General features: G+C 41.0%; 3 protein-coding genes across 4 annotated transcripts; all 3 read right to left on the bottom strand.

Moving 5' to 3' along the window:
• Positions 1-1,258: 1,258 nt before the first annotated feature.
• Positions 1,259-62,062, bottom strand: prkcea (protein kinase C, epsilon a). Its single transcript, XM_079577148.1, has 15 exons — positions 61,355-62,062; positions 31,522-31,585; positions 15,208-15,373; positions 12,467-12,501; positions 11,274-11,362; positions 11,056-11,185; positions 8,648-8,790; positions 7,347-7,449; positions 6,618-6,826; positions 5,127-5,300; positions 4,887-5,041; positions 4,563-4,701; positions 3,247-3,435; positions 3,005-3,151; positions 1,259-1,574 (listed from the first exon to the last, which is right to left on the bottom strand). Exons 1-15 carry the CDS (start codon positions 61,697-61,699, stop codon positions 1,425-1,427), a joined length of 2,238 nt encoding a protein of 745 aa, XP_079433274.1. The 5' UTR covers positions 61,700-62,062; the 3' UTR covers positions 1,259-1,424.
• A 4,252-nt stretch (positions 62,063-66,314) lies between these two features.
• On the bottom strand, positions 66,315-68,399 carry six3b (SIX homeobox 3b; the record flags this gene model as incomplete). Its single annotated transcript, XM_079576780.1, has 2 exons — positions 66,315-66,444; positions 67,774-68,399. 2 exons carry the CDS (start codon positions 68,397-68,399, stop codon positions 66,315-66,317), a joined length of 756 nt encoding a protein of 251 aa, XP_079432906.1.
• Positions 68,400-82,100: 13,701 nt separating this feature from the next.
• On the bottom strand, positions 82,101-112,249 carry ppm1bb (protein phosphatase, Mg2+/Mn2+ dependent, 1Bb). Of its 2 annotated transcripts, none has more exons than XM_079577240.1 (6): positions 111,874-112,249; positions 96,742-97,584; positions 96,270-96,387; positions 94,284-94,395; positions 90,810-90,867; positions 82,101-82,568 (listed from the first exon to the last, which is right to left on the bottom strand). In XM_079577240.1, the coding sequence occupies exons 2-6, from the start codon at positions 97,570-97,572 to the stop codon at positions 82,539-82,541; spliced, it is 1,149 nt and encodes a 382-aa protein (XP_079433366.1). In that variant the 5' UTR covers positions 97,573-97,584; positions 111,874-112,249; the 3' UTR covers positions 82,101-82,538. The 2 variants fall into 2 exon arrangements, with proteins under 2 accessions (XP_079433366.1, XP_079433367.1); XM_079577241.1 differs by lacking the exon at positions 82,101-82,568 and adding an exon at positions 87,273-88,240.
• Positions 112,250-121,896: the final 9,647 nt, after the last annotated feature.

The following is a 121,896-nucleotide window of genomic DNA, read 5'->3' as shown; positions in this document are numbered from 1 at the left end:
AAATATAAATACAGGGAAAAGTCACCCACTAACACAAAGACTGGCTGCAAGATTTACAATACTGTCACTGTGTCCTTGGGCAAAACACGTCACACATCTTGCATGTGTCATTGTATTAGCGAATGTGATTGGAGGCCGTTGGTCGAAGAGGACTGACCGACAAAAGTGAATAAATAATGTGGTTATTTGGTTTTCGATACCGATACCTGAACGATCTGAACTTTTTTATTACCGATACTAAAATATTTGTATAATAAATTAACCTATTCCTTTTCCTTCTATTGAATTTCTTTTGCATTTGTTTCATTTGTTTGAGGTGAAAGAAGAAGAAACTTCTTTTAAAGCAGTACTAAGTAACTCATGCCCCAAGAGGTCAAAAGCGGCACTGCAGGTGTCATAGTTACAATTTTTTACTCATTAATTGTCCGTGAGAGTAAATATTACGCTGACAGAAAAGACAAAGGAAGAGAGGGATATTGTACATCCAATTACACAATGGAGATTGATTTTTTTTCACTCAAACTTGGCTGTAAATACTGTTTAAGTGGCGCTAGCCCGCAGCTAGCTTTGCCCGTTAGCCTGTTAGCTTCTTCTTTGTGATTCCATTTGTGCAATTGTGGTTTTCTGATCATAGACACCAGGGGGAGATGAAACACCCCCCAATCATTCCATTAACACTTGTATGACCCCCAGAGGGACTATGAAAAGGGTTTATTAAGGTAAACAATCCCCAATTTTTAAAAATGTTTTCCCTTAAATTTAATTTTTTTTCCTCTCATTTTTTCCCCCACCATGATTGGTATCTCATGTGAACTTTTATATCGACTGAAGGAATAGCTACATCTATAGAGTCCCGCTCATCTCAAGGGTAAATCTGTCATAAGGTTTCACATTCTAATATTAGGCCAACGGCTAATCAGCTTTGTGGTAACTGCTGACCATAGTGTGACTATAATGTAAATACAGCAAGATACAGTACTTTTATATAACAGTTTATAAAGTTTCAAATAAATACTCGGATTAAAACTGTGTGTTTTATGGTCATGAGTCACCGCATTAGCAGATTAGCCTCCATCATTCTTTGAAACTCTGTACTTTTAATTCCTACAAAAAGTCTGTGGGAATGATGACTGGGATTTCTTTTTTCCAGAACCAAAGCGAGTTATTGGAGATAGTCGCTCGATCATGATTTAATTTTATATATTCGAAAAGTGAAAATGACAATGGTAGATTTTGAAGCACGATCCAAGAGGTTAATGTCAAGCCCTGTTTTTTTCATAGTCTTATTCATATACATAATAAACCCAGGCAACAAGAACAACACAATGCAAGTAAAGGATATTTCTGAAAGTAACGACAACCAATAGCATTTGTATATTACTATTTATATATATATTTATACTGTATGAGGGTGTGTTTTTTTTTTAGGTTTGCGTCTCCTCCGGCGCCGTGTATGAGAAGTCCTTGAACTCCTCCTGGTTGATCTGTCGGATGATGGCCTCGTCGGTCGGGGTCAAAATGGGGTCCTCCTTCGTGAAGTCCTGGTCGAAATTATTCACATCTCGTTTGGTTTTCTGAAACGCAAGACACATGAGTCACGTAACCCGCACAACTAATAATAATAAAAAAAATAATAATAATAATACATCGGTTTAATATAGCGCTTTTCTGGACACTCAAAGACGCTTTACATTGCAGTATTCATTCACTCCATACTTGGTGGTAGTAAGATACTATTGTAGCCACAGCTGCCCTGGGGTAGACTGACGGAAGCGAGGCAACCAGTCTGTGCCATCGGCCCCTCCGACCACACACTCACTCACTACATTCGCTAGGCTTCCTGGTGTTACCAAACGGTCTCCCACCCAAGTATCGACCAGGCCCTTTCCTGCTTAGCTTCCAAGGTCTGATGGGATTGGGCAGAGCGAAGGCGGTTTGGCCACAACCCCATAGGTTGGGTATGTTTTCAGAAAGGCTTAAAAATAAGATTAGAAAATATCCCTAATTGTAAAAAATGTAGGATTCACATAAAATCCCAGCAGAGGGCACTCTTCTTCCTCTTATGCACAAGTGACTAATGTAGCAAAGTTTGGGGAAGCTTTGAGATGATAGAACTTTCATTTTTGACCCATGTGAAAACGCTGGGGTACGTGTCATATTTTTAACCACACTGTTTTTTGTGTATTAGAAATAAAAATTGGTCTATAATAGACAGGCTCTGGAGCTCTGCGGAGGCTTGTCGCCGGTCCGCCCAATCCGCAAGGGCGGGGTTACCTGGAGGAGGAGACTTCGCAGGCTTGTTAATTTCACAGACCATTCGGGATCATTACTATGAATGAGGCTGAATAGATAATCATCGATCTGTTGCATACTCTATCTGTGTTTAAAGCAGTACTAAGTAACTCTTCCCCCTAGAGGCCATAAGCGCAACTGCAGGTGTCGTAGCAAGTTACGATTTTTGAACTTATCAATTGTCTTGGAGAATAAATACTACGCTGAGAGGAAAGGCGAAGGGAGAGAGGGATATTGTACATCCAATTATACAACGGAAATATTTTTTTTCACTCAAACTTGGCTGTAAATACTGTTTAAAGTGACGTTAGCCCGCAGTTAGCTTTGCCCGTTAGCATGTTAGCTTCTTCTTCGTGATTCCATTAGTGTGTATTGCTTGCTCTGGTCCGGTGGCAGTCAAGTTGCAAACATGGTTTTCTGGCCAGAGACACCAGGGGGAGATGAAAGACCTTCCAATCATCCCATAAACACTTGTATTACCCCCACAGGGACTACGGGAAGGATTTATTAAGGTAAACACGTTACTTAGTACTGCTTTAAACCTCAAGAGAGTTGATTTTGCATGATATGTCCAGTTTAACATGGAAGCAGCCTCAGCATCGTCAGTTCCGCCCACGCGCCACCGTCTCTAAACTATAAATAAATAACAAATGGCGTCCACAACCCATTAATTGATTCCCACTGAAAGCGTGTTTGCTTTGTGTGCTCTTACAATGCGGGGCTTAAAGGGCGGTTTGACCTTCCTCTGCTCCAGCAGCACCCAGTCGATCTCTCGGAAGAACGGGTGCGTTTTGATGGCCTCCTCGCAGCCCTGGGTCACCACGCAGCCCAGACGCTTCGCCGGGTTTTTGGTCATGAACTGGAAAGACGGGATAGATGTTTAGAAAATTCCGTCAAGGTGAACCACAACTCCACGGGCCCTGTTGAACATCATGACATCACACGGTCCCGTACCGCTCGCAGGATGGACACGGCCTCTTTGCTGAGCCACACGGGGTAGAGCACATCGTCGTGGAGGATGGACTCGAAGAGGTCGTCCTCGTTGTCCGCCTCGAAGGGGGGCTGTCCCGCCATCATCTCGTACATGAGCACCCCCAGAGCCCACCAGTCCACCGAGGCGCCGTACTCCAGCTCCTGCAAGATCTGACAAGCAAAGAACACGGCGGGTTAAGAAGAAGAACACTCTCAAACCAGATCAAAGCAGGTAGAATTCATTGCAACTTTTACAAACAGGATTTTCCTCATTTTTACCTACTTTAGCTGAATTGTCAATAAGTCGAATCCCTTCATTTAAAAGTTCTTTATTCAACACTCATGGACACAAAGCAGAAATTGGTGTAGACTTGCTAAACTAGTACTTTAGAGCTGGTTTAGATCGTAGTATAGTAGTATATAAGATCTAGTTTAGGCCATATCTGGATTAAGTGCTTGGTTATTATTAGACTATTTTCATCAGTTTGACCTCTTTATGCCTACCTGCCAGTTTAGCATTACTCAAATCGAAAAGCTTCTTGGACAAAAAGTGTCAAAACAGCGTCAAAAAACAAGAAGAAAACGAGTGACAAAAAATGTGACCAAAAAAACTACAAAAAGTAACTAAAAAGTAGCAAAAAAGTGACAAAAAAGCAAAAAAAAGTGATGAAAAAGTGACAAAAAAGTGACAAAAATGTGTCAAAAAAGTGACCAAAAAATTACAAAAAAGCAACAATAAAGTGGCAAAAAAGTGACAAAATCGAGACAAAAAAGGAACAAAAATGTGACAAAAAAGTGACAAAATCGAGACAAAAAAGCAACAAAAAAATTACAAAAAAGGAACAAAAAAGTGACAAAATCGAGACAAAAAAGCAACAAAAAAATTACAAAAAAGTAACAAAATGTGACAAAAAAGCTACAAAAAAAATGGCAAAAGAGAGACAAAAATGTGACAAAACAGAGACAAAAATTTGCTTCGGCGGGTGGTGGTTAAACCTATTTTAGTCCTTGTTTAGACCTTCTTTTGACTCTATTTAACAGCTTGTCAGCCAGACTACTCGCTTTTCCACTTCTTTACAACGGCATATAGTCTGGGATTCTGTGGATGGGCCTACTGACAAGAAGACAATCAGAGAACTGCACAGACCATCAAACATGGCTGGCTGATCAGGCTATGTATTTATTGCTTTTAAGGCATTTAAGTCTTTCGTGAGGTCCTAAATTGTGCACAAGGTTTATACAGCTAGCGAACTGTTAAACATCAGGAGGATAAACGCTTCACAGCTGAGCAGTCTTACCTCTGGGGCGATGTAGTCCGGTGTTCCACAGAAGGTGGTGGTGGTGACTCCGTTCATGATGCCCTCTTTGCACATCCCGAAGTCCGCCAGTTTGCAGTGGCCCTCCGCGTCCAGCAAAATGTTGTCCAGCTTCAAGTCCCTGACACCATAACAAAAGAGAAGTTATCTATGGCACGGTTTATAATTAATAAAGATGCAGGAGTTTGCTTTACAAGTGAGAGGTTTTCTATTAGAAATAAGTATAGATGTTGCCTGGATGTTCGGTCTAAAGATGGACAACAATCGAACCAGCTCTACTTTGAGAAGAGCAAATCAATATTTCACCTGTAGATGACGCCGTTGCGATGTAGGAACATGAGCGCAGAGGTGACTTCGGCGGCGTAGAATCGAGAGCGCGGCTCGTCGAACTTCCTGGACCTTTGTATCTGAAACATCAGGTCTCCTCCGTTCACGTACTCCATCACGAAGAACAGACGATCCTGAGGCGAGAAAGAGCGCAGTCAGGGAACCAAGACTCCTTCAACAAGTGACACAACCGATTGCTGAAGTCATATTGCTGCGTACCCGTGTCTGGAAGCAGCAGTAGAGCTGGGTGAGGTAGGGGTGTCTCCGGGCCAGCGCCAGGATGCGTTTCTCGGTCATGGTGCAGTCCACGTCGTCGTCCTGGAGGATCACGTCTTTCTTCAGGACTTTGACGGCGTACACCTCCTCCGTGCCCTTCAGCTCAGCCAGCATCACCTGCCAAAAGACCTCCAGCTTAGAATATCCTGAACTGAAGCTTTCAGACAAAGAAGCAGAGGCTACACAAACAGCTTCCAGCGAAACAGCAGATAATGGTGTGAAATGAAATTATTTATTTTATTTGTATTTGTAGCCCCCGCCTTAAAAGTGATGAAAAAGTGACGAAAAAGTGATGAAAAAGTGACAAAAAATACAAAAAAATTTCTCACTAGCGAAAAAGTGAGAAAAATGTGATGAAAAAGTGAGAAAAATATGACGAAAAAGTAAAACTGGTAAAAAATGTGATAAAAAAGGGACGAAAAAGTGACAAAAAATGTATGAAAAAATGGCAAAAAAAGTGACAAAAATGTGATGAAAAAGTGACAAAAATATGATGAAAAAGTGACAAAAAAGTGACAAAAATGTAATGAAAAAGTGACAAAAATATGACGAAAAAGTAACAAAGTGTGGTGAAAAAGTGACAAAAATGTGATTAAAAAAATGAAAAAAAAAAAGTGATGAAAAAGTGACAAAAAATACAAAAATGTAGCGAAAAAGTGACAAAAATATGACGAAAAAGGAAAAAAAGCGGGTGGAAAAAAGTGACAAAAATGGATGAAAAAATGACAAAAAAGTGACAAAAAGATGATGAAAAAGTGACAAAAAGATGATGAAAAAGTGACAAAAATGAGATGAAAAAGTGACAAAAAATGAATGAAAATTGAAGAAAAAAAAGTGACCTAAAAGTGACAAAAAATTGACGAAAATATGACAAAACAGTAACGAAAGATTTTTAGATGAGTTTTGTAATTCTTAGCTTTCGAATGAGGCGTTACACTGGCCTATAGGCTAAAACCTTTTAGATTTGGCTAAAGCTGCACTGGGGAAAACGCACCTGGTGAAGGCGGGGGGTTAAGAGGTCAACACGCACTGTCCCAAAGAAATAAATAAACAAAGCAACACTATTGTCCCAGTTGAGAAATCTGTCTTCTGCATTTTATCCATCCTTCAACCAGAAACAGAATCTTTTTGTCCCTAAATAGAAATTTGTCTTGGGCTAAAGTGCAGCAGCTGCCGCCAATAAAAAACATGAAGATCATAAAAACAGCCGGTGCCTCAGGGCGACCGCAGAGCAGCGCCTGGGGACCCATCGTACGGTTCTTGGTAAGCAGCATCAAGCAGAGGATTTTTAGATTGCTGTGCACGTTTTGGGGAAACCAGAGACTTTTCGGCTGTGAGGGTTAAGTTAAAGCTGCTTTTCCAGCAAACTCTTAATGGAAAACTGTACGATAAGGGAAAAAGAGGAGTAAACACTGCTCAGGTGTGTCCACGGACCTTGCCGAAGCTGCCTTTGCCCAGGACCTTGATGAAGTTGAAGTCTTTGAGTGTCCGGCGTTGGCACTGCCCGTTTTCGCGGCCCGCGGACGACGAGGAGGAGGTGGAGGAGGAAGAGGAGGAGGTGGAGGAGGCGGAGGAGGAAGAGTTCTGAGGCCCGCCCTGGTCGAGAGACAGGACGTCCTGCAGCCGCTCCAGCTCCGACAGTTCTGAGGGACAACAGCGGGACACGTGGTACAATGAACGTTTGCATATTCTACAATGAGTTCTGTTTTCCCTTTGATTACGATGTATTTGAAAGGAAAGTCCACATGTAAAATCTCATCATTAATTCAATTTATTTAGCGAAGAATGTACTGAAACTAATAATAAAACCCTTTTTCATTCCTTGTAGTCGACTGAAAAGCTCCTAAAATACCAGTGACATTCTCTTTAAAGGGCATCAAGTTAAAAATGTATCCGAGGTGCAGGCTGCGTTGCATTAGTTTTGTCCGGTTTGGCTCGTGAACATAGAAAACACAAAGTTACTCTTTCTCAGATGGAAAGGTGTGAAGACATGACTAACTGTGAGGAGCACATGGCGGTGGGCGGCGGGCTACACTCTCTCTATAAATCAGCCTTTAACGGCAATAGTGCTACAATTTAGAAGGTACGTTTGCTTTGAACTGTTTCCTCTCGGTTTTCTTTGTTAATAAATGTAGTAAGAGTAAGTGTAAGAGTTGGTTTTACCCTGCTGTGAGGGCGAGGTGGGCACGGCTGGGGGGCTGAAGCCTCTGTCCTCACTTTGGGACAGCTCTGGAGGCGACTGGGGAGGGTCCTGCCCTGGAGTCAACTGCACAAACACAAAACACAACAAGAGGCTGTGAGGGGCTGTTGGGTCATGGTATTGCACCTGTGTGGACATCAATATGTGATTCTGGTTTTATTTCAATGTGTTCAATCCTAAAACTGATCACTGGTTCAAAGACTGAACTGTAGCTAATCGTTCACTATGTTTAGATTTCCACTATTGTGGGATTTTCGTGGAGAGCATGAAAAATAAATATTTTAGGAAACCTTCTGGTATAAGTAATGAGAAAAGCAATGTTTCCATTTGCCCTTGTCATTTGGTGAAATTGTGCAATTAAACCATTTCACCAAATGGAATTTTCTGCCAAACTACGTGTTTACTCCCCATGTAAATGTTACTATCAACTACTATTTATATTTATATTTTTATTTTTTTACATATCAGAGCAAATGGAAACATTGTTTTTCTGATTGCTTATTTAATAAAGTTTTCAAAAAGGAAAGATAGATAGATTGTGTTGTTTGTTGGCAACTTATGTGAAATAAAAAGATAATGAAAAAAATAAATAAATAGACATATAGACAATTTTTGTTTTGTCCTAATTTTTTGCCAAATTACTCAACCCCCTATTTTTTTCCTGATTTCATTTTTTTTTCCTTACTTTTTTCCAAAATTACTCCCCATGTTTTATCACATGAACCCGATATTGCAAATCTGCAGATCTTCAAACATTATTATGTTCTGTTTTCTGGTTCTGGTATAGGTATTGAAAAAAATATTGCTCAGGTATCTGTAGCTAAAACCAAGTATCGTTAAAGTACTGGTATTGAAAAAAATGTAAAAGTACCCAGCCCTACTTAGAAATGCTAAAAAGCAAAACTCATTTATAAATGTATTAATGGAAAACCCCAGCATCTTCTAGAAATGTAGCTTCTGGTTTAGTAAATCAGGAACTTTAAATGTGTTTAGCTGAGGTTAGTGTCACTCTGTGGTATTGTTGTATACTGACTGACTTACTCAGAGTATTCCCAAATATGAGACACGGCTTCACATCTGTCGCAGCTCTGTCTTTGTTCATATAACGGTTTTATTTTTTAATCTTTATCCCGCTCGCTGTGAGACCTCCCACCAGCGTTTCTGAGTTACGACATAAGACTTGACCGATAAGTAATCTCCCTCTTGCCTAAGACGGTCAAATAATTCACTTCTACTTCCAACCAGTAAGATTATCTGGCTGTACCTTCCTCCTGCGCTGGGCCGTGTTGGAGATTTTGTCCGGGGTCACGCCGAGGTCGGCCAGCACTTTGGCGATGCCGCGGGCGTCCACTCCGCAGTTGGGAGCCACGTTCTTCTCGCAGCGACGGTGCACATTCATCTTACACACTGCACGACAACAACGGCAGGCTTGAGCTCAACATGATGAAGAAAAATGAACTTACATACAAAATAAAATTATGTCATTTAAGATGGTACAGCAAGGCCTAATTCATTAAGTCTATTATTCAATTGGAATATTTCTATGGACTGGTTTTATGTAGACTGTAAGGCTGCACAATATATCGCGAAAAATATCGTATCGCGATATTACCTGATGCAATATCCATATCGCGAGAAGCCACAATATATCGCAACATCACCATAGCCTTCATTTGACTGAGATCGACCCATTTTTTTTTTGCAAACTCAAACTCCTGCATTGAAGTCATGTGTAAATGTTCAGTTTTAGTTTAACATTTACTAGCTTTGTTAAATTCTACCCTTGTTTTGGTCCTGATTGGGTGTTTTTTAAGTCTTCTTTTGACACAATTTGCTGAAAAAAAAAAAAAAAGGAACATACTGTGTTTGGTGAAATATCGCAATAATATCGTTATCGCGATATTGCACAGCCGTATCGCATATCGCAAGTCACTTCAATATCGTGCAGCCCTAGTAGACTGCTAAATTTCAACAATATTCAAAGATTTGCTTTAATACGATTGGCCCATAGAATCGTAAATAAGACTGCACCAACACCACTTAAACATTTCAGTGTAGCATTCCCAAACGTAAAACTGCTTTTGCACAATCAGCCTTCTCATATAAAGCAATAAAGGAATGGAACGAGCTCACAACAGACCTGAAAAGTCAAACAGACTCTTTTCAGTTCACAGTAGAACTTAAAAAGTGGCTTTGGAGCACTCAGAGCTGCTCACACTGAGGTGAACACTACTGTATGTTTGAACCACAGGACAACTTATGTGTATATATTCATGTACAAGAACATTTTACTGTTTGAAATGTTTTGTTAAATGTGTGTTTGTGCTTATAAATGTGAATGTGACACAGTAAATGAGAGGTGTGGCTGCATTATACAGGCGTGATGCTGTGTATGTGTCAGCGAGAGGGCTTGTTCTGATTGCTTATTCATTGCATGCTATTGTATATAAAATGTTACTGTATTTTTTCTATGTAACCAGGGACTGCAGATGGAAACTAGCCATTTAGCTATAATCTGGTGCAGAACATATCTGTCTTTGAGCTTAATGTTGCTCTTTTTAGTTCATTCAGTCAGAGATAATTTTGGCACTATTTGCTGTAGATGGAGCTCCTTATGTTTGTATCAGCTCCACGCCTGCTTGTGTATCTGTTCAAAAGCAGGACTTTGTAAAGAATGAGAAAATACAAAATGTATTCTGGCCCACAGCCACTTTCGCCGGAAATGTCGGAAATACAGCACATTTACATATCTATCACTAATGATTTATTATTATTTATTTATTGCATGGTGTACACCAGGGGTAGGCAACGTCAGGCCCGGGGGCCAAATCCGGCCCTCCAGCACAGAGCCTCTGGCCCCCAATATGATTGTGAGAAATATGATTATGCAAATACCTGTTAAAGTACACTAAAACTGCGATAAATAGTGTCTTTTTATGGTGTATTTTTTAAATGTCTTTGGAAAACATCCCACTTGGTCATATATAATGTAAAACAGTGATTCTCAACTGGTGGGTCGGGGACTCAAAAGTGGGTCGCGAGCCTAGGGAACTTTCTTTCAATATTTTCAATCTGAAACTACACGGAAACACACTGGAGTCTGTTGAAATTTGTATTATTGGGTTGTTTTGATCATAATTTCAGTCTTCAAAGCAAATCTATGGCTTGTTCAATGAAAACGTGGGATAAATGCAACATTTTATATGATATATGACAAATTACAGTTTTATTTGGGTCATACTTTGTCATTAAGGTAATGGCGGGTCTCGGAGCCGGACCACTTTAGAACCACTGATGTAAAACAATGGCATTTGCAGAAAATGGTTCTTAACTTTTGGCTACAATAGTGAGGTTCGGCCCTTGGTGTTTTGGCTATGATGAAAATGGGCCCTTCATGATGCAAACTTGCCTACCCCTGGTGTACACCTTTATCAAACCTTGCACTGTGTAAATTGCCTGTACTAACATGTGTAATTACTTCCTTCTTCCCTGTAATTACACATGGAACTAGCAGGCTGTAATCTAAAGTGTTGCCCTTTTTTAAATGCTTTTATTATATTTCACTTCTTCAATGCGTGATTAAAATACATTTGTTGTAATGAGTGAAAAAGTCTCTGAGGACTTAACTTCGACACACTGAGTTCCGATACACTGGGGTGAAAACAGACTGACCTTTGCACTGCAGGCCCTGCCTCATGAGCCCCCACAGCAGAGAGCCGCAGTGGTCGCAGAACGTGGGCACCTTGTAGTTGTGAATGCTGAACTTGTGAGGCATGTTTACGCTGAACCGCTGGGATCCCACCTGCAGGGGGCGACACACCGTCAAACACTGACTCTGCATTATGTCACAGGCAAATGGGCAGAGAGAGAGGGGGGGGGGGGGGTGCTACCTCCTCTGGCGTGTCCTCCTGCTTCTTCATCCCAGCACATTTGGTGATGATGAGCTCGTGGCAGCGCTTGTGGACCACACATGTGCACACTGGAGCAAAAACAATGAGCAGAATGTATATTAAAATACACAAAGGCATGATTTGGGAAGTGCACACTCTTAAACAGCTGACTAGGGCTGGGAACTGCTAAACGATACCAGTCTGGTGTGAAAAAAATAAAAGTATTGAAAGTATTGAATGCAGATACCAAAAAGAAATGCTGTTGGTCATCAAAAATTTAAAAGAAAAAAAAAGCTAAAAATATTTTAATAAGTGGACAAAATTGGGAAAAACAAGTGGAACAAGTGAGGTAAATTTGAGAAAAATTGGGGAAATTTTTTTTTGAAACATTTGGGAAAAATGATTAAAAAAAAGGCGGTGAAAAAAATTTAATTAGCGGAAAAAACACAGAAAAATTGGGAAAAAATGTTGAGAAAGAATATGGATTTTGTTTTAGTTAAAGGAAGTTTCTTGGTTGTTTCACCTAAAAAAAAAATGCAAAAAATACAAATACAAAAGAAATTAAATGGAAGAAAAATAAACAAATTAACATAATTAATCTGTTTTATGGTTCAATACGACAAATAATTCAGAGGTCAGTATCAAAAACCAAGTATCGTTAAGGAGCTATACCTGATTTTACTTCTAGAAATGGAATGAAATGTATTTTGTCCTCCTTTAGTATATTGTAAACTTATGCGTTTGTGGGGAAAACAGCGTGCATCAAATTATAAAACATTTGTATCAATTTTATGAACTTAAGGCTATTGTTCGAGCATTTTTGTGAAAGTGACCCTGCAAGTTGTGAAATGTGCCTATAAACTAGTCCCTATAAAGAATTTGGATGCTACAAATATACAAGAAAAGCTTCCTTGTCCTTGTTTAGTTCTGCCCTGGTTTAGTCCTGATATAATCTATGCTTTTACCCTGATCCAGGCAATATTCATCTTCATAATGATCATGCCCCTGCTTCATAAAAAAACCCTCATCTGGGACAGTTCCTCAGATGGAAAAGTGTAAAAACCACACACTCTACTTCAGTCGCTTCTGGCTCTGAAACTGAACCTGGGCCATCACTCGTGTGCAGTGTCTGGGCTGAATAAATGATAATGTTTGGTGTCATTTTGAACAAAGGTGAAGAGGGAAGCACTCACCCTGACACTGGTAGCCCTGCTTCCCCAAGACGCCCCTGAGGAAGAGCACAAAAGAACAGAGCATTAACAACACACATGTGACGAGAAATGAGACAGTGATATAATCCTGCAAAATAATACATCTTTTAATGACCTAGCAAAATGAATCCACATTTTCTTCTTTCCTTGCACTTGTCGAGCTGTTCAACAGTTCAGGTCAATAGTGCGGCGGTGATGACATCGCGCTTATCAATACCATGGGGCAAAAGTGGCTCGAGCGATCGTCCACTGAAGGTCAGTGGTTTGCATCCTGGCTTTGACAAGTGCTGACTGTTGGGAAAGACACTTAACCCACTCTGCCTTTATATGAATGTACAGTATAAGAGAGTGGCTGAGAGTGCAGATTAATCCAATCCAATCCAATCCACTTTATTTGTATAGCACATTTAACCAACAAAAATGTTTCCAAAGTGCTGCACATGAGATCCTAAAAACAGATACAATACTTATAAGCTCTACCACAAAAAAAATAAAAATAAATAAATAAACTAAAACCTGCATAAAACAATAAATAGTTTGTAAAAGACTATTATATATATAAGATTAGCAGCCCTGGTTCTGTCAGTCTACCCCACGGCTGCTGTGGCTGCAGGAGTAGTTTACCACAACTGAATACAGATGACTATAGTCGACTGTAGACACTTTAAAATGTTTGTTGTACAGAACTTTGGGCAGATGTAGCTGTTTTAAATGTGCTATATAAATAAAGTTGTACTGCACCCTTGTGGGAACTGTTACCGTAAATGCTCTAATATAGGCCCGGGCCTTTATTTACTCAAGGGCATCTAGGACCGGGCCTTTATTGGAACCAGGCCACAATTAGAGACAGGCCTTTATTTCTATTTGAGCAAAACGGACTACCAGGAAAATGAACAAAAACGAGATTTGTGTCTATTTGCACCTAAAATATTAGGTTCATTTATTAATTAACATTTCAAACCCTCTCCCAGCGGCTGGAACATTGACACCTTTTATTTTGTCGGGACAACAGGAAGTGTTTCGTTGCTATTAGCGGAGCTTTGACATCAATGTCACTGCAGGTCTGTTTTGTTTTTACCGCAAACCGGATTATTTGTTGTTATCTTGTGTAAAGGCGAGTTTAGACGGAGCGTTTGCGTTCGTGATCGATCATGAGACTGACCCGAGAGAAGACGAGACGCTCGCGCTGATCGGAGGAGTTATTTTGAGGCGTGGGACTGACCTGCGCATGGAGCAGCTGGACGTGCTTTGAAGACGCGATGGTGACTTTATTAAAACCCTGGAGGGTCACACAACATTTGTTGTTTGCCCTGTTTCCAAACATAGTCACAGGAGGTTTGAAAAGTGGCTAAATCTGTGTCAAAGTTACGCTCGGATCAGCTCCTCCGCAGCGTCCCTATCGGCCCGGGTTCCCGTTTTTTTACTTCCTGCACGTGAGTTATCATTTGCACGAGCATGAGACAAATTCCTAACATGGGGAATATTTCTACCGCTATAGTTTCTAATAATAGCTTTAATTTGCCTCCGCCAGCCGCGAACCCAGCCTCTGTTAGAGACCCGGCCGCTAATGGAACACAGGCCAGTATTAGAGAATTTACGGTATTTGTGTTTTGAGTTTTGTATACTTTGTCCTTTTGATGCTTCCGTAGGTCAGTGATGTTCCAAGCATTGACAGTAGTCTCTCTAAAATTAAAACTCCACAGTGTTCCCGCCTGTACCTTTTAATTTGGCTCTACAAAAATATCTATCTGTAAGTATTGAGATTATATTGATGTTAGCTTCCATTAGACACCAAATTTAGTCATTTTAGTAAGTTTCCAATTCGTGATTTCTAAGAATATATTAGGCGCTAATTCCGTTAGCATCCCTATGGCTTTTTCCATGTATGTTAGCATCGTGCTAATCGCTCGCTAATGAGATCTTTTTTTTATTGGTTTAGTTATCTCTGAGCTACTTATTTTATATTTTCAATGTATATTTGACCAGATGAGATTGTAATATGCACCCATTGTGTTTGTGTATGTTGCAGTTTTACAGCGCTTCAGTAAATCATCACCAAAACAGCAAGACGCTACAAAAATTGAAGTGAGTTAATATTTTGGCCCCACCTCTGCCATCACTTTTCCTAAAACATTTCTGTTAACTGATAAGAGGCTAAAAAAGTAGGAGTGAGGGGCCACATGAGTAACATGAATTGAGTTAGATAACTTTAAAGCAGTACTAAGTAACTCTTGCCATAAGTGCAACTGCAGGTGTCGTAGCAAGATCCAATTTTTTTTACTTATTAATTGTCTGTGAGAGTAAATACTACGCTACTCACATAAAGGGATCGTAGTGTTAACAAAGGGGCAGATATAAGATTATCTTCTCTCTGCTTTGAAACTCCATTGGCTTAGCTATTTTGTTGTATATATTCTAATGTCAGTTTCAATTGAAATAAATACATTGAAAAATATTGAGCCACTTGTGCCTACTCTGGCGGGGATAGTCATGGTGCTTCTGATACACTGATACACAATTCAGCGTGGAAAGAGAGTGGGAAGAGAGTCAATAGTTTGGGAGGCCGGATCCACCCCCACGGGCCGCCATTTGCCCACCTCTGGTACAGCACTTCCCCACCTCCAAGGGGCACTCGAAGAGCTTTATACCAGGGAATCACTCACTCACCATTCACACTCAAACAGACACAACTTTCCCATATTTCAGACGGGTTCTGTCCTCACCAGATGAAGTCGCGGCAGTGGGAGCAGTAGGTGGGCTGGCGCAGGTACGTGGCCATGAACTTGTGCCCGTTGACCTGGTGCACCCTCCTCCGCACCGCGCCCTGCCGTCTGCGCGGCCCGATCCGCTCTCGAAACACGCGCTCCTCATTGTCGTTGGTCCCTGACGCTGCGGAGAAAACAAAGAGTCATTAGAAAATACGTCCGAAATGTATCAACTCTGCGAACTGTGACATTAGTAAAACAAAACATGGCCATTTCAGATTCATAGTAGTATTAACCTCTTGACTCCCGCCTGAACTGAGAGCATTTTCTCCAGTTCAGCTTTACCCAAATCCTGTAGGCCAGTGTAACGCCTCATTTGAAAGCTAAGATCTACAAAACTCATCCAAATGGATCTTTTTCCTCACGATTTTTTTCCCATCATTTTTCAACTTTTTTGTCATTTTTTTGTAATTTTTTGTCAAATTTCTGTCCATTTTTTGTCACATTTTTGTCATTTTTATTTCATTTTTTTGGTCAAATTTTTATCAAATTCTTGTCATTTTTTGGTCACTTTTTGTCACATTTTCGTCACTTTTTTGTCAAAGTTTTCTCACTTTTTTGTCACATTTTCATCATTGTTTTCGTCTCAGTTCTGTCGCTATTTTCACACCTTTTTTCCAGAAGCTTTTGGATTGGGGTAAAGCCAAACTGGAGAAAATGTGCTTGGTTCAGGTGGGAGTTAAGGGGTTAAACTTACACTTTTTTGATTAGATAATGCCATATTGATCTAAAGCAGCTGAAACAAAATATCCAGTAGTTTCACTTCCTCTTTGTTATGGGATCTCCCTGTAAGCCCCTCCCACCCCCTCCTCTTGCTCTCCTTTGCTGCGCAGCTGTTTCAATAAAGAGGGAAAAAATGTGTCAGGGCAGATCGTGTGGCTGTAGTGAAGCTTTGGCGAGTGTTGTTGCTTTGTGATTGAAGGATTAAGCTGAGCAAGACATCAAGAGGTGAGGAAAGCATTTCCTTGATACACAGGGCCCCAGGAGGAGCTTTTTTGGAGCTGTCGCCGCGCTGCTAAGAATAGCCACTGGAGAAGATCCAAAACTTGCTCAAGGATGTGTCAGGGGGTCAAAACACAACTCCAGGTATGTAGCATGGTAAAAAAGCTCTACAGCTCTACAAAGTCAATTTTGCATTATGTCCCCACTTTAACAACAGTAGGCAGTGGCCAAAGCAGCAACATTTTGTATCTGAAGCTTGTGTGTATGTTTGGTAAATGATCACATACAGGTGAAACTCGGAAAATTAGAATATCGTTCAAAAGTTCATTTATTTCTGTAATTCAACTTAAAATGTGAAACTAATATATGATAGAGACTCAGTACATGCAAAGTGACATATGTCAAGCCTTTGTTTGTTGTAATTTTGATGATTATGGCTGACAGCCCATTTTCAAAATATTCAAATTTTATGAGATTTTTAATTTGGGGGTTTTACAAGTTGAGCCGTAATAATCAAAATGAAAACACATGGGTTTGAATCCCAGCTCGTCGTGTCCATGGGCAAGACACTTCACCCACCTTGCCTCCAGTGTCTGCATACTAGGGGTGGGAACCTGTATACCTCACGATTCGATATGATACATGACTTGCGATAACGATTATCTCACGATACACCGATACTGCGATAATCGATATATTGCACAAAAATAACCTACGATACCTTGCGATAAAAAAAACATGCTACTTGTAACCTTTATAATAGCATACTACACTTAATTCATCATTTACATTTTTTTTCATGAGTCATTTACATTGAAATAAATGCAGTACTACAACATGTAACAATATCTCAGGATGAAAATAAAACACAATTGATTGATAGAGGCATTTTTATGAACTAATCATTGCTCAAGATGATAACAGTTAAAACACGGCTCCAGAGACGCATGTTTATGTGTTTTTAACCAATAATGTGGCACAAACGTAGCTGCTCTGTCTATCAACAGCAGGATTTACTAAAGATCTGCTTCACTCCACAGACTAAATTAGTACATCAAAGAGGAATGTGATTTTTACAGTTTGTCATGTCAACAGAGTCTCAATCTGAGTCAGTATTTAAGCTGCTCAAGACGTTAGCATGCTACAGGTTAGCAAGTGTCATCAATCAACTGTCAATGGCTTCAACACGATAAACACATGTGTGGCTCACATCTATGAACACTGAGGAAATACTGCAGTAACAGCTCAGCTCTGACCTCGGTCACATGTTGCATCCAAGGCTAGATGTTTGTGGTTCAGGGCTTTCTCTTGGAGAGGTCAGAGTTGAGCTGTTGAAGCTAAATGCTAACTGGTAGCATGCTAACATCTTGAGCATCTTAAACACTGACTCACTGGTTTCTTCACATAAACGTGCGCTCTCTGAGGGCATGTTTTAACTGTTATCTTCTTGAGCAATGTCACATGTTGTAGTACGGCATAATTCACCTTCGGCATTCAAAATGGCCGCCATAACAACAAAAGCCACATGGCTGAAAGGCATGTATAAAGAACATCCAATCACATGACAAAACAGATAAATAATAAATAACTGTACATTTGTTTCTCTCATTCATACTCATGTGATGCTCAACATGACATTTACTGAAAACATTTCCGATAGAAACATCTGAAATGCTTTCCTGACCGAGATTATAAAAGCTCACTTTCGCCCCCCTGGAACCTGGATTACAGTGTGAGCCGTGCTGTGCTTCTTGAAGGCTCTGTACCATACGCCCAGCAGCAGCAGGAGCAGCAGCAGCAGCGGCGGCGGTGGCGGCACCATACGTCGGCGCTATTTATACCTGCAGTGTGTGGGCACTAAACGCAGGACGACACATTCAACACTCCTCCATCACGGGCCGCGCAGCCCCAGTAGCCCATCATCTCTGCCTCAAAGACGAGCGCTTTCCATCTTAGCACCAGAGAACCACCTCCACAGGCCGCCCACGCACAAGAAAACTTCCTCAATGCATTAGTCCCGGCCTCTCTCGCTCTCTCTTTCTTGCCTTTCTCTGTCTATCCAGTCAAACCCCCTCCTCTCTCTCTCTGGCTTTCTCTTGTTTTTCAATCTACAGGGTCAACACAGGAAGCAGCAAGTCCAATTTCATTGATTTTAATGCCCAAATTCAATATTTTTATGCCACAAATGCATTTTTCATAAACATTAGTGACCAATTTGTACATTCGATTGTGAACATTTGGATAAATAAAGGTTAAATGGACACAACGTGCAAAAAAAATGTGTGTAAAATAAAACAGAGAATATCAGCAAAACCTGTAGTTGGAAGTGTGCTTTATAATCATCATCATCAACCTTTATCGCAGACACGAGGTCCAGTCAGCCATCTTGACTCTCTATCAATCAATGATATTTAAGGCCTTTATTTTGTCATAATTCCCTTATACACCTTCCCTGATCTATCTCATCCAATAATCGCAAAATTTGTCTTGAATGTGCTAACTCCTGTCTTTTTAAACACACCACCTACTTTAGGGCATAACATTGTCAATCACTAGTGAGGTGCCACTCAAACCTTGTTTTTAATGCAACCCACAGTATAGGGCTCATACTTTGTCTTCCTTTTGTGTGTGCACTGTGGGTGTGCCTGTGTGTGCCCGTACATGCTTGCCTGTATGTATATGTGGGTGGGCTGGTGTAGTTTGATGGCCTTGGTGTCACCACTGCACCATTGTAGCTCAAAGGAGCTGTACCTGATTTTACTTCTAAAAATGGAATGAAATTTATTTTGTCCTCCTTTACTGTATTGTAAACTCAAACACTTGTGGGGAAAATAGCTCGCATCAAATGATAAATCATTTTAATACATTTTATGAACTTTCAGGCTATTTATCCAGCATTTTTGTGAAAGCGACCCTAAAAAGTGACCCTGCAAGTTGTGAAATGTGCCGATAAACTTGTCCCTGTGAAGAATTTGGATGCTACAAATATATTAGGAAAATTACAAATGAGTTTGGACCACAACTAACATTTTAATTTAGTGGCTTCCTCTTTCATTGTTTGCAATCAAAAGAATCAGGTATAGTGCCTTTAAAGGGGCTAGATCCAAGTTTGACATTTTATACTCACTACTGCCACCTCAGGTCATATGTGTAACTGCACCCTCTATATTAAACTCGTGCATGACGGCACTTCGGACTCGAATCTACACCTTTTTGAGTGACAGGATTTTAGAGGCAGTTGTGGTGAACAGGTCTGGGCTCACTCTACACATTAGGACATGACTGGAACATGTAGGGGGAGGAAAATACTTAATTTTAACATTTTTGAACTCCGTATAGTCCCTTTAAGCAGAATTAATAAATAGTAATGATAATAAAACAAAACAAAACAAAACAAAACAAAACAAAACAAAACAAAACAAAACAAAACAAAACAAAACAAAACAAAACAAAACAAAACAAAACAAAACAAAATAAAATAAAATAAAATAAAATAAAATAAAATAAAATAAAATAAAATAAAATAAAATAAAATAAAATAAAATAAAATAAAATAAAATAAAATAAAATAAAATAAAATAAAATAAAGAGAAAAGTGTGTGCTAAAATGTTTTGTCGGAAACAAGGCTTTAATGTAAGTGAATCAGGAACATCCAGCCTTGTTGTTTTCGGCTGTGTCTCAAAAGAAGACCTAGTTATTTTGACATCACGGATATTGTGTCGCCTAATATTGCAGTGCGTATCCATCCGCCTGTTTCCTGAATCTCTCCTACTCCTCAGTATCTCTCCTCCTTTCGTGTCTCTCTCGTCCTTTCTCACCAGAGCGAGGGGAAATCTAGTTACAGTCACAGACGAGGTAACTGAATTAAAGGCGCAGGCGAGGAGGAGGGACTGTGTGTCGAGGGACGCTGTGATGTTCAAACGAAGGGTTATGTGCGACATGGAGGGAAATGTGCAAAACTTGCAGTAGGATTGTAGTACAACAAAATCATTTTTTGTGATGTTTATGATTGGAAATGGGCAGATACGTGACATGAGAAGAGGTAAAGAGTCTAAGTTCTATCTCCCTCTAGTCTCCCTCTTTGAGTGCACATTTTCCTGGCTCTTTGCACCCCCTTCAGAGCTGTTGTGCATTTCTCCATTGAGTGATCAATACTGTCCTCTCTTATCTTATCTAACATGCCCCAAAATAGCTGCAGTATGTACTATTTTCAAGCTTGCACTAAAAGATCTATGAGTAATACTTCTCCCATTGCACTCATTCAGCGTCCAGTTTCCGAAACCGATACTAAGGAATTTAGTTAAAAGTGGCTACTGTGTGTGAAAAAGTGAATGATCCTCTTTTCTCCAGTGTGAGATCAATAAAGTCTTATCCTTTTTTTGTTTGTTTGTTTGTTTGTTTGTTTGTTAACTTTATTGTCCCCGTAGGGAAATTTGTTCTCTGCATTTAACCCATCCTTCGATGCCGCTGGGGCAACCCGTAAGGAGCAGTGGTCGACGGCAGTGCCGCGCCCGGGGACCCATCTCCATGATGTGGAGCCAGGCTGATGGTCAGAATCACCTGGCTGGAGGATTCACCTATTGCACATGTTTTTAGTGGTAGGGGAAACCGGAGTACCCGGAGGAAACCTACGCAGACACGGGGAGAACATGCAAACTCCACACAGAAAGGCCCCGTCCTTGGTGGGAGTCGAACCCGGGACCTTCTAGCTGTGAAGCGGAGGCGCTAACCGCTGCGCTACCGTGCCGCTTTTTTGCAGACCAGATGTGACTTATCAATAATAATAAACTGTAATTGAGAACCATTCAACAAGGATCACTGGACTTTTCTACTCTAAAAATCCTTGGGTGTAGAACAGGCTGTTAAATTTGTATAAACAACTCACATAAAGTGATGTGATCATTACAACTCGCGCATTATGTTATAATATCATTAGTGTTTTTCTTTAACAGCATTTCATAAACCAAAATACAAACTCTTGGCTTTTATTTTGTTAAGCTACTTTAGGTGAACCAATCATATTTCATAATCCCGGCCTTGATTAGTTGCCACTAGAATTAGCATGCAGTTGCTAATCGTAGCATTTTGCACGATGATCAAAAATACGTTTGCGGAGGTGAAGACTAACTCTAAACTAACTCTAATTGATTCTCCATGTTCTGAGATTCAAAATGAGGTGTAACCCACATTCATTTAGATTTAGTTGGTGAAGGTTGTGTGAGAGGCAAAACAGGTATTGGTTGTGTGTCAAATATTTGGAATCAAATATGTTATTTTTTCCAGTGTCGGCTCCAATATCCAAAACCAGTTTCTAGGGCTGCCATGAAACCGGTGTCGTGGTAAACCCTGATAAAAATAAAAATATAGATATCTCGGTGGATTATCACTTTGTAGTTTAAACCAAAACAAAACTTGAAGCTGGAAACATGTCCGAAGGAAGACACGACAGCACTCAGGACATCTATCTGCCTTCATAGAGGACCAAGTCTGAAGTCTGGGCATATTTTGGGTCTCTTAAAGGGACGATACAGAGTTTAAAAATGCTAAAATTATGTAATTTTTTTTACCCCCCTACATGTTCCAGCAATGTCCTAATGTGTAGAATGAGCCCAGACCTGTTCACCACAACTGCCTCTAAAATCCTGCTCTGTCACTCAAAAAGGTGTTGATTCGGGTCCGAATTGCCGTCATGCACAAGCTTACTATAGAAGCTGCAGTTACACATAAGACCTGAGGTGGCAGTAGCAAGCATAAAATGGCCAATTGCATGTAGCCCCTTTAAGAAAGCCGAGGGACAGTTGATAGAAGACAGTTATCCTGTTTGTGCAACGTGCAGGAAAAAAGCATTAGCGTTTTAGCTGAAATGCATGATGCGAGGTCTTTGGGTTGAGGGAGAATGCAACGAGTCGCCCCTTAGTGCAGCCGCAGCGCCACCGCTAGCATATAAGCTGTGTCGTGGATACCTCCATATTGAAATGGCACAATGCATTATGGGCCCCCAGAGGGCAGATAGCTATAGATTCACTCTCGCTGCACTATTATGAATTTAATAATGATTACTGTCTGATGACATTTCCCCAAATCTGCAAAGCGAAAGCACACTAGAAGGATACAAACTGAGGACAGAAATATATAGATATTGAGGATTTGTTTAGCTATCCGAAAATATTATAACTGATGCTATAATTAGTAATAACCTCAAAACGATCAACAACACCAGTTTGTGTAGGAATATCAATGCTTTCTGAACATACTTTTAAAACAATACCGTGACAATACCAAAAACCGTGATCATTTTGGTCACAATAACCCTGAGGTTTAATTTTCATACCGTGACAGCCCTGTCAGTGTTGCATCAGTGCATCCCTAATCCTGTGACATAATAATTAGAAAAGCATGAAAACGTATTAGTAGCAAAACGATCAAAGTTATACTAATCGTTTCAATAGACGAGAATGACAGTTCCAGACATCGCAAGCTGTCAATATTTACATTCTTTAGCCAGGCTAAAAAACATCAACGAAATAATAACTGCCACCAAATTTAATGTCTCCTTAACAGCGAGATGGATAAAATAGTAAAAATTAAAACAATCAATGTATAATAGCTTAAAAATTGGGTGTGATTATTCAGTGAGAAAGCTGTGATTGTCAGTTTTAGATTCCTGTAGTGAGTATGAGAAGCCAATCGGCAGCAAACAATGATTAGGTTCACCTTTTTGAATGTTTTATTTGACATTTCTTTCTAAAACTATGTGCATAACGAGCGTGGTAAAACTCAACGTGAGATTTGTTGGGAGCACAGGGGAAGCTGCTACACAGGCCATTACTGAGATCACTTTGTTTTACATAATACATCACCCATCTGTCCCACGGGCTCACAGCAGCAGCAGAGCGAGAGGGAGGGGGGTTGTCAATATGGAAACTCGCGCTCTGTGATGCTGGGACGGCCCATCAATGAACACAAACGACTTGTGACCACAAAGTAGAGGTGTGTGTCGGTGCAGAATAAAAAATTGTGGGACAGCGGAACCGCCTGACTTCAACTAAAACTACTATTACTGCTGCTGCTACTCTCACATTTCTGCCTCATTTCCACTACAGCAGCAGAACCATCAGACTCCTCAGCCTCTCCACCTCTTCAAAATTCAAGTTTAGTGGCTACTTCAAAGGGAACTTGATTGAAAGACAAATATCAGCAGGTTTTCCAAAACAAAAAAAGTCTTGTCTCTTATGGTTCTGAAATTATAAGGAAAAGTCTGCTGTATAAAATATATAAATACAATCCTCAGAGGTGTCTCAGAGGTGCACAAACTTGTGAGATTTTCACTGCAATATTTCTCACCTCCCCTGAGGCCTTTTTAATTTTCCAATACAAAAAACAGGAAGTCTCTATCACTTTCGGTTTTGGAGATATTGGTCTTTTATCGGCCAAATATCAGCTGATAGCCGATATTGTAAAATACCCATATATTGCTCAAACATATCTTTCATACACAAGTAGTTCATCTGTTCAGTACATTAACATCTTTTGACTGTAATGAGACTTAAAGGTCCTATACATTATTTTGGCTTTTACTTTTATTCAGCCTGACGAGTTTGCACCCACTCCTTTGGTACCAGTGACCCAGTGTCTCTTGTCTTTGCTATATAATTGAGGCAAAACTTAATGGAAATCTCTGTACTAGAGCTGGAAAAAATAAATCGAGATTATAATAAAGGTCGATCATGTTAACCGCGTGGCGCGTTTTAATCGAGGAGAATTGGCCGGACCTGTCTGGAAAAAAATATGGACAGCGCAGCTGCAGCGCCTGTCAGGTCAATCCCAGGGAAACACTCGGCCCAAACAAACAGGAAGCGCGGATGATACATGCGACAGCTACAGGAGAGGCCCTGGTGATTTTACGCGTAAAATTAGCTACAAAGTTGCGCTAACACGTCAAAAGGGCAAAACAGAAACATATGAGGAGCCTCAGAGGACCAGGACGCGCACGGGGATGAAGAGTTTAAACCTTCAAGAGGAAAACTATCGATCGCTATTTGGACCATGTGAGGCTGCAGTGGTGGATTATCTGGACTTCTAACAGTGAATTGTAAGTCTGACTTTTTTACTAATAAATGAGCGGTTTACTCATGTCTTAATCTACATATTAAGTTAGCGCTTCAATCCGTGACGTTGTGGCCTTTTGAGGCTCCGCACACAAACAATTTGTTCTGCTTGCTGCCCAACTCCTGTTCTGAAAACTGTTGTCCAAAGCATAGTATTGTCTCACCTACATCACTGCCCCATAGTGTGGTCCAATGCTACACAAAAGCATCTTCAGAAACTTCAGATTGCTCAGAACAGAGCTGTCCTTTCCACACTTATGTCCATGAGATGCACAAGAGACTGTCTTGGTTAACGGTTGAGGCCAAACTACAGCCCTCATGTCCTCATGTTCATGCACAAGGTTTTGATGGACAAACAGCCCAGTTTTTTGTTTAACAAACTCTTATTCAGCGGGTTTTGTCACAGATATGTAACTAGCCAAGTGAAGACAAACTATTTGGTTGTTCCCAGACCAAAAAGTAATTCAATGAAAAGAACTGTTCTGTACGGAGGAGCAAACGCCGGGAACTCGTTTCCTTTTAAAATTAGAAACACTAAAAATAAACCACATTTTAAGCTGAAAGTAAAAGGTCAATTAGCTCAGTACATGTGAGCAATAGTCACCATGTCCTATATGTCCTATAAGGTTGTATGATTTTATGAAATGTGCAACATTCATGTATTCTGTTTTAACTGTTTTGTAATTTTATATTGTGTCAGGACCCCAGGAAGACTAGCAACCACTTGTGGGCGCTAATGGGGATCCTAATAAAGAATAAAGAATAAACATGAGCTCGTTGACATTCTTCAAACATTCCAGTTTTTTGCGTCTCCTTTGCAGATGTTTGTGTGTTGCAGATGTTTGTGTGTTGCTTGTCCAGGTGAAGGGGTGACATGGGGATGTTTTACTGTGACACTAGAAGTGTGGTGTTTGTTTTTTCTGATGAATTAGCTGCAGTTTTCAGTTTGGCCGCCGCATCTGTTTACATACTCGTCCAGGAAAGACCACATTTATTGTTTTTTTCTTTTAAACAAAAAAATCGAATCGAAAATCGAGATCGATCAATATGGGGAAAATAATCATGATTATTTTTTCGCCCAGTCCTACTGTGTATCGTATATATCGGAGTGTGGGCTGGCGTTGTGTTGTCAGAAGAGGGAGACAAATTAAATGAATTACTGAAACACACGTGAAATAAAGCAAAACGATGAGGACATAATGTTATAACATGGTTAAACGCTCACAAAAGAGCCCTTCAAATGAGCAGCTCCATAAGTAAAAGATTAATTCCCCAATGCCCTTAATAGACTTTTCCCTTACATTCGCAGATGTTAATTGAATGTCGAGGGTTTCTATTACCGTTCTACTTTCAGTAATTTAATCAAGAGAATGTGATTTTTGAGTCTCCAAATGGGTGTATTTTGATCTTGGTGACAGGCAGCGGTTCCATGTTGAACAGTAGAAGTGGTAATGGTAGTAATAAGTTGCAATTTTAATAGTTGTGGGGGTAGCACTTAGTACAATCGTAGCAGTACAAGTGGGAGTATCTGAGTTGTTCTGACAGTAATAAGTGTAGGCTATTCAGTAAAAGATAATAGTAGTCATAGCAGTACTTGGTATTAGTAAGTAGCAAGGCATAGTGTATTTTATTTTTTCATAAAATTACTTATCAGCTTCCAATGATATGATATACACATGTTCAATTCAATGGATTGTACTGATAACATTATATAATCACGAAAATATTGCAGTAAACAACATCACAGTAGACCTTTTAATGCCAAAGAAACTCACTCTAAAGTGTAAAGGCGCATTATGGAACTTTTTTATGAGAAATATTTGTGCGTAATTGACCTTATCATGACCCAATGGCTGTATGGTTTAAAGGCGCCTTTACTTTCCATTAAAGAGGCCCCTGCGACGCTCATGGATCAATTGTTTTTTAGGTTTTCTGGTGAGAGCGTCCGTCAGCAGTGAAAACCAAACAGAAAGTCTAAAAATCAACTGATCCTGGAGCATCGTGTGATGGAAAGTACAGGCGCCAGGCACTGGGTCACTTAAAGGTCAAAAAGGTTTTTAAAAATGACAATAAAAGCTTCCTTCCTACCTTAATAAATCCTTTCTGCAGTCCCTCTGGGGGTGATACAAGTGTTAATGGGATGATTGGGGGGTATTTTATCTTTCATCTTTCAACGAAGAAGAAGCTAACATGCTAACGGGCAAAGCTAACTGTGGGCTAGCACCACTTAAACAGTATTTACAGCCAGATTTGAGTGAAAAAAATAATCTCCATTGCGTAATTGGACGCACAATACCCCTCTCTCCCTTTGTCATTTCTGTCAGCGTAGCATTTACTCTCACAGACAATTAATGAGTAAAAAACTGCAACATGCTACGACACCTGCAGTAGCGCTAATGGCCTCTAGGGGCATGAGTTACTAAATTATCCCACTACATGCATGAAATACAATAAAATACAACCTAGTAAGGATAAAAATAAAATATTACATTAGAAAAATGTGAGGAAAATGTAAATACGCTAAATGTATTGTTTATCTGTCATTTATTGAATGATAAGTCGATATAGTAATAATTTGAACAACCCTAAACCCACGCTTTTTAATTGAGTGTGCTATAGGATTACACAAAAATCCTACACAATTATATTTTAATCAAATAATGTCAAGACAAGGCTTTAAAATACTAAATTATAATCAAAATGAGGGAAAAAAGTGAGTTCTATTTTTTTTCTATTTAGGTAAAAAGTCCACACAACACAAAGCGAGTCCAAGTCTGCAGATGGGAAGATTAGAACCGAGATTATTTCTTATTTAATTTCCTGAAATCACGATGCAGAAGGAGCGGAGAAGTCTCCATGTTTCTGCGCAGCACAGATTGTACCAAGAAGAAAAAAAAAGAAAAAAAGTTGCTAAAAATACCACCTCCATCTCCACTTCTTTCCCGCTATCTCTCCTCGGCCTCCTGTGAAAGCGTGCCCTGACATTTATCCCGTCGCATCAGCATACATTAGCGTGGTTGAACTCGGCGGAGGGAGGTCAAGTATGGGAGGCGCGTGGGTTGTGAGGTCAGCAGTCGAACGGACCGTCGGGTGGGGGAACGGAGCGGGAGGCGCAGAGTAAACCTCGCATTCGATCTCTTTCTGTGCAGGGACTCCCCTCACCGCAGAAACTAGCACTGGCGGCAATCAAATATGGCTGAGGTTCACGGAGAATGCATTTATTGTCTTTCTCCTTTTACTTATTCACATCATGTAAATAACGTATTCGCAGAAACACTCAGCTCTGAGTGCCGTATACAGTGTCTAAAACCAGCACTAATCCACCAAAACTCCACAAAGGAATATGCCAGGAATAAACTGGAGAGATACTGCAGACAAAACATATTTCGGTAACACTTTATAACAGAGGTCTCCAAGCTTTTTTACCCGGTGAGATACTGTTACATAACAAAACCACCAGAGAGCTACTCTACGTGTAGCTCTCTTAGGTGGAGGAGAGATTTTGTAGCTTGGATATTTTGACAAAATTAAAGAAAATTACTTGGTTTGTCCATGTACTTCACTTTATGTACCTTTGCAGATTCTGTTCAAATCTTCAGAAAAAAATCTTCTAACATGTGACCTGACAAGCGCGTGAAGAAATGTAGAAAGCCTTTGGCGAGCTACCAAGAAAAGGCTGGAGAGCTACTGTTTAGAGATCCATTCTTTATAATAACTACACCTTATTTAGCCTTAATAAAAGATGAGTTAAAGGGATATTCAGGATTTTTTTTTACATAGGGCCTCATTTCCTAGTTATCCAGAGTGTTGTTGATTTCTGGAGATATATATATATTTTAGTTCTTGCAGTGCTTATATTTGAAGAGTTTAGAGATGCTAAGCTCGTGCTAGGCTAGCGCATGTCTATGGTAGTAGTAACTAGTAGCATGCACTAAAAACAGTCTGATACAAGCACAGTGCAAATCACTTTGAACTTAATTTTTTTTTGTATAACCATCTTGCCAACTTATATTTGCGCAGCATCAGCTTCCTGGTTGTAGCTACACAGCGGCAGAGTGATCTGCTCGGTTACCAGATCTACAGTAGTTTGTTTACCCGCGGCCGCATTACTACACGTGGAATTCACAAAGGAGCTTTCTACAAGTCAGATAAGGCAACGTTTGGAGGACAACCCCGTGATTTTGAAGAGGTTTTTAATGCAGGCTACTAGTTGCCATCATAGATATATATAAAGGCTAGATGTCTTAAGGCAGTGTCACTTCCGGCATAACGGGCGGCCATCTCGCCACAGGGAAGCTTTCTGGCAAGCTCTCGTAAGTGAGTGATCAGCACGAACACAAATCCTCATATCTCACTGAAATCGTCACGTATTTACAAACGGTTTGTTAGTTATTAACGTGACTATAATACTGAATGCAACATGTTGAAACAAAGATTTTCGTTTTTTATTCATATGTATGCAGTGTCATACGTGCAATAGCCTATAATCTGAGGTTAATAACAAACCAAACCCTTTGAAAATCAGTTATTTAGAAGTACATGCACCATAAAACACAATGTTATGAGTGAGCGAGCTCCCTGTGGCAAGATGCCTGCCGTGTGCGGACGTCGCCCTTCATTGGCCAGCAGCGTGTATGAGACATCTAGCCTTTATATATACATCTATGGTTACCATAGATATGCACTAGCTTAGCACTAGCCTAGCACCACTATACTCTTCAAATATAAGGACTGATGATGATGCATCATAGGTTAACATCTCCTCTGAACAAATCTCTCAACAATTTAAAACTGTGCATTTAAACCTGGCTTATCCTTTCCAAAAAACTGTCTCTCTTCTCTTAAAATGTTTCGGTTATTGATGTATTGGCCCCGCTAACTTCCCACAACTTTCCCATTGCCAGCCCTGCAGTCTGAACGTAGCCTCAGTGTAACCCAGACTCGCCTTGACTCAGTGCTGTGATATGTACGAGGATGTGTGGATACTCTCTATTATAATGTAGTCCATACATTAGGATGGCGAGCGCATCTATTATTACTGGTAATGTACATGCCCGGCCCACGCTGTCCTCTGGGGCTTGTGCTTCCTCCTCTTCCTCCTCCACTCTTCCTCGTTCTCTCTCCACATTGACCTAACACGCGCCCATGAGAGGAGCCGGCGGCGTTTTCTATTTATATCAGGTGTGAAGATACGCAGGTGCAGGAAAGTCATGAGAAAGACCGCTAGACTCCCATAGGGCACATGCAAGCCAGCGTTCACTTACAGGTTATATCATGCCTAATTATGGCTTTGTAGCACCAGCATTGATTCTCTTATGAGTGTCTTTATCGGTCAAAACTACCTTAAAACAAGGCTGTGCAGGGCTGTTAATCGGCAAATTACCATCACACTATTCTATTCATAAAGCAAAAAGCCACAATATTCTGCAAAAACACAATGGTTTTACATATTTTTTCATCATCATAATTGTCCTAGTTTTGACCCACTTATGTTATGGTCCTGATAAAGTACATTTTTCTTGGTCTGGTTTTGATACATACTGATGAAAAGCAAATTGCCTATGAGTGGAATTTACTGTTGAAATTCGTAAAATTTCTAGGCACTAATAAATATTGCAATATGGTGTGTCCCAAACTCAAAAACATGTGTCTTAACAGTGAGCTCACCTCTCCACAGAGGAGAGGAACAGGACATCACCAGCTCGTCTCCATGTTTGTTTGTTTGTTTGTATACATCAGTGCTTTTCTTTCACAACAGGTAGCCAAACATTAGGTTTGGACTATGCAGAAAATGTCGTATAGCAACATGTTACTAAGATCCCGGGTAATAACTCTTTCCTATACTGTTTTATTCCTATGGGGAGGTAAGTGTGTCTCATTGAAATAAATATATATTATATATCTACATAACATTGGGCTGCGCAATTTTATGTCAATTTTTGATTCAATTGTCTTTTTTCATAATAAATTAAATACATCTTGCTGGTTCATAAAATTAGATACATCTTTTATTCAAACCTCAGCTAGAACAAAAACAAATGCTTTCATCAAGTCTCATTTAACGCACAAAAGTATTCGATTGAATCATCCAAACTCCCAAACTAGGTACTGTTTGAGCCAAAGAAATGGCTGTAAACCTGCCGATTATGAAGTCCCATGACGATTATTGAGATTGACCAAAGTAGAGGTCACGATTTCGATTAAATTTCAATTAATTGCCCAGCCCTAACAAAACATGGCATAACACGCTGATGGCCACTTACAACATGTTACAAACTTCACACAGGATGTAATGACATCACCAGAAGAGCTTTCTGTGATTATTATTGTCCATACTATATCCTTGAAGCTAAAAGCTAACTTCCATTTGACGCAAACAAAATAGTTCTGCTCCAAATGTTTCGTGACCCACTGTCAAAGTAGCATTGTCGTCGCTGATCAATAGGAAAGCGTGTTTGCATGATGAAGCTTCTCAAACGAGGGGCGAAACATCCTCAGCTCAAAACAACTGCGACAGCTTTGAAACTTCCACTACTCCACTATATGTAATCGATTCTATTTTAAACCATTGTCACTGGGATGCACAGGCTGTCTGTGTGAAGCGTCAGAATCCTTCCAGGAAACACCGGGATTACCCATGAACCCGCCCTGTCTGCAGGCCAACTGAGGGTCACATTCTGCTGATCAAAAGTATGAGGACAAAAACTACAGCTGCTTTTACTGCTATGACTGTGGCTCAGAGGGCAGAGTCCTGTAACCCGAAGTTTGCATACTAACCTCCATCCCTGTGTGTGAGTGTGGTTGTTTGAGTGAGTAACTCGTCTGCATAACAAACCTTAACCAGCAGGGGGCAGAATGTCAATGTCGGATGGAAACACTGCCAGAAAACCCTTATATTACACACAATTTCCAAATCAAAAAGTATGTATAAAGATAGGGATATTTACAGGAAAACCCTCTATGGAGATTTATATACCTGTGTTTAGACCTACGGCATTTAAGAAACAGGGACTTTTGTTTCATTTACTCCCGTTGGCTCTAGGTTTTGGGGGCGGAATCGTTGATGCGGCGCAGAGTCAGTTGCATTCACCAGCTGCACAAACGAAGGGGAAGTGCACCAGGATTTGCTTCACGAGACCAACGCTTGCGGCTCTCACTACTACAAGACTATCAGCAGCTCAGATGTATATACTGTATATGAATGACAGATGGTGGTCTTACCTTCGGTGGACGAGCCGGACAAGTCGATGACCACATAGACTTTCCCTTCGGGCTCCAAGTCGATCTGCAGAGAGGAGGGGACCCGGTTAAACACAGTCATTATAATGCGCTGACAAAAAAAATGGTGTCCTTATGTGGCAAAAACAAACCGGCGAGAGGTAGTGTTTATCTAATCTGCAGCACCACACTCATTATCAGATACTTCAACATGCTATTATTAGCTACTAAAGCATGACAGTAATGTTCGGAGTAGGGTATTTCTAGGTCTATGCTAGGACAGAACAAGGTCTAAACTATTAGAGATTAGATTTACAATATATGTTTTAAAGTCAAGAATCAGTTTTAAGTGCACATTAAGTACCTAGGATATGAACAACAAACTAACACAAGAATCACATGCATTTCAGAATAAGCTTCAGAGGTGTAAACGTCAAGGTTAGCAAGTTCTGTCCCAATAGAGATCATTTTACTGTTTTCAGGGGATATTATGTTTAAGGCTGGGTACCGCTAAATTCTTTTCGATACCTGTACTTTAACGATGCTTGGTTTTTGATACCTATACTTTTTTTTTTTATATACTAAACCCTTTTCCTTCCATTTAATTTCTTATGCATTTGTCTCATTTGTTTGAGGTGAAACAACCAAGAAACTTCCTTTAACTACAAAAGGGCAGAAAAAAATACTTTCCAAGTCCCCCACATTTTCCCCAGTTTTTCCCCAAATTTTCCAAGTTTTTTTTTCCCATTTCCCCCCCAAATTTATCCCAATTTTTCTATGTTTTTCGCCATTTTTCTCAAATTAATAAACATGTTTTCACTTGTTTTTCCCTTTTTTCCCCACTTTTTTCTCCCAAATTAATTTTTTTCCCCCAATTTGCCCCAAATTTTTCAATTTCTTTCAATTTATTCCCCAAATTTATTCCAATTGTTCTATGTTTTTTTCCCCCCATTTCCCCCCCATTTTATACCAATTTTTCTACCTGTTTTTCCCTTTTTTCTCCACTTTTTTCTCCCAAATTTAAATTTTTTCCCCTAATTTTGCCCCAAATTGTAATAATAATAATAATAATAATAATAATAATAATCATCATCATCATCATCATCATCATCATTATACATTTTATTTAAATTTTCATTTTTTTCCCCCCCAAATTAATTCCAATTTTTCTAAATTTTTTCTCCAATTTTCCCCATTTTACACCAATTTTTCCACTTGCTTTTTCCCTTTTTACCCCCAATTTTTATCTTGTATTTAACTTTTCCTTTTAAATTTCAATGACCAACAGCACCAAAACTTGAACAACTTTCTTTTCTGCTTTCAATACTTTCACTTTTCCAATACCAGTAGTACTTAAACCCTTTACTGCGATACCAGACGGGTGTTGTTTAACGGTACCCGGCCCTAATTATGTGCAATAAATAAACAACGTCAGTCTTCGTGACCCGTTAATTGTAACTCGACTGCCCTACATGGCTGTACAGTCATTTTACGAGCCCAACTGCACAGTGTTGTCCCTGAGGCTTTGCTTCTGCTGCTTTAATCCAAATTAAATGCAACTACAGACCTTTTGCACTAGAAATGTAACTTTCAGAACATTATCTTGTTATTGTGGGAGAAAGTGTGAAAACGTGGGCTCTACATTTTTAGCCCCGTGCAGATATTTTAGTATTAACTTTTAAACGTTTGGCATAATGATCACAGATTGGATTATGGCAGATCATTACATCATCCTCACAAAGTACTTTTCTGGTTTATGGCGGGAAATATCAGTTATACGGACGTTATATAAAACACGCTGTTCCGCGCCGTCTTCTTTATAAAGAACTGGTTTAGTCCGGGTTTAAACAGGGCTGCACACAAGCCTGAACAAGAACTCAGCTAAATCCAGGTTTAGTCATGATTTGGACAAGCCCTGCGAGATAAACTGCATCCGAAGTTACCTTTTGAATGGTCACAATTGTTACAGTTATGTTATGTGATAGAAACTGTATCATCTACAGAAAACTACAAATATCTACCTAGTCTTAATATGAAGGATTATTCCAAAAAATTCAGCAAACATACATATATTTTTTCACAATGTTTCTTCCACTGTGTCATAACCTCTGCGTACTGGGAAATAATGACATCATGTAGCCGCAATGAAGTACAATTACTGCGATGGCGGCGAGGAGAGAGTGAGAGAGACGGCCCTAAATCCTGGTTAAGCCCTGGACAGATCCTCTTATGCAACCACAAACACACACACACACACGCACACACACACACACACACACACACGCACACACACACACACACACACACACACGTACACACACACACGTAAAGATCTATGCATCGAGCAAACAGCAGGTCCACAGTGTCCCGGGACGCACTGCCTGGCTCCCTTCGGCCCGACAGCGCGGTTCAAATTCATGGGCAAAAAGACAACCGTTCATGTAGCTGCGAGATGACATTTCCACTTTGATAGGGTTTGTTTTGAAGCTCCTGCACTTCTGTATTCCCCCCCCCCTGTTATCAAACAATGACACAGGGAGGAAGCTAGATTGAAAATGTTAGCCGTGGCCCCCGACTCCTCTCTGGCTCTTTTTGTTTGTGGCTTCAGCGCGTCCCGATACTTCACATTTATGAGTTCGTTTAGGTTTATACTGTGTGCTATGATGCGAGCGTTTTAAGAGCGCAAATGTATCATCGTGGAAACATCGTAAACTCCCAGTGCGTCAGGGTAAACGTCTGGGTTTGCGATGTATTGAAATGGTTCGTGCTGATTTGTTCATTTATCCTTCAAATGTGAGCCCCTTGGTACTTTCATGAGTTTACTGTGTGCGTTAATAAGACAGACTTGTGCTGTGATGCTAGCTAAAGAAAAAAATGATATTCGATTCAATAAAAAACAGTGGCTTTTGAGGAGGCCAGCCTTATATCTTATTGGTTTGCTCTCTCTTAACCTCAGTTAGGCTTCAACCAAATCTAAAAGCTTGAAAACTACGTCAAAATAGCGACGAAAAGGAGGATGAAAAACGCAACTAACGAGCTACAAAAAAGTGGCATAAAGGCGATGGAAAAAAACATTAACAAGTGACAAAAATACAACAAAAACGTGACAAGAACGCGGCACAAAAGCCACAAAAGAGCAACAAAAAGGTGATGAAACAAAAACCGTCAAAAAATGATGATAACACACCAACAACATGAGGAAAAATATCCATTACGATCAGTTTTGTAGGTCTTAGCTTTCAAATGAGGTGTTAAGCTGGCCTATAGGCTGCAGGAAGCTTTTATTTTTGGATAAAGCCGAACTGGAGAAAATGCACTCGGCTAAGCCGGTGGTCAAAGGAACAGGCCACCGTTTGTACACACTGAGATATGTTCTTGCCTGAGCTTAGACGAGATGATGTGTACCTGTCTGGTCTTTGTGTGTGCCCTCAGTCATGCACAAAGACCAAAGATGTTGTTAGCATTTGGCCTCTACCAGCATTTTCCTATAGCTCCACACAGGGGTGAAGTTAGAAGCGACCACGCTCTTCCACGGGCACAAAGACCAGACAGGTACGGATCAACTCGTCTAAGCTCAGGTAAGAACATATCTCAGTATGGAAGAACGCCTGTTCCTTTAAGAGGTCAAAGGCAGTAGTTTGTGCTTTCCAGGGGGAAAAAAACACATAAACACTTCCCAAGTTGGAGCAATAATGTCACATTTCTGGAAAACACGCACCCGAGATCACGTGAACGCAGCGTAATATCACACAGGGCTGTAAATCAAGTCCTTGTCTCCCGGTGGTCGTCGTTGATTCACTGCCTCATTGTTGCGGCTCTGTTTAACCGAGGAGCATGAAACATGTGATTTACATTTACAGTAAGACTGTTCACATTTGAATAAAAAGTAAGCGACGGCCTCCCTATGCAAATCCTCAAAGCCACACAACACAGGTGTCACTGGGTGTTTTCCCGCGCACTCAGTTTTAAAGGTTATGCTTGTTAGTGGCCAAAAATATGCACTATAGCCAAAACTGAATTCTGCTTGCCTTAACACAAGAACAGGTTTCACTATATTCCTCATTTTGAAAGGACCTCCACAGCCTGAACTGGCACTGCCCAAACAGCGAGCGCAGGAGAGGAGCAGGCGTCTCCAGTTTATTGGCTTAATCCTGTTACTTCAATTAGGACACACTCACAAAGGCAAACAGTCCCAGTAGGGATTTGAGTGAGGACTGAGGGGAGAGGTGAGCATTAAATAAACTGTATGCTGAAATGTTAGCGCACTGCTCTCATTAATCTAAACACAGGAGGTTTGCAACAGGCTGGAGTGAATCAGAAAAACCATCGCCAACATTCCGATTCAGCAAGTAACCAAAGATGCATCAAAGTCCATTTTAAATACTCTGATCTTTGGGCTGGAACAAAGCAATAGGGCTGTGCAATATGACAAAAATTGCAACAAATGATGTCAAAACAAAACTCTCCTGGAACAGCTACCATAACGGGGTGGAGGGGTTTGAGCGCCCGAATGATCCTGGAGTTCTGTTGATCGGGGGCTTCGTGCCCCTGGTAGGGTCTCCCATGGCAAACTGGTCCTAGGTGACGGGTCAGACAAAGAGCGGTTCAGAAGCCCCTTATGAGAGACCAACAGGCCTGAGAATCCTGAGGCCGTCCTTCCCCACCACCTGCAGGAGGAGCCATAAAGGGCTGGTGTGTTTTGGGAAGCTCCAACAGCTGCACCCATGACCCAGCAACGGAAAAGGGGAAGAAAATGGATGGATGGATAAGTACTTACAAAAAATCATTTTTATGCTTTGATACATTTGTGGGCTCACACTTTTGGACGCAGCAAGACTGCAGCACACGCACCAAGGAACAAAAGGTTGGGAACCACTGGTCTAGATGATGATTAGGCCTGTTTATTTTTCTAATTTACAGGGTTTCTATTAGGGCCGGGATGATCCACTTTTGTCGCGATCCGATACATATCTCGATACTCAGGAGCTGATCCGATATGTACTGCGATACAGTAAGTAAAAATGTGCAAAAATAAACCAAATGCCATTTTACATTTATTAAAGTGTCAAGATTGAAAAGTGCATTAACACAGAGTGCTGTGTAAATATTATTGGAAAACAAAGGAGTGCAGGATAAAAATGCCTCCAAACACAAATATTGAAAATATTGCGATACTTGGTGAATATCAATACAAAAAGTATTGCAGTCCAATATTTTCTAAATTACTTTGAAGGCCTTAGTTTTGACATATTTCATTTAATGACTGTCTTATGATGTAACAACAAGACAATCTGGAATTACCTGCACTGTAAACTGTGTTTGTTTATTTGGAGAGGACAGAACACATTAATGAACACTCAGTACAATTATTTTGTGTCAATGTAGCAGATTTAGTCATGGGCTACTTTCCATCCGTAGTCCTCGTACATATTGGACTAAAATGTGTGAGAGAGAGCCTATCATTGGCTTAGTTTATCAGCGTAATGTAAATGATTCCACACATTGCTTTGCAGTAAGCAAACGCGCCAATACAAGCTAAACAGCAGCAGTAACAGCTGTAGATATTGATTCATCCATCCATCCATCCATTTTCTTCCACTTGTCCGTTGCCGGGTCGTGGGGGCAGCTGTTGGAGCTGCCCATATCACATTGCAGAAGCCCCTCATGGCTCCTCCTGCAGGTGGTGGGTCCACAGAAGGACGGCCTCACTATTCAGACCGGGCCTGTTGGTCTCTCATAAGGGACTTCTGAACCGCTCTTTATCTGACCCGTCACCTAGGACCTGTTTGCCATGGGAGACCCTACCAGGGGCACGAAGCCCCCAACAACAGAGCCCCCAGGATCATTCAGGTGCTCAAACCCCTCCACCACATTAAGGTGGCGGTTCCAGGAGGGGATATGGATTCATAGTATTCCCAAAAGGCTGGTAACCAGGATAAACCCCAGCACCTCTCCACGATAATCTCATTTCTATTATTGTAAAAAAAAAAGCTGTATTAAGCCATAAGAACAAATGTCCCGTACGTTTAATGACAGTAGACCGTATGGTAACCATCCAATCGCCCGGTGTGCCGCGCAGAGCTCTCATTGTCTCAATACTGCGAACCTAACCCCGTCCCACTCGCTGTCCGGGACACTTGTTAACGCGCTCCAAACAGACAGCTCTCCCTGCACCTCTCGGCGGCGTTTAGGCTCTGTGACAGCCGCCCACGACCATCTGCCACACGGCACAATTTGGCAGCGAAGAAAGTGAAGGAGAGAGAGAGAGGGGAAGAGACTATGGTATACGAGTAAAACGCAACGGAACTGAAAACAGGACTGGGAAACCGTGAAAGAATTCCTCTGCGTGATCAAAAAATAAAATAAAAAACGTGCTACTTGTACTGGACACTGGCACGCCAAGTATTACTGACTGATGGGTCTGGAGGAAATGCAATACTTTTCCATCTCCAGTGTCATCTCCGGACCCACCAGGCATACAAATGTGGCATCTAGCGAAAAATAATTGTATATTGTATATGTTTTAGTGACTTTTTCTTTATTTCTTTGATACCATATTGGCATTGCTTAGCGGTACCCAGCTCTAATCGTGAAGTAGTGAATGACAAGAAACCAGCAAAAACAGCTGGTGGAGAAAAAATTGTTGCTGTCTATAGCTTTCAAAGTAGAGATGAACCGATCCCGCTTTTTTGCTACTGATCCCGATACCGATACTGGGGTTTGAGTATCTGCCGATATCCGATATTTCTTACAAGTGGCTTTCTCTGAGTGAAAAATGTTATTAACTCTTCTCCATTGTAAGATCAATAAAGTCATATTTTATTGTCATGTTACAGATCAATTATCAATTATATCTATAGATACACTCTTGGATAAACATTTAACAAGGATAACTTTTATAGACTATAATATACGTTGAGTATATGACAGGCTTTAAGTTACATTAATATAAACAACTGGCATGAAGTGATCTGATCATTACAAATATGTCATATCAGTTATTTCTTAAAACTAAAAAAACTAAAATACAAACACTTGGCTTCAGCTGTGGTTATTTTATTTTATTAGGCTAATTTAGGTATTTCTAATATAGTTTATGTCCCAGCCTTGATTAGTTTTGTTAGCACTAGCATACTCCCGCTAGCTTTAGCATGCTATTGCTAACCACAGAATTGTGCGCGGCGATCTCCAGGTTCTTAGCTTTACAATGACATACAGCATGCCCAGAGCCAAAATTAAAAGTATCGGATATTTGTAGCCAATACCTGATATTGTATTTTTTCCAGTATCGGCTCCGATATCCAATAACGTATCGGATCGATGCATCCCTATTTCAAAGCAAGAGTAAATTGATACGTTTTGCATTTTATTGCAGTCACAGTGTCAGTTCTCTTTTGAGGTAACGTAAGGCCTTTCTGTGGATTTTCTGCAGATTTCACACAATGGTTTGCTTATTCTTATTGGAAAAAGAAATACTGAGGTAATCATTTCAATCCATATTTCAGACAAGGGGCCGAATATTACCAGGACCAGATCTGAACCAGCTTTAAACCTTGCTCCTGAAAAAGAGCAGCCTATATACTGTCGGTGGGTGTGAAACTGAAGCTCCCGTGCAGCGGAGGGAGGAGGGAGAGCCTGCTGAGTGAGACGGCGTGAGAGTCATGCATCTTTAATGGAACATCACAGACGCCTAATAATGTAAGAGGAGGAGAGGGGCCGGCGGTGGCGCGGACTCTGATTTCTGAAGCACAAACGGGGACAGCCAAAGATCGAGTGACAGCGACAATGGTCCACCGGGCCCCATCAGGCCGATCGTACCGGGGCACTTTTCCACTGCAAGATGGAAGACAAGAACTGTTTACGATCGGTCTGAATGACTTAATTAGGTAACCAGTGTCTATGGATAGTGGAAAAACTAGGGTTGTGTTCAATGTATTGTATAGGCAACATATTGTGGAGTTGAGAATACACGCATTGATACAGAAGTGAACTTTTGTCCTAATACACACAAGATACATACACTGCCTGACCAGAAACAAGTATGAGCTTGGGCTGCTGCAGTTGGTCAGGCCTAGAAAATGGCCGCTGGCTACTCTGCTTTTTGACAACGACACTAGGGGCTGTCATTGCTGTAGCACCTCCCTATGGCCGCTAGTCCCCCATTGGAATGCATTGTACTTGGTTAAAAACAACTTTAAAGCCTGGTCCCAATTTTTTTTGGAACTATCTAGAGCTAGATATTCCTCCTGATGTGATAACGCTGGGTTAGTTACAATTAAGGGGACCAGGCTGGTTTTCATAAGAGAATATTTCTAAATCTCGTATTAATGAGGGTCGGACTGTTAGCATTGTAGCAGCGCGAACTACACGTCACACAAGGGCGGAGTCTACAGTGAGGATCCCGCCCTTATGCCCTTTTTAGGAACATGCCTCGTCAGAGCTGGTGAGACATCCATTATATTTACAGTCTATGGGCCTAGAGCGCCCGATAGAGAATCTTTGGGATGTGCTGGAGAAGGCGTTGCACAGTAGTCACACTCTCCCATCATCAATACAAGATATTGGTGAATATTAAATGCGACACTGGATCTTTTTACATCGCAGAAGAATGTTTGTAGTAATCAAAGCTGAGGTGGTCCAACAAAACATTACAGCGTGTGACTTCTGTTTTCTGGTCAAGCACTAAGTATGAGATCACAATAAAAAAAACAATCATAGCAATACTGATACATCCCAGATTGTCTTTTGGTTGTGTAATGATGTATCACAACACCCCTAACCATAATGGCTTTATTCAAAACACACTGTATTACAACACCCATTTTATTATTGGTTGTTTGCAATGCACTTCCTGAATGAGCTAAGTTCTTCTGATACAAGGCTTGACCTGATTCGTTGTAATAAAATCATCATTTTAGTAACGAATAACAAGTTTTTACTTTAAATGATCAGAGTATGTTTTCTATTGGGAGGTCATAAGCCAAACCAAGTACAGAACAGTGTTTCCCAACCTTCTTTTGTCTTGCGTACCCCTTGAGCCTTCAATTTCTACTTAAAGAGGCCACCAATTATTTAAAAGATGGTCAATTAATCTCAGATTTATTTGTAGGCTACTTAGTAGTAGTAGCAATTCAGTTTCATCTTTTTGATCTGAAATAATTCCAAACGTACCCCCTGGAGTCCCTGCGCCCCTGGTTGTGAAACACTGGCCTATACCACCTCCAAACTAGACCTCTTCAGTCAAATGAAGCTGCAGTGTTCCCAAACATCCCATACATTGACGGACTGGAACAGCTTGAAAGACTCTTGTCAATCTCATCAATGCAGAAGCTTAACCAGAAATCAATAAAGAACCAGTTGTGTAAAGAATGGAACAAAAACTAGATTAAACAATTAAGTGATTTAGAAAACAGCATCGGTTTACGCTTTGTTTAAAGAGTTTACCTTGTCAGTCCCAATCAAAGCGCTGGGAGGCAGCTTATAAGCGAGACAAAAGGTTGAGCTCACGTGACATTACAACACCAGGAAGAGACGACAGTTTAATATTGAGGTGGGAAGCATGTGCCAAGCAAAGACGATTATTTTAGTAGTATTTTTGCCTCATTGTTCTCTTTGGTGGTCTCTTCTACCACAGAAAGGCCTCTGATCTATATGTTCTTAGTGTGAGTTCTGCACATGAGCTGCCATCAACAGGTTAGCACATCCTTGTAAAATAATGGTGACTTGTTTTTAGTTCCAACTTTTGCCAGCCGAAGCAAAACACAAGAGGCTTAAAAGAGCAGCATCTATTTATTTCTATATTATTAATCCCTGCAGGGAAATCTGCTGACCCATCTTCGATGCCACTGCGGCGACCTGTAGCAGCAGTGAGCAGCCAGCGGTGCTCGGGGACCCATACAGCCATTTTCTTCCACTTTATCCGGGGCAGTAGTCTGAGCAGAGATGTCCAGACTCCCTGATCCACCAGGCCAGCTCACAGACATAGACCCCCAGCGTGTCCTGAGTCTACCACGAGGCCTCCTCCCAATAGGACATGCCTGGAACACCTCCCGCGGGAAGCGACCAGGAGGCATCCGAAACAGATGCCCAAGCCACCTCAGCTGCTCCTTTCGACGTGAAGGAGCAGCGACTCTACTCAGAGTTCATTACGGGTAACTGAGCTGCTCACCCTATCACAAAGGGTGCGCTCAGCCACCCGGCAAAGCAAACTTATTACCCAGTCATTACCCAGTCGGGGTCCCATCAATTTATTTATTTGAACTTTATTTAACCAGGAAAGTCCCACTGAGATTAAGCATCTCTTTGTCAGGGGTCCTGGCCCAAAATGGGCACCTATTGTGCATGTTTTACTGGTAGTACCTGGAGGAAACCTACGCAGACACGGGGAGAACATGCAAACTCCACACAGAAAGGCCCCGTCCAGGTGGGGTTCGAACCCGGGACCTTCTAGCTGTGAAGCACGAGCACTAACCACTGCAATAACTGCCCCATTTACTTAATGTATTTTACTCTCATTAATTACATTATAAGACATGAAACATAATTTCTGAGGTGCCCAAAACCAAGTTTAAAGTTACACTAACTCACATTACTGAATGTACGACCCGATTTCATGGATAATATTTCTGTAATTTATATCCACATGAAGCAAAGACTGGGAGAAAGTTCATCTTTTCAACAAGTGCGATTGATCTAGAATGAAATATTGCTTTTAGTACTATCCAAATGTCGGAGCATGCATTATTTACACATTAACTTCAGTTCTTGGGTTACACAATATGACAATTTTCAATAACTGTTGTGAATATTGGCACAAGATCAAGACAAAAGAATAAAACTGGACTTAAATTGTATAATAATTGCACATTTCTAAGCTACTTGTGTTTTTGTTCTAGTGTAAATCTCAGTCAAATGGAAGACCTCAGTGATTTTGTGAGTATTGCGTCACCGATTATTGCTAAACTCGGGCATGTTTTTGATGAGGTTGCAACATTAAGACATGAATACAAAGCTTGGTAATATCGACTCTTCGACTGAAAGTAATTAGGTTTAAGTATTATTGTGTCTTAATTGGTCTGTCGCCTGTCGTTCCGGGACTCCAGTTTGGGCCCAAAACGTCTTCCCTTTCACTCGGAGCTTGCCTTAAACAGGCCTCTGGTTACTGACCCCGAATTGGCATGGGTTCAATAAGTGCATGTGTTTGTGCATGTGGCAACAAAGCATCTTAAGTCTGGCGCGTCCTACTTAATCAGCGGGTCACGGAGGGGCGAGGTCTGTGACGTTACAGGGAGGAGGAGGAGACGTGTGATTGTGTGACTGCGTCGGGACGAGGGACTGGGGAGGTGCGCTCAGCCTTGACCTACCTGCTGTTGCTAAATTAGGAATAGACAATAGCCGGGCTCTGGGAAAATAAGAAGTGAGAAAGTGGTAGCAGGTGTAGTAGCACTAGTGGGAGTATTGTTTATGTATGAAACAAAAAAACTTGTAAATATAGATACAAAAACAGAAATTAAGTTGAAGTCAGACATTTCTATAGAAAAAACAAGTTCCCGTGACAGGTTAAGCACCGGTATCAAACTGAACTTAGCAGAGCAGTTGTTGTCTGCATAACCATCAGATTTCTGACATAGATACTGTAAGTTAGTACGCTGAAATATAAATAATATTATTTAACCTCTTAAAGCAGTACTAAGTAACTCATGCCCCTAGAGGCCATAAGCGCCACTGCAGGTGTCATAGCATGTCGCGTTTTTTACTTATTAATTGTCCGGGAGAGTAAATACTACGCTGACAGAAAAGACAAAGGGAGAGAGGGATATTGTACATCCAATTACACAATGGAGATATTTTTTTTTCTCACTCAAACTTGGCTGTAAATCATGTTTAAGTGCCGCTAGCCCGCTGTTAGCTTTGCCTGTTAGCCTGTTAGCTTCTTCTTCATGATTGAGCAGGGAAAGTTGCAACTGTGGTTTTCTGGCCAGAGACACCAGGGGGAGATGAAAGACCCCCCCAATCATCCCATTAACACTTGTATTACCCCCAGAGGGACTACAGAAAGGATTGATTAAGGTAAACAAGTTACTTAGTACTGCTTTAACCAAGTGCATTTTCTCCAGTTCAGCGTTACCCACATCTAAAAGCCTCTCGACTGGAGATTACGCCTCATTTGAAAGCTAAGACCTACAAAACTTTTCAGCATTTTTTTTTTTTTTTTGCTGCTCTTTTGTTGCTGTGTTTTTTTTGCTGTGTTTTCATCCTTATTTATGTCTTGCTTTGTCGCTTTTATATTTGGTTAAAGTCAAACTGGAGAAAATGTGCTCGGTTAAGGCTGGTGTTAAGAGGTAAGACCTTACAGTGCAACAGAAACTGACTCGAAAGCTTCAAAATGACAGTACGGCTCTGTTCGAAAAGTACTTAATCCTTAAATATCTGTGACAAAAATGTGACAAAAATGTGACAAAAATTCAACAAAAATTCAACAAAAATTCAACAAAAATGTGACAAAATTCAACAAAAATGTGACAAAAACTCAACAAAAAAATGGGAAAAATTCAACAAAGAGTGACGAAAAAACTCAACCAAAAATGTGACAAAAATGGAAAAAAAGAAAGAAAGAAAAAACATACAAAAGGTGACACAACACAGCAACAACGCGAGGAAAAAGATCAGTTTTGTGGGTCTTAGCTTTCAAATAAGGTGTTACACAGGCCTATATAATAGCCAAAGAGGACAGAATGCATTTGGTTTAGGCGGGTGGTAAGAGGTTAAACTTACAGACTACCACTTTAAAATGTACTCAATTCTCTGTAATAAAATGACCTATGCATTCAACCATTCACAAATCTAATCCTCAGCACCTCTCCTCCCCTCCACCATCACCGAGAGTCTCTCAACTCTTAGGGAGGGAATTACTTTGTCAAATCATGAAGCAAACCCCGCTGGACACCGTCCGGCCAACGGGTTCAAATTTATTGGTACCCAAATAAAAATGTCTGTGATTGATTTTTGAGACCTTGTGTTAGTCTCCTCCGCATAACGTTCCCTTCTCTTTGATTAAAACGTCCTGCCCACACGGCCTCTTTTTCCAATATGACTAAAAGCCGCCCCAGACACATCTTAAAAGAACGGCCCTAAATTAAAAGAACATTTAATACATGGCGTAAGCCCTGGCAGCTCCGGTTTAAGCTTTTCAAGGACGCCGCGACATGGTGTTTACATGAGGCTCATCGCACTAACCTTCCCTCCACAAACCCTTATCTGCGCCGCACATTGGAGAACTAGAAAAAACAAGTTGGAAAAGCACATAAATATTGATGTTTTCTACTTATCTGTTGTAGCCGTAAGACATTAGATTAATTAAGGTTGGGGCGAAAAAAAATGCACTTTCAGTTTCAACGGCGTGCAATTTATGAAGCAGGATTCGGATCACAAAGCACATAAACATGACATGTAGCATTATTAACATTCACTGTGTGCCTAAATACTAAATACATAATGCCACAAATGCAAAAAAAAACTGCATTTTTCAGTTCTTAAGATTTGCAAATGTTCCATCAAACATAGAGATGATACTGATATTCAACAACGGGCAACGTATGTACAAAAAATGTGTACAATTTGCTGTTGAATGTGATTCTAACCATATTTTTTAGGTTTAATGTCAGTTTAAATCCAGTTTAATGCTATTTATTGGCATTTAAAGTGATAGTCTGTAAGATTGCAAATGAGGAGAAAGAGGGAAGAGCGGGTTGTCAATAACAGAAAGGATGATGGTTTGAATCCCAGCTCAAGCAGGCGCCTTGGTGTCCTTGGGCAAGACACTTCACCCGCCCCATGTGTAGTGGTTGGAGGGGCCGATGGCGCAGATTGGCAGCATCGCTTCGGTCAGTCTATCCCAGGGCAGCTATAGCTACAATAGTAAATGGTTAAACTTTACACTCTCATTCGTGAGCTAATGTGCGCAGACACTGGAGGCAACGTGAGTGAGTCTTGCCCAAGGACACAACGACGGTTTGCACTTGCAGGAACCGGGATTCCAACCCTAGACCTTCTGATCATGAGACGACCCATTCAACCATATCTGCCACTGTCTCGGTTAAGAAATGTATCAACATAGGCTTGCAATGCACAAGACAAGTGTTAGCCATTATTATCAGACTTCTACTTACTTTACTTTTACTTGTTACGTGTGTTATGGAAGTATTAATACTCTTATTCGAGTGAATCTCCACTAAATATATAGGTGCACCGTGGACCCACCACCTGCAGGAGGAGCCATAGAGGGCTGGTGCATTGTGATTTGGGCAGGTCCAATGGGTGCCCCCACGACCCAGCAACGGATAAGTGGAAGAAGATGGATGGATGGATGGATGGATGGATGGATGGATGGATGGACGGACGGACGGACGGACGGACGGATGGATGGTGATAAAAGTTGAAATTTCTTGTAAATTATCTTTATTTCATGTTTTGTACTTTTTACTGTCACTTGACTAACTATTTGGGTCGCTCACTACTTTTAACCTCTGTGAGTAAAAACAACCTATGTAACATTACTATTATATTTTGGCCACTCAATCCAACTTTGCCCCAAAATACGATCTCAAAGGACATACTTATACTGAACCGGTTTTATAAAATACAACAATATCCGACAGCTATTTTCCTCATATTGAGCAGCACTACTTGCCATGTGCACAGAAAACTACACCCACTCATTGGCACAAAGCCCTCAAAGTTTCAAGCGACGTCACAAACGTCTGACCTCTCTGAGCCGTGCCCGTTGCCCACTTTCTATTTTTAGGAAGTGTCTTAAGCCCGAGTTAATCTGTGTCATTGTAGTGCATTGAAATGTTATAAAACGGTCGCGAGCTTAGGAACTAAAGTGGTTCACTGGGACGCGGGGAAAATGCCGACTAATGTCAACAAGGTGAATCGTTAGTTGGGCATTTCTTGCTTCGTAACACGCCGCAGACTTACACAACATAGTATCTATACATAGTGAGTTTTTTTTTTTTTGCTATAACTACTATAACTTTTACTGCTAGTATTACTTTAGCTCTCCCTGCACCAGCACCCACTAATGGAATCACGAAGTAGAAGCTTAACAGGCTAACGGGCAAAGCTAACTGCGGGCTAGCTCCACTTAAACAGTATTTACAGCCAAGTTTGAGGGGGAAAAAAATATCTCCATTGTGTAATTGGATGTACAATATCCCTCTCTCCCTTTATCTTTTCTGTCAGTGTAGTATTTACTCTCACGGACAATTAATGAGTAAAAAAACGCAACATGCTACGACACCTGCAGTGGCGCTAATGGCCTCTAGGGGAATGAGTTACTTAGTTCTGCTTTAAAATATCCTACAATCAATGAAACTACATTAGAAAAATGGGGAAAAATGCAAACAAATGTACAGACGATAAATATTGAGGCCAAAAATGCGTTGTTTAGTCAATATAGTAATTGTCGTGATAGCCCTAAGCTAAAATAAGAATATGACTTTAATCAAAAACCATGACAAATCATTTTGCCCCCGGGCCACACTTTGGGACTCTCAAGTGAGGATATAAAATTGTTATTTGTGACCCTAACTTTCCTGATGCATTTCTAACGTCCCAATTCTTCACAGAGAAGAGTTTATAAGGACATTTCACAACTTTCAAGGAGCAACACTGTCTGTCACTGTAATGTAAACAACAACAAGCTGCTACTTCACAGCCAATTTATCTTGATGATGCTTTCTAAGTATACTGCAGGGAAATAAAGGGGAAATAAATAACCTTCAACCGTGATCACTACTTCTACTACTGCTGCTTCTGTTGATACAAATACACTCAAACTGAACAATCGGCTCACAGCATGATAGGAAAGTATGTCCCTTTAGGTGAAGTTCATCCAGTCAGGTATAATTTGCAGTTCAATGAATGTCACTGTAGTCGTCTATGCAGGATGTAATTGATGTACTTTTGCTTCGTTGTATGAAAGCTGTTGTTTTGTCTCTGAGATGCGAAAAAATGCATAACAAATGTTTGAATGGAGCTCTAAGGGTCATGTGATTGAAATCATGTGACATTCATATGCTTTATCAAACAGTACTGTCCACTGCTGTTTACAACTAAGACCTGATTCACTCCAAATACATTTCCAAAATTGAAAGTTTATATTTTTGACAATTGGGGGGGAAAGTAAACATGACATGCCAATTATAATAATTCAAATCATTGTTCCATAATTACCCAAACTTCCCAGTACCAACAGTATCAGTGTTGCACGGATGCGGATGTGAATGTGGTGGTGCTATAGGCGACGAGGGCGGCTGATCTTATTAGTCTGCACAAAATCAATCATGTCCGCGGTGATATAACTGACTCTGGGTCCAATGGTGCGCTGTGGACAGTAATCTAATACTGGGGCTATGCATGGGCGATTTATGGACACTGGGGCTCGATGATATTGACAAAAATAAATGTCTCCATAATATTTTTTGCAATAACATCTCAGTAACAATTCGGAAGCGATACTTTTGCAAACTGAAATCAGAAATATGCAAAAAATGTCATGTTAAGTCAAGGTTATGGGGTTGACATTACAACAGACAACTAACACCTCACAGTTTATGGGGAAAGTGCAGAAATGTCAATATATACACTAGGGTGCGCCTACAAAGTTTATTTGTGGTTTGTCTGGCACCTTGTGTCAACTAACTAACTACAGACACACCCCTCAAGCAGACAGATAGGACGTATATGTCTAAAACAATCAAAGGAGCATTTCCCTAGTATTAGACATATTAGACGTGCCATAGCTTCTTTTCATAACATTGCAGACAAATGTTGTTTTTTTCCCAATACAAGCTGCCAACAACAGCACCAGTCCGTTACCACACGGTGTGAATAAAAACCAAGCCAAAAATGTCCAAACGATTTCCTCAAGGTCCGCTTATTGAAGAGTTTGCACCATGGACGGCCACAATCGGTGGTCAGTGCAGTCAAACACTGAACTGCGTGCATTTAGGAGAGGTTTAAACCGTTCCTCACTTCTTTATTTAGAATAGGAACATTAATGCTAGCACTGCCTCACAGTAAAATGTCAGCTTTTGCGGTTTTAATAGTGTGGAGTTAATAAACTAGCAGTAAAAAGTACCATCTGTGGCAACGTGTGCGCCAATTCTGTGATTATTCGAGTTTTTTTAGATCTTGCAGAGCCAGTATTTCAGCTCTACTAGCAACGATGCAGTCAACAGGTGCTGCCATCGATGGTTCCTGGACAGAGAAATACAAACACAGTATCAGATCGGGGATAGTTTAGGCACTCGCCGATACAGAAACCTACTCTACCTGCCACGTCACTCAAGTCTGTCTTCAACAGAGAGAGAGAAACTGTCTGAATCGTCTCCCTCTCCGTGCTTTTGTGCCAGCCCTCTCCCTCAGTGCAGTTTTTCGGCGAGGCGGTCGCCACGGGGACGGGCTGCCATCGTCGCCATAGAGACCGGGCATCTCAATCACAGAGAGGGTGATTAATAAGCATCACGGTCTGGTTAATATTACACTCAGTGAGGGAGAGAGGGAGCGGGGAAGCAGACATCATGAAAAGAAGTCGGAGCTGAAAACCTGAAGACTACAGGAGGACGGATGAGAACGTGAAAGTGTAGAGAGAATCGAGAAACACGGAAGAAAATAAAAACTATGTAGGAAGAAAGACGGCAGGGAAATTACAGTTAGCGCGAGGAGGTAAACAGAACAGCAGTACGGATACAGGAAGTAAGGAAATAGATAACAGCAAGGAAGGAAGGATATAAATAGTCTTGTAAGGTATTTGAAAAGGTAGTAACGGCAAACTAGGAAGAAGAGACGACGGATGGGCCAGCAGAAGACGAGTTTCTGTAGTTATGTAGACTTTATTCCAAGTCCGAACAGGAGAGGCCCAGAGGGTCCTCCTCGACAATTTTTTAAAGACCTTGAGAGTATTTTTACAGGAAGGTGTTTCATCATGTTTCTCAAAATCATCTTAGGATCTGCAAAGGGCCGGATTTGGACCATGGACGTAACGTTCCCTACTCCTGCTATTAAAGCTGGGCCTAATCATATCGTGCACTGTTATGCCAGTGTAATTTTGGGACACCAGTGTAAATTGTAATACCGCTGTAGACGAGGTATGATTTGCATGACAGCTGATTTTGACTGGAGTCAGGATGGAGATCGCTGCTAATGCTACGCTCGGCTACACAGCATCATAAACACTGACTGTGGAGGCTTCAGGGGCCAGGTGCTTACAAATTTGAATGAAATGAATTTAGCTTCTCTAGTGCTTGAGGAGATCATCTTTGCAAGGAGGTGGTTCAGGCTTTGAGTCTTGAATGAACTCCGACAAGTTGTAGCATAGACACCTAGCGTTCCTTAGTGTGGCGCTAACAACAACACGCTAAAGAAAACCACCATGCAAAAGTGGTTTAAAGCTACATATCCCGTTCATGTGTCACGTGAGTCTCAAGACGAGCGCATCTGAACCTCTCTCCTCTCTTTCTAACCGCATGCCCTTGGTTACAATGGCACCAGCAGCAGTGAGGAGAAGCGACAAAGGAATAATGACTGAATAATGACACGCAGGTCAAACGGATTTAATATTTCACATCATACCGCTGTTCTAAAAGGGGATTTTGCCAACATTTAGCCGCTGTTAGGGCAACTTAAGCTGGCGCTAGCATAACATTTACAAGTTGTTTACCTTCATACTTCATATTTTAGCGCTTTCTTTTCTGTTTTATTAGCCTTGGCACCTCTGAATGATTCCATAGCTCCCACCAGAAGGCAGCATTTGTCCACATTTGTTCCCATCGCGGCTTACAAACATTTCATGATAATCTGTACAGCGTGCTCCTCTGTGGGGGTTCCTCCCACGATAACTGCGCTTGTGTTGTCTTGTGGAAAACAATCTTGAATCTATTATGTCCATTGTTATGATAATTCTCTTTTATATCATGATATACATTTTAGGCCATATCGCCCTGCTTACTTGCTATAAAGTAATTGAAAGACTTTTAACATCATGTCATCCCAGTATAAAGTCATATTCAAGACCTATTTGAAACAAGGCAGGCGGTATAGTCAGGCAGCAATGACCACAATTACCACAGTACATAGCGAAGAACAAAATGTCCGTATCCAGTATAGATTTCTACATGTTCTGAAAAGCAGATTATTCTTGTAACAGAATATGAGCTTGTTCAATCTTTACAATTGCAAAGCATGTCAGAAAATTGCTCAGGCCTGGGCTGTTGTGTGGTTGTGTGAGGAGATGACGCAGTGTCAGGCTCAGCAGGAGTCCGGGGGAAGTGAGAAGTCCATGTTTTTAATGACAGGATGCATTAATATCAATAAACATTTGCACAAATTAGATTATTCTGATTATGTGCCTTGGTTGTTTTTGTTAGCCAGGCTTATTAGTCAACGGCTCAGATGCAAACACTCACCAATCAATATTCCCCAGAGTGGAGATACAGTTCATTTGGTGAGCGGAGATGATTGATGGTGAGGTTATGTCGAGAATATAGAGTCATTCCGTAAACTGAGAACAAACAAAGCTGCAAAAAGGGTGCATTTGGGGTACATAGCAAGCTCACTTTTTATCTGTATTAGTCCCAAACCCGAGAAAACGAAAACTTTGCATCAGAAAAGGCATCATGGCTTGAAAAAGCAACACTACAGAAGAAACAGAGGCATGATTTGCTACAGCGTCCTCAAATGAATAAAGAAGACAAGCAGAATTTAACCCTCAAAACCACAAAATTAAAAGACTTTGAGGGACGTTACAGCACCAGTGGGATCCCAGCCTATGAGTGTGAGTGACAGAATAGACTTCAGTAGATAAGAGTCTATATTGAGTTTACATTGCACTTTTAAAGGGGCGGTATAATGTAAAATTGACTTTTTAGTGCTTACAATGTTGCTCTCTCATCAAAATATACCTGGAACTGTGTTTTTTCTACCCACTCGCACATCTTTGAATCTTCTCCAATGGCTTTTTAGAGATTATTGCCAAACACCAGCGAAAAGCATAAACCCCCCCTCTTTAAATAGGAGATATAAAAGAATATGATGATTTTAATTGCCGTTGTAGGTTAAAAATTAAGATTCGGTTCACAATGCATCTTCAAAACATGTCCTGGTCTGGAGGGAGAGAAGTCTGAACTGTGAACAGCAAAACTAATACAACAATCGCATTAATTTCAGAACATCTTTGTAGAGATTTACACAGCAGGGTGAGCAGGTTTTATAAGAAGATCCCATGTCGGCACAGAGAGATTTAATTCTCCGCAGAGGACATTCACCTAAATGACTGCAGGCTTTTGGGATTTGTCGATTGCGACCTTTCAAAACGCGATTTCGATTAAGTTTTGCAGGCCAAACGGGGAGCTGAGAGGGGGCTGCGGGTGCTTTGACGAGCTCCAGTCTGATCAATAACATGTGGTCAGTCAGCTGTGCCCCATTCACTGACCTCCGCTTCACAGGGACGGCTATTTATGCCCCGACGTATGCCCATAATGTAAGCTTATGTAACAGGACACAGTCTCCTCAATAATGGATGGCTCTCATGGCCACTAACCCGGCAGCAGGTGAGTGTTTAGGACAATCATGAGGTTTGCTGAAGGGGCTGCGGAATTAATCGTAATCAAGTCGAAATGGCGGGTTGAACGCTTACAATTAGCAAAGGCTGCAATTATTTAGCAAATATAATGTGCATAAAATAAGTCTACAAAGTTAATGACTGAAGCCTGTTAACTATGAACTTGAAATGATCAGGTCACACAATTATATCCATATCACAAGAAGCTTAAATGCAAAATATTGTCACAGAAATCTCCTATTTGAGAGTTAAATATTGTTTGCTCATGCAGCCGAAAACATAAAATGCATGGTGACTTAAAATGTGGCTTAAAATGAATTGTCCGTTAGAGTAAATACTACGCTGACAGAAAAGACAAAGGGAGAGAGGGATATTGTACATCCAATTACACAATGGAGATATTTTTTTCACGCAAACTCGGCTGTAAATACTGCTAAAGTGGCGCTAGCCCGCAGTTAGCTTTGCCTGTTTGCCTGTTGTGACAGTGACAGTGAAGTTGCAATTGTGGTTTTCTGGCCAGACAGTATTTACAGCCAAGTTTGTGTGAAAAAAAAATTCCATTGTGTAATTGGATGAACAATATCCCTCTCTCCCTTTGTCTTTTCTGTCAGCGTAGTATTTACTCTCACAGACAATTAAAAAATTGCAACTTGCGAAGACACCCGCAGTTGCGCTCATGGCCTCTAGGGGCATGAGTTACTTAGTACTGATTTAAAGAGAGGTTAGGGGTCTCCAACCTATTTTTACTCTTCATGCTACGTTCTAGGGCTGGGCGATATGGACCAAAAGTCATATCTCGATATATTTAGGTTGAATATCGATATACGATATATATCTCGATATTTTTTCCGCAAAGTGAGAGCTGTGAAATGAAATGTTAAGTCAAAGCCAAATACAAGTCGTTTTATTGAAAACTCACTATAAAATGTAAACATAAACACTGTATAACAAAGCTCCGTAAGTGCTCATTTAAATAAAAAGCTGTCTTGGATAAAAATAGCCTATAAAATAAAATAGGTCAATCTTTTTATGAGGGCAGCATTTATATATGAGATAACAAAATAAAGTACTCAGTTTAAGATACACTTTTTTTTAAATCAGCTTGAGATTACCTGTTTATTTTTGTTTACTTAATAGCTTATCTGAATTTGAAATATCCCGATATACGCGATATGGTCTAATTCCATATCTCATTTGAAGATATATCGATATACTCTAAATATCGATATATCGCCCAGCCCTACTACTTTCATGTAACAAGAATGGCAGAGAACTTATCTTTGGGGATGGTTGAGTGACTGTGCGAGCTTGTAGCCAAGATGACAGCACAACACAATTACAACAGCTTAATATAATTACCTAAACGTTTGCAGATTGTGTTCAACGTGTTCAGGACATGAACTTGAAACGAATGCAGAAAACCTTTAGGAAAGGGCTCGAGACTCGCACATGTCTTCGAATGAGGAAATGGTGCAAAAAGACACTATTCTAGCTAAATAGTAATCTGGATAATGGACGCTTCTTACATCACGTACTATGGGCAATTCGAATTCACTCAAAGGCCCTCAAAGGACATTGTCTGTCTGGCGAAACAATAAAATGCAAAACCACTTAATATTGCAGATGGTGGCAACAAAATGCAGACAGATTGTTTCGCGCTACCCAACAATGTTCCCTCTGGGGCAGAACTGTAGCAATTGGAAATCCCTTTGATGGTGTGAAATATTTATGGATGTTTGATTTTAGACGGTCTGAACCCGAGACGATGGCCGTGGATCAACAGAAGCACACGCACCAAGAACCACACATTTCGACTTTCTAGGGCGGGATTGTGACAGTAAACCTTCAATTCTCTGTGTATGTTTTAAATAATTTGGGGTAATCTAAACAATAAAGTGTGCAGCAGACCGAGGTGGACATAAGGAATCCACACAGCGACACAGAGACGAAAGGCAGACACAACTCCGTCTGCCTGGGAATCTCACCAGAGTATTTGCAACATCAAAAAAGGAGCGGTTGTCTTTATAAATGTGTAATAGAAGCACTGGTGATTGAATCTGGTAATTAACCTCTTAACCCCCGCCTGAACAGAGCACGTTTTCTCTAGTTTGCGTTTAACCAAGTCTAAAAACTATGACTATGAAACGAGGATGAAAATACAACACAAATAGTGACAAAAAAGCGAGGAAAGAGCGTCAAAAACGTGGTGAAAACAAGACAAAAAAGCGACAAGAAAAGCAAAGGAAAAAAAGCTATGAAGAAAGCAACAAGAAAATGACAAAAATGCAACAAAGAGCGAAAGCCAGACAAAAAAAAATACAAAAGCCAAACAAAAAAAAGAGACGAAAACACAACACAAAACTATGAAAACCAGACAAAATAAAACCTACAAAACCCAAACAAAGAAGAGTCGAAAACCAGACAAAAAACAAACAAAAAACAGACAAAAAACAAACGAAAACCAGACAAAAAAGAGATGAAAACACTACAAAAAACAATAGAAACACAACAAAGAAGAGACGAAAACCAGACCAAAAAACCCAACATAAAAAACTACAAAAAACAGACAAAAAAAGAGACGAAAACGCAACAAAAAACTATGAAAAAACTACAAAACCCAAACAAAGAAGAGACGAAAACCAGACCAAAAAACCCCTGCAAAAAACAGACAAAAAAACAAACAAAAACCAGACAAAGAAGAGATGAAAACACTACTAAAAAACTATGGAAACACAACAAAGAAGAGACGAAAACCAGACCAAAAAAACCCTACAAAAAACAGATAAAAGTAGATAAAAAACTACGAAAACCAGACCAAAAAGAAATACAAAAACACAACTAAAAATGTGGGGCTGCAAATAACAATTATCTTGGTCATCGATTAATACTACTATTATTTTTTTCCATAAAATAAAAAATGTATTTTTTATTTTTATTTTTTTTATCATATAAAGCTTGAGGACAAGTTGGATGGAGTGTTTTTGGAGGCTTATGAAATGATCAATGTACAAACCACTACAGACCATAACTTCCATTAGCTATATCTCTTGGTTCAACATGTGTATTGTGGGAAAACTGGAAAAGAGATTGGGTTAATCTTGAAACGTGGGTCATCTACAACATCGTGACATGTCCAGCTGGATTGACTGACTCTGCCGGTTCGTCTACCTGGACGTCTGCGCATTCTTGCATGATTGATTTAAGTCGATTTAGCAAATTAGGGAACTTACATTCTCCTGTAATTCGCCACATGTGAAACAACACCACGTGGATATAACTCTATAATCTAATGTCCCGGGAACTGTTCTGTCCTGAGATCACCTTCATTTTATGCCTTTTAACTAAAGCGAGACGAGCTGCGGGAAAAAAAAGGGAAAAAACGAAGAAAAGAAAGCGCAAAAGTCCGGCGCGATCACATGTCAAAGCTGCTGTCTCCCGCTGCAACAAGACCTTCTTTATCCAACTCAGCGTCTATGAAGAACACCCCTAAAGACATGAAAGGAGCGCTATGTTCTCCCCCATCCATCTGAAGTACATGAAGCAGAGTGCCAGGATGTTGTAAATGATCATATTAAAAATGCAGGGAAAATGCTGTTCACTTTAAAAGAGGCTGGGGGGGAAATTGCCCAACGCAAAAATGTCCGTATCAGATGAAAAGGCAAGTTCAGGCAAGAACGAGGAGTGGGAATGTCTGGTTCATTTGAATAGTGAATGTTAATAGCACAACTTTCGATTTTCAATGATAAACCCTATTTATTATTGTACATTTATCACATGTGTCAATGTAAGAAACAAATGCATTAGCTACACTTTGATATTGATATCAAACAATCAAAATCGCAATGTGAATGGCCACAATAGGTAGACCTGTCACAATAACTAATCTAAAGTTTGAACTATTGAGGCAGGAAACCAACTGAGGGTGCATTCGAGTTTCAGAAGTGTGCAAATAGAGTTTCTCGCCATTAAAATACACTGGGATGGCATTAAAACTGAGGGTGGAAACATTTCAAAATGAGTGCAAACATTTCAAAGTGAGGTTGCAATGCACCCTTTTGCACCCCCGTAGATCCAGGCCTGCAGGAAACTACTGCGATAAACAATATTATTGAAGGCCTTATAATGCCACAGAAACTAGCTCTATAGCTTAAAGGGACTGTACGGAGTTTAAAAATGCTCTCCCCTACATGTTCCAGAAATGTCCTAATGTGTAGAATGAGCCCAGACCTGTTCACCACAACTGTCTCTAAAATCCTGCACTGTCACTCAAAAAGTTGTTAATTCAGGAGTGAAGAAGTGCCGTCATGCATGAGCTTAATATAGAAGCTGCAGCTACACGTATGACCTGAGGTGGCAGTAGTGAGTATATAATGGCCAACTTGCACCTAGCCCCTTTAAAAATGACAAGCTTTGTTTAGGAAGTACTAGTCTTAAAATATCCAACAATGAACATGAAATACAATGAGAAACAACTTGCTTTGGGTAAAAAACAGAAAGTATTGGCATTCGGACCATAAATATCGAGCCCAGTATTGTGCATCTGTCATTCATTGTTAATTGTAAACTCAAATGGTCCGCAACAGGCAGGTATTATATTTCAGCAGAACGTTTACAAAGTTGCCAACCTTATGCTTGGACCTCTACAAACACGTTATAGTGAGTCAGTCTGAATCCTTCATGCAGCCCGATCAAGACAAGAGGCATAGTAACTACTACTTGTTTTCACGGTCGGAATAGTGCACGTTAATGGACGCAGGAAATGTAAATTGGCCTAAACACATCAGATTAAAGCCATGAGATATTTTCTGGACCAAATGCTCCGTCTGTGAAGGCCTGTATGTTATGGAACAGTCTCCCACTCACATTTTCTATATTCAAAACTCAACACAAAGAGTGGCTTATTCTGACGTTTTCTTTGCTCGTTTCTCTTACATTGTTTATTCTGTTTTCTGAATTGCTGTTGACTGCCAATTTACTTTGTGGCTACAATCCGGCATGTTTCTCTTGACAAATCAGAAGAAGTAGATAGTTAGATTCTTTACCAACATGACAATATGTAAATAGATACAGAGCATATTACCTTTGAACTAGAATCACTTGTTAGAACCACACAGATCCGTCCCCCCTTTCTGTCGAAGATGTTTACATAAATTTGCGAAAACTCGTTTGAATTCAACACATCTCTCTCCTGACGTCTCCCATGTCCCTGAAGCAGCCGGGGCTTGAAAAAAAAAAAAAACGTGTCTGAAAAAGTGACAAATTAGCCCATCACACAGCTGAGTGAGAAGATGGCGCTAACCACGATCACAGTGAGCGTTTCCCTCCGCAGGCAAACAGCTATTTTAATTACACTGGCTTTTTTTTATTTTCAGTTGCTCCGGGGGGGCCAAGGCAAGGGCAGGGGACCAGAATAAAGGTGACATTTCGGGTCACGAGGGGCTGCTGTTGTTATGATTGTTGTTGCTGGGAAATGCACAGCTGTCAGGCTGCCGTTAGCCGTTAGCGTTCAAAGCCAGAGGCCAAGCAGAGGTTAAGGCGACGCAGTGAGCAACCATCGATGATTATTTACATGCGCGTGGCAACACAACATGTGAATGATAAGGCTTGACTTTGATTGAATAAAAATATACTATTCGCCTACTTAAAACTGTTAAAATAGGCTAATGGAATCACGAAGACGAAGCTAACAGGCTAACGGGCAAAGCTAACTGTGGGCTATCACCACTTAAACAGTATTTAGAGCCAAGTTAGAGTGAAAAAGATATTCTCTATTGTGTAATTGGATGTACAATATCCCTCTCTCCCTTTGTCTCTTCTGTCAGCGTAGTATTTACTCTCACGGACGATTAATGAGTAAAAAACCGTAACATGCTACGACACCTGCAGTGGCATGAGTTACTTCGTCATGCTTTAAAATCAAGAGTCAGTTTACTGTGCACATCTGTTTAAACTACAAACAGGCTTTGTACATATCACAGTAAGATGCTAGGGCAGTGAATAGCCGATAAATACAGATAGAGCCCCTGGAGTTCCTTACGCAGTCCCAACCAAGTCTCTAGCTCCATGTTTACTTCTACCTGTATGAAAAGTAGTTTGTTCTCTGCTTTTAGTCAGAAATGATGATGAACATACTCCTAGTTTATAATAACTCATCTATACAACATATATATTTATGTTGATATCAAAGGAGCTGCTGGACCCTACAATGTCTCTTAAAAAAACATATCGGAACTTAGGCAATTTATTTCATTATCTGACCTTTATTTAACCAGGAAAGTCTTTCAGAATCTCCTTTTCAGAGGAGTCCTCGCCGCAGAGGGAAACCTACTTTGCATGTTTCTAGTGAACCTATGCAGTCAGTCACACGGGGAACATGCAAACTTCACACGGAAAGGCCCCGCTGGCTCGGGTAAAGCGACCGCTGCTTGATGGAGAGAGAGAGTTTTTCCTCTTTGCAAAAGATAATGTTCCTTCTCGTTAACTCACTTAAAAAAAATCAAATCAAAATTTCGATTTGATTGCTGTTAATTGTGAAGCCCTGGCTCACTCTTCTACAAGTGCCTCCAAAAATCCAATCACTTCCCATATGAGATGTAAGTGACAATTATATTATAGCAGAATAAATGAATATAATAAATAAATGTTTATGTGCAGTGTTCTTGTACGGTAATATCAAAGACTTAGTTAGTCTTAGTCTGGATTTTACATAACAATACCAATTTGTCTGTTTGACGGTACAAGTCACATGACAATTTGTGGTATCTGCACTTCCTGTTTTTTGTGGTTCAAATTCAGCACCAGATTTGGCCTTGGGCATTTTTCATGTTCAAGCAGTGGTTTTCAAACTTTTCACACTTTAAGTACCACACGACGTCATAAAATATATGTCCTTCAAAGACCCACTTTCCAAGAATCACAAAAAAATCCAGATAAAATCGGGACAAACCGTGTCTAAAAAGAGTCCAAAATAGATCTATATTGAGAGAAAGATCACGTCCAGGCAATCATATTTTGCAAAAGTATAAAAGGCTTTATTAAGATATATATTGGACAATGGACAATCGAAATTATATCTAGGGTGTAAACATATCTAAGCCCAAACCAAACTGTTCTATGGCCAGGCTACATCATAAAAACACCACTAGTGAAAGAGATTTTGAGAAACTAGGGCTTTTAAATGAAGGCGTGTAATTAAATTACCTTACCTCACGTTACCTCATCTGGCTGAAATTACAGAGGTGAGCGAGACAGACACTTAAGACTCGAGACTTAAGATTTTAAAGCCATTAGTCCGACACAAACAGGGCTCTTAGAAAAATTACTGCAAGTAGCAATCGGTGGAAGTGGCAAGAGCGATCGCAAAGGCCAAAACAGCAGCATAAGAAAAAGCCTCCGGGAAGCAGCTCGGAAAGGGCTAGAGAGCTAAAGGTCCCGGTGTTATGGCATATTTTGGAGCGCTTCTCCCACTTTCCTCTCTGCAAAAAGGGTCTGGTCGTGTTACGTACTGATAACCGTGTTGTAATGAATCTTGCTCCATCTTCCCCTCGGACGCACCAGGAGACAATGAGACAGGAAGTGGCGTATGATGACAGCTTCCCGCCACTTTAAATTCAATCAACAACAAAACAACAGGATGTAGGCCGCCTCTGCCTCAATCACGTACCTATCTCCACAAATTGTGCTGCTTTTAATTCATATCTCATTGTGTCAGCGCTTTTTGACACAAGGGTTGGAAAGCAATGAGGTCGAACAGAGGTTTCGATTAGGACCGAGCAATATTGGGGATATCTATTAGCGATTAAGTGCTAGACTAATACAGGAATCTCATATAGATCACAATATGTTTGCACTGGTTTTATACACAATAAGACCCCTTGCAGACCGGGTTTTTAGTTTTCTGCTGTTTGGGATTATTGCGATATGAAGCAGGTAAGACTGGGAGTGTAGAAATTTGAATTTATGCTTCAATAACAAAGTCTAGGAGTTTGTTCAAAGAATTTGTCCTGGTTTAGCCCTTTCTTACAAGAACTGGCCCCCTCTCTTCTCTGTCATAACAAATTAACTTAAAGTGAAATGCTTGTTTCACTATAGCAGAAGTGGTGGCGTTACTCAGTCACACAGGCATCTTTGTTGCTGGTTCAAAAGTACTTTAAGCTAGATATAGAAGAGTGGCGCATTTGTGCACTCGTTGCTCGCCACCAGTATGGCAGTATTTCAGATTCATAGAGGAGATTATGGTGGCCCCAATAATAAAATTTTCCCCGTAGAATGGAAGCCGTGGAATATAAGTATGACAAATTGCACGTTTTGTTTCTAAAATGGTCACGGACATATGCAATTATACTTTAATCGGTGCAAAGGGGGAAAAATCCTTATATTTCTTCATCTCGTGCAGCCAATAGTCGAACGGTTAAGGCATGGCTGCACACTGTTCTGCCCTTACCGTCGTGGGTTCGAGTCCCAGCTCCAACAATTTGCTTGACTCTCCCCGCTCTTCACCCACTTTCACCCTGAACCATCCTACTATTGAGTGAAGTCTAAATATCCTTAAGAAATATAAGGCCGGGGGACCCTTGACTTATCAAAAGGATTACCGAGATAGAAGGGGTTCTGTTGGCTGCATGTTGTAGTAATAACCCTTTCTTGGCTGCAGTCATAGCCAATAAAGAGAGTGACCAAAAGAAAGACAGTGGTACTCAGACTGGAGTACATGTATGACTGGCAAGTACTTAGGCTTCTTCTTAGGGTCTCCTTATCGTTCAATAAATAACAGATAAACGATACATTTTTTGGGCTCGATATTCATGGTCTGTCATTTATTAGCATTCGTGTTTTTGTGCAGCTTGTGTGGTGTTTTAGGATATGATTATGCATTTTTAGAGCAAAGGTTTACTGTCATTTTTATGCCTGAGAGTTGACAGTATCTCGTATCGTTGGAGTCAATAATATCGTTTATCGCGATACTCTCTTGCCTCAATATATCGGACTTCTGATGTGTTATCGTGAGGTGTTCTTTTTCTGTTTTAGGTCGGTTTACGAATATTTCAGACCTTTCTAGACCCGAATTAGTCCTGATTCGCTCTTTGGTGACACTTGGAAGGTCAAACATTTTATGAGGGGGGTACTTTGAAGTTTTGAAGGTCAAATGGTAGCCAATAAACGTTTTGAGGAGCATTGCGAGGCTGACTATACACGGTGCTCTCTTTGACTCACCCAGTCTTCATAGTGCCTGGTGCCGTTCTGGAGCAGGTCCTCGAGCTGGATGGTGCAGTTGGCCACAAAATCATCGTATCCAATCGGCGCGTCGTGGAAAACCGACAGCTCCAGGCTCCGGCCCTCCCTCACGTCTGTGGAAAACTCCTGGTGCCACACGGGGCTATTGGTCTTGGTCCTGGTCGCGGTCTGCCCCAGGCGGTTATGGTCCAGATTGAGGGCCAGGTACGGGTCCAAAAGGAAGGAACCGCTTTTGCCCACGGCGTGGCGCAGGGCCCACGGCGTCGGCTTCAAATCCACCGCCTCGCAAACTTTGACTTTCAATATGCCATTGAATACAGGCATGGCTACAAGAGTATTTCAGCCCCTCAAGAAAAACACTGATAGGAAAAAGATACTGCAGTGCGCGCGGTGCCAGCTACTCCGGTACAATACACGTTTAAAAAAATAAATAAATGAAAGCTTCGTGAGGTTGTGAAAGCTAATTGTTCATGATTTTGATTACATTCAGTGGCGCACATGCATTACAAATTTGACAAGTGCAATATTGGACAGCACAGCAACACGTAGGCAAGCAGCCGCAGCAGCAGCAGCAGCTACCCCAAGGAAACAAAGTTGCCCACACTATCTCTTAAAATCTCAATAAAATGGCATCTACATAGTTATGCAATTCACATGCAACGCTTCGAGGTCATAGATGTGATAGATGTGGGGAGGGGGGATCGGGGGTGGGGGGGATTGTCGTCGGATCACCAAAATCGCCGTATCGCCATGGTTTCTGAGACACGTTCGCCCCCGCGTTTCTTGCCCCTGCGTTAGGTGAGAAAGAAAAAGGGAGAGGATGTTTGGGCTTCTTTTTTTGTGTGTGGACAGCTTCCTTTAGCCGAGCGGGGGTCACTTGCACAGCCCCTGCTACATCCCGCTGTAGCTATACCCCCAGCCCCTTTTTACGCGCGGCGGCTATCGGCGTAATAACGGTGCTAAAACAAACGCGCTAAAACACGATGCTAAAGGCTAGATAGAGCTTTCAAGGCTCGCTGATAACGACTGCACGGGGTGTTCACTATCAATGTCTCGAACCGCTGCCTCGTTTTTGTTTATGGGCGGTCTCTCGCGTGCACAATCCCAGTTTTTGGTGCAAATAGGCCGGGTTGGGTCGTCAATATTGGAAACGTGGAGGTCCGATGATTTTGCGCGTAAAGCGTTTTTTGTTGTTGTTGTCCTTGCTTCGAGGTTGTTGGTACGTCCCTTCTGTTTCGCTGTTTTTTTTCTCTCTCCCCGGGTCAGGGTGGGGGACTGCCGGGGAAGCAACGCCTAGCCATCCGCTTTTCGGTGCTCCTCCGCTGGATGCCGTCTCCCCGTCTTCCTCGCGGCGTCGGGATTATCCTTCGATTAAAGTGTGTGCGCACAAAACCTTTCTGACCTCAGCCTAATCTCGGTAATGCAGGTTTGACGCGGGACGCTGCGAAAGACGAGGAAAATAGCGAGAATACATCACTGCGTGCGCGCGTGTGCGTGTATGTGTGTGTTTTTTTTTTTTTTTTTTCCTGTAGCTGTTGGCCCCCTCGCGCACACCGCACACTCCTGCTGAATCCGTGCTAGGAGTTGCAGCAGGAAATGCGAAAACAGCGTCACAGAGAGAGAGAGAGAGAGAGAGAGAGAGAGAGAGAGAGAGAGAGAGAGAGAGGAAGGGGGAGAGAGAGAGAGAGAGAGAGAGAGGGAGAGAGAGAGAGAGGAAGGGGGAGAGAAAGGGAGAGAGAGAGAAAGGGAGGAAGGGGGAGAGAAGGGGAGAGAGAGAGGGAGAGAGAGAGAGGAAGGGGGAGAGAAAGGGAGAGAGAGAGAAAGGGAGGAAGGGGAGAGAGAGAGAGAGAGGAAGGGGGAGAGAAAGGGAGGAAGGGGAGAGAGAGAGGAAGGGGGAGAGAGAGAGAGAGAGAGAGGAAGGGGGAGAGAAAGGGAGAGAGAGAGGGAGAGAGAGAGAGGGAGAGAGAGAGATGAAGGGGGAGAGAAAGGGAGAGAGAGAGGGGGAGAAAGGGAGAGAGAGAGAGAGAAAAGGAGGGAGGGAGGAAGAATGAAAGAGAGAGGAGCGAGACAGTGAGAGGACAGGAGAGAGAGAGGGGAGGGAGAGAGAGAGAGAGGAAGGAGAGAGGGAGGGAGAGACTAGGGAGAGAGAGAGAGAGGAGGGACTCTCTAAGAGAAGGAGAGAGGGAGGGAGAGACTAGGGAGAGAGAGAGAGAGAGAGAGAGGAGGGACTCTAAGAGAAGGAGAGAGGGAGGGAGGAAGCGAGAGAGAGCTAGAGAGAGAAACGTTACTCAACAATAATTTTACTGAAGTACAAAGTAAAGTTTGTTTATTTTTGTCGGGGCATATTAACCAAAGGCGGGTATACAGTTACATTGACTGTACTTCAATAACTTTTTGAATAAATTCCTACTTCTAGTTTTTACTTCTGCTTGAGTAAAATCACAATGAAGCATCTGCACCCTTACTTGTGTAAAAATGAGTTATCTTTTTCCTTCATGTTGATCTACAAAACAGTTTTTTTGTTCGTCTCGCGCACCTTGTTCTTTAAAATCTGCACCCACAGTGTACTTCCTATTATCACTCAAGTGGAAGAAGAACTGTTTGTTGTAGGCTACTCCAAGAAGTATAGAAAGTACAGCCTACATGTAACCTACTTGAGTGAAAGCACTAGGCCCTACCTACCCCCATTCTCTCTCTCCCACTTTTGTGTGATGTTTTTTTTTTTTTTTTTTTTTTTTTCAGGGGATGGAATTCAGCTGCAGGCCATGGTGACCAGACAGCCAACAGCCCGCCAATGAAGTCAATCAGACGGGGCCTTTGCGCGGTCACTCTCTCACCCTCCCTCCCTCTCTCTCTCTCTCTCTCTCCCTCCCTCTCTCTCTCTCTCTCTCTCTCTCTCTCTCTCCCTCTCTCTCTCTCTCTCTCTCTCACACACACACACACACACGCATAGAGGTAGAGGGGGAAAGGCTAAAAATACAAGTGCGTCTGCAGACTCGGAACACGGCGTCCATTCAAAGCGGCGACTGCGTAAAAGGCGTTTAAAAATCACGGGTATTACGCACAAAATGGCTCAAATGATGAAGGCTGTGTGATTGCATTTCATTTGCAGGCAAAGCTACGACCAAAATAACACCTCCCATGTCACTCTATTGTTGCACATATGGAGATTGTGCTTGGGAGGGCATCCGGGGTGCGACCCGTGTGAGCTCAATAAGAAGATTGCGGTAAGCCTGTCACGAAGACAGGAGTTTACAGGTCGCAGGAATATCGTTGTATTTATTTGTCATAGTAACGACGCAGCAAAAAATAATAGAGAAAAGTTTAGCAGTGGAGTTCAGCCCTGGTTTTGAGCGCCCTCTGCCGGAGTCGAGCTCGCATTACGAGATGATGACGTTTGGACACGTGACAAAAACACTGACTGGTGCGTTCAAGTGTTGCGCGTAGAGTAGGGTTTAGATTGCGCCTGAAACAAACAAGATTGACAGTGATCATTTGGGATCTCTGGAAAAGCAGATATTGTGGCGTAGGTCTAATTGATTTATATTTTAAGTTGGGATTACACACATTTACGAGCAGAGGTCATAGTAATGTGATATAATGGCATTTCCAAAAATAATTAAAGGTCCTATACCTGACTTTTTTTTTTTAGGAAACCACTGAATTAAAAATATTGGTTGAGGCACAAACTCATCCCCAATCTTCCAAACATATTTGTTCTTCTTCACAGGGACATGTAAGCACATTTCACAACTTGCAGGGTCACAAAAAATGCTAGCCTATCATGAAATTGATGCAAATGCTTTGAGTTCCAGTGTTAATTTTGACAACATATTTTAATTTAGTTTTAGTCTTAGTCTTTTGACTAAAATGTAATTTAATTTTAGTCGAGATTTAGTCAAAAAAATCTCTTCAATTTTAGTCTAGTTTTAGTCGACTAAAATTGCATGTCAATTTCGTCGGCTAAATTTAAGACTAATTTAGTCGACTTTGCTTTTATAATATGTATTATAATCATATTTAATAAAGCTCTTCTGCTTTATGGAGCTGCTCCACATGGTAATGCTCAGAGCTGCTCCTTTGGCAGAGAATTTAAATGATATGAGGCTCTTTCAGACTATGAATAGAAGTTTGGATGATTTTAGTCTCTCCTTTTCATTTTTATTTAGTCTTATTTTAGTCGACTAAAATATCTGGACATTTTAGTCATAGTTTTAGTCTCATGAGAAACTTTTAATTTAGTTTTAGTCCAATTTTAGTCATCAAAAATAACACTTTGACTAAAATTAAGACTAAATATTTTAGTCGACGAAATTAACACTGCTGAGTTCACAATATACCATCCCATAACTGCAAATAAAAGAAATCTGGTAGTTGAATGAATTGTTTGCCTTTGGAGTTCTTATCACATGAGGACATTCGGGAAAAGAATAAAGGAAAGCAACACATTCATCGACACAACACTTAGATCTTAAATAGTTTTTTATTTCATTTATACAAAAATTCATAACATTTAGTGGCATCAGAGTCACAAGGGGCTACATCTACTCTTTAAACTCAAAATGGGAGCATGTTTGAGTCCAGATTTGGGCAATGAACCCTTATATTGTGAGAACGGTGTCCTTTGAGGATGGACACACTTTGATTGTGCACAGTACTGTCATGGTTACAAATGCCCACAAGGAGGTAGCATCAGTCAGTGCATAAAGATTGTCTTCCACACAAAACTCTATATTTACACATTATGTACAAAAAGGTTTATTATTATTCTTTAAAAAAAAAAAAAAAAAAGTCCTGCCCTGTACTTTGGCTAAAATACGTCATTACGCTCCTTGTACATTAGGGGGCAGTGCTGGCTTCACACTTCACCCCATACTTCAGTTCATCGGGATTTTGTCTGGTCCATGGCGGTCGGTCCTTCAAGGTTGTGGGTTCAATTTCACACGTCCAGTTCGGAGTCGCTGTCTGTCACAGAGAGGGGCGTGTCCTCGTCCCCCTGCCCGCCGCTGTCTCTGGGACTGTCCCCTCCGCTCAGGGCCCCGCCGGGACTCAATCTGTGCAACTGCAACCTGGAATCAACATTAAAAAAGGGAGAATAATTAGAGAGATGTGTGATAAATAAATGAATGATAATTAGTGGAATCCTTGCTCAGACTGATCTCTCCGCGACCCCGATAGATACGAAAATAGATAGAAAATAAACGGATGGATAAATGATTATTACACCGCGTCAAGCATTTACCATTGTGAATGCTGAAGATCATTTATCACATTTCCCATTATGGCCTCAAAGGCGCTATACCTGATTTCTTCTGTTTACAAACACACGCGTTTCCAAAGTGCTGCACATATTGGAAATATAACAACAATAAAACAATAGACTGCAAAAAACACTAAGAACAGATCTACAGAACATGTACACAAAGCATAGGGAGTGTGTGAATTTTAATCCAAAGTCATTCCTAACTTTCCAGAGCATTTCTAACATGATTCTTGATGGGCTTAGAAGCACGTTTCACAACTTTCAGAGAACAATGTCAAGAGCAACAACTACCTGGATGAAATAATAAGTGTCTGCTTTGATCCTGAACGATAAAACAAGCTCATTCCAGTACAAGGAACATAAAAGAGGAAGAAAAAGAAAAAAATCCGGTATAGGGCCTTTAGTCCATCACTTCAACTGTGAGCAATGAAGCCATGACTTATGTGTGATGGACAAATGCCTCTGGAATCAGTCAAAAAAAAACACCTTTATGTACATTTTTGGATCAGGTCTTCGCCAATTTGACTCATTATAACAGAGGATCGGGTCGAGCATCATTCATTTACTAAAACAAAAAAGAAAAACCTTCTCCTGCAGACAGCCTGGAACTAACAGACTTTATTTAAAAAAAAATAATAATAAGTCAATAAAAAATGTCGTATTTGTATTGCCTATATTTTCACAGATTGCTTTTGCGCGCGCCATTATGCTCAATCCTGTCTTTTTCTTTTTTTTTGCTAAGATATTTTCTTCGATTTGGTGTCATTCAAAGAAATCACCGTGTTGAACAGTGGTTCACTTAAAGCTATAATAAATGCAAATGTCTCTAAATTAAGCCGTCTCTGCCCCGCTTCATCACATTCTTGCAGCGCTCTGACCCGGAATAATGCGAGTCCAAACGCCTCCAAAAACAGCGGAAAAGCCGCTTTCTTTCCCCTCAGCTGTGTCCCGTGGCACAGTGACAAAGGCCTCCAATCTACTTTTAGTCCAATCTACTATCAGTCTGTCCTTTCGAGTATAGATAAAAATCAATTTTGTTTTAAATGTTTATCTCCAAGTTCTGCTTTAGAGGAAGGTTGTTTGTGGCGCCCCTTTCACGCACGGCCTTTACGCACACACGTCTCCAAATACGCACCTGTTTTTGGCCGCTGCCGCTCTGTCCCGCTGCCTCCTGTTCTTGAACCAGTTTCCTACTTGTGTTGGGGTCAGTCCCGTGGCGCGTGCCAGCTCGCGCTTTTTCCCCGGGTTCGGGTAGGGGTCTTGCAAGTACCACTCCCGGAGCAGGCCCCTCGTGCGCTCTTTGAAGCAGTGTGTCTTCTGCTCCCCGTCCCAGATGGTCCGGGGCAGCGGGAACTTCTTTCTCACGCGGTACTTGTCCACGGGACCCAGGGGCCTCCCGCGCAGCCGCTCGGCCTCTCGGTAGTGCGCCTCGAGCCACATGGCCTGCAGTTTGCCGTGAGAGGCGCGCGTAAAGCGGTGCGTCTCGAGGATGTGGTACAGCTCTTTGAAACTTCCCGCGTGGAAGGCGACCACAGCGCGTGCCCTCTGGACCGACTCGTGCTCAAAAATGGAATCTGCACTGACCGGCAGTGACCACAGGAACCGCGCCAGCCGCTCAATGTCGCCGGTGTCCTCCAAAGTTTCGCACACGCTCGCGACCTGCGCTGCGGAGAAGCACAGTCCGGGGAGAGGCGCGCGCAGGGGCTCGAGGCGCGGCGCGGACAGGACGTCCAGCAGCGGGGTCCGGAACAGAGTCTCCATCTCCACAGCAGGACTGAGGAGAGGGGCGCGAGGAGCGGGCTTTACACCTGCCTCCAGCTCACTTCTGATTGGCCAGAGGCTTCGGAGGCTGGGTTACCATGGAGCAGCTGTCAGTCACGCTAAGTCTCACGCGCGCACACACACACGGCTTCTGCATTTACGGAGGAAATCTGTAGCTTTTGCCCATCCTATAGCCATTGTTGGGGGTAACGTACAACAAAAGTAATGAGTTACAAAAATATATTACTTTTTCAATAACTAAGGAATATGACATACTACTATATTACGGGAATGTATTAGTCATTGAATTCAAGTTGCAAGTGCATTTAATAAACGTATATATGAAATCTTGGTGGCATTATTACTATTTTTTGCCAAAAAGTAACTCAGTAACTCAGCTCAGTTATATGTAAACAGTAATATGTAATACAAACATATTACATTTTTAAAGCTGTAACTGCTCATATATAATATATTACAATACAAATCACATAGCACATTTTACTGTTAATGCAGACACTATAGCCTAAAATAAAGTGAATGTGTTGCTTGTGCCCTACTTCTTGGTGCTTTCTTTGTTTTAGCATTAAAATGAGGACCTCATTGAAACATAAACAGTGTAGTCATACACAAATAAACACGTAGTGTCGTTCTGTATAATATCCAACATGCACCATTATGCTGGTCCCTATTGTATCTCTTATATTCACTGGTATTGGTCTGATGGCTATGTTGCTCCAAGAGGTTTCTTATCGCACCAATCACTTTTCATTTTCTGTCCATAAACCCGCAAACATAAGCCACACTTCACTCGATTACCTGGGATTTGTGCGACATCTGCTCGCATTAAACCATTCAATCCACCACACATCGTTCGTTCATTCATGCACTCACAAAAGGGGATGAAAATACTTAAAGAAATAAAATGCCTGAGCTGTAGCGCACAAAAAAACAAATAACCAAATGTGCAGATTGACGAGTTGGTTCCGGCGAGCTCAGTAAACACGTCTGAACGCTCCAGATGTACTGGTGTGAAAAGGGGGTCGTCGTTGGTTTAAAAAGGTCAATGCCAATTAGAGAAATCACCGACAGATGTCTCGCGGGCGTTACAGGACCAAGGCGTGTGCCACTTTTTCATTACGCATGTGCTTTTTGATTCTGGTAATCTCAGTAGATAATTTGAGATGGCAATTTAATTTAGGGTTTAGCCCACTTTCCCTACAGATCGAGGCCTGATGTAAATCTGAGCGCTTTTAAACAATGTTTTATTGTAAAATGTTGTAGAAAAAAAGTGACACCGTGTTGTAATGTGCTCACTCAAAGAACACACAGGCTTAAACCATAGATATTTCAACAACACCACTCTTCTCCATTGGCTCTCTATTATCTTTCCCTCCCCTTTATAGAGCCAGGCTGCTGTAATCTGGGCGAGATTTCCTAAAGAACAATTTCCCTTTCTTTTGTTTGCGTCTGCCTCTTTCAAACCTTGCGGCTTTAGACACGGATCCAGGAAACGTTTAACACTTGTCACTTCACTCTGCATCATCCCTTTGTCTTCTTCAGTCACAACAGCAGCACAGCGGATGAAGAAACAGGATACTTTCACTCAAATTATTTACAATTTTAGGACGAAACTGTGCAGCGCTGTGATGACATATCCCCCCAAAAAACATTTCAATAAACTATTACTTAGTGTTTAATGTCCTCCATACTCAGGCAAATACAAAGTAATTAAGGCAACCATGTTAAAAGTTGTTAACTGACCAACAACTCCAACTATTTTGTGCTACTTCAGACCTACTTCAAACCTTTACTTTACTTCCTGGTGTCTTGGTTTAGTCTTGGTTCAATCCTGGTTTAGTCACTTTTATCCAGGTGCATTTTTATCCTATACCCCCGGTTGGTTCCGGTTTAGTCCTGTATGATTTAGTTTCAGTGTGATAGTCTTTTGGTCCGGGTTTAGTCCAGACCTGGCTCAAACCTCAAAGGGATATTTCAGGATTTTTGACATAGGGCCTCATTTCCTAGTTATCCAGAGTGTTGCTGATACCTGGAGATATTTTTTTTTTTTTTGTAATTCATGCAGTTCTTATGTTTGAACAGTTTCGTGGCGCTAGGCTAATGCAAGGCTAGCGCATTTCTATGGTATCAGCTAGCCTGCATTAAAAACAGTGCACCTGAGGCAAATCACTTATAACACCAGACTAACCATATAAATGTCTGTGTCGATAGAATCATTTTAGCCATTTTCATTTAAAAGACCTTATATTTGAGCAGCATCAGCTTCGTGGTTGTATAAGCTACGCAGCGGCGGATTGATCTGCTAGAAAATAGTCCCTCAAAATGCGATCATTCATGTGATGCAAGGTCAGTTATATTCCAAAAATTCTTCTATCGACACAGACATTTATATGGTTAGTCTGGTGTTATAAGTGATTTGCATCAGGTGCTCTGTGGAGCGGGTCAGACTGTTTTTAATGCAGGCTAGCTGATACCATAGAAATGCGTTAGCCTTGCACAAGCCTAGCGCCACGAAACTCTTCAAACATAAGAACTGCATGAATTGCAAAAAAAAATATCTCCAGAAATCAGCAACACTCTAATAACTAGGAAATGAGGCCCTATGTCAAAAATCTTGAAATATCCCTTTAAAGGCGCATTATGCAACTTTTAATGTGGAACATTTGTGCCTATTTGACGTTGTAGTGACCCAGCAGCTGTATGAGTGGTCAGCATGGCGCCTTCATCACAGTGGTCTCTCGGACACTCCAGGATCAACTGTTTAGAAGGTTTTCACGGTTGACGGACCCTCTCACCAGAAAACCCACAAAACAAGTGATCCTGGAGCGTTGTAGAGACCACTGTGATGGAAAATGAAGGCACCATGATGACCACTCATGGCACAATTATACAACTTTTTCTCCAGAGTTAATAGTGACAACATTTCAAATAGCATAATCTTTTGAGGAACATTTAATTTATCGTTTTAGAAAGGATTTAGTTAAATGATTCTTCTCCGTACTAGTCGGAAACTTCACGCTAACTTTTGTGGACTATTTTATATAAGCATATTAAATCACATTGCACTGCTTCATGGATCTTCTAAAGCAACCTATCAGGAAGAATTTGACTTGATTAAAGGAACAGGCCACAATGTATACTGTATACAACAGAAGCAGAATATTCAAAAATTAACGATCAAGCCCCTCCCCCTTCTCCTGATTGGACCTGACGGGCCAGTTCACAGGAAAAGCTCGTCTCATTGGTCAACGCAGGAGGATGCTAGACTCTGATTAGTTGCTGAGATCCGGGAAGGAGGGACTTTACAAAAAAATAATGCATATTTTTACTAAATGCAGGACCAGGTGGTGGATTTTGCACATTTTATAAAATTTGTAAAACATTTAGACTGTTTTGAAGCATTTATAATCATCTAAGTAGCAAAACATTTGAAATCTGGTTTAATTGTGTTAGTTTGGATACAGTATTTTGATATACAGCTGTTTTCAATCAAAAACACTTCAGATTCAATGTCGGAAATGTTCAAAATATTGACTCAGAATCATCCTGCGACCCACTCTTTGGGAACCAGTTTTATTCAGTCTGTATTTGTTAATGGACATAACTGGAGATTTTAGTTTGGGTTCTTATTAACTACTTTTAATCTAGCTTTAGTAAATTACTTTGACTACAATTACGACAACTTAATTCAGCTTGAACCTAATGTAGTCGTGTTTTAGTACTGGTTCAGATTCTTTCTTTAGTCCTAGACCTTGTGTCTTCCTTCGGCTTCAGTCCTGTCGGGTTTAACATTCCTCCCTCTTAGCCTCACGCTGGTGCCGCCAACCATCCCCAAAGTGTGCCCCCGAATGGTTTACAATTAAGTCAATAGAGCTACATGTCCCATTCAGAGCCGGGACAATTAGCAGGTAGGAGGGGGGCGGGCTACACCTCCGGGTTCGGGGCGTCTGCGTTTAGCCCCTATAGCAAACAAAAGCCTCGCTCCTAATTAACCCTTTCTCTGACCTACACAACTTAACTGTGACCCCGCTAAGCCCCGAACCGTCCCGGGACCCTTCGGGACGGCCCCCCCTCCACCTCGTTAAAGCCGCTAATCACTTCCTGGGTCTGCCGTTGTGCTTTTGTGCCTCTACACCGGCGCACAATGGGGCAGAAATGGAAAGTGTAGAAGGGGGTCGGACCCGGTCAAGCATCGGGACGCGACATGATATGGTGAAAAATGTGACCCCCATAATTCTATCGAGAAAATGTAAGAAAATATCCTTCATCAAACTGTGTCACCATCTTATCTTACAGGGACTAGACAGCATTAAAAAATGTTAAAATGATGTATTATCCACCCCCTACATGCTACAGCAATGTCCTAATGTATAGAATGAGCCCAGACCTATTCACCATTATGTCACAAAGTAAAAAGATGATGGTATTTCAGCCTCAAATACCATATCTCCACCGTATAGGGACTGCAGTTACACGTAAGACCTGAGGGGGCAGTGGCGAGTAAAAAAAAAATACAGCATCCATCTTGTCCCTTTAAAATGGATATCATGTATTATAAATTGTCTTCAAAACATGATACTTTGGTTTACAATTATATCAAAAATTAAATAGTAATCATTAAATACAGGCACTAGAGCTGGAGAAGACTTTGCCTGCAGCTCCCCCTGCTGACAGCCGTAGGAATTAACTCTTAAAAATGTACTTTCAGTTTCGATTTACGGCGTGGTTTACAGCTTCACTGCCTGATGAACACACTTTGAGTGCAGACGGTTTCAGAATCGATATAATGTTGGATTATGGGCTTTCAGAAGGTAGAGGACAGTCTTGGGGTTTTACAGAACAACGCGCTGACACAGTAGAAGAAGAAGAATCAACAAAACCAACAGAATTGCGTGAGGATTACTCAAAACTGCTGTCTTTGATGAGGGAACAACGCTATAACATGGTTTAACGCTCAAAAAGTTGATTTTGCACTTTGCACTTTAGATAAACATGACTTTGTGTTTATATTGAGTGGATTTTAATAATTAATATGATTTTTCTTGTTTTATTTTAGTTAGTTAATATCTCTCTCCCTCTTTTTTGTTTTATATAAATTTTAAATTGAAGCACATTTTAAAGTGACTCGATGGAAGTTTACATTTTTACACTCGCTACTGCCACCTCAGGTCTGGAGCGTAACTGCAGGTTCAATAAGCTCGCGCATGACGGCACTTCGGACCCAAATTAACACCGTTTTGAGAGACAGCGCAGGATTTTAGAGGCAGTTGTGGTGAACAGGTCTGGGCTCATTCTACAGGGGGTGGAAAAAGCATAATTTAAACATTTTTAACTCCATCTAGTCCCTTTAAGCAAATTCATGCAAGAAAACATAGCATTTTCCCCAGTGCATTGGTGTCGGCTCTGCTGCAGTTCTAGCCAATGCAAAGACAATTTTATACATCATTTTGTCCACTATTATATATAAGTTGCGTCCGGACACGAGGAGGAGCAAACCGGAATTGGGCCGAGCTGAATGGATGAGATTCGATGAGGGGACAGTGTTCAGTCTGGACTGGTTAGGAATAATCCCGTCTAATCCGCGGCGTGTTAACCTATCTGAGCAGCCACAGATTATCCCTCTAACAATGGCCTCCCGCTCATCTGCCAAATCACTCAAAATCATATGCTCTCACACACATATGCTCACACTTACCGTGGAATACAAAGGAATGGCTACATCTGATCTACAGAGCGAATCAACGGGCAAAATCAGGCGAGGGAAGCGGGTGTTTGCCGCCAAGGATGTTTGAACTACGAATTGTTGTTCCTATAGGAAGATTATTACTCTTTTAGATGTAGATTTTTCAAAATGTTGCACTCAATGTCTGGTTTGGTTTATAACTCTCACGGACAAGTAATGAGTAAAAAACTGCAACATGCTACAGCACCTGCACTGGTAGTTATGGCCTCTAAGGGCATGAGTTACTTAGTACTGCTTTAAAGGGGCTTGACGCACTCACTACTGCCTCAGGTCATACGTGTAACTGCACCTTCTATATTAAAGAGGGGGTATTATGCTTTTTTCAATCACATAGCACCAGTCTATATCACACTACAATGATGACCAAACCTTCTGTTGGTCTGTAAATGCAGTAAATTAAAATAACTGCCTTGTATAAAATTGCTCTCTCAAAATGGCTGTAGCGAATGTCTTGAAATAGGCCTCTGTCTCTTTAAGAACCTCTGACCCTTTCCGACACGCCCCCTCCACACACTGTCTGTGGCATCAGTGGGGAGGGGGTTCTGCTGAGGAACAGTGGTTGGTTACTCGGCTGGTGACGAAAGCTCGGAGGCGTCTCCAGGAGGTGGGGGCGTTCCTAGGAGGACTCAGGCAAACCTATCCCTAAAATGGCCGCCATCAGAGTTTTTACAGATTACTCAAAAATACGTGAATGTGCCAAGGCAACACTTCAGGCATGTTTTTAATGAGGGAATGACATAATAACATGATGTAAAGCTTGAAAAAGTCGAATTTGCATAATACCGCCCCTTTAAGCTCGTGCATGACGGCAATTCGGACCCGAAGTAACACCGTTTTTAGTGATAGTGCAGGGTTTTAGAGGCAGTTGCAGGTCTGGGCTCATTCTACACAATAGGACATTGTTGGAACATGTAGGGGGAGGAAAATACTTAATTTTAACATTTTTAAACTCCGTATAGTCCCTTTAAGATCCTTGCTATAACAAACTTGCTACTATTTTTTTTTTTACTTGACAAGCACGAGCCTACACCAAGGCAAGACTTCTTCTTTTTGTTAGAACTTACTGATTCCAAGATAGAAACTGCAGGCCTTCAGATAGCCTTGCACTTGCCTTATTTTCTATAATGTAAAGGGCAGGCCAGTATTTTTTCTTCCCCTCTTCTGCCCGAACAAACAAACCCAAGGCTGCTCAATGTTGTTCCCACTTCACCAAGCCAATTTTCTGGTTTCCCATTGTCAAGACACGGACCCATTCTGCTCCACTAAGAACAGGGACACCAAGTGCTGTTCTGCTTCTCCTGTTTGTGGGTGGTACTCAAGGTTACTGGGGGGGGTGGAGGAAAAAAAAAAAAAAGCTGAAAATTTGCAAGAAAAGCATGGAGTGGGTGGAGGAGGGCCAGACGTATATAACGCTGTAGCATCTTTGCGCAAACAAAGCAACTGGTTTCGCTATTTACCAAGCGCTAACCCAAGGTCACGGGGGGTCGGCAAACCTTGCAGACGCACCCGAGCCCCTCCGGCAGCACAATAAAGAGAAAACATATATGATAGCTATGTGCTGAATAGAGACGGCAGCGGTGTCATTGAACGCAACACGGATGAAGTAAATAGTTTAGTAAAGCACCCGCAGCTCCTCCTCACACTTCAAGGTTTTTTTTTTCTCTTCTTCTCCTTCTCCAATGTAAACAGCTTTATTGGAAGAATAGGCCAATCGTGCGGCGCGGTGAAAGGGAAATACACAGACACTGAACAAAACTGCAAGGATGTTTTCAAACTTGTTAAAATACTTTGGAACATTTGTGAATAGGTTTGTTGTTCGATTTGTTTGTCCACAAATCTGGTGTTCCTGTATAGGCGCATAAGGCAGCTCATACCTCAGCATCCCTCTAGCTGTATAACATATTTACTCTGCCCAATCTAAACAAACAAACAAAAAAGTCTTTAGCTCTGATTTGACTAGTTCAAGTTCAAGTTTAATGGTTTTGTATAGCCCAATATCACAACAGAAGTCGCCTCACAGGGCTGCACCAAACATTAAGGCAATAAAACAGAGCAATAAATATGACAGTTAAAAGTTCAGGTGAATCCAGGCAAATATAATGTCCAATAAGCGTCGGCAGCAGGTAGCGACGAGCGGCGCGGGCGTCCCCCGTCCTTAGACTCTGCAGCACGGCAAGGAAAAACTCAAAAACCTCAGATTCCAGAATGCAGGGTTCCTCCGTTCGACTAGTTAACCTCTTAACCCCCACCTTAACCAAATGCATTTTCTCCAGTTCAGCTTTACCCAAATCTACAAAACTCATCTAAACAGATAAGTGTCCTTGTGTCGTTGTGTGCTTTTCTAATGCATTTTGCGTTACGCGAGTAAATATTACGCTGACAGAAAAGACAAAGGAGAGAGATATATTGTACATTGTGCCACAACCCAATTACACAATAGAGATCTTTTTTTTTCACTCAAATTTGGCTGTAAATACCGTTTAAGTGGCGCTAGCCCGCAGTTAGCTTTGCCCGCTAGCCTTTTTCGTGATTCTATTAGTGTGTATTGCACCTCTGACCTGGAGGCAGGGAAGTTGCAAGGGTGGTTTTCTGGCCAGAGACACCAGGGGGAGATGAAAGAAGACCCCCCCCCCCCAATCCTCCCATCAACACTTGTATTACCCCCAGTGGGACTACGAAAAAGATTTATTAAAGTTACTTGGTTCTTTAAACGCAGAACTTTTTCCAAATGTTTTTTTTAATAACTGCAAAAACAGCATCGTCAGGGTTTTGGGATTTATAGAGCGCTTTTCAAGACAGCGCTTCACAGCAGGAGTCCATATTTCCTTATGATCTTTCCCAGCGGAAGCATGTAAATAGTAAAGAGAAGTGGCCCGAGAACTGATCCTTGTGGTACACCTGAGAATGAGAAACTTGAAAATAAGACAAGAACAGCTTCACTGTTCTGCAGTGAAGCTTTACAATCACTACAAGTTAAAAAAAAAAAGGTACATAATGTATATAATAGTCGTAGGATTTGTACCACCTCATAACAGACGTATTTGGATTTTTAAGTAGCATTGAGACTTGACAAAGACACAAACCAGCTCCAAAATATGCAACAAAATTATGACCGAACTAGATCTAAACCACGTTAGAAATGAATCTCATCCCAGAATGATTTTATATGCTTCTTTTGTAACCTTCTGTAGCTATAAAGCATTTTAAATACAACTTGTGCTCTAAACAAAATACTTATTTTAGCAGAATAAGTTGATACTCACTTGCATCATATCAAAAGTACCACCAAGAAAAGGGCGTTTCGTGTCATAATCCCGTAAACATAATTAATTAATGTGAGACGAGCGACATCTGCTCTTACATTGTCCTTTTGGAGGTCAATGTTTGCCGCCATTGTCACGACGGGTTTAATTTTGGCGTGTGCCGCGAATGAACCGCGCCATCACGAAATTAATTTACCCCTCCCCAAATACACATTATCATAATAACAACAAGAGGTGAACTGCTCATATCAGTAATCCCACACCAGATTGAGAACACCTTTGAGATTATGATTAGGATAATCTCCAAATTAAGGCAGAGTGGTATAGATGAGACCGGGTGCAGGAACAATTTTGATAAAAGAAAAAATGTCAGGGCAATTTTTTCTTTCTTTTTTTGACAAATATTGTGATTTCCATTACTTTTAAAACCAAGAATTCAGATGCATGGATATATTAAATACTTCAATGACCATGTCTGTCCCTCAAAGACAACCCTCCTCCCATCGCTCCCCATCAAAACAAACCTCTGTCGCCTCCAACTGTTTGGCGTTGGCTTCAGAACCTGAAGGTGCTGCAGCCATTTGTTTTGTTGTGGTGAAGCCTCTTGTGGCTCTGTGATGCAGGGGTTAAGCTGTGGGTGAATTATACACAACATTAGCCGCATAATTGCCTCACTCATATTTCACTATTTTTGGAAAACATAAAAGGACAAATGTTGTGGAAACACATTGGTTTTCTATTACTGCTATTGTAACAATACAAAACGACTTAGGTAATTACGCTATGTGGCTAACGACAATTAAGTCTAAAACATTCTTTTTTGGTACCCAGCATTCATGAAGGTTTTGTAACTTGAATACATCTCAATGTATGGATAAGACAGTGATTCTGAAGAACAGGACTAGAGATGAGTTCACTTTCACCACTTGACACTGTAACAAACACACTTTGAGAGTGCACAACCAAGAGCTGGACCCTCCAATCATAGGCCGAAGTAAAGCATCCCTAAATTTAAAAAATGACATTATTTTTCACATTTCTAGAAGCATTTGATCTCTGATTTGTGTAATATTGGTCAAAATCATCTTGAGGGCCAGCGGCTCTAGGTTTTGGCCCCGGGCCTGATGTTTCCTACCCTGCTTTAAAGAGAGGGAATGCCTTTTCGGGTATAAGGTAACATCGTCAAACACATCTTTATCACGGTCTTCTTTGGTTAGAAAAATATGCAATATTAATCGATGGTTAATATTGTCATGGATCTCTCCCCATAAGCGCCTCCCAGCTAATCCCTCTTGCTCCCCTTTGCTGTAGTTGTCACGAAGCTATAACGAGTACTTTTTCTTTGCAATGAGAGGATTTATCTAAGCAATAGATCAAGAGTTGAGGAAAGCATTTCACTTTTCAGGAGCCGTCGCCACACTGCTGAGATCAGCCACTCGTGACGATCCAAAGATCACTCAAAGATGCGCAAGTGGCTCGACACACAACTCCAGGACTGTTTTTGATTAGATAAATATGGTAACATGGTAACAAACCACAGTGAAACCAAAACAAAACCCCTTTTAACCCTAGAACACTATCGCTCAAATTCAAAACACCATCACTCACGCCGGGTGGTTTTTACCTGAGATAATACACCCGATAAAAATTACTTTTCATCAAAATGTATCAAAACATGACAATACATGACACATCTGAGTGGTGTTCTTTTACATTAAACTCTGTCATGTCTAATAAAATGAAAGAAAAGCATCATGAGAGGACCATATTCACCTTATTCCGGAGGCTCGAGTGGGCGCCGCCATTAATTGTGCCCGCCCCTTTTCTCCTATCTGTTAACACGGGGCTGGAGAAGTCCAAATAAAATCAGTTACTACACGAAAACAAAGCCGTTTTCAGGCCGCACAGAGAAACGGTGCAGTGTTGACATGTTGGTGCAAATGATTGGCCATTTTACACAAATCAATCGACTAAACATCATATTTGAGCGGAGAATATTTTCCCTCACTCTCAGTTTAAAAGAACGGGCTTTGTGCTCGGCCGGACAACGGAAGTGCCGAGACAACGTAAAAAGTGAATAAAATGCTCCAAAATTACTGGAAAATTAGGAACTTGGGAACAAAAAATTCTTGAAAAACAAAATAATGACGATGGAAACTTTTGTTTTTGGTCCACCCATTCCTGGGATATGCGAGACTTCCCTGGTGAAGGCTTAGTGTCCTTGGCACAAATAGCCGCAGGAGAGAGAAACAAAATATGTCATATTTTGAATGGGTATAAATGACCAGCTGACTAAAATAGCTATGTGTTGCTCACTTGCTGGGAGGCCAGAGATACCAACTCTGCGATTGGAGCAAAGCTGTAGTTGAAGTTGCAAAATAAATGTGGCAGCCCTGAATGTTAACCTTGAAAGGGGGCAAGATTGCCTGATTAAATACACTAACCCCCTAACCTACCTTCTATCACAATATGAGCGATCGCTGTTACTGTTTACTTCCGCAATTTTCGCCGGATGTTTTGGTGAATGGTAGGTGATGCATACAGGCCTCTAACTCGGTTTTATAAAATGATACATCTGTTACAGCGCAAGAGAAGCAATGCACTGTTTATGGACATTGTTTTTGCTGATTATAGGATTTTAATAAAATGTTTATAAAATATGAAAATGTAAAATGCCTACCACGGCCAACGGATGTGACAACATCGCGATCGCTCGTATTGCTGGGTGAAAATCACCCCAACATGTGCCTGTAGGAAAAAGTGTGTTTTGGAGGAAAACATCCAGGCCATCAAAGATGTCAAAGACAATACTGAAGCCCAGAGACCCAGGACACTCAGATAAACCATCATAATGAAAATCACATTGTGAAAAACACCCGGCAAGAGTGTTCTAGGGTTAATGCACTTGTATCTAATCGTGATGAAACGACACGTGGACAGTTGCTCCTTGGCAGGTCTTTTTATTTCATATATAGACGCTTTCTGTAATCAAATGTGAGTGCAATCAAACAACAGCAATACAAACATTACCAATGCAGTCTGAAACCACAACGGGTTAAAACAGGGAGTCACTCACTCTACACAGCGAGCAGCTTGGAACCTCATGGACAACATAAAAAAAAAAAAAAGAAAAAAATATATATTGATTTTCCTCCACTTTCAGGACAGTCCACCATTTTGAGTGTGCGACTTGGGTCCAATGTCCTGCTCCAAACCAGTGATTCAACAAACCCCTCCCCCTTTCCCCCTCAAATAGATTTGCCATGAGTCTGTCTCGTTGCTTGCAGTGAACTTACAACCTCCCGTGTCCTCCCATCATGATTATCGTCGTCTTAATCATCAACAAAGAAAAAAAAACAAAAAAAAAACAATTGAAATCCACTTCGGCACACGGTAGGAGTCCAGAGGTCCTTCAAGGTTAAGTCATGTCCTGTGTTTTTCCAAGCGTTGCTCACCAAAAAGAAAGAAAAAAGAAAGAAAAAAATCATGTAGCTGTACACGAAGAATCCTATAGAAGTCCTCATGCGGTGCACAGGTGAGAGACGAGTAAGTCCCGCCCCCTTTCTCCGGGGGAACCAACCAGGAGCCAGCTTTGGATCAATACAAAAAGTGGTCACTTCAATTTACTTCCCTGTTGAAACGTGACAAAGGTTAAGCGTCCTATACCTGACCTTTGTGTGCTGTGCGTCCAATTCTAAAGCATTTTCATCATTTGTGAATGTGTTAGCGTTACCGTGAAAGTATATTAGCACCACTTTTGCTCCCTGAAAGTTGCAAAACGTGCTTGTGAACTGATCCCTGTGAAGAGCAGGGATGCTAGAACTGCGTTAGCAAACAGTTTGGACCACAAAGAAGAATTTAAAAAATCTCACGCTCCCTCTTCCATTGTTTGTAAATAAATTAAAAATAAAAAGGTATATATATCAGGTATAGGACCTTTGAAGGCAACATTTAGCTTAATAGACCCTGCACCAGCTAATCTGCAGCTAAATGCCAATTGCTTAGGGCCAGCAGTGGGAATATGCAATATCAGCCTGTACCACTAGATGGAGTCAAGAGCTGCCGCATTGTCATTGAAAAATTACACGTTCATAATGGCATCTTATCGTTGCTATGCAGACCACAGAAATGTTAATAAATGGTTAATTTATTATCAAAATATAATTTATCTACAGACCGTAGCCTCTTGCTAAATTCTATATACACTCAAAAGGCGTCCTTTAGCCATTCAGTGCTTTGCTCCACTAGTACAAGCTTGCTCCCCCTGCTGCCGATGACCGGTATTGCTCAAACAGGTTTTATCTAACGTCGACCACTCTTCGTATTTTCCCAAAGTCGGTTCCCGTGTGGTCCCGCTGCGGGGCGTTGCTTACTCCGTCAATGTACTCGTAATGTGTATGTCTGCGTGTTATTAAGAGTGGGCGAAGAAGCGAAAAGGTCGTTAGGCATTTTTTTTCTCATTATCTGGACGCTCACACACACGAAAAAAAAAGAAAAAAAAAAAAAAGGTCCAGGAGAAGAAGGAATCAACATCGAAAAAAGTCTTTGTCCCAAAAAATTATCCGCTCTTCCCTGTTGGGGGGAGGGAGGGGGGGCCTTCCTTTTCCTCAAAGCGAAAATCAAAATGTCTCTCTTTGAACAACGAACACGCTAGGTCCTGTTTTTTTTGTTTTTGTTTTTTTTTTACGGTGAAGTCGGGCGTCAACATTCAAGAACTCAAAAAAAAAACAAAAAAAAAACAAGAATATCTCAATGGTAAAATCCTACCATCACAATATTTCAGTCCATAAAATCATTTCTGAATTTACTTTTAAGGTTAATTTGTCGTTGTTATTTGTTGAATTTACCATTTTTTCGTCCACACACACATGCACAACTAGCATTCGCACGTCACACGCTCCCGGGCCACACGCATGTCATCTGTTCCGTTTTTCGTTTACATGTTGTTGTCGTCGTCGTTTTTGTTGTTGTTGTTGTTTTTTTGTCGGTTACTGTGTGGAAAATAGACACGGCGCGATGGAGAGAGAGATAGAGAGAGAAGACGAGCCTCCTCTTCCGGACGTTGGTTTCCGAGGAGACGGGACAGAACGGTGGGGTTTTTTCCGGGCCACGCTACCAGGGGTCTTCCAGGTCGCCGGCGGTCTGGAAAAAAGAAACACGATAAAAAGGAAAGAAGCGTTACAAACTATGCCAAAAAAAAGAAAGAAGGTAAATATGTGGTTTCGAGCTGAGGTTCTCAAATGGTGTAGCTTTGTTTAAGACCAATGGGTGAGGATAGCACAGTTAGTGACCGTCCTAGTGGCTGGGTGTGAAAGTTCAATAAGAAAAACCAATGGGGACTTTACACGTGTCAAAAACAACTTTAAAGCCTGGTTTCAAAGAAAGTTAGAGTTTATAAAGCTAGATATTCCTCCTGTGATTACTCTGGGGTGGAAACCATGTGGGTTTTCTAACCTCTTAACCCCCACCTGAACAGAGGACATTTTCTCCAGTTTGGCTTCACCCAAATCTAAAAGCTTCTTGAAAAAAAGAATCGAAAACCGTGACGAAAACATGGATGAAAATGCAACAAAATGTGGCAAAAAAAGTAAGAATAAAAATCACAAAAGAGTGACAGGAAAGTAACAAAAATGTGATGAAAATGCACCGAACTAGTGACAAAACTGACAAAAAAGTGACGAAAAACAGATAAAAATGTGACGAAATAGTGATAAAAATGTGACAAAAAAAAGTGATAAAAATTACAAAAAAGTGATAAAAATGTGACAAAAAAGTTACAAAAATGTGACGAAAAAGTGACAAAAATGTGACCAAAAAGTGACCAAAAAGTGACAGAAATGTGATAAAAAAAACGACCAAAATGTGAAAAAAAGTGACGAAAATGCGACAAAAAAGCAATTGAATTTTTTTTTAAAGCAACAATAACGCGAGAAAAAAAGATCTGATTAGAGTTTGTAGGTCTTCGCTTTCAAATGAGGCATAACACTGGCCTTTAACATTTGGGTTAATCGGAACTGGAGAAAACGCACTTGGTTAAGGCCTTTAGTGTCGAGGCATGTTATCGTTCCATCCACCTTTTTGCCCTTTTTTGGAGACTGACAGGGAGGAATGAGAGACGGCAGTCACCTGACTAAAAATCTTTTTTTCCCAACTAATAACAGAAATGGTTATGGCATTAAATATTATTTTCCCCTGACAGTTCTGTTGACTAAAGCAGTGGTTCTCAAACTGTTTGTAGATCATTTCATTTATGCTTTCGTAATGATTTTAACAAATTTAAGTCTGTTCACATTTTTCCCCATCATTTAGTTTTCATTTACCTGGTGGAGTAAGAAGTTTGAGAAGCACTGGACTATTGGATTATGAGGCTGAGTCTATTAGAGCTATTTGGCAAAGGCCCCAAAAAAACATAAAAAGTCAGGACCTAGTGGGAAAAAATAGAGGGTGTGGATCATTTTCAAAACAGAAAAGAGTGTTTAATGAATAGTACATTCTACAACTCAACGTTTACACTCATTTGGCCTCTATAACTATAGGTCTATTACCAAGTAGTGAACAAAAACATAGACGATACTGTGTTAAACCTCAAATCTTTAATAGGTTTGCAATAATCTCTGAAGCATTCAAATACATCACTCATAATGGTCATAACTTCCTCCATTGATGGTAAGTGCATTTGCAAACTGAAAAGGTGTGTACATTATTCCCTGAATGCTTTTATGATATAAAAAAAAAGCAGTTCACGATAACTACACACCATTTAGCATCTGTACTGGTAAATACTACGACTTAGAAAGGAAAGATACCTGTGTCCAAATGCAGTTTACATTCCACTTCTGATAAAATGAACAAATGATGAGAAAAGCCTGATGAACAAAGTATTTACTAATCCTTTACAAATGCTTAATAGTGTGTAGTTATAAAATTAAAAAGGAAAAATGACATCAGGTCAAAAAAGTGAGACTTGATGCAATGTCTATAGCAGCTTACAACTACATTTTTATATGGACAAATAAAAAAAATATGTATTACTATATATTCCTAAAGACGTCATGCTTGGATGGCGGCTTTCCCCAACTACTTTGGGCCTTAAGCGGGTGACACCAAGTACAACAGAGATCGAACAACATACAAACAGATGAGATAACCATCACTAACTAATTGGGTGTTACTTTCAGACCTGGTTATGTAGCTAAAATGCTGCTCTAAATGGAAGTTATAGCTGGGATTTAATGGCCCAGTGTGGCTATAATGGACTAATAAAACTGTCAGGTTCATCATCGGTGTTTTGCATAAACAACTAAACAAAAAAAAGATAAAGAGGTTCATGGTCCGGCCTCTGGGTGGCGCCGTCTATTGCCTTGTTGTTTCATATAGGGCTGTGTAAGGGGAGGCTGACTCAGGTGCTCGTCCTCAGTTGGCGTTTGAGTGCAGCTCTGGCAAACCTCCAGGAAGAGACAAGAATAGAACCAGAGATAATGGCCAGACCAGGGCCGATCAAACATTATACCCACGTGATAGGCTAAAAGAGCTGGATTTCTTTAGGATAAACTTTTTTTTTTTAAATATTGCTGAATTTGTAGATTATGCAGACTTAATTGCTCCTATAGAGAAATCCATCCTCAGCAATTGGCCTTTCCTTGGGCCTTGAGTTTGATCTTGGTCAGGAGTACCAATGACTTTACTATATTCAGCTAAATACTTGCAGTGTGTTCATAACTCAAATCCTTTAGTGCTACAACAGGAAATGCATCTATAACTGTGACTTGATACGCGAGGAGTTTCGATAAGACGGTAATCTAATTTTATCTAATGAAGCTTTGGCAGAAACTGACACTATGGTTATGACTATGATACTTCCTGCCCAGTCAGATTCAAAAGGAAATCTTCACAATAGCAAAACCTGGTTGTCATGGTCTGGCAGCTCAAAACAAGAGGGAAAATCCTCCTGTGATGTAATGTGATATGTCATAATGTCACTCCAGTTTGCATTTCCTGATTACGTTACAATTATGAGTTAATACGAGTAAATAGCAGGGCTGGGACGATACACTTTTGTCATGATACTTGGGGCCGATATGTATCACGATACTTAGGGCCGATACGTATTGCGATGCAGTTATTCATTATCTCAAAATGTGTAAATAGAAAACAGTCATGTGTCCAAAAGTGTCCACAACAAAGTGCTGTAAAGGAGTGTAAGATAAAAATGCCTCCAAAGACACAGGAGCGCATAAACAGAGGCCTGTTGCAAATGTATTCATTTCAACCAAAAGCTAAAAAAAAAACTAAACTTTTCTCATTTCATAAAATACTTCAAGAAATAATACTTTGAGGAACAGCAGTCAGTTCAGCCTTTTAACTTCACGCATTTGATAAAAGTATTTAACACATTGGAGTATTGAGTGCCAACAATCCAGATAATTTTTCATGATATTTGTAGCACAACAGCGTATTCTATGTTCTAGCTATGGACACATGCTATGGCTCGTTTGAAAGACGAAACTAAGCTCTCCGTAGGTGAAAACAGTTTAATTCTATGTGCCTCGGTTCCTGAGAAATCCAAAGCAGATTGAGGCGAGTTTGGATCAAAATCACTGCTTTTTTTCTAGATTCGGAGATAATTAGTGTTTTATGGAACTCCTCTCCTCCTCTCTGGACAGACACTAACCTTATGGAAAGAAGCAAATGCCTAAATATATTTGTTAAGTCAATTTTCAAGGACAAAATTGTTGACACGTTTTCAAACACCGCGTGTTGCTGCAGATCGATCGCTTTTTATCGCCGGTGCATTTAAACAGCCTGGTTCTGGATTGAAGACTTTAACAGGATGTTTCTCAGCCGTCCGTGGACCAATTTTGACCATTTAAAAACTCAGAGAAACTTTAAAATCTCAACTGTTTTGATCTTTCTATCGTTCTGCTGTGTCAAACGCGCTCCAGAGAGCGAGAGAGAAGGGTCGGGTTTACAGCTGTTCGCTACGCAACACCACGCCCCCTCAGACTAAAAAAAGAAAAGAAACGTAATAATATATAAAATGTCCAGATCGTGACTTTTCACAAGTTTTTGGTAATTAATTTCACTTCTGTTCATCACAGAGCTACCAAAATCACACATAAGGTGTATTAGAGTGTCTAGTTTCGCACTTTAAAAAAACCCAGCGAAAACATTTTTGTGTTTTTGGCACTCACTGTGTTAAACTTTGATAAAGTATCGTTTTGCAATACTTTTTTGCCGTGTATCGATAAAGTATCGATACACGGCAAAAAAGTATCGCAAAACGATACTTTGTCCCAGCCCCGGGAAATGGTCAAGTTGAATCGATGAAGTAGATGTCGAATTTAATAGAATAGTTTTGTAATTCTATGGTTATGCATATAGATGGTTTCATGTGACATCTTTGGAAGTCAAAACAGTAGCAAGCCCTATGGTAAAGTTCTTGCACTGTCTGAAGCTCTGGTTATTCAATTAAAGTAAAAGTCGTCAGAAAGATCTGAGCAAATGTGTTGAGTTGTAAATCTCTCTCAAAATATCCAAATTTGGTCACACTAACCTTTAAAGTTGGAAAAAACAAATGACACAGCCTTGTTTGGATCTAACATTTCTAGCGTATACCATTTTGTTTTTCTGTAGCCGTCCAGCATGTATTAGAAGTAATGTGGTCACTATGTTAACAGGAGTCAGTTGCTGCCCTTCAGGTGATGAAAATTAAAACACAAGGAAACCATGTTTAATGCTTGTTGAAACCGCCTGAATAAAACTAATATTTTACTCAATAACCTGCAAAAGACAGTCTTTCTTCAATGTGACTCGAGCCAAAATTAGTGAACCATGATCTTAACAGATGTCAGTAATAAAAAAATAAACTGAAAGAAACATTTGAAAAGCTTAAATAAATCTCAAATTAATTTCATTCACACAAACGCGCACAGTCAGAAAAAGGTCCAGAGTTCGTGGGTGGACCCGGGCAGATCGGCGGAGTCCAAATGTCCAACGTAGCTGGCGAAAATGGGCGGGGTCAGGGGGATTTATGAGCGGAAATTCAGCCAAAAGCTAACAATGCTAAATCGTTGGCCAAGGCGTAGGAGGAGCAACCACTTTTACACATGACCAAAGTGTAAATCAATCACTGCAAATGTTAGGTCGAGAGGTCGACGTTTAGAAGTGGTTGAGAGGTGTGAAAAAATCAAAGGGTGGTTTGTGGTTTGAGACAAAACGTGAACATCCAAAAAGGGCCATTAACTTCAAAATATCTCACAATGTGTATGTCCTAAAATAATGCAAGCAGCAGGAAGAGTGGTCCAACTACAATCATTTTATGCAGAATGTATTTTCCTTATTGCCAATGAGTAATATGTGCAAATACGGCATTACCACAAACATCTACCACTTTAAACATCGGCCCGTACGTCTGCTCATGTTCTGTCTGCTCGAGAGGGAGGAGGGGCTTGTTAAGAGCGGGTTCGGGGCGGGCTCGGGACGAAGGGGTGGGTGGGGTTGGGGAGCGGTGCGCCTCAGTCCAGGGAGGGTGTGGACTTGTCGGGGCCGGCCTCCAGCTCGAGAGTGGCGGGTGAAGGTGGGGGCGAGGGGGGAGAGGGAGGGGAGGCGGGCGGGTCCTCCTGACTGTCCTGCGGCTCTTCGTCGCAGCCGCGGTGGCGGTACGAGGCCAGCGTCTCCTCCAGCACGGAGCGGTACTGCCCCCGGTGGTGAATCCTGAAGTGGCGCAGGGCCTCGAGCAGGTGGGCCGCCGAGCTGCCGCCTCCCTCCTCACTCTCCTCCTCCTCCTCCTCCTCCTCCTCTCCCCCCGCACAGGCCTGGGGCGACACCAGCCGTCAGACTCGCACCAGGGTTAGCATCGCTAGCTAACACAGTTTTACCTTCCAAAACATTAAACTTTCACCGTTTCGTTGCATTCAGTAAATAACAAACAACGGAGAAGCTCAGGTTGCTTGAGGTTGTACTTTTACCTTTTACATATTTTCTCTATGGATGGTTTTCATGTGGCATTCCTGTAAGCCGTAACGCTAGCAGTTTAAGGTTCCTGCACTGTCTCAAGCACTGTTCATTCATGTTGAACAAAACACTGGCCTTTATTTCATACATATTCTTAGACTTCGAAATATCACACTAAGGATTTGTCTAAGCCCCTCTGAAATGATCAACAATATGTTAGCTGACGAGCTAGCGCCTTCCAAATCTTAAAGCAGTACTAAGTGACTTGTTTACCTTAATAAATCCTTTCCGTAGTCCCTCCGGGGTAATATGCAAGTGTTAATGGGATGATTGGGGGTCTTTCATCTCCTCCTGGTGTTGCTGCTCCGACCCGGAGGCCCCAATACACACTAATAGAATCACGAAGCAGAAGCTAACGGGCTAACGGGCAAAGCTAGCACAACTTAAACAGTATTTACAGCGTTACAAGTTTGAGTGAAAAAAATTATCTCCATTGTGTGATTGGATGAACAATATCCCTCTCTCCCTTTGTCTTTTCTGTCAGCTGTGACGACGCCTGCAGTGGCACTTTTGGCCTCTAGGGGCATGAGTTACTTAGTACTGCTTTAAAAGTTTTATGATTGAACTTAAAAGGGAGCAAAGGATACAGAGAAATGTATCCTTGAATAGACATTTCCCACAAAATTTGTAGTTTGTTCCACACTGTATTTTTTCCTGGAGTTGTCAAGCTTCTAAAAACTTTTACTTCTCGTAGTTGTGACATGAAAACCGCCAAGTCAAAAAGGAAGCGCCACTTTCACAATAACTGTAACACTGGCAAGCAATTTTACACAATATCCAAACAAGTCCTGCTTAAATCTATTACATATTTCAATTTACAAACCTCTTTTTTGTTCATAGGTCAAGAAAGGAAACAATCTGCCAAATTTACTTCAACAAAAGGATTGACTGACTCGCACATCAACAATAAACAAATCTAAACATCCAAGACCAGTAAAGGCTGACAAAGCATTTAGTTCAGGACTTGGTTTGCTTGTAAAATGTGCTTGTGCTGTTACATTTTTTGGCGGTGCTTTCCCCTGATTTATGGCTGGTAGTATAAACCATTCGTTCATTAATAACTAGAGGTAATAGAAGTCAAAGCCTCATAACAACATTAAGATCTTTTTAAAAAGTCCAGGAGCAATGCTGTGATACAAAGCTAAAGCCCTTCAACACTCAACGCGGCAAAACAACAGGTTAAAAATAGACAAAGTGCTAATATAGAAGGGGCATTGTCAGACGGCCCCATAAAACACAACTGATTTTGAAACGTTATAATATTTACCAAATCGTCAAGCAACATCCGGATAAAGCAAAACAACAATTTAAGATTCATAAACTGCGAGCCGCCCCGGGGCTCTGGAGACATGGGACCAGAACTCTTAAATGTGGCTGGGTTTGGACATTCCAATTTACATTTTATGTCACTGTTCATACAGTTGGCTATGAATGGTCTAATTCATGACATTCAGTCATGTGACGTTAATTGCAACCATGAAAAAAAGGGGTGCAGAATCATTGTCTCTCATGCTTCACCAAGCAGATGTTTAGCTTCATTGTTTAGTGTCAAATTTAGGGCTTCGCCGGTGTGAACAGCTTGGACTTTGATCTCCCGATGTGTCCCCGATGTGAACGCGTCTGCGAACCATGGTGTGGATCTTTCATCAGAAATAAAGACTCAAACTCAGTCTGGAACAAGGTCTGGTTCTGTGTTCACGCGATAGTTTGGACTTTCAGCTCAAATCCGACACATTCTAAACACACAGGCGAAAAATGAGAGTGAAGCAAAGCCCAAAGAGATTTAAAACACAGTGAACTTGAGGATTGTCGCGGCTGCAGCAGCAGCTGGCTCCAGAACTCTCATTTTCCTCAAGTGTCAGTGACAGCGATTTAAAACAATCCCCCAAAAACCAGGATTAATCTTAAAAGTCCTTTCAATTGACAATCATGAGCCTGAAACGTCACCACATTTTGATAGTTTTGTCAGAAATGGTTGAATCTTGAACTGAACTTTGTTTCTTGTATATAGGCCCAGGAATAACAGCACATATTAATCGTAAACCAGTTTAAAACCGCTGCACTTTGATGACTTAAGATAGATTTGATCATAGTATTCTGAGGTGCACACATGTAGGCTTCCGATATTCTTCCTCCTCACAGGTCAAAAAGGTTTCTCCCACCACTCCTCTGCTTCACAAACCAGCGGGAGGCAGCCAGGCTTCCAAGTAAGATTTCTTTACATTGTGCTCACCAAGGTAAATCTCATCACCTTTCACTCTTTTGTACAAATCCTATTCATTCCTGCGCACCGACACAGATGTGGCCATTATAACGTCCCTATATGGGTCAAAAAGGGCTCATACAGGTGGGTAAAAAATGTGAACTCACCCCTTCCTCTTCTCTATGAGGGTTGAGCTTGTTGTACATAGCCTCGATAACGCTGCGTCTGAAAGCACATTGAGAGAAGAAGAAAAAAAACATTGCTTAGAAAAGAGCGCTGGCACCCACACAACCTATTAATGCCTTGGTAAATGTACATTGATCCGGCTCGGAGCATCCGCTATATACTGTACGTCTATAAAAGGGGATCTTTTTATGGACGGTGCATTAATGTGCGATGGAGATATCATGCACACTGCTGCTTATTATCGAAGAGCAAAAGGTGGAGCAGTGAAGGAATTTCAGATTTTTAATGCACTAAATAACCCCGCTTACCTTCGTCAAAGAGTACGCATAATCGTGGCTTCTTTTGTATCACAGCACTGACATTTGTAACAACATTTGTGATTGAAAAGGACAGGAAGGAGTAAAAGACTGGGCAGGTAAGGGTTTTTGAATTGGCAGCCATGGGAGTGCAATGGCATGCTGACCAATCAAGGCGCCGTGAGGGACACTTATCACAGTTTTGTGGATTTTGTCGCAAAAACATATCACTCATCTCCATTTCGTTATAAAACTGGTCAAAACTTTGAACCTAAACATCTCAGAACCACTCCAGACACAGACCTTACAATTCAAAGGGAACGAAATGATAAAAAGCTCAGAAAAAAAAAAATCTTTAAAATAGAATCCACCTTAACCAAGCACATTTTCACATTTCGCATTTCGTGTAATGTCTCATTTGAAAGCTAAAACTTAAACTTTTTTTGTCATATTATTGCTGCGTTTGTCGCATTGTCGGTGGCATTTTTGTTTGTTTGTTTGTTTGTATACTCTATTGTCCCCGTAGGGAAATTTGTCCTCTGCATTTAACCCATCCTTCGATGCCGCTGGGGCAACCCGTAAGGAGCAGTGGTCGACGGCCGTGCCGCGCCCGGGGACCCATCTCCATGATGTGGAGCCAGGCTGATGGTCAGAATCACCTGGCTGGAGGATTCACCTATTGTAGATGTTTTTAGTGGTAGGGGAAACCGGAGTACCTGGAGGAAACCTACGCAGGCATGGGGAGAACATGCAAACTCCACAGAGAAAGGCCCTGTCTTGGTGGGAATCGAACCCAGGACCTTCTAGCTGTGAAGCGGAGGCGCTACCGTTCAAGCTAAGACCTAAACTTTTTTTGTCATGTTGTTGCCACATTTATGTCGCATTTTCGGTGGCTTTTTTGTCGTGTTTTTGCTGCTTTTCACGCATGTTCTATTCGGCAACACTTTATTTTACACTACGCTTGATACATTGTACTTGCCAAATTCAGTACAATGTAATAGGGCTTGGTAACAATGTGTAATAACTAGGATAATAAAATGGAATAATGTGTATTAGTACTTTGTAGGTACATAATCTAATAACTAAAGGTCATAGATCTTATTACATTGTTGTCCTGCAAAGTACTAATACTGTATGTACTACATAGATACAAGTTATTACCAGATTACCAAGGCAGATTACAATGTACTACATTCTGCTAGTTAATGTATCAAGGTAGTGAAAAAAGTGTTATCGTTTGTTGCTGTTAGGTCTCTGAAAATAAATCCAAGATCTGTGTGAGTAAAACACAACTTAAGGTGGTGGATTGGCAGCTAACTTGCAAAAAGTAGTTGTTTTCATATTTAACCAAACAAAATCATAGTGTTGCCTGGTTTGACCGTTTGTGATGTTTATACTTCCTCATAGTAACTGGGAACACGGTGTGATGCAAGAGAGGCTACATTGCAACTATACTGTACATAAGGGTCCCCGTTTGATCTTTGTTGATGGGATATGGAAGGAATTCTCTCTTTTCCTACTCTCCACCACCTCTTCTTGAGCTTCAATATTGATTCATACCTAAGAACCCAATCAAAGTCAATGGTGCAGGATAAAAATGTGTGACCTATTAAAAGATTTTGTTGAAAAAAGCTGAAGAATTTGACCTGCTTCTTTACAAGCTTTGCATCAAATCAAACAACAAGGATTTTTAAAGCTTCGATCGGTTTATTACTGATGAACTGGAGAGGTAGTGATAAAGCAATGCCCGTTTCCACCACTAGATGCCACCAAAAATGACACACGGCACATTTCCCTTCACAGGTAGAGCTTAGGTGACGTGTGTGTATTATTTCAACAGCTATAATTTATTGGTCTTTATTAAAACACAACCAAAAAAAACAAACGTCAATGTCGTCAGTGCCGGAGCTGCCAGCCTGGACACATCCCTCACATATCTGATCCCGCGTCTCCAGCCTCAGCCAAATCATATGAAAGGCATGCTCACACTTGTGCCTTCTCCGTCTCTCATTTACTTTGCTAGATCAAATAATTAGTGTCTGTGTGGCCGTGGCCGTGGCGGTTACTCACGTGTTCTAGGGTTGGGCGATATGGACCGAAACATGTATCACGATATGACCAGATGATATAATGAAATTCACTGATTTTTTATTTATTTTTATGCAACCAGGAAAGTCCCATTGTGAGGGAGACAATCGTGATAATCGTGAGTGAACAAAAGCCCTTTTTCCCAGTTCTGTGTGAACAAATGGAACACCGAGCAACAAATGATCATTAAATTATTACATTTACTAAAGTTCTTAAAGCATATTCCCAAATTCATGTCTGAGCAGTGGTCAATAGAGATGCACCGATCCAGCTTTTTTGCTACCGATACTGGGATTTGAGTGTCTCCCGATATCCGATATTTAGATTTTCAATAAAATAAGTCATATTTTATTGTCATGATGTTACAGATGAATTATCAATTATATCTATTGATAAACTCTTGGGTAAACAAGGATCACTGGACTTTTCTACACTAAATATGACAGGCTTTAGGCTACATTAACATAAACAACTCACATGAAGTGATCTGATCATTACAAATATGTTCGATCAGTTAATTCTAAAACTAAAATACAAACACTTGGCTTCAGCAGTGGTTATTTTATTGTCTTTGGCTTCTTTAGGTATTTCAATCATAGTTTCTGACCCAGCCTGGATTAGTTTTCGTTAGCATTAGCACGCCTTAGCATGCTATTGCTAGCCGCGGTTAAAACTAGCTTTAAAATGACATACAGCATGCCCATATTCACTTAGATTTAGGTGGTAAAAGTTGTGCTTTTAAGGCATTGAGAGCCAACACTGGTATCGGTTCAGTATCAGATATTTGCAGCCGATACCCGATATCGTATTTTTCCAAGCATCCACTCCGATATCTGATACTAATTTCAGATCAGTGCATCCCTAGTGGTCAACCCTCTGTAATCGGCCTAAACCTGCTGCTCTTGTCGTGGTGATATTCTTCAGGAACAGGAAAAGCTGTGTCAAACCAAGACATCATTTCATTTTTTTCATTTTTGCACATGTTCCCGTGTGTGTGCTTTGTTCTGGTCTCTATCTAATGTTGCGTGATTTTGTGAAGCCCTGTTGTCGTGTGGAGTGTGCAGTATTTACTTGCTGGCCAGGCCCCCGCCCGGAGGCAGGTTGGGGATGCTCTCAGACGCGATGCTCCTCAGGACAGTCACCAGGTCGGGCAGGCCACCGTCTGCACAGCTTCCCAGGAGCTCTGCACCACAAACAACAACAACAACACAAGTCAAAGCAGTGTTACTTACAGGTTTGATTTAGAGTTAGTTTGTTGACAAAAAGGGAATGTTTTGTGAAGATTGTTCCTCATGTACGAAGCACCAGACCAGTGTTAATTTTGACAACATATTTTAATTTAGTTTTATTCTTAGTGTTTTGACTAAAATGTAATTTAATTTTAGTCGAGATTTAGTCAAAAAAATTTGAGTCAAATTTCCGTCGACTAAAATTGCAAGGAAATTTAGTCGACTAAATTTAAGACAAATTTTGTCGACTTTGCATTCATGATATTCATTATAATCATTTTTAACCAAGGTCCTCTGCTTAGTGTAGCCTCTCCCACATGAACAAAGCTCAGAGCTGTTCCTTTGACAGAGAATTTACATGATATGAGGTCTTTCTGAATGTCATTAGGAGTTTGGATGATTTTAGTCTCTCCTTTTCATTTTTATTTAGTCTTATTTTATTCGACTAAAATATCTGGACATTTTAGTCACAGTTTTAAATTTAAATTTAGTTTTAGTCCAATTTTAATCGTCAAGAATATCACTTTGACTAAAATTAAGACTAAATATTTTAGTCGACAAAATTAACACTGCACCAGAAAACCTTTTACTTTTACTGGTGAATTCATTTATTTTAGTTTTTCCTCCTTTTTTCAGTTATGCTCAAGCTTTACTCCTGAAAAATATGACTTTGACTAAAAGTGTGAGGTGCGTTTAAGATGATGTGCGCCTGAAATCAAACCGGACACATCGCGGCGCCGAGAACAGAGCGGAGCCTCAGATCACGCAGCATCTCGCGTTTGTGAATAAAGCCATTTTAAAAAGGTTGTGAATGCATTTCTGCTTTTTCCCCCACACACCAGACAGACGCCTCATCATCAGAGCAAAGGAAAGACTCTCCTCTTACAGTTTAGGATTAAAGTGGATAATAAACTACCCCTTGACACTTTCCGTCGAACATGAAGCCTTTCTGCAGATCAAAGTAGATTGCTGTGATGAGAAATGGTCAAATGGAAAAGAGGAGCATCTAGATATCGCAACAACCACAAACCAACGCACTTTCATCCTGTCTGTCGCGAAATCATAAACATTTCTCAGACTAAGCGATTACAGTGCGAGAGAAAGGTATCAGAAAAAAGACTGGGGCAGCACAGAGCTTTCAAATATTTGTACAATCTAAAGAATGTTGATTTTGTCCCGGTTATGTACACAGAAGGAAACCAGCTCGGGACGTTGGATCCAGTCAAGCCTAGCTTAAAAGTTTTTGTTTTTTTTAAAGAAACCATTCAAGGTCGTCACACTAAGAGCCTCCCCTCACATGACTTCGTTGCAGGAGCCTCTAAATGTGAGGGGTTACATGGATTGTTTTGTTGCATTAGTGATTATCAAGAGTTCAAAGGTGAAAAGCCAACATGTACACAAGTTGTATAACGTCACGATTGAGCAATTCGACCGTGATCGCATCCAAATCCGATGTCAAATCCAGGACATGGCGATAATAAGTTGAAGTGATCGTCCCAGAAGCTGGTGGTTTGCATCAAGCAATGTTCCCACAACTGTGACTGAGGGTGAAAATTAAATAAATAATACAATGTGAAAGTGTTATCCAGGCCAGAGAGGTAAATGTGATGTGTTTAATGTGCTGCATGTTGAAGGAAGGCAGTGTCCTTTGCAGCCCTTTCCCCCAGACCACATGCACTCACGACACAAATACACCTACGCTCAAGACATACAGATAGTTTATTTTCAAATAAATGGGCCTAAAAGCTCCTTGTTGTCGCGTCTCCCTCATTGAAAGCAGGCGTGTTTTGTTGGATGGTTCTCGTTACACTGAGTTGGTCGCACTGACCCTGGACGCGTGACTCCAGGTACTTGTCCAGCTCCTCCTCTTTCTTCAGCGCCTCGTCCGAAACTTTGGGAGCCCCGGGCAAACACACCAGCACCACACTCATGTTGTCCCGACTCCCCTGAAAGGATAAAAATAACCGTCAGGGTCAAACGCAGAGCAAATAATCCTCACATACAGGACGACGCAGTCATGAACTAAAGCAATTATACAAAAGACAGAGGAGTAAATGACACATAAGTACAAGAGTTAAGGAACATCAACTTTATCAAGGGAGCGCTTTATATTTTGAAACAACTGAATATTATTGAGAAATCATAAACAAAAACAAGAAAATATCTCCCTGTTCCTCATCAATACAGAAGGCAGTAAGAGCCTTGTATTTTCTCCACAGGTTCTACAAATAACCAGAGCAATGTATCAAGTGTGCTTTATAAAAACAGAAACACCAGCCTGAAGGGGCCTCAGCACTGACCTTGTGCAGACAGGTGTCCACCACGGCGTTGCAGATCTTCTCCAGATCTTCACAGACCATGAGTCTGGAGCGCACAAACTCGCACAGCTCCTCGTTGGACATGACGTCCCAGATGCCGTCGCAGGCGAGGACGATGAACTCGTCTCCCTCGTCCACCCGCTCCAGCACACACACCTCAGGCTCGGGGCTCACCAGCTGCTCTGTGGGGCCCTTCCCGTCCACACATTTGTAGTCGTAATCTCCGAGCGCTCGGGACACCGCCAGAGACCCGTTTACCCTCTGGATCATGACGGAGCCCCCCGCCTTCTGGATGCGCTCCTTCTCGCGGGGATTGTTGGGTTTGTGGTCCTGCGTGGAAAAGCCCACGGTGCCGTCGCGGCACAGAACGGCGCGCGAGTCGCCACAGTTTATGAAGTAGAGGTGGGAGGGGCTGAGCAGCACGCACACCGCCGTGGAGCCGCTGCGGTCCAGGCCCTGCCGCAGGTCCGAGAAGCTGCGCATGTATTCGTCTATGTTGAGGAAGCCGGAGCGGATGCCGTCCTTCACCCCCTCCACGGAGCAGGGGTTGGAGCCGAAGTCTGCGCCCCCCGACAGGATGTGCTCCAGCAGGTGTCCCGAGCAGTAGTTGGCCACTCTGGAGCCGGCGTGGCCGTCGTACACCGCGAAGAAGGACCAGTCGGCGAGTCCGTGGGGCAGCCCCACCACCGCTGTGTGTGCGTCCTCCATCTCCACCCTCCAGCCCTGCATGGAGCTCAGCCCGTACCGCAGCCCATTCCCATCGCCGTGCGCGCTATGCTTCTCCGTCTTCGGTTTGTCCAGGAATGCACCCATCGCTGCCTACACCTGAGGAAACACGAGGAGATGGTTTACTTATTACAGCACACTGAAACACAGATCAGATACTTCCAATCATAAACATAAGTATGGTCAAGTGTTAAAAAGGCTTTATTGGTCATTTTACGAGTGCACACTGCGACAGGTTCCAGCAGCACTAAGGACCAGCTTGTTATGGATCCTTCTGTATCTGCACCTGGTGGAGCAGAAAACTACAACATACTGTAAGTTTGCCTTTGGCCACAGAGCGATTTAGACAAAGAGCAAAGGTTTACAGTCACTGTGTGCTCTGGAAACACGTCCGCATCGACTTTTTTTAACTATTAGCTCACTTACAGCAAATGCCAAAGCCAACCACGCTTTTCCCACACTCTCACATCCACACCAGTGCCCTTTTTGACCAACGGGGCTTCCTTACTCTCTCAGCGGCAGACGTGTGTTGTGCAAGTGGAGCCTGTGGGAAACGCTCAAACCGGAGACAATGATTTCATTTCTGCTCCGGCTGCGGCGCTGACCCGGAGTCACACGTTTAAAAGCTACGCGAGACGTCAGCAAAACGTGACAAAGGCAGACTTCTGCTTCACTTTTCCTCCTCGAAACTTGAGTCTCGTCGAAAAGGAAAGAGCCGCGGCAGGTTTCACAAACGCTGTCTGCGAACGGGCTCGTGTTTCACCACTACTCACTTTAAGTAGAAGAAAGAAAAAAAAAAGTGCAGCCAACAGCATCTGACCCGGCCCGTCATCAAAAATGTATGACGTTACAAGGACCTTTGGCACAGGAGTTGTTCGAGAAGCAGCGTTTGTTTAAGGAGCTGGCAGTGAATGAACGCTGCACACGATGAGGGAGAAAAACGACTTCAATATTATACACCATTTCATTTTCAAAAGGGGAATTGGCATTTTCACAGGGAGTTAAAACTTGATTACAATGTGTCATTTGAGCGTGCTGCAGATCATTTCGCAAGGTGCAGTTAAGGAGAATTGCGTCACCAAGTTCACACATGATAAGTTCGATGACGCGACCTTGCCTCGTACTGAACTGGAGCTCAACGATCGTCACGTCTGCTCAGACAAATGCAACAGAGCGAGGAGAGAATCCCCCGGAGAGGTGGGCAATACATCGTGTACAAGATCATATCGAAATTGCTGTTTGGAAGATATGCAAAATAGCAATATCGAGTTTATCTCCATTCTCCAATGTCAAGAAATGTGGGGGGAAACTGAGAAAAAAATAGGAAAAAAGGGGATAATTAGGAGGGAAATTATTTATTTTTTTTAAAATGGGGAAAGAATGAGAAACAAAAAGGATAAAAATTTAGAGAAAAAAATAGGGTAAAAACTAGGACAAAATAGGGTAGAAAAATGAGAAAAAATAGGGAAACAAATTAGGAAAACAATTGGGTAAAAATAGGTTAAAAATAAGGGAAATCGATCAATCGATTGATTAAAAATAAGGGAAAAATAGGGTAAAAATGAGGGAAAAAATAGGTTAAAATAAGGGAAAAATAGGTAAAAAAGAAGGGAAAAAATTGTAATAAAATAAGAGAAAAATGGGGAAAAATCTAGGGGTAAAATGAAGAACAAATTTCAAATAATAAATTGGGGGAACATTTTCTTTTTGAGCGACAAAGCAAAGTAAATTTAGATTTTGCAGCAAATGTTTGCATATAAAATCTTGATCCAAAGCAGACTATCTGCAGCAAGTAAAGATGAACATTCCTGTTAGTCCACATGACAGTAATCCACAGATGTCTGACGCAGCACTGACGCTCTTCAGATTCTGGAGCGATCTATATTTTCCTACAAACAGATCAATCGTGGCCTAAATGTCAGGAACCTGCCGCTGCTTCAGGCGTCTCCGCTCGATACGCAGCCATCACCATGTTCCTATGGACTCGCTTTTCACGGCAAAGTATTCACAGCAAAGCATGCACAGAAGCAGCTCAGGCTAAAAGATACATCCCAATCACCATCGCAATTTGAACGCTAAACAACCCAAATCCATGGGGTCTTCTTACGTAAAAAGACAACCCTGTAGCTCAGACCTCGACAAGCAAATTTTATTAGTTTAACAGTTGGAAAAATACGTTTATCGCGATACTTTCATTCCTCAATTTATGGAACTTCAAATTTGCTATTGTGACTGGCCTCAATTTAAAGGGGCTATACAGAGTTTACAATGTTAAAATTAAGTATTTTCTTCCCCCTACATGTTTCTGCAATTTCCTAATGTGTAGAATGAGCTCAGACCTGTTCACCACAACCTCCTCTAAAATCCTGCACTGTCACTCAAAAAGTTGTTATTTCGGGTCTGAAGTGCCGTCATACACAAGCTTAAAATAGAAACTGCAGTTACGCGCAAGACCTGAGGTGGCAGTAGTGAGCATAAATTACATTGAAGGCCTTTATGGCACCATTAACAGTGCACACTGCGATTTCGCCCCCTACGCTGTGTTTTTTTTCCTGTTGTTTCTCTGTTTTTTTCCATTTTGAATAGATACCATCTTAATAATACCTGATCTACATAAAAATAAAGACATAAATTTGACCCTCAACATGCAGGAAATGGTGTTTAAAGGGGCTAGATGCAAGTTTGCCATTTTATGCTCACTACTGCCACCTCAGGTCATACGCGTAACTGCACCTGCTATATTAAGCTCGTGCATGACGGCAATATGGAACCGGTATAACCTTTTTGAGTGACATTAGGACATGGCTGGAACATGTAGGGGGATGAAAATATTTAGTTTTAACATTTTTAAACTCCGTATAGTCCCTTTAAGACCTTTTTGGCACAATTAACAGTGCACACTGCGATTTCACTCCCTACGCTGTGTTTCAACCAACATAGGGTGGATTTTCGGTGAGTTATTTTGAAATAACCTGTAGTCTGTGATACGGCTGAGTAATGTTGTGATTTATTAGCACCATTGACTTTGGTTTTTAGCCGAGTTGGCACAAAATGAGTCAGTGTCAGTCAGATGGAAGACTTTAGACAGATATTGCTTCACCTTATATTGCGCTACGATATTTTTTTTGAGATATATTGCGTTCAGCCCAAGTAGAAAGGTGAGTCTGGATCAGGATAAAAACCGCCCCGTCTATAAACAGGTCTGGATAGGAACTGTCGTCTAAACCACTCTAAACAAAGTTGAAGTATAAAACAGGATAAACCAGCAGGTCAGGCCTAAAGCTACAGGCCTATACCAGGCCTATACCAGGCCTGGCGAACCACTGTGGGACCTCTGCCTCCGTCTGAGCAGCGCTGGGGCCTCCCGGTGCGCGCCGCGGGACAAGGCATGTGCCCAAAAAAGGCTGGCACGTCCCGGGAAGGAGTGTCCCGGCGCGCGCTGCTGCACCGTCACCGTCTGCACACGAGAAAAGACCGGCTATAAATAATACTCCGGCATTGAATTTCAGCGCAGGGTGGGGCTTAAGTCATTCATATTTCTGACGCCGTTACCAGCACTTTTCAGGACGGGTACGCGGGGAGGTAATTGGGTCCCGTAATGTGGTGTATTTTGAAAGGGGAAAGTGCCAGAGAGGGGGGATATTTCTGCCAATGCTCGCCAGCCGCGTTTCTCGCTAAAAATAAAACAAACACGCTGCCGGTGCCTAGCAACTGACCGCCCCACTGAGCAAACATGCAAGGCTTATAGCTTCATTCACTCGCTCGCTAACACACAGCTGCCAGAAGAGAAAAGAGGGGAGAATTGCATCATCTCATTGCACTGCACTAAACGAGAATTGGCGGACACCAGAAAAGGAAAAACCTGGTGTGTATATAGCGCCATATTGCAAATCTATTGTTTTTTACGGAAGGGCTAAACAAAACGGCGGCAAATTATTGTCATGGTAAATGTCACAAAATCCAAAACAGGGATTCTACTTGGCACTGTTTGCTACAAAAGTGCAGAGTAACTTAAAATTGAGCAAAAGTTCAGTTTTAGTCAGGATTTTACTACTTTAGCTACATTCCAGCCACGTTTCAGTCCTGGTTTTGTATTTTTTGAGAAACGTTTTGACACGAGTTTTATTTAGATTTAACCTCTGAACTCCCACCTGAACAGAGCATTTTCTCCATTTTGGCTTCTCCTAAAACAGGGGTCCCAAACTGGCGGACCGGGGTCCAGATCCGGATCTCCAGAGGCTTAAGTCTGGACCCCAAAGACTTTTCATCTTCATATCTAAGGCTGAATTAACAAGATTAATACCAGTGAAATACAATGCCAATATTATTGATTGATGGATCAGCTCTTCTATGTAAATAAACAACCAAACCTGTGCTTATGTTTTAAATTTTTAATAGCAATGACTACATATGTCCGGACCCTGGAAAGTTACGAAAATATAGTTTGTGGACCTCGAGCTGATTTACCTGGGGACCCCTGTTCTTAAAGCTTCTAGAATATAAGCGCCAAAATAGCGATGAAACAAAGATGAAAAGGCAACAAAAAAAGCGACAAACGCAACAAAAAAGTAACAAAAAGGCAACAGACAGTTACAAAAAAAAACGCAATGAAAACATGGCAAAAATGCAAATAACATGACAAAAATGGGACAAAAAAAGTAACCAAAACGTGGGGAATGTTTGTTGGAGGCTCTATTCATGAAATTTACAATGTACAAAACAGTACAGACCCTAACTATAAAAACAAAGTAGGTTTTCATCAAAAAATACTACATTTTTAATGCTCCATTTAAGTCTGTGTGAACTAGGACAGAAAGATATATCGTTATCATATCGATACCGAGATATGAACATATATACAAAATATTAAAATCGAAAAAGCAAGATATAAACGATAAGGATTTTCATCAATAAAACTGCACTCTTTTGTATTATGATTTTATTTCTCTGAAAAATGCTTAGTTTTTACCTAACCCGTAGGTGTATCGTATCGATATCGGGACATCGGGCATGAATATCGAGATATGAAATTTTGTCCATATCGTTCAGCCCTAGCCTATGTCAAAAATCTTGAAATATCCCTTTAATTAAAGCTGATTTACCTGCGAATGAAAGGCTTTTAAGTGCGCCTTATAGTGCGAAAAATATAACGGCTTCATTATCACAATAAAAACATGCAAAAGTTCTGTTTTTCTTTCCTTTACACAAAACATGGATGTTATCGGACCACACCGTGTCACATCAGTCAAAACTAAACTGAAAAGCGGTTCGCTAAACTCGTGTTACATGACTGCAAAGAGCGTAGAAAAACAAAGAAGTGAACGTGCAATTTGTGGTTGAAACTACGAAATGTGTCGTAGTGAAACTGACTCCCTGACGAGGACGCTGGCGAAAAACGTTGCCAAAAAAAAAAAAAAAAAGTAAACAAAATAGAGGCTCCAAAGGAAAGCGAGAGAGAGAAGTGGAAGTAGAGAGTGATTATGTAATGCTGCAGAGAGGCAACAAAACAGACGATTCCAACACACAGGGGAGCGAGCAAAAGAAGATCCATTTATCTATTATTGAATAAGGATTATTATTAGAGATCGTCATTTAATAGTTGGATAAAAAGTGCAAACAGTTTGTGAAATATAGGCAAAACTTGCTGACTAAGCTTCTTGAAGTGAGTGGCTAAATGAACTTTCGTGAACAATAACTTTATTTAACATTTTAGAAACATCTTCGAAGGAGCCACAACTAAAAAGAATCATACCTGAATAGAAAAATCACTGAACATTAAAGCAAAAGCACTTAACTTTACCCAATGATTGTGTGAGACTAAGACCGGTATCACAGTCGCTGGTTTGTTGTAGCGTGCAGTGATTCGTTTCGGCCCGTTGAAAGAAAGAAAAAAAAAAACGCCTTTGTCTAAATGTCAGCCGCTGCAGTAACGCGGTGACTGCTGCTGACTCATAAGATTAATGTTAATGAACTCCTCCTGTATCGGGTCAGCCGAGCCAGCCCCAGTCAACCCGGGTCAAACGCGCCACTCACCATTAGAACGAGGAGGCGGGCGGAGAGAGGGGCACTTAACACATCACAATAAACTAATATACGACCAATGGAGCTTCTACAGCGGCGGCCGCGGATATTAGCTCCCGTACTACGAACACAAGGAGAAATATACTCCTAGTGCGGGATCAGATGTTATAAACTGAATGTTACTTATTCATTTTAAATATAGATTTGATAGTATTTAAATTGAGTGTAAACCAGGTCTAAACCAGAAAAATGCCCAATAATTTAGTCCAATTTAGATCTAGCTTTGACCTAGGCTTGTCAAATATTTTTTAATCAGGTGGTATTTGGCCAAGACATTCTACATTATGTTAAAGAAGACTCAAAATTAAAAAGGGCTGCAATTAACTTAGTACTGCTTTAAGTTTACTCCAAGTAACTTGTTTACCTTAATAAATCCTTTTCGTAGTCCCTCTGGGGGTAATACAAGTGTTAATGGGATGATTGGGGGGTCTTTCATCTCCCCCTGGTGTCTGAAAACCACAATTGCAAGTTTGCTGCCACTGGGTCGGAGGCCCCAATACACACTAAAGCTGTCGTTCCACATAGCGCGAACCGGCCGCGCACGTATCGACTCTACCTAGCACACACTTCTGTTGCCACCGCATTTGTTGTGGGCCGTGCCCCTACGGAGGAGCACGCTGTACAGATCGTCATTTAAAGTTTTGTAAGCCGCGATGAGGACAAATGTGGACAAATAACTGCCTTCTGGTGGGACTAATGGAATCATTCAGAGGTGCCAAGCTGTATTAAAATAGAAAAGAAACCGCTAAATACAACTATAAAGGTAAGCTACATGCAAATGTTATGCAAATGCTATGCTAACATCAGCTAAATCTGCGCTAACAGTGGCTAAATGCTAATATCGGCAAAATCCCCCTTTTAGAACAGCGTATGATGTTGTGAAGTATTAAATCCGCATGACCTGCGTGTCAATAGTGAGGGCTGTCCACTCTCCCGTTGCCAATCAGAGGCCAGCAGTCTGTTCACGTCACATCAGACACGGACTAGCGCGCTTTGGCCACAGCCAGAGGTCGGTCCCAAAACCTATACCTGGTCAGACCAGTCAGACTGGAAAAGCTCGACAAAGCGGGTGAAAGAGCCATTCGGCTGACCTGTATATGGAAAAGCAGCTTAATAGAATCACGAAGAAGGTAACAGGCTAACGGGAAAAGCTAACTGCGGGCTAGCGCCACTTAAACAGTATTTACAGCCAAGTTGGAGTGAAAAAAAATGTATCTCCATTGTGTAATATGATGAACAATATCCCTCTCTCCCTTTGTCTTTTTTGTCAGCGTAGTATTTACTCTCACGGACAATGAGTAAAAAAAACGCAACATGCTACGACACCTGCAGTGGCGCTTATGGCCTCTAGGGGCATGAGTTACCGAGTACTGCTTTAAAGTGAATGTTTGTAGGAGGCTCTTGGTGCTTTAAAAAACTCACTACAACTGAACTTTGTTTGTGGAGGTCCCTCTCGTTGCACTAGGAGCGCTGTGATTGGTCTTGCGTTACCGGCTTGGACTAAAGTGTCAGGCTTGATGCACAGTTTCCTCAACAAGCCGGAGAAATGTACGAACTTCTTTGTGGCAGAAAAGGAAATACAAAAGCGATGGGACTCTCGGAACACAATTCACACGCTCCAAGAAACTGCCGTCACGCTGCGTTCGAACGAGCATCGAAGCGTTTTGTTGACGACTGACACTAGACGCGCGTTATAAACCTTTCGCAGAGAGCAGTGACATCATGTGCACGCTCACTATGCATCTGTCGGGTCGGTCTGGGGTTTGAGTCGCTTCAGTGTTGCTCTGAGCAGGTGAGACGAGGCAGACGACAGAAAACCGGAGCAGGCAAATGGCAGCAAGGTGTGAATCCAAGTTAGTCTGTGGCACTGTAATTACACAATCTATAATTAAAGCCACACTGCGGAACATTCCAGGTTATGTGCCATTACGCCACAAGAAGACACGGTTGCAGAACGCTGATACATAAACAAGCCTGTAGTCATACCAAAGGAAATAAAACATTTGCAAGAGCGGAAAATGTACTCAAAGCCACTATTTATATTAAGGATCCCCCCAATGATTAATGAACTCAATCTTTTGTAAAAAAATAATAATAATAATCGTAGAAACAACTAGTTTGTGCAACATCTCACTCAATATTCCAGCTCATACCCATAATCCTCTGATGAAAGCACTTTACAGCCCAACAACAGCAACGAGGGAGAGTTTGCAGCTCATCAATAATAAAAAACAATTTCTAGGGGCCATTGAGTGTAACAATTTATTGAAAACACAGTGAGGGTTCGAAGTCATATAATACTTTAGACACATTAGGTTGTTTTGCAGTATAACTCACATAGCGTGTCTAATAACTAAAAGATGTATAAGACTTCTCTCCAAAAAGTTGATTTTTCATGTCGGCTTTAAACACCAGTACAAAAGCAGGTGTAGTTGAGGTCATGCATATATTAGGTCTACTTTACATAGCACTAACCCTGATGTAATCTACTGCAAACTTAGAGAGGAGTTTCCATCTCGCTATCCGGAGCAGTGCCACAGCTTTCTGAGACAATATGGAGCTGTCAGTCACCGCTAATGTACACAAATGCCCAATACAAATCGATGTTTGAGTGATATAAACCATTGTGCAAGCCATGGGCGTTTTAAGCAACTGTAGAACAACGTGACTGAGAACATTAAACAATATGTGTCAATGTGGTGCGACGGGTTGTGAGAAAATCCTCATACTAAGTTTTGATGCCTGGTGGGTCTGGAACAGCACTGAAGTTTAAAGAGAGGCCGTCCCACTCAGAGTACTGGCTGAGAGGCTCAACAAAACAGCCTTGTATCCATCGTTCTGGATGTTAATACGATTTAACCAATTTTCACACAAGAAGCAGCAGGCTAGACTTGACAAATCCTGAAAACAGGAATACAGAACATGCATGTACAAAGAATGGACAATTTGATCTTATCCATACAAGGATTTTGGAAAGATAACTCGCCTAATTGCATTTTTTCCCCTGATATAAACATTGCTATTTATATTTGCGATTTATATCAACACTCAGTTCTTAGCGCACTTTGTAAACAAGTTCAGAGCATTAATATTTGAGAAAAGACTGAATTATGAACGAATACAAGACTCACATGCATGTTTCCAGAGGTCCAAACTAAAGGGCTAGCAGATTTTATGAACGACAGATCCCAATGAATAAAGAATATTTAGAGAGTACATTATATTCCCTGAATAATGGCTGCCTTGGCTTTTTGATAAATGTGCCATTAAAGCAGTACTAAGTTACTCATGCCCCTAGAGGCCATAAGCGCTACTGCAGGTGTCATAGCATGTTACGTTTTTTTACTCGTTAATTTTCTGTGAGAGAAAATACTACGCTGACAGAAAAGACAAAGGGAGAGAGGGATATTGTACATCCAATTACACAATGGAGATCATTGTTTTCACTCAAACTTGGCTGTAAATACTGTTTAAGTGGCGCTAGCCTGCAGCTAGCTTCGCTGTTAGCTTCTTCTTTGTGATTCCATTAGTGTGTATTGGTGGCTCCGACTTGGAGGCAGGGAAAGTTGCAAGTGTGGTTTTCAGGCCAGAGACACCAGAGGGAGATGAAAGACCCCCCAATCATCCCATCAACACTTGTATTACCCCCAGAAGGACTACGAAAGATTTATGAAGGTAAACAAGTTAGTTAGGACTTAGGACTAGGCCTTAGTTTGCAATGCCCTCGTTATTTGGCATTGGCAGAGGACACAGCAGATCACCGGACAAACTGTGATGCGATTTGTCAATTCAGCACATATTCAAGCCAGATGCCCTTCCTGATTACAACCCCTTGGCGCATAACCAGCACAAGGAGTTCACTGGCTTGTGGTCATTTGAAACATCCTTCCAAACTTCATTAGCATACAGCATCATTACAATTTCTGTCACTATCCAACTGTGATAAACGTCCCGAATCAGTCGTATCGTCCGCAGGGTTTCATTCATCCTCTCCACCTGCACACCGTGTTTACAATAGTGTGTGTGGAGATTAAACGGGCTCAGGTAATGACAGTTATATAGGCCGTAATAAAAGGCTTATTGAGGGGATATTTTAAATGATACGGTCAGAGGAGTTCGCTCGAGGCCGCTGCAGAGTCGTCCGGCAGAGGCTTGCATTATGCTCGCAGTAAACACAGATTATGGAGTGACTCATTGTGTGGAGGGGTCTGGGCCTCTTTCTAAGAAAACATTGACCAGCAACTCATGACTATGCATAAACATAAAACTCAAGTACAAGACTTTCTCATGCCCTACACAAGGACTGACATCAATATGCCGTTGCTTTTTATTGCTTTTTATTCCTTTGCAGTTTGAGAATTATGTGCAGCCGAAATCCAGAACACAATCCATGTTTTAACGCTCCATAGTCTCCTGGATATTGCAAAAAATATATTACTGCGATATATATTAAACTATTTTACACACAACGTTCAATTTGTTTTCATGAAATTGTGTCAAAGCAAGGCATGATAAAACTCCAAATCAGGGCCAATCAAGCCTAAAAAGGAGGTATATAGGAGATATTTCTAATAGAGGGCGACCGATAATATTTTTTTCTAAGGCCGATACTAATATGCACCGCTGATTTTCAAAAACATGTGTGAAAGAAATACAGCAAGTCTCTATGTCTTATGGTTCCAAAATGATACGCAAAAGTCTACAACATAAAACATAGGTATACAAACTTGTGACCGATGTTCACCGCGATGTTTATGTGCCACTCTGAGGCCTAGGAAGTTGTGGAAGGGCTTATTTTAAAGCTTTGACTTAAAGGGGCTAGATGGAAGTTGGCCATTTTATACTCACTACTGCCACTTCAGGTCATATGTGTAGCTGCACCTTCTATATTAAGCTTGTGCATGACGGCACTTCGGACAACTTTTAACAACTTTTTGAGTGACAGTGCAGGATTTTAGAGGCAGTTGTGGTGAAAAGAGCTCATTCTACACATTAGGACATGACTGGAACAAGTAGGGGGAGGAAAAGACATAATTTTAACATTTTTAACAGCTTTAACAGGTTCGGTTCCGGAGATAACAGCATTTTTGTCGGCCGATAGCCAATATTGTGAAATACCTCATATCGGCCTAATACATCTGTCGGGCCCTAACAATTACAACCACAGCTACACCAGTTTGAAAATGAAGGCATCCTGGAGTTCAAATGTATAGGATGAGGAAGCTCCGTCTGCCTGTTGATTTGCCACATACAAACGTGAAGCAGACGTGAACCTTGTTTAGGGTGAAAAGCTTGGCCAGAAAGTTTCAGACCCAAAGTACACGTCTATGTTGGCACAAATTAAGGCTTAATCAGGCAAAAGAATAAAACAAATGCTCATGTTGATTGATCTTGATCTGCTTTTGTTTGTTTTGTTCATATTAAAAAATGTATATAATAATAAATATGGCTGTTTCGGTGACAGACCTTTTGTTCAAACCTCAGCTATAAAAAACTCAAATGCTTTCCACTCCAGTATCATTTATCTTCCACCAAACTCCAAAAGTAGGTGCTGTTACTGCCACAGAACTGGCTGTAGCCCCATTAGGACCATCGAGACTGACCTAGACCAAATTTATTGGTAAACATTCATTGCAAAGTGGGTTTTTAATCAAACAACTGACCAAACTTGAACCTTATCAATGCTAGAGTGGCACTATTAACAGAGGAAAGCTACACTGAACCAATATTAATAAAGAAACAATCTCAATCCAAAACACTGAGCCGTTAAAAAGAAAACAGCAGAATAAAACAGTGCAACAATAAGCCTGTTAAGCATGCCATGACCTTACTGCAGTTTACTGTAAGCAAATATGGTTTAAAGATTTTCTATAAGGATTACTCCAGGCCTCTTAAGTGCATCCTGCAGCCAACAACCCGACATCGGCATTTAGCAAATAAGAGTGTGTATTGTAAATATTTCAATCATTTGCCTCATACGTAACGCGACACAACTCTGGAAAGCAGTTTTGGACCGCGCCAATGAATGTGATATGGTAATGCTAGAAATGCCATTACACTGACAAGCTCACATGGCAAAGCTAAACATTGACACCCATGTGACAAAGTCCACTAAGCTGTCATTAGCCGTTTATGGCGGTGACATTAGATTAGTCACCTATAGATCAGCACATTTGGACTGAAAAATCACTGCGGGAGATGTTCTAGGCTTGGCATCAAATACTTCTTGCCTAACGCTGGTCATTATGCTTTCAAGACTTATTACGTTAGAGGTACTGGTTGCAACTTGCAGTACAGCCATCAAAATGACCTCTCCCATGTTTTCAAATGCTAACCTGTTTGGGGAGTCTATTGTAATGCTGAGAAATGTGGAATTTTAAAGGCAGATCAGGGCTATGTAATGGTAATAGTTTGTATATAGCAACAACTACACTGTTTTAAAACAACATTACTGGCCACACAAAAGAGTGTGAGGTTTCAGTGGTGTTTCTACAAACCCTGGAGGTGAAAATGAGTGGGTTGGCAATTACTTTGTAAAAGCCGCTAAGTCACCAAGTATCTTGAGTTGTGGTTCTCAATGGCTGGGTCTTGGAACCATTTTCAGTGAGTCACACGGCTTTCCCAGGGAATATTTATGTCAATAATTACCTGGAGAACACTGAAAAAGTTTGAAACACTTGAGTAAATCAAAATGACTGGCACTGTGGTGGTGTGTGTGGTTCAGCTACATGATGCTTTTTCAATGCTTAGTCACCAATAATTTATGGAATAACACAATATTTTGTATTAGGGCTGGGTGGCATGGACCGAAAGTCATATCCCGATATATTTAGGTTGAATATCGATATACAATATATATCCTGATATTTTTTCCGCAAAGTGAGAGCTGTGAAATGAAATGTTAAGTCAAAGTCAAAGCCAAATACGAGTAGTAGTTTTATTGAAAACTCACTATAAAATGTAAACATAAACACTGCATAACAAAGCTCCGTAAGGTGCACATTTAAATTAAAAAAACATCTTGGATAAGAATAGCCTATAAAATAAAATATGTCAATCTTTTTCTGACGGCAGCTATGGTCTGATTCCATATCTCATTTAAAAATATATCAATACATCTTAAATTTCGATAAATCGCCCAGCCCTATTTTGTATCAAATTACATTTTTTGTGTTGGGGCTTGTCACATCAAGGTGATGGTGGGTCCTGCTTAGGGCTGAAAGATACATCATTATCGTTTCGATATATGAACATTCAAGATATTAATGACGAAAAAGCAACGATGTATCGTTATCGTATTGATATCAAGATATGAACATTCAAAACATTAAAATCTAAAAAGCAAAAGATAAACGAAAGATTTTCATCAATAAAACTGCACTCTTTTGGATTATGTTTTTATTTTTCTGAAAAATGCTTGGTTTTCATCTGACCCATAGTTCTATCGTATCGTATCGATATAGAGATATCTAGCATGAATATCGACATATGAAATTTTGTCCATATCGTTCAGCCCTAGTCCTGCTGTGAGCAGATAACTTGAAAATCACTAATCTAGAGTGAAAATCTAATGAAAATAAAGGCTGGTGGCCATGGTAGCCAATTGTTTTATTGTATTCCTCTTGCAGCTGCTTAAAAGATGTTTTATAAGCTGGTATGTTAGTAGTGTAGATTCCAAGCACGTGTGTCAATACTTCACATAATAAAACAAAAGCTAGAAAAAAGTACTTAAGTCACACAGCTGATGCTGGGCTGTAGGCTAAACCAACAAGTGCTTAAAGTCACAAGACACTCGGCAAGTTTGAGAACCCCATGCAAAAGTTGACCAATAATAATCTGCTAAAAATGTGGGCATTCCTTTCACATCTGTGTCTCCCCCATCGATTAATCTGACATTCTGATCCCCTTAAATTCTCAAAATGCACCTACCCCATGTTATTTCTAGAGGCAATTCGTTTCCCCAGCTATAAAACACGTGACAAATTACACACAAACACGAGCGTTTTCCTTTTTGACCAACGCGCTCGAGCCAACAACGTTATTATCGTTATTGCAAAACACACACGTCACGTAGCGGACCCACTGTCAAAGTCTGCTTTTGGACACGCGTTTGTGTGTTAAATGCCGATGTAGTGACCACATGCACAACTCCATGCCACTTCCACACTGCTGCTCCCTGCGCCAAGGCCTTGTGTGTGTATGTGTGTGTGTGTGTACGTGTGCTAAGTGTGTGAATCGAGCTAACTTCACGGCTAGCTCATGACGTTAGCAAGCGCACATACGCCGTTAGCTTAGCATGCTACTTACGTTTTCCTGTTGATACGCGAATCCAATCCCGATTTTGCGCTGGATTTTGCTCGTCGGTGAAGAATGGTCGTTCTCCTACCCGTCTACGAAGCTAACGCTAGCCTGCTAACTATGTTACGTTTCCTTATTTGACAAAAATAATTGCGATTGGCCTCAGATGAGCGGCGATAATTCCTTTCTCGGCGGTCCCCTGCTTGGATAGCGTTGATTTTTACGCATGGTTGACGCCAGTTCTGCCGCTCACATTAAACGCAGGCAATTCCGATCGCTCTAAAACAAATAAACACAATTGGTTATATTATACAACACGGGCAAATCTAGCACTTTCGTCCATTGAAAGGCCAGAGCTATCCTTCGACTTTGGGTGCTGAACAAGAGGAGGTGCTATTTTTGGCATACGCCCCGTGATTGGTCGGGGCGGTGAGTCAAAGCGCCAGGTAATAGGCCGAGACGCGTGTCTATTAGCTCTGCCCCTGTCGAAAAGTGCCTCGTGATTGGCTGGTTCTCAGATATATGTGATGTATTGGGTCTTTGGGATGCGCTCGTTACAAAACCAGCGTACACCGACGCAGCTCGGAGAGTCATTCTTAAAATCAGCATCTCTCACCCACACTATAAATAGGAGGCTAAATCAATGCATCCCTTGGTGATAAAACTAGTTTAAATACGTGCTTAGATTAGGGCATACAATATAGGTTACTTCGATAATGATTTTGCTCAGCCTGTAGCCTATACTTACTGTTTTACGCTTGAAATAGGATATATATTTATATAGCCTATCACTCTAAAGCTTTGCATTAGAGAGCCTATTTCTTGTGTTTGCTGTATATTGTTAAGTGCAGCTAAAAATAGGAATCAGATGGGCTAAAGCAGTGGTTCCTAACCTTTTTTCCCCCCTAGAGCCACCCCCCCCTGTGCATGCATATTGTACACAAATGTACAGTGTAGGCCTATTACAATATAAATATATATATATATATATATTTGTTTAATTCTTTATTTGAATTGGGGCAGTGCACATTAACCTCTTAACTCCCGCCTCAACCGAGAGCATTTTCTCCAGTTTAGCTTTACCCAAATCCTGTAGGCCAGTGCAGGGGCGGACTGGGACTGAAAAACAGCCCTGGACTCTGACCAGCTTGGCCCAAATTACCACCCGCCTTAACGGAGCGCAATTTCTCCAGTTCGGCTTTACCCAAATCTAAAAGCTTCTCGGCTGGAGAGCAACAATGTAACACCTCATTTGAAAGCCAAGACCTACAAAGTGATTGCAACTTTTTGTCATAGTTTTGTTGTTTCTTCATTACTTTTTGTGGCTTTTTGTTGAGTTTTTGTCACATTTTTGTTGAATTTTTGTCACATTTTTGTTGAATTTTTGTCACATTTTTGTTGAATTTTTGTCACATTTTTGTTGAATTTTTGTCACTTTTTTTGATGAATTTTTGTCACATTTTTGTCACATTTTTTCTATCACTTTTTTTTATGGTTCTGTCACGTTTTTTGTGGCCTTTTCGTTGCTTGGTTGTCGTGTTTTTGTTGACTTTTCATCACATTGTTTTTTTATGCTTTTCCGGCGCATTTTTGTTTTGTTTTCATTCTCTTTTTTTGTTGCTATTTTGATGCTTTTCTTTTTAGCTTTTAGATTTGGGTAAAGCTCGGTTAAGGCGGGACCGGTGGCCCTAGAGTCAGTGGCCCTTCTGTGCTCTTCCAGAATGGACATATGGCCAGTCCGCCCCTGGGCCAGTGTAACACCTCATTTGAAAGCTAAGATCTACAAAACTCATTTAAATGGATCTTTTTCCTCACGTCATCAGATTTTTTTCCATCTTTTTTTGGAGGGGTATTCAACTCATTTTGTAGCTTTTTTGTCATTTTTTTAAAATCTATTTTTTGTCATTTTTTGTTCACATTTTTGTCACATTTTTTGTCACATTTTTTGTCTTTTTGAATACATTTTTAGTCATTTTTTTGTCACTTTTTTTTGTCTTTATTTGTCATTTTTTGTCACATTTTTGTCAAAGTTTTCTCACTTTTTTGTCACATCTTCATCATTGTTTTCATTTTCAGTTCTGTCGCTATTTTCACACCTTTTTTCCCACAAGCTTTTGGATTGGGGTAAAGCCAAACTGGAGAAAATGTGCTCGGTTCAGGCGGGAGTTAAGGGTGTTAATCAACATGTGTTTTTTTTTTCATCATGTAAATGTGCCGGAGTGAGACATATAGGCTCATTTTCATCCGTAGTCCCATGGCAGGTTGATGTCAAGACAGATAGAGTAGGACAAACAACAGGCACAAACATACAGCAAAAACACCATCACAGAGACAGAAAAAGACAGTGAATGATGAGCAACATATAGTTAAATATGTAAAAATAGGTAAATTAGCTCAACCAAAAGATCAAAAGGGGACAATACACAAAACAATTTTCCACACAGCAAGACATGTGCCAATTGCCATTAATTTATTTCAAACATATAAACTAAAATGTGAGTGTCTTTTGCACCTGCTCTACTTTCTCTGCCATATTTGATGATTTTTAGCCATTCAATTTGCTCAAATAATAACAGCAATATACAGTATGGTGAATGGTCTCAACTTATATAGCGCTTTTTCGGCCACATTAGGCACTCATGGCGTTTTCCAGCAAGCCGCACATTCGCACTCTCATTCTTACACAAGTGTCTTGCCCAAGTGCTCATTCAGGAGGTGAGGTTCGAACCCCGACCTTTCCGATACAATCTACACCCCTGTCAATAATAACAGTGTTTATATCAAATCTTTAAAAGAATAGTGACGTCTTATTTTTATTTCCCACCTGTAGCATCCAATACAGCCTTTTCAAGTGACTCTACTTTAGATTTCTTGAATTAAGGGTTTGATTCCCTCTCTGCTGTTGTGTTCTTGGGCAAGACTCCTTCTTTATGGCTGCGATATGAGGCAGATTACAAGAGGAGGGGCTTACATCGGCTTCATCTTGGTCTATTTGGCTGGAGCACAACTAAGATTATGCTGGAAAACATTAGCACAAGCTCGGGATATTTAGTGGGATACAGTGTAGTGTGGCTGGTTCATCCCATGTCCTTTTGCGATGCTAGCCCCGGATTAGACCTGATTCTTATTAATGAAAAACTCCTCATATTTCAGAGCAGCTCCCAGAGGGACAGCCCGGTTTAGGGAGACACACGGCTGGGACATTTGTGTACATGTATAAAGGCATGTAAAGGACAGAAGGGCAGATATCTGAAGTGGTTTTTAATTTTCCAAGATAGGGGATTATCGCTGTCAGAATTTGATCATTGGGTCCTGATCTGAGGATGTTCAATCAGAGCTTATCCCAAATATTAAAGTCTTTTGTCCCCCGTGTCCCTCCAATCCTTAATCCAGACACTTCTCCACAAACCGAGATGCTCATAAGCGGCACACCGCCAGCAATATACTTTATTTATTGTTTGGGAATTCAAAAACTAATCTTCACTATAGTCAGTTCATTTATGTTAAGCAAAATGGCAACAACAACTCACATGTTTTCAAATGGAAATCTACAGAATAATAGTTTTATAACACGGACAGTCGGACACGGATCAACAAGTCACTGTTTCATGATTTGAAAAATAGCTATATTTATTGTTATGCTACTGACATGTACTTTGTGGGGGGTATCTTTATCACTTTTGTGTTTAATTATGAAATGTAAAATGTGTAATAAATGCAAAGGCAGATTGAATAGTACCACCTCTGCTTCTCATAGGAAGAAAAAAATGCACCTAAATACACTGCTAAAGCATAGATAAATTACATTAATTTGCAACTTTGTACCACATGAAATGGATATTGGATATGGATGTATTTTAAGAAATGAAATAGGCTGTGTTGTTTGCAAATCTGTGTGTTTTTTTTTTACTCCCCTACTCAGACCACTTGACTTTTGAATCATGTCTGAGGTGAAGGTTCAGTCCTACATCAAAAAAACATACTCTACTCTCTTTTGTAAAACTGTAAAAAAAAAAAAAAGAGACTCTGCGCAGAGCTGCCTGTGTCCCAATAAGGCCGAGGCTTTATCATCTTACAGCAGCAGCTAAGAGGAGTAAATTAAAAAACTGTAATGTCTAATCCCCTGTCCCGCGAACAAGTGGCCCACAGTCCCAAATCTGATCCCCCGAGTGTTTACAGGGATAAAACAGGCTTAAAAACACCCATTTCAAATTAGAAAGTATGTATGGAGACAAGCACCAGCACATACAGGGGAGGGGGGGGGCTGGATTTCTTGTGTCCCGTTTGAGGAGGGGGGTCTGGCCCTGGGGGGGGGGGGAGAACAGCACTCTCATTTTCAGGCCCGTCCTTGGACATCTGGGTCACGTCATTAAGAGCAATCTTCTGCTTGTTCTTTCGCAGCTTACACAGATTAGACGAAAGGAACAACACAGTGGAGGGAGACGGCCAGGCGGGACACAGGTGGCGGGACAGGGAGATAGCAGCCCTTCTGTTTTCAGGCTACTTCCTTCTCAAAAAGCTCAAAACACGTGTCTCCATAACTGATCACTTATAGGTGGCAAATGTTAGCTTATTATAAACATTAAAGTTGAGGGTCAAATTCCTAAAGTGCAAAGATATAGAGATAAAGATGAACTGAAGCCCTCTGTCGCTTTTTGACTACTGTCCAAGCCCTACAAAGCTCATCTGCTGAACGAGATCTTTGAAAAAGATTTCGTTTTAAAGTGACAGTCTGTAAGTTTTCAAAGTGAGGAGAGATAGAGTGAAATTTAAAAGTAAACGATCGAATTCTCCCCCTCTTTAACCAGAAAGCCCTTCTTAGTTTGCAAAATGAGGAGAGCAGGAACAGAATTTTCAAAGGTTAACGATCAAGCTCCTCCCCCTCCCTCCTGATTGGACCTGGCGGGCTGGTTCACAGGAAAAGCTCGTCTCATTGGTCAACGTGGGAGGATGCTAGACTCTGATTAGTTGCTGAGATCCGGGAAGGAGGGACTTCAGAAAAAAATAGTTACTTACTTCACAACAAAATGCAAGACCAGGTGGTTGATTTTGCACATTTTATAACATTTGGAAAACATGTAGACTTCCAGACTATCACTTTAAAGGAAATTCATATGCATTTGTTAAGATTTACTGCTTTAAATCAGTAAAAAAAAAGTTTGTTTGGTGTAAAACATTTATTATTGGCCTGCCCCATCATGGGATCTTCGCATCGATAAGGGGGTCGTGATGCTTCATATTTGGTGATGGGGGGTCCAGGGTACCGCTGCCCACCTCACGCCCATAGGCTACTGGTTGGGAAAGAAAAGGTTCATTAATATTTGCAGCCATAATTAATCTAAATAACCATAATAACAATAAGATAAGATAAGATAATCCTTCATTAATCTCACAATGGAGAAATTCACTTGTTATATTCGGCTCCCAAAAATCTTAAGGGGCAGGAATATAAACAACAAGAAAATAAAAATAAAAGAATTACAATAAGATTAGAATAAACTATGAAAAGTTGATATAAAGGTCATCATTGGCAGTGCAGAGTTACAGTCCTCGTGCAGGTTGTCATTAATGTTAGATGTAGGCCTATATTAATGACAATATAGGCCTTTTGATTTTGACAGATGACCCGAAAGAAAGAAAATACAGTGAGCACTTCGTTGTGCAGCAATAGCCCCCTCTAGTGGTAACAATAAATCTTTACAAAAAAAGCAACATTTCCTGCCCTTGACCAGGAGGAGGCGCTGCGAGACAAGAGAAAATGTTCAGTTTCCATACTTTTATACATACAATTCATTACTTACAAGCTGTTAACTCGAAATGCGCTCTTGAAAATGGCCTATTTGTAATATTCTGCAGGCAGGTCACATGACAGTCTGGGAGATTGCTCGTATTGGTTACCACACTTAATGTCAGATCTACAATTCATTACAGATTGTCTAATGGGAAGCAAGCAAAAAGAAACATGGCTCCATTTTCACTTCTTCTCCAGTTATCATTATATAGGCCAGTGGTTCTCAACCTTTTGGAGCCGCGACCCCCATTATAACAGGTAAAGGGGTTCGTGACCCCCCCGCCCGGGTCACACCGTGAGAAATAGGAACATGAGCCTACATAATTCTTAAAAACAAAGAAAAAAACAAATAGCTGAAATAAGATAAATGAAACTACGAACAAATAATGGCACTCTGGTACAATAACAAACACATGCTACAATAAAACATTAGATTATTGGCTAATGAAAATATGGATATTTGATCTAAATAATCTGGTGACCCCTCAAATTTGTCTCGCGACCCCCAGGTTGAAAACCACTGATATAGGCTACAGCAAAAACGAGCATGATTTGTACTTGACCAGGTTAGTTTTATTCTAATCAAAACCTCCAATACTCCGGTAAAAGTGGCAAAACAATATATTTCATGGCTCAAAGTTGAAACTCGTAATCTCTTGTGATCACTTTATGACATGCCATAAATCAGGGGCGGACTGGGACTGAAAAACAGCCCTGGACTCTGACCAGCCAGGCCCAAATTAGCGTAATTGTGACTTCCACAAATACATATTTCAACCTCTTAGCCCCCGCCTAAGCCTTATTGTCCCCAGTTCGGCTTTTTAAAAAAAAAAATATTGGTATCATCAGCAAAAAGAACTGGAAAGGTGGTCATTAATATAAATAATAAATAATAATGGTCCCAAAATTCAACCTTGTGGTACACCATACATTCCTTTTAGATTCATATACCGGGCTTTACCCAAATCTAAAAGCTTCTCGACTGGAGAGCAACAATGTAACGTCTCATTTGAAAGCTAAGACCTACAAAAGTGATGGAAACTTTTTGTCACGTCGCCACATTTTTGTCATATTTTTGTTTTTTGTATCAGGTTTTTTTTTTGTCCGTGTTTTTCTCATGTTTTTGTTGCCTTTTCATTATATGTTTTGTCACTTTTTTGTTGCTTTTCCAGCACATTTTTGCTTTGTTTTCATCCTCTTTGTCTCGCTATTTTGATGCTTTTCTTTTTTGCTTTTATTTTTGGGTAAAGCTCTGTCAAGGCGGGACCTGTGGCACTAGAGCCAGTGGCCCTTCTGTGCTCTTCCAGAACGGACATATGGCCTGTCCGCCCCTGCCATAAATTACTCAAGATCAGCAATTTTATCATTATCATTTAATTTATCCATTTAGGTGTTTTTTCCTGGTTTAGACATGATTTACTGTACACCGAGTTTAGTCCATATTAGTTTAGATCCATTTAAGACCCAGGTTCAGTCCTGATTTTATCTTAGTCTCGGAACATCACACAACTTGCAGGGGCGGACTGGGACTAAAAACAGCCCTGGACTCTGGCCCAAACTAGCGTAATTGTGCACTTCCACAAATACATATTTTAACCTCCAACCAGCCACCTTAACCGAGTGCATTTTCCCCAGGTCGACTTTTTATTTTTTTTATTGGTATCATCAGCAAAAAAACTGAAAAGGTGGTCGTAGAAACAGAAGCAAAATCATTAATATAAATAATAAATAATAATGGTCCCAAAATTGAACCTTGTGGCACACCATACTCCACGGAATTCCTTTTAGATTCTTTTTTTTATTTTATACTGGGCTTTACCCAAATCTAGAAGCTTCTCGACTGGAGAGCAACAATTGTAGCGCCTAATTTGAAAGCTAAGACCTACAAAAGTAACTTTTTGTCCTGTCATTTTTGTCATATTTTTGTTTTCGTTTTTTTCATTATTTTTTTCTATCATTTTTTGTTGTGTTTTTCTCACGTTCTTGCAGTTTTGTTTGTCCGTGTTTTCTCATGTTTTTGTTGCCTTTTCATCCCATTTTTTGTCACTTTTTGGTCGCTTTTCCAGCACATTTTTTGTTTTGTTCTCATCCTCTTTTTCTCGCTATTTTGATGCTTTTCTTTTTAGCTTTTTCGATTTGGGTAAAGCTCAGTTGGGGCGGGACTGGTGGCCCTAGAGCCAGTGGCCCTTCTGTGCTCTTCCAGAATGGACATACGGCCAGTCCGCCCCTGACAACTTGCAATATCAAATATGTAACTGTCATGTGTTGCTTGGTTTGGAAAGTTTGAAACTACTGTGTATCAAAAACTCTGCAGGGTTTGACTTCGCTGCGCCTTTTCATCCACCTCAAATTCCACGGGGACGTTATTAAACCTTTTTTTTTTTCCTTTACTTGTTGCTCTTCTTCTGTGCGTGCGATCAAAGTTCTGCGACCGTATAACCGGAGAAATCCCGCTGTCAAAACGCTGCTCCAGGTGAGGCTCGAACTCACAACCTCGGCATCGCTCTGCAGATTACTGTCTTATAAGTACCGCGCGCTAACCGATTGCGCCACTGGAGCTTCACTGTGGCGCGACCGGAAAATAGCTTTAGGAACGTGACGAGCGTAACAAGTGCGACACCAGGACGCACTTTGGGGGTGTTTTGTTCGTTGTTAAATTGTGTATCGGGCGGTGAGAGAGGCGAAGAATCATGTGGAATGGGATACAATTGAGCTGAAGTAATGAGGCGTTCAGGGACCCGCCATCAAGCCTCTGAGTTTTTATGTTTATGAGTGTTAGGTGCAGGCATAGCGTTATGTTTTTATTGCGATCAAGGCAGACTATTCAAATGCATGTTGTGATAGTCTCTGTGTCTGAATGCAAAACAAACTTAACAGAATGCACACAGGGCCGGATATAAGTAAAATGGGCCCCGGGGCTAAAGTTTTTTCAGCCCCCCTACGCAACTATAGTCTCTTTATGAGTAAACGGAGTGAGTATTTGTCAACAAAAAAAAAGGAAACTTAAACTGCGACATAAGAAAACTTCATATAAACACTTAGGCGCACCATGGGTTTTTGGTTTTACGCAGCATTCAAAAGAGAACAATGTCCAAACAAACTTAAAGGTTCAAAAAAGGGTTTATTCTCCAGATTTGGAAGGCAAACAGCAAGATTTCATATTGCTGGGTTGCAGGTGACATCACAGCGTTCTAAAGGCCAGTACTATTGTATGGAGGAAAAATTATTTTGTTTTTGAGGTAATGTTTGGCCTTGTACAGAGAGATCATGGACCCAGTGAATGATGTTAATGATAATTTTTGTAATTCATACATTTTCTTTTGAGCCATGACTTGTGAAAGTGTAATGCTGTTAATAGGAAAAACTGGCTCCTGCCCCCCGCTGGGTCCGATGACATCATCACATTATAGAACCTGCAACCCAGCAATTCAAGGCCTACTTGCTGCCTCATCTCCCACTAAACGGCTTGCATACTCCACACAGAAAGGCCCCGTCCAGGTGGGAATGTTCACATCGAAATTGTGAACATTAAGCTACAACATTCTGAAACTCATTTCTCAACTCATTCATTTCATAAAATGTGTTTGAATCACATTTCATTTCTTTTCAATGTTCAAATCCTACAACGTTTCCAACTTCTTTTGAATTCCATGTACCCCCTGCTCAAGTGCTTGTGAACCCCCAGGGGTCCCCATGCCCTTGGTTAAGAAACACTGCCAAAAACTGCATGTACCAGGCAATGGTAGTAGAGAATATCAATTATTGTCGACTGGACGGGGCTGATGTTTCTGAGTTTAAGGAACAACAGGGGTAAACAATCCTGTCCAGTCAATCATTTTTGAAAATCTCCACTACTATTGACAATTACCCTGGACGACTGAGAGCCTGCACAACATACATATATCTTGTAAAGGTGTAAAACTTGATCACCAATAACATTATTATTACAACATTCAGGGAAGAGCCCCATTTTTGCTGTAAAAATCTTTAGGAGCCAATACATGTTTTATTCTCGTTCTTCTCGTTTCTTCACAGTGAAGCATTTGTATGTATTAAAATGTGTTTTGTTGTATTTTGTTGTTTCTATTAATTATGCAGCAGTCTGATACAAAAGTAAATTCCACTTCTGCAGCTTAAGATTATACTCTCTAATTCTTAAAATATGCATAACAATATGTTGTTAAATTTCATATCAGATCCATTTCACTGCTCTTATCAAAGGTAGCGACTTTTCTGCAGTA

This window comes from Gobius niger (genome assembly GCF_951799975.1).
Source record: "Gobius niger genome assembly, chromosome: 19".
NCBI classification, from domain to species: domain Eukaryota; kingdom Metazoa; phylum Chordata; class Actinopteri; order Gobiiformes; family Gobiidae; genus Gobius; species Gobius niger.
This window is presented reverse-complemented; position numbering and strand designations above follow the sequence as displayed.

Excerpts from the sequence above, each read along its gene's own strand:
- ppm1bb (XM_079577241.1), bottom strand. The coding sequence starts at position 97,572 with ATGGGTGCATTCCTGGACAAACCGAAGACGGAGAAGCATAGCGCGCAC. Across the intron at positions 94,396-96,269 it reads CCTGGAGTCACGCGTCCAGG|AGCTCCTGGGAAGCTGTGCA; the intron begins GTCAGTGCGACC and ends TTTGTGGTGCAG. Across the intron at positions 90,868-94,283 it reads GGCGGGGGCCTGGCCAGCAA|ACGCAGCGTTATCGAGGCTA; the intron begins GTAAATACTGCA and ends ATGTGCTTTCAG.
- prkcea (XM_079577148.1), bottom strand. The coding sequence starts at position 61,699 with ATGCCTGTATTCAATGGCATATTGAAAGTCAAAGTTTGCGAGGCGGTG. Across the intron at positions 3,152-3,246 it reads CCGTGTCCATCCTGCGAGCG|TTCATGACCAAAAACCCGGC; the intron begins GTACGGGACCGT and ends CCGTCTTTCCAG. Across the intron at positions 1,575-3,004 it reads CGCCCTTTAAGCCCCGCATT|AAAACCAAACGAGATGTGAA; the intron begins GTAAGAGCACAC and ends CTTGCGTTTCAG.